Source organism: Lasioglossum baleicum, chromosome 3, assembly GCF_051020765.1.
Source record: "Lasioglossum baleicum chromosome 3, iyLasBale1, whole genome shotgun sequence".
NCBI classification, from domain to species: domain Eukaryota; kingdom Metazoa; phylum Arthropoda; class Insecta; order Hymenoptera; family Halictidae; genus Lasioglossum; species Lasioglossum baleicum.
The window spans coordinates 1-142000 of record NC_134931.1 but is presented as its reverse complement, the minus strand read 5'-3'; the positions used below and the strand labels follow the sequence as shown (position 1 = coordinate 142000).

General features: G+C 38.9%; 11 protein-coding genes and 3 long non-coding RNA genes across 38 annotated transcripts; 6 read left to right on the top strand and 8 right to left on the bottom strand.

The window, feature by feature from the left end:
- The first annotated feature begins 8143 nt into the window (after positions 1-8143).
- Positions 8144-11622, top strand: Pig-a (phosphatidylinositol glycan anchor biosynthesis class A). Of its 2 annotated transcripts, XM_076447276.1 has the most exons (8): positions 8145-8522; positions 8607-8837; positions 8917-9073; positions 9150-9329; positions 9407-9641; positions 9761-10058; positions 10181-10541; positions 10648-11622. In XM_076447276.1, exons 2-8 carry the CDS (start codon positions 8812-8814, stop codon positions 10729-10731), a joined length of 1341 nt encoding a protein of 446 aa, XP_076303391.1. In that variant the 5' UTR covers positions 8145-8522; positions 8607-8811; the 3' UTR covers positions 10732-11622. The 2 variants fall into 2 exon arrangements, with proteins under 2 accessions (XP_076303388.1, XP_076303391.1); XM_076447273.1 differs by having other exon boundaries at positions 8144-8522; positions 10181-11622.
- A 1500-nt stretch (positions 11623-13122) lies between these two features.
- LOC143221773 (GIGYF family protein Gyf) lies at positions 13123-20086 on the bottom strand. Of its 7 annotated transcripts, none has more exons than XM_076447266.1 (16): positions 19977-20086; positions 19292-19336; positions 18962-19193; positions 18369-18542; positions 18071-18299; positions 17767-17980; positions 16519-17683; positions 16073-16426; positions 15650-15961; positions 15441-15533; positions 14826-15289; positions 14557-14758; positions 14262-14468; positions 13714-14122; positions 13398-13627; positions 13123-13320 (listed from the first exon to the last, which is right to left on the bottom strand). In XM_076447266.1, exons 2-16 carry the CDS (start codon positions 19321-19323, stop codon positions 13195-13197), a joined length of 4443 nt encoding a protein of 1480 aa, XP_076303381.1. In that variant the 5' UTR covers positions 19324-19336; positions 19977-20086; the 3' UTR covers positions 13123-13194. The 7 variants fall into 7 exon arrangements, with proteins under 7 accessions (XP_076303381.1, XP_076303383.1, XP_076303384.1 ...); XM_076447268.1 differs by having other exon boundaries at positions 13714-14119; XM_076447269.1 differs by having other exon boundaries at positions 14268-14468.
- A 636-nt stretch (positions 20087-20722) lies between these two features.
- Positions 20723-22239, bottom strand: LOC143221776 (transcription initiation factor TFIID subunit 10). 2 transcript variants are annotated; one of them, XM_076447278.1, is made up of 4 exons: positions 21665-22239; positions 21275-21425; positions 21131-21195; positions 20723-21054 (listed from the first exon to the last, which is right to left on the bottom strand). In XM_076447278.1, exons 2-4 carry the CDS (start codon positions 21389-21391, stop codon positions 20853-20855), a joined length of 384 nt encoding a protein of 127 aa, XP_076303393.1. In that variant the 5' UTR covers positions 21392-21425; positions 21665-22239; the 3' UTR covers positions 20723-20852. The 2 variants fall into 2 exon arrangements, with proteins under 2 accessions (XP_076303393.1, XP_076303392.1); XM_076447277.1 differs by having other exon boundaries at positions 21580-22238.
- Positions 22240-32976: 10737 nt separating this feature from the next.
- LOC143222008 (uncharacterized) lies at positions 32977-36027 on the top strand. The gene is made up of 3 exons (XR_013011916.1): positions 32977-33681; positions 35427-35517; positions 35592-36027. It is a non-coding gene; the product is annotated as an uncharacterized LOC143222008 (long non-coding RNA).
- A 21932-nt stretch (positions 36028-57959) lies between these two features.
- On the bottom strand, positions 57960-65164 carry LOC143207449 (sodium-independent sulfate anion transporter). Of its 2 annotated transcripts, XM_076420911.1 has the most exons (11): positions 62804-65164; positions 62072-62267; positions 60847-61067; positions 60474-60660; positions 60176-60340; positions 59913-60074; positions 59526-59666; positions 59206-59351; positions 58681-58854; positions 58371-58527; positions 57960-58246 (listed from the first exon to the last, which is right to left on the bottom strand). In XM_076420911.1, exons 1-11 carry the CDS (start codon positions 63017-63019, stop codon positions 58074-58076), a joined length of 1938 nt encoding a protein of 645 aa, XP_076277026.1. In that variant the 5' UTR covers positions 63020-65164; the 3' UTR covers positions 57960-58073. The 2 variants fall into 2 exon arrangements, with proteins under 2 accessions (XP_076277026.1, XP_076277027.1); XM_076420912.1 differs by lacking the exon at positions 62072-62267 and having other exon boundaries at positions 62968-65164.
- Positions 65165-65301: 137 nt separating this feature from the next.
- On the bottom strand, positions 65302-79533 carry LOC143207451 (uncharacterized). Of its 5 annotated transcripts, none has more exons than XM_076420919.1 (11): positions 79392-79533; positions 75135-75237; positions 71929-72020; positions 69334-69443; positions 67708-67830; positions 67205-67363; positions 66869-67047; positions 66440-66682; positions 66170-66360; positions 65806-66006; positions 65302-65663 (listed from the first exon to the last, which is right to left on the bottom strand). In XM_076420919.1, the coding sequence occupies exons 2-11, from the start codon at positions 75226-75228 to the stop codon at positions 65430-65432; spliced, it is 1626 nt and encodes a 541-aa protein (XP_076277034.1). In that variant the 5' UTR covers positions 75229-75237; positions 79392-79533; the 3' UTR covers positions 65302-65429. The 5 variants fall into 5 exon arrangements, with proteins under 5 accessions (XP_076277034.1, XP_076277032.1, XP_076277031.1 ...); XM_076420917.1 differs by lacking the exon at positions 79392-79533 and adding an exon at positions 77290-77431; XM_076420916.1 differs by lacking the exon at positions 79392-79533 and adding an exon at positions 76703-76756.
- Positions 79534-79657: 124 nt separating this feature from the next.
- Npl4 (nuclear protein localization 4) lies at positions 79658-92444 on the top strand. 2 transcript variants are annotated; one of them, XM_076420910.1, is made up of 13 exons: positions 79658-79797; positions 80357-80437; positions 80526-80730; positions 80808-80952; positions 81296-81433; positions 81495-81798; positions 82012-82149; positions 82239-82386; positions 82744-82904; positions 91458-91609; positions 91689-91827; positions 91902-92215; positions 92300-92444. In XM_076420910.1, exons 1-13 carry the CDS (start codon positions 79777-79779, stop codon positions 92304-92306), a joined length of 1953 nt encoding a protein of 650 aa, XP_076277025.1. In that variant the 5' UTR covers positions 79658-79776; the 3' UTR covers positions 92307-92444. The 2 variants fall into 2 exon arrangements, with proteins under 2 accessions (XP_076277025.1, XP_076277024.1); XM_076420909.1 differs by having other exon boundaries at positions 91902-92402.
- Positions 83113-90742, bottom strand: LOC143207450 (uncharacterized). 3 transcript variants are annotated; one of them, XM_076420914.1, is made up of 4 exons: positions 90298-90742; positions 88198-88515; positions 87708-87857; positions 83113-87599 (listed from the first exon to the last, which is right to left on the bottom strand). In XM_076420914.1, exons 2-4 carry the CDS (start codon positions 88513-88515, stop codon positions 86274-86276), a joined length of 1794 nt encoding a protein of 597 aa, XP_076277029.1. In that variant the 5' UTR covers positions 90298-90742; the 3' UTR covers positions 83113-86273. The 3 variants fall into 3 exon arrangements, with proteins under 3 accessions (XP_076277029.1, XP_076277028.1, XP_076277030.1); XM_076420913.1 differs by lacking the exon at positions 90298-90742 and adding an exon at positions 89495-90174; XM_076420915.1 differs by lacking the exon at positions 90298-90742 and adding an exon at positions 89189-89488.
- Positions 92445-92772: 328 nt separating the features above from the next.
- LOC143207453 (EKC/KEOPS complex subunit TPRKB) lies at positions 92773-93743 on the bottom strand. Its single transcript, XM_076420927.1, has 2 exons — positions 93583-93743; positions 92773-93510 (listed from the first exon to the last, which is right to left on the bottom strand). The coding sequence occupies exon 2, from the start codon at positions 93396-93398 to the stop codon at positions 92856-92858; it is 543 nt and encodes a 180-aa protein (XP_076277042.1). The 5' UTR covers positions 93399-93510; positions 93583-93743; the 3' UTR covers positions 92773-92855.
- On the top strand, positions 93447-95496 carry LOC143207454 (uncharacterized). Its single transcript, XM_076420929.1, has 4 exons — positions 93447-94144; positions 94210-94478; positions 94681-95211; positions 95301-95496. Exons 1-3 carry the CDS (start codon positions 94093-94095, stop codon positions 94876-94878), a joined length of 519 nt encoding a protein of 172 aa, XP_076277044.1. The 5' UTR covers positions 93447-94092; the 3' UTR covers positions 94879-95211; positions 95301-95496.
- A 529-nt stretch (positions 95497-96025) lies between these two features.
- LOC143207452 (antichymotrypsin-2) lies at positions 96026-111721 on the top strand. 6 transcript variants are annotated; one of them, XM_076420926.1, is made up of 8 exons: positions 96026-96182; positions 103997-104124; positions 104277-104459; positions 105137-105347; positions 105510-105724; positions 105808-105993; positions 106070-106205; positions 109678-110026. In XM_076420926.1, the coding sequence occupies exons 2-8, from the start codon at positions 104038-104040 to the stop codon at positions 109848-109850; spliced, it is 1191 nt and encodes a 396-aa protein (XP_076277041.1). In that variant the 5' UTR covers positions 96026-96182; positions 103997-104037; the 3' UTR covers positions 109851-110026. The 6 variants fall into 6 exon arrangements, with proteins under 6 accessions (XP_076277041.1, XP_076277038.1, XP_076277037.1 ...); XM_076420923.1 differs by lacking the exons at positions 96026-96182; positions 109678-110026 and adding exons at positions 99823-99983; positions 111311-111721; XM_076420922.1 differs by lacking the exons at positions 96026-96182; positions 109678-110026 and adding exons at positions 99823-99983; positions 110428-110693.
- LOC143207455 (uncharacterized) lies at positions 97335-99399 on the bottom strand. Its single transcript, XR_013008673.1, has 3 exons — positions 98276-99399; positions 98019-98077; positions 97335-97820 (listed from the first exon to the last, which is right to left on the bottom strand). It is a non-coding gene; the product is annotated as an uncharacterized LOC143207455 (long non-coding RNA).
- A 16724-nt stretch (positions 111722-128445) lies between the features above and the next one.
- Positions 128446-133084, bottom strand: LOC143221859 (uncharacterized). Its single transcript, XM_076447461.1, has 4 exons — positions 132229-133084; positions 132010-132138; positions 130985-131934; positions 128446-130896 (listed from the first exon to the last, which is right to left on the bottom strand). The coding sequence occupies exons 1-4, from the start codon at positions 132563-132565 to the stop codon at positions 129184-129186; spliced, it is 3129 nt and encodes a 1042-aa protein (XP_076303576.1). The 5' UTR covers positions 132566-133084; the 3' UTR covers positions 128446-129183.
- Positions 133085-133380: 296 nt separating this feature from the next.
- On the top strand, positions 133381-137277 carry LOC143221860 (uncharacterized). Of its 4 annotated transcripts, none has more exons than XR_013011876.1 (5): positions 133382-133621; positions 133784-133936; positions 134443-134584; positions 134693-135304; positions 135389-137277. It is a non-coding gene; the product is annotated as an uncharacterized LOC143221860 (long non-coding RNA). The 4 variants fall into 4 exon arrangements; XR_013011875.1 differs by having other exon boundaries at positions 133435-133621; positions 135240-135304; XR_013011874.1 differs by having other exon boundaries at positions 133381-133540; positions 133784-134584; positions 135240-135304.
- The last annotated feature ends 4723 nt before the right edge of the window (positions 137278-142000 follow it).

Below are 142000 nucleotides of genomic sequence, written 5' to 3'. Positions count from 1 at the left end.
AATTTGAACGATTTCTAACGAGCTCCCCAGTATGAGAGTATGGTGGGGATGCCTGCGTATTACGCGAGGACCCCGATCCGCAACAGTCGAGATTGATGACTGAGAGAGATCTCCGAAACGAGAACCGTGAGTCCCGAAACGACATCTCAATTGTCAGTTATTTGTACCGCGTGTTTAAAATTATTATTAAAAGTGATCTCGAAGTCGCAGAAACCCGGCTTCCCTGTTTAAACCAGTGGTTTTAATTCACCCACTTACACTTTCTCCACTACCGGACTGATCCAACCCTTCATACCTGATTTTAAACGAAGCGCTCGTGTCGGGGTAAACAGTTAGTTTGGCCGTTATAATTTAAGGAAAAACTTGTGACACCTCATATTACACGTCCGTAAAACCAACAATTTTCAAGACTTCAAGGAATTGTTTGAGATACGTTTTCTCATATTTCACTAAAGACTGCTACATATCCAAATTTGAACAAAATCCGAAACAGTAGTTCTATTTCGCATGGAAATATGGATACTCGAAAACAATTAAAAATTAAAACAATTATAAGAAACTGCGATTTAGATCAATCGTGAGCAGAAAAATTCAAAGATTCTTTTCTTTACATCTTTCAATGCCTACTATGTATATCTGTTTTATGTGTTGACCGTTTTCGATGACATTTCGGGTAATCGGATAGAGTTTTTTCATTTTCTTAGTTTTAAAAATCTTAAGCTTAATAAATATGGATTCGAAAAAATCGTTTGTCCCGCTGTTTCCAAAACCGTTGTTTAAACATGTTTAAACAATCATACTGTATTAATATTGGATATCACTGTATTTGAAAAAGTCTACAGAATCTTTTATATGGCGGGGGTAGCGAGCGCACGGTAACCCCAAGGGATCTGGTTAGACCGATTTGGTCTTTAATGTCTTTATGGTTATTACGGCTATTAACTCCTAAGGGTACGGCTGGTGGCACATTGCAGTTCGGCCATGGCACAACAAAAGCCCAAACTTCGTTTTTCAGGACCTTTTGCTCGAAAAAGTATATTAACGGTTTCGGTGTTATTTCAGCCGCTTGGCATAGTACCGTTACCGGTATTGTCCGGTATGTATAAATATTTTACCGGGATTAAATCCCTAATTTCACACAGTGAATTAAAGTTTCAAAGCGAAATGTTCAGCGCTGTACGAAGCATTAACGACATTAGATTCGAGACTAAAAGACTTGAATTTTTGGAGATGTTATGACATTTCGACGAACATTGCGCCGGACGGCGCACACGGTTTTCGCCGACATTTCACCGACTCCAGATTTGACCGGCAACAAATTTGATCGAATTGATTCAATCGATTGATGAAGTTAATCGCCATACGGTCTATCCATAAGTCACCAACTCCTCAAATTACTCGCCGATGTCGAGCCGCTCTCGAGCCGCCCGATGTGTAACGGATAGACTTGGGATCTGTATGCATTTATAGCAAAATTGAGTAGATGAAATTGATAGTTGTTGGAAAATTTTTAAAATTGAAAATGTCAATATATGATTTCTCCTTTATTAAAATCATTAAGGAAAGGGATGACATTCTTTTGAGTTTCTATTTCTTGTAATCAACGCTGACGTTTTTTATTTTGCACAAAGACCCGCTGTCTATCCGTAACACATCGGGCGGGTGGCCCGAACGTGGTCGACCTCGTCGGGCGCGTTCGGACAGAAGCGGCCAATAATAACTCGCTCTCTTTTGTGGCAGCTAATTTCCTACATTTGCCACAAGATGGACAGATAGTCAAAGAAAGACCTTTCTCGCTGCTACCTGATCCGTCACCGATCTCTATATATACAGTCTTAAACCACCTTCCGATATCGCAGCGTCTCGGGCAGGGCCCGCCTTACTGATGACTCCTCTAGCGGTTCAGGACTGGTCGGTCAGAGCTGTGACAGACCTTTTTTGGCCATTCCGTCGCGATACAGGCGGCGACCCTTGCAGCGACCCGTGCAGCTATTGGGTCGCTGCAAGGGTCGCTGCAAGGGTCGCTGCACGGGTCGCCGCAAGTTTCTGTGTTAAAGTCGAATAACTTTCGATAGAAAAGAGATAGAACGATGAATTTTTTTTTAAATTAAAGCTCTAACTTTGCAGAATATGCGGAAAGTAGGGAAATTATGGTACGAACGTTTTTTAACCTTGACAAAATTCGTTAAACCTGCACAATTTCAATAAAACTTTTTTGCAACATGCTGTACATCATTTCCCGTAGATTCTTCCACGCTTATTTCAAATCTGGTCTCAGAATTTGTCTACCACCTCAGGATTTTCCAAAAAATCGAATTTTTTGTCAACGAAACAAATGAAATCATATTTTCGTTGAAATCCGATTGAGCTACACTTTTTTTTTTGGTGGTTTTATTAGGAAAAGATTGGGCTATTGCAAAATTATTTTTTTAACCTCGACCATCAACTGTATGGAGTCGAAAAATTTAAACTAATTCGTTTTTTACGTCTTTTTCGATGAGCCGTAACACAGTGGTCTGGATTGGAAAATCGTGTGCCTTTCTGCCCAAAAACGAACTTTCTCGTATCGATATCTATAAACATTGCTTCCCAAATGTTCACAGACCTCGGAAATGAAGAAAATAGTACAATTTAATAAATATAATAGTTGCAATAAACAGTGAAAATAGGACATTTTAAGAGGAGGATTTTTCACGAGAAAAATTGCTTCTCTGTGATGCGGTGCCCTGACGTTCCTATTTAATATTATCTCTCGCTTTTTTTTTATATTGAAGAGCAGACTTTTGTGATAAAAATCATATCTTTCTATTATTTATTAACGTAAATACTCTATTTATATAATAATGCTCAATGCCGTAAGAAAAATTTGTGAAGTCCTTTCAATTTAAGATGGTATATCTTTAAAGTTTAGCCGAGTTTAGCTTTCTAATTAATTTGAATATTTTTAGTACACCTTCCTTCTAAATAATCATGAAAAAATTAATTCCGCCCCTCTCCGCCCGCTCAAATTATTATTGTTTAAAGCCATTAAAGTTGGTAATAGAATGTTTGCGAGGTATATTGTTGGTACAAATTATTATCAGATGACTTCACATAGCGAAAAATGTAAGATTTTAGTGTTAAATATTGCATCCGAGGTAATTCTTTAGTATTAAAATATAATAGAAGTTTTTCAATACTGTTTCGTTCTGATATTTCGCTCACCTCTAGTAAAATAAAGATATAAGGTAGTAGGCTCGTTTCGTTTTTTAATCATTATAAATTATTATAAAAAATATCTTTGACACGCTTGTAATGCGTTTTTACCTTTACGGTAATTTTTTTTGTGTATGTTGATTGCAACAAGACTTCTCAAATTTATATTTTACGTATTCCATAAAACGTTACACATGTGTGAAACATAAATATAAAAAATACATATCTAGAAAGTAAAAAATAGTATGTACGATTATATTCCAAAAATTTTTTTTTAAATCAAAAATATCAATGAAAATTTATAAAAAATTATTGTTTAACAAATGCAAAAAATATTTAATTACCTATAGTTAAAAATGACTATTTTTTAAATATTTTTAGTGAAAATTTCATTGCAGTATCTCTACTGGTTCAAAAGTTATAACAAAATGGCACACGATTTTCCAATCCAGACCACTGTGCGTCAGTGATTTAAATTTTGAACAAAATATGTTTATATTCCTTGGAGTTTCCACTGTAAAATGAGCCCTTCAAAAGAAATGGAGATATAAAAATTGGCGTCACAAGGAGCTGGCAACGGACGCTGTATACGACTAAATAACCCCATTTACACCTCGAGAATAATATTAGCAACCAGTCTTGACCAACGATGCCTTTTTAAGTGACGGGGAAAAACCCTGGAAGAGACATTTTCTGACGTAAGGATCGACAGCGTCGGTTCTGAAATTACATAATTCATTCACGTAGTGAAAAAACATTTTAGATTTGTCTATGTCCAACAAGTGATCCAATACACTGCCTCGTAAGTACGAGCGATAGCGGAACAGCAGTGGGTTAGGATACGATACCGTTACCGCCCACTACATACTACGCAATTGTAGGGGATGGCGGCAAGACGCCAACACGCATGGATTCGAACTGGTGACATTGTACTTGGTGTAAGCCTGAGAAGAAGGTTCCCAGGCAGGATTACGGTGACGTGTCTAGGTGCGAATGCGCGGACGATTGGATCAGAGTGGAGGAGGCAGGACTCGTTTCACACGCATTTTCGGCTGTATTGAAATACTTATTACAGCGGTCACACATACTACGCAGCGTGCGCCATCGAAGTCAACACATTGAGACTACGGGCGCGCGGCTGGGGTCGGGCTAGGCAGACCCAGGCAGACCGAACCCGGTAGACTCGATTTCTTCAGTGCCGTTCCCGGGGCTGTTCTCTACAGAGAGATTTATGACAGGTCATTACTATTGAGCTGGAAGTCGACACTTCCTCGACCAACACGCTTTGACTGTAATTTTCAAATCACTCGACGAAGTCGAGCCACTCTCGGGCCGCTTGATATGTCACGAATAGACTGCGGATCTTTATGCATTTATAGCAAACTTGAGTAGATGAAATTGATAGTTGTTGGAAAATTTTTTAAATTGAAGATGTCAATATATGGTTTCTCCTCTATTAAAATCATTAAGGGAAGAGATGACATTCAATTTAGTTTCTATTTCCTGTAATCGACGCTGACATTTTTTATTTTGCATAAAGATCCGCAGTCTATCCGTGACACACTATCAGGTGGCCCGGTGGCCCGAGAGTGGCTCGACTTCGTCGAGCGCGTTCAGACGTCAGACAGAAGCGGACAAGTTCGTGCGAACGCAGAATTGAATCTCGAGTAGCGCGAAAACTCGCTCGCCCGAACTTGTCCGATTCTTTCCGAACCCACCCGACGAGATCGAGACACTCCCGGGCAGCTCGAAACCCCTTGGCAGCCCGATGCACTCGGGTAGCTTGAAACGCGCTCGAGCCGAAAATTATAAATTTCAACACTCTACACCTACCGAACCTTAAAAGTAACTGGTAAATGTTTCTTTGTATGAAAGTGATGAGATTGATTTTATTTAGACTTTATGCAGCTCTCTTTGTAATATGTTAATGTATTAGCTCGTTCGGAAAGTCATTTCGTTTTCTCCTTTGCTGAAGAAACAATTCAATTCAATTTGATTTCTATTTCTTGCAATCGATATAGTAAATTTTTATTTTGCAGAAAGATCCGCAGACTATCCGTGACACACCATCGGGTGGCCTGGTGGCCCGAGAGTGGCTCGACTTCGTCGAGCGCGTTCAGACGTCAGACAGAAGCGGACAAGTTCGTGCGAACGCAGAATTGAATCTCGAGTAGCGCGAAAACTCGCTCGCCCGAACTTGTCCGATTCTTTCCGAACCCGCCCGACGAGATCGAGACACTCCCGGGCAGCCCGATGCACTCGGGTAGCTGGAAACGCGCTCGAGCCGAAAATTATAAATTAAGTTTCTTTTCCCTTCTACGACACATTTTTTTTGCACGAAGACGTTTCAACCCTCTACACCTACCGAACCTTAAAAGTAACTGGTAAATGTTTCTTTGTATGAAAATGATGAGATTGATGTTATTTAGACTTTATGCAGCTCTCCTATTGTAATATGTTAATGTATTAGCTCGTTCGGAAAGTCATTTCGTTTTCTCCTTTGCTGAAGAAGTAACATTCAATTCAATTTAGTTTCTATTTCCTGTAATCGACGCTGACATTTTTTATTTTGCAGAAAGATCCGCAGTCTAGTAATGACAAACGGAAGCATTGCCATCCCTACACGCTAAACAAAATTATTTTCCGAACGACCTGATAGTATATAGTATGTAATTTAAATAAAAATATTAATTTTTGTCAGTAAAAAGAAAGACTGCTGCTGCTGCTGCTACACATTTGTACAATAGACATTTACTTTACCGACATCTTAATGTGGAAGATCCACATCAGCGCGACCAGCTCTGTATCACCTTACCGGGGCGAGAGACCCCCTGCTCCCTAGTACAAGGCCTGTACGTGCCTGTATGGCGCTGCGTACGTCATTCGAAACATTGGCGCGACTGTGTTGCCCTCTTACGGTGAGGCAAAATCCCCCACCGTTTTCCGTGCAGCCTCGCGGCAGCAGGGATCCAAAACGCGACATTGCTGCCCGGTGCAGCCCTGGTTGTCTGGGTAGTGATTGATCAGGTGTTTCTCTCTCTATATTAAAAAATATTTAAAAATCCTTTGACAAATCTGTTTTGTGGCGTCAGGATACTGCTGTCGATATTCCATCACAGTTTGTATAGTATATATTATTTCTCCACTTTGTTTCTATGTATATAAAATTTTAATATGATCCTCCATTAGTTTAACGCCCCGTTCAGCGGTATCATTGACCACCTTCAGTCTATGTTTCAGTCAGTCTACTTATTATTCATAATAACTTCTTTTTCCGATATTTCAACTGTTTTTCTTTTGTAGATTGGAGCGTATTAATGAATTTAGTTAAGGTAGTAGAGAGACTTCCAGGATTGCAAGATATTCATTTACTCATTTCTCGATAATACAAACACGGGGTTTTTCACTAGTCAAAAACGCTAGATAAAACATCGATCTAGGGCGCTATCTGCCTCAAAAGTCCTATTTTTTCGATTACGAGGCGTAATTTTCATTATTCGGCAGCATGTAGCTATGAAAATAGCTATATGCGCAGTTGTATGCTTCCGAATAATGCAAATTACACCCCTTAATATCTCTGTCAGTTATGTATATATAAAAAAACTCTTCAAACAAAAGTTGTAGTATATAAGGAGGTGGATATAGTATCAGAGAAAAAATTTTTTTTCAAAGTAATTATTTCAAGTTTTCAAAGTCACGGATGTTTTTTCTATCAACAACTGTTTATGCTACATACGGATTCTTAAAGAGAAAAAAGACAAATTCAACGATATATCATAACGTCTATTTATGTAAAGATTTAAAAAATTCAAAATTTTCAAATTTGCTGCGCCTCATTTTCCCATGATCCAATCGGCCCCAAAATTTTTCCAGATCATTTTCTCAACATTTGTTACAATTCTGGTTTACGGGACAAAAAAATTTCATGGTCGAAAAATAAGGTCCACCCTAATGTCCATATACGTAAATTACGAGAAGCAGTAAAGGGTGCTTAACGTCGAAGAAGAAAATCCTGGTAATTAAAACTTAATATGTACTACATTCTACGTTATTAGAATAATTGTAGTTTAATTATGATACATTTTATATCAACATTTTTTATTTACACTTAGAAACGCACTGTCTCGGAAGGAAATGGACATTCGAGAGAAGCAATAAAATTAGAGCATCATCGCGAAAAAAGATGAGTTTGCAATAACCTCAATATTTTATGAAATTCTATTATAATTATAGTTATGACTGTGTTTTTTTATTATAGGAAGACAGAAGATCAAATAAACTTGTGTATGCTAGTATAAAATCAATTTATATATATTATACAATTTATTTTATTATTTGTTTGACAACTAATAAATCTACAAATTGTTTCATAAACTAAAAAATACTTCCTGCATTTTCGTATTCTCCAATCAGTCCAAATAAATACCATCAACGTGTTCTCATATACCAATTTTTATTAATGCAATTATGACAGTAACAAAACGTTTCTATTTAAAATGAATACATATTTTGAACATAGTTTTAACATTTTTAATTTTTTGGAAGGTTAAAAAATGTAATTAAAAAAGTAATGAAAAATAAAAATAAAAAAAAAATCCTCGCTGCATGGGGACCCGAAGGCTAGCTCCAGATTGCGATTCATACGCTCGACGGCTCGACAGTCGAATTTCAGTTTCGTTTCCGTAAGCCGTAAAGCATGGCAACATGGCAAGTTCTAAAAATAGATTGTGGCTCGCACAAGCAGCGCACACGGATATAGTAAAGGTACGCTGGTGAGTGTAGCGCGCGGGCGCGTTGCTAACACGATACCAATACAGTGTGTCTTCTGCACCGACGAAATGCCGTCGTTGGCCTCCTGTTTCTCACTCCAGTCAGAATATATCCTAGAGGGCGTAAGAGAACACCGAAAAATTCGAGTCCCGCCAACTCCCGTAAGGCTGGCAGTCTTTAACAGTATCTCGTCGGTGCCTCCGCTATTAGACGGCAAAAATAGCTACTAATACGCGCGGAGAATCCCAGGCAAAAATCGAGAATTTGGTTATCAGGGCAGGGTAATTTTCTCGATGGGTTGAATCGAGTCGAATTGAATCGAATATCGAATCCAGTTCGACTTAAATATATCGCTGCCCTGCCCTATTTGCACTGATTTGCACGGAACGGACCTATTCAAAACAGCTGATTCCGATCAATTTTATTTCTTGCGCTTTTCGGCGTGACTGTGTGGTGAATTTATCGATGTCGGTACCATTAAAAAGAAGAAATAACAATGAAGATCTCACCCGCGCTCGTTTTATTCAAGAAAATGAGATAGACCTCATCGTGCAAACGTAAGCACACCATCTAACCTTTTCTAAGTTCTTGCTGGCGAGAGAGAGACGTTCTTCGAACTGCAATTTTTCTTACTAATGTAGAAATATGAAGAATTGTGGCGAGACGGTTGTACGTGCAATTAATTCGAGAAATCCATAAAATGACAAGTTCATCGATGATCATGGATTATCGCGCGCGTAAACGTGCTGTAGCGTATGTCAGATTTTGGAGGGACTTTGAGACAAACGAAATAGGTGACACGTGTTACATAGCTTACATAAGTCATGCTGTTGATTAAACACGAAGATGAGCACCGTGAAGCATAAGATATGGTTGGTAATTTATGAATGAAATTTCTAGAGAAAACTGGGGGGAAAAAATTCAATGCTCGTTTACGTTAATCTTTCGCAGCATGGTCTCCGACTTCTTTTATCCCAACATGGGTGGGGTCGAGGAGCACATTTTCAATCTGTCCCAGTGCTTATTGGGTCAGGGACACAAAGTGGTGGTGCTCACCCATTCGTACGGAGACAGAATCGGAGTACGATACATGACCAACGGTCTGAAAGTATGTATTATGCTTGTTTCCGCTCCCTAAAAAATCATATCTATCTTGTCTTGTAACTAAATGGTTCTTTTTCAAGGTGTACTATATACCAGTGAAGGTTTTTTATAATCAATGCGTTCTTCCAACTATGATCTGCTCGATTCCACTTATCAGATATATCTTTGTAAGGGAGCAGATTCAAATAGTGCACAGCCATTCGGCGTTTTCCGCTCTTGCCCACGAAGGAATGCTGATCGGTCGACTGATGGGATTGAAAGTGAGCCCCGACGCGAGATCAACCAAAGGGAAAGGGATCGTGCGATATAATTAAAGTAACCGTATTGAAAATTTCAGACGATTTTTACGGATCATTCGCTGTTCGGTTTCGCCGATGCCTCCGCGGTCTTGACAAATAAGTTTTTAGAGATATCCCTAGCCGACTGCGATCACTGCATATGCGTGTCGCATACGGGTAAAGAGAACACGGTACTAAGAGCCAAGGTTCCAAAGGAGAAGATTTTTGTGATACCCAACGCGGTGGACACCACATTATTTATGCCGGACGTTAGCAAACGGGACAATAATTTTAGTAAGTTTCGAAACAGAGATGATGGCGTAAAATGTGTTTAGAATCGAAGAGCCGTAGGCCTCGACGTACGCAGAAAATAACGCAGCATTACTAATGCTCCTTTCCGTTGTTAATTGTAGTCACGATAGTCATAGTGTCGCGACTAGTGTATCGCAAAGGCGTCGATTTATTAGCTCGCATTATACCCGATATTTGTAGTCGGCACGAGGATGTGCAGTTTTTGATCGCCGGAGACGGTCCGAAAAGATGGCTGATCGAAGAGGTGCGGGAAAGAAACTTGTTGCAGCACAGAGTGACATTGTTGGGCAGCTTGGAGCATTCCGAGATCAGGCATGTGCTAAACAAGGGTCATATCTTTCTAAACACTAGTCTGACGGAGGCCTACTGCATGGCGATCGTCGAGGCTGCCTCGTGCGGGTAAATTTCAATTGTGCTAACTATGTATTGTGTACCATACACTGGACTAGACTAGACGCTCGGAAACTTTAGCTGTAAACTGTAAACAACCTAGCTTTCGATTTCATTGTCGTCGTTTCCAGATTGCAAGTAGTCTCGACGAAAGTGGGTGGCATACCGGAAGTATTACCTTCCGATTTAATTTATTTAGTCGAACCCACTGTGTCTGCCCTGATAGAAGGGCTGGAGACTGCCATAAAAAATTATAAGAAAGATAATACCAGATGCCTTTTCGAAGCTAATCGAAGAATAAGTCTGTTTTACAACTGGTTTAATATAACTAAAAGGACTGAGATAGTATACAATTTAGCAAGGCAAGAACGAAGAAAGACTCTAGGCGAACAATTGGCAAACTATGTTCGTAGCGGGGTATTAGCATATCTGTTGGTTGTGTCGTTATGCTATATTATTATACAAATTTTTGAATTTCTCGTACCAAGAAAGGTAGGTGCCGTAAAGTCCGAGTCTAAACTATACAGTATACAGTATACAGTTTCGATTGGTACTCCGTTAGAGGTTTTTGTTTCTACTAACGATCGAATGCTTTCAGTACATCGATATCGCGAAAGATTACACAGATATGAACGTTATACACGCTCACGTTAACGTCCACGGGGATGGAAAAGAAGATTAGCGATTTCTTTCTGAGAAATCAACACAGAGATCTGACAAGTTCTCTTGGCGCCAACAAGCATTTCAACGATGAAATCATCACGCTAACATAAATCTTGAACCTTTTTTTTTATACCTTTATGCATATGTATTCGAAACCAAAAAGCACAGTGTCTAAAGTACAAATACAATTGTTAGCGAAAATCGAGTCGATAAAAAGCAGTTGTTTTATTGTTTCTTTCCTGTGTATCATGTATCATGTATCATATATATCACAAACGCAGTTCAGTCACACTGTACGTGAAAATCGTCTCATACGTTTCGTTCATGTATTTTTAAAGAGATTCCTTTTATTATGATAGTTGTAACATCGTATGCGTACTTATATCGGCGTGTCCGTACCTATAATATCCGTTAACAATTCACAGTTATAGCAGAGTCGCGCAATGCTCGTTCACATGTAAAATATATTGCATCGTCGGACATTAAAAAATACCTATATATTACGTGTAGGAATTGCTCGCATTTACAGATCGTGACACGTCTGCTCGTTTATTTATATAACATAATCTACATTATAGTATTTTAAACTTAATGCACCAGAGATACCGTGATACAAATTCGTCGCGTGTCTTTTCCTGTGTGCACCGAATGTATGGCTCTGATTTACAATTCGTCTCTGTAATAAACGGTTGTTCGCAAATTCAGTTCGTAGGTTCATAGTTCATAGCTCATAGTTGATAGATTCAGCTCCATTCTCGTTAATATCACACCAGTTCGAAATATAATATACATAAAATTTTGATATTGAAAAAAAGAAAAAACAAATAAAAAGGCTACGTTGAAAATATAATATTTATTTTTATTATGTTGTACGTTAGATACAATAATAATAATAATAATATTAATACAATGTCAATGATTTCTTTTCTGCCTAATTAATTATCATTGTATTACTGTACATTTATCTATTTATACATAAATCTTTCACTCAAGGGTCTATGATCTCCTCCTAAAGGATGTAGCCGCCATTTTCGCGTGCTAAGAGAAGATCAAGGAACCTTAATCAACAACCATTATAATTATTAAGAGCGGCCCGATCTGTCGATAATACTCGACCCGCTAAGCATACAAAAACAGAGTATTTCTGCCAATTCTCTTCAATTTCTGACAGTTCTCTATCCGACTCGGAAAAGTCAAACAAGAGAGAAAACAAGAGAAAAGAAAAGGTCGGCGTGTGTCTCTGGATATATGTCTCGTACCGAAACCTCGCTTTTCCACCATTCATTAGGAGGAAATATCCCCCCTCCCCTCCCCGTGAAACGGTACGCGTACAAATGAAACTTTTCGAAACGAAAGAGAATAACGAGGTACTCCTTTTCCTTCGATAGACCAAACCAACGTTCATCAAGGAAAACAGAGGTGTGTCGTCGAGATAGCGAGATCCACACGCAGGCACACGCAGCAATCGAACCGTCCTCGGAAAGTGTCCTCGACAACACTTGTTAACAGGGGAAGATGAGTCCACCCGCCATTTACGTTTCACCTCGCTTTTCCAGCGACTTCTCCTTTTTCTCTATAAATCGTACACATGCAAGTAATATCATTAGTATGAATGTTTTGTTCCTTTTGTAACTTTTCCTTGACGTCAGTGTATCGAAAAGCGTTCAGAAGTTATTAGAGGGACTCTCGTTTCCCTCGCGATATCGCTTCCATATAAGTACAATCGTTCGATTCGTTCCAATATATAAATACAATCGTCGTTTAGTCGGTCAGTCAAAATTTTTCATTTATCAAAATCTCTCCCCCCCTCTCTCTCTCTCTCACTTTCTCTCTTTCGCGTTACCGTCCGTATCTTTCTGGCTTTGCGAGCACACGTTATTGCTTTCTTAACTGCAACGTTCCTCCACATGTACACGAATTGTTATCGATCGGCACTGATCCTTTTTATCTACGGCCAACGACGACGAAACGTCCCGGAGAAAATGTTTGCGCGCGTTCTCTATCAGTGAATGTCATTCGCCTATATATTTGCTCTTCGAAGTAGAGTAAATTATATGTACAATAGAAGTTCACTTTCCTTTTCTCGTTCGAGTATTTAGTTGTTCAGTTAGGTGATTCTCAAGAAGGGAATAATGCCATGCTACGGGAATCGGTGTGTCTAAGGCTCTCATTAACCCACAGAGTGAAAGGATACAAATGTGGGTACCAAAGATTATCCTTGCGTTAACCATAGAAAAAGAAATCTTAATACATATATTTATATATATATATATATATATATATATATATATATATTATGTATGTAAGTATGTGTATTCGATATTGCTTTTTGTTTGTTTGTTTTAATAAAGTACTCGTAACGGGTTCCTTAGAACTGTCATTTGGCATCTACAATAAATAAATAACGAACCATAGTTGTAACGGGCCAAGCGTCGCGAATATCCGTGGGTGTGAGGGGTCGACAAACGGTTCCGGAAACGATTCACACACCTTCGCCGTAGTCGCGGGCACCAACGTTGATACGGTCGGGCGCTGCGGTCACGCTGAACCCGAGAATTTTATTATCGACTCTGTACATTTTTCCCTTCTTCGGTTTCTTCGATTTCCCCTGAAAAAAAGAAAATCGTATATGATACGATGCTTCCGAATCTACTCGGCGGCGCGACGTTTGTCTTGTCGACGTACCTTCACTTCCTGAAACTCCGTGGGCGCGTTTGGATTAATGGCAGGCGCTGGTTTGCAGAGATCGTCCGCCTGCGCTTGCGGTCGTTGAGCCGATCGCCATTTACTGCGTTTGTCCAGAAATTGCTTAGCGAACTCGGAACTCTGTTTATTATCACCGAGGTAGTCTCGAACGTATTCCTTGACTTCGTACGCGGACTCGATGTCTCGCAGAAATCCGACGAACGTGGGTACTAAAAGAAAAAACAAGCGATACATGGCGGAGGAACATTGATCCAGAACTACGCACAGTCTCGAATAATGTGATCCAACGACTTACTGTCCACAGACACCTGTAAACCACTCAGTGCCTTGTTGCACCATTGAGTGAAATCGTCTACCTTGGCAGTGTTCTGTTCAAACAATTTCTTCACTAATTCCTCTTCCCTCTTATTTTTACTCTTGTTCGGCTTGTTGGCTTGCAACGTTTGATTGCTAGAGGGCGATTTAACGGTGGCGGATTGCTTCGCCGGTTGCTTGGCTATAGCGGTGGCTTTGGTGGGTGCCGGCGGATCGTCCCAGAAACCGCTGGTGCTGCCGGTATTGTTCGACCATGCTTGGCTGCCGCTGGACGCGCTCGAATTCGCCCAGTTCAAACACTGCGAAGCGGTGCCCCAGATTCCGGCAGTTTGTAGCACGTTCGTAGATTCCTTTTGACCAGCCTTTTCTTGCCGCTCCCTTTCTTGCTGCTGAAAGATTGTCACCGTTCATACACACGTATATTATAACGATTATAGGCGAACTATACGCGAATTATACGCGATTACCGTGTTACGTAACGACCGACGCGATTGCGTGTCACGGCAGTATTGGAGGATGCATAGGTACCTTTACCTTGGCGATGCGCTCCTGCTCCTCTTGCTGTATCTGCGCGAGGCTCTTGACCTGCAGCGGTTTCGTCGAGGCTGTGGCCTTCTCTGCCCACTTAAACTGCAATCTTTTCGACGAATCGGCAGCCGAGGCTTCCTGAGCCGCTTCCATGGCCTTCTGCTGCGCCAGCTGCTGCTGCATCATTTGTTGTAACCGTTGCTCCTCCTGCAATATATCGATATCGTAATGTTACCGGTTTGTTCGCACGATTCCCGAGCTACGGTGTTTAGACTTAGATAATGTTTGCGCGCACAACTTTCTTCTCCCGCTCGAGTCTTTGGATTTCGGCGAACGAATTAATGGGCGTGGGAGGGGGTGGGGCGCGAGGTGCCTGTGCCCACGGCGCTTTACTTCTTTCTTGCAACTTTCGGAGCGCCTCCGCTTCCCGTCGCCTCTGTTCCGCTCGCCGGGCCTGCTCTTCCGCTTCCGCCTGCTTGCGCGCGTTCGCTTCTTTCCTACGATAACAGATTTTTCGTAACAAATTAGTTCGATTCGCTCCCGTTCCGCACGTTTCGCACATACCGCATTCTGTCTTCCTCCTGCTTTCGTTGTTCCTCCTCCAATTTTTTCCTCTTCTCGTCCTCCTTTTTCTGCTTCTCTTCCTGCTTCTTCATCTCCTCTTTCTTCCTCTTCTCTTCCTCTTGTTTTTTCTTTAGATTCTGCTCCTCCTGTTTCCTTTTCTCCTCTCGTTTCTTCTCCTCCTCTTTACGTTTCTTCTCTTCTCGCTTCTTCTCTTCCTCCTTCCGCTTCTTTTCCTCCTTCTTTTTACGCTCCTCCTCTAGCTTGCGTTTCTCCTCGTCTTTCCTCTTTTTCTCCTCCTCCTTCCGTTTCCTTTCCTCGTCTTTTCGTTTCGCTTCCTCCGCTTGTCTGACCTGCTCTTCCTTCTTCTTCTTCTCGACCTCCTCTTCGGCCTGTCGCTGCAATTCCTCTTGCTTCCGCAGCTCTTCTTTCTTCCTGTCTTCCTGCAGCCTAAGATTCTGTTCTTCCTGAAAAGCGATTCAATATTTTTCATGATCTTTGGGAATCTGTGTCCCGTCAAGAATGGATTAATCCTTTTCCGATCGTTTACTCGTTTACGGTGTATACCGTATATACTGTGTGTTACCGTTTACCGTTTACTGTTTACTGTTTACTAACCAATATCTGCTGCTCAGTCTTTATTTCTTTCGTATGTAGATCCCATAAAGAGGTAGGCATTTGGCCAGGCGGTACTGCGGGTATCGGTCCGACCTACGAAACACAACTTGAACTTAACGTTTTTCCGACGAAATGTTTCACCCAAGATTTCCTCGAGGTGGTGTTTCTAGTTTAATCATTAAAGATAATCGAATCGTTTCAGCGTGTACCTGTGCTAACCAATTCTGCGCGTTAAATTGTGGAGTAATTTGAGGCGGAGGCTGCGGCCAAACGGTGTCCATGTGGGTCGTCTGCGGATGGCCGTTCGCATTGACGTTCAGTTGACGTAACAACGATTTTATAGGATTGTCTTGCTGCGTCGGGGGTGTCGTTGCTGCATTCGTCTGCTGCATTCCAGGTATATTCTGCATTCCACCCATCTGTTGTATCAGCTGCTGTATGGGATCTACTGTCGGAGGATGGGTTGCTGTGGTAGAATGAGGATTCGACGTTAGATGAGTAGCGTCTGGTTGAAGTTTCGCCTGTGAACGTTGATGCGATCAAATTAATAAAATGGCGAGGAAACAACACCGCTGTTGGAAACAGGCGGGCGAACGCGGCGTATAGATATACATATTCGATCTTCCACAAACCTGTTGCATCTGTGAGAAAAGTTGCATAACAGGATTCGATGTCTGAGACGGCAAATGAGGTACAAACGGAGGGGTGGAGATCGTCGGGACTTCCGGTATATCGGAGTCTTGGATAACATACTGATAAATCAATTGGTTCTGTTCGACGGGACTCAAGGTGGCCCAGTGCTTGGATTGGGAGAGCTTCGCTATAGCGGACGTACGCATTTGGCTGAGGAGCAGCTGCTGATTCTGCAGTAGCCGCATATGCTGGTATTGAAGTAAAAGAAGCGGGTCTTCCATACCAGTCTTTGGTAAAGTGGGCAAACCGGCAGGTACCGTGCTGGAAACCGTGGGAATCCCTTGATCCGTCAACTGGAAAAAAGGTAGCCGGAACGAGTGAAGAACGAAATACGGGCTCGATACTACCAAAGCAACGACAAAAAGGACAAATCGATCAACCATACCTTCAAGGGAGGAATAGGAGGTCCTGGGGTAAACGGTATTCTACCACAAATCTTCATCAACTCCCCTAAAGTCGTGTACCGCTCGTCGCAGGTTCTCCTTACCATCAATCCAGCGTTGAAGTAACCGGCTTTACACCATTCCGCCATTTCGCTTGCTAAGAACGGACCCTGAACTTCGCCCTGTGGATCACGGTAAAACCATTTCTCCTGTCCATTGGTCGATGGAACTGTAGAAGGTTGGTTACCAATAGACGGCGGTACACTGGCAGTAGTTTTCTCCCTATGACTTTCTTCGTCCGCCATTAATTTCGCCACTAACGCGTCCGCCTCTTCTTTCATTCTATCCAAGTCGTCGTCACCTTTCTGTCGGGTCTCCTCCGTTCCCGTGCCGTGCACGACGATGCCCTTCTGAGGTTCCGTTTGCAACGGAATCTGTTGCTGTCTCTTCGCAACTGAAATCGGGTGGTCCACCTTTATCTCCGTTTGAACCTTTATCTCCTCCCTAGTTTGCGTTTTACTTGGAGATTTATTTTTATTGTTCCCCGAACAATCGACGGACATCGGTTTGCCGATTTCGGCCTCTTCCGTGGCCGCTGCCTTTCCCTTTGCCTTTACCGTCGCGTTGCTCCTTTTTTGTACGCTTTCGGGCGGCGACGACGCCGACGTCGGCGCCGGCGCCGATGTCAACGTCGACGTCGACGTCGATGCCGATGACGACGCCGACGCCGATGCCAACGCCGATACCGATGCCGACGCAGATATCGATAACGACGTCGATGTCAAAGTCTTCGTGGCCACACTGTCCGTAGGCGAAATCGGCGGTTTCGTCGATGACGGAGAATTGCTTCTCCTCTCTTTTTCGACGGCCTTGTCTTTGGGGTCGAGCGGGTGCAAAGATTTCTGTCTATCTTTATTGATTGTACTAATTGTACTGGTGGTGCTGCTGGGTGGTCCGCGGTTCAGAGGCTGTCCCTGGGACGAGCTGTAAGATAAATGCTTTCCACTAGGTTTCGTTGTACTACCCTCCGATACACGTCGAGTCCTCGATTCCTGAGTACCACCCGCACTTATCACTCCGTCCTCGTCGTCGTCCGAATATATCCCACCATGGAACGCGCCGGATGCGTCGAAACTACCTCCACTTTCACTGGGATTTTCGGTGGCCCTGCAATACAGTTTCTTACATAGTGATCGCGCATCTACATGAGTGATGGATTTAGTGCGACTCCGATCGAGCAAAAACTGTACCATTCGGGAAGGTTATCGTGATTGATATCGTGATGATTCGACTCCCAGGTGCGAGCAGTACGGGCAGGCGGATGATGGCTTAGATCGTGCGAGGTTCTGTGATTCCCACGATGCTCGAATCTCCCACCTTTGGTCACACCTTCCTCTCCGTCTCCTTCGTTTCGATCTAATCTATCCCTGTCCATACTTCCTCCTTCGCGCCAACTGCTTCTACCTGATAACGACAATTTAACAGAGCGATAACGTTGCCGTTTATTAGCGCGAATTAGCGAGCGGGCTCTGTGCACGGGGCTCTCGCACTAACCCCATTTACGCCAGCCATCGTCGTCTTCTGTACCAGCGCCACGATGACGCCGCCAATTACCCTCCACGACGGAACTACCGCCAGGCCCGCGACTTAGTTCCTTTCTAGGACTAGTAGAGCCGTTCCACTCGACCGGATCCGAGGCCCCGTTTCTTTCCGACCATCCGCGTTCGCTCTGAGATCTATCGAATGGCCGGTTTCTTCCCTGGATAGACGAAACACGCATGCCCTATTTAATGAAGTGGCTACGCTCTTGCCTTTTCGAACCAGTTTCTAGAACACGGCAAAAGTTACGTACCGGAAATGGCATACTGTCGATTCTTCTACCATCTCCTGAATCGTCGAAACCAACGCCTCGGGAGTAATGGGACGAATACAAGCTTCCTCTACCACTTTTTCCACGCCCTCCGCGATCTACGCTTCCACCCCTTCCTTGACCACCGACATTGGTTATCCCTCCGTTCCACATTCGCTGAAAAAATACGCCCAAAAAGATTACAATTTTCAAGGAAAATCTAATAAGATCGATCGATCAACATTTTTGACAAATAAAATCTCTGAATGCAGGTAAAAAGTGTGCAGCGTAAATATCGGATGATAACACTAAACAGTCATGATTATGTAAAGTACACGACGGTAGGTAGGATAGTGCTACAAAGAACTGGCACAAGGGCTCCAGTGTGTTATATTTATAGATACAAACTAAGTTCGCGAGGCAGTTCCCAATATAGGATGCGATAAGAATGTACAATTGTTAAACGACAGTAATGAAATATCGTGTACGATCGATGGGCAAATACAAAGGTACATTGGGAACATTAGTATCTTTCGAGTGAAATTCCTCTTTCAGTCAGAAATGCGTCGAATATAAAAGTATATCTCGGTAATTACCGTTTCGTCTTCTGTCATTTGTATAAGAGCCAAGGGAAGTTGAGTTTTCTCGATATACAACGTTGAGAAATTTGTCAATGATTCGGGTGGCTTACAATTACGATCGAACAAAATCAACATCTCTTCTCTTCCGTATCTATGTTCCGCTAATTGATAACGTGGAGTAGTTAAGCTTGTAGTACCTCCGCCGCCTCCGCCGTTATTACAACTGTCTGCGGACAGATTGCGCAACCTATAGAAAAGTAATAAAACAAAAGGTTGTAGAGAGAAAAACGTATATTCGAGTGAAAAGCGAAAAGGAACGAGCGATCGTCGATAAAGATTACAAACCATTCTGGACCAAATTTCATAGAATCCGTCATGATGGGCTATGAGCTGAAAAAAAAGAAAAGATCTTGTTAGGAACGAACGTGAGATAGGAAAACGATATTTCTCTAGCAGATGTACGCGCAAACAACCACGGAAGGTAGTACGACGATGCGTCCGAGGACAAGTTGCGTCCACTTGTACCTGTTGCTCAATGAAAATCGGACAACCCATGTGCTTGGTACGTCGACGTCGATAGCAACGACGAAGAAAACTTTCCATTCGAGAGAGAAATAGTCGGGACGAGCAAAACAGCCCAGTAAAAGTAAAGGCGAAAGTAAGAGAGCACGACAGAGACAGTCGGCCAAAATGCTCTTTCGCCGAAGGCTGTGATTCTTTCCGGAATCGATTCAATGTTCGAACGCACGGCGATGCCACGAGAAACACTCGCTGGAAAAGATATTAGTACTGATCGACACAGATATTCGGTTAGATGGAAATAGTTCGCATTTATTTATACGACATGCTCCTAAACAGGCCGATTTCCGTGAGCCCAGGTGGCAACGTTAACCAAACATTTTTCTCGCTCGCAAATGTCACGAAAATTCGCGGACGGCGATCCGTTAACAGCGAATCGAGAATCGGCGACCCTAATTCTTCGCGGAGATACCAATACCAAGAGAAAAGAAGCAATAAATCGCAAAAATACCTCACTGATCTTCGAAATTACTGAGGATAGCGATACAACACACCAATATGGCTGATGGTTTTTTTTTGGGGGAACGGAGCGCATGCGAACACACTCTCGTGCACTCTCGCTGCACCTGAAGCAATCGAAAGTCACTAGAGGGAATCAGAATCAGCACAGAATCAGAGGGAATGCTGCTCAGATTTTTTTCTAGCCATCGTCGGCAATCGTCGGCCAAACAAATTATACAATATTATTCTCATATCTGGTATTTGATCCGATATGTACAAGTATAGGTATTTATACGTACTTTTTTCCCTTCCCGACCTGACTCCGTTTCTTTTGCCAGTTGCGTTTTCCTAGTAAAATACCTGCCGAGAGGCCGCTGCCCTATATATATATATAGCAAGAAACAAGGGGAGCTTATCATACGTATATATATATATATATGTATATAGTATATATGTACTGTATCTCTTGTCTTTATTTACCCGTCTATGTATTCGCTTATTTATAATTGAATAGTAGTGTCACAATTTCCAAGAGAAATTCAAGAATTTTCGGGTCTTCTCATTCAGTCTTTTATTCGTTTATTCTCGATTGAAAATCAGTTTGACAAAAAAAAGAAAATGATTTGCTAAATAACTTCGAGATGTTCTAACGGTTTCTCTAATATAGAAAATAACAGAGAACAATCCATGGGGAAACGACGACGTCTTCTAGCCTTGTACTTTTCTGTTGGTCGATTAGGAAGACTATAAGACAGATTTCTGATACGATACGCAATGTATTTGGCTTTTCGTTAGTCTCGCGAGCCTATCACAAACTTTAAGCTGTATCGATTAGACGGACATGGTCGTCGAACTTTGTATAGATAAAGAATGTAGAGCTCTAAAATCAAACGAAATAGTGTGGTTTTTTAACTATAATGCCATATTCTGCGACTGACGGTGTGAGATCCTCCATGGTCAGAGTGTAACGTCGATCCTTTCCTTTTGTTTTTGTGTTCTGATTAGCTCCACGGGTCTTGCAATGCTGCAGAGCATCGTTCGCTATTTCGGAGATGAATTTTTGCGCTGCCAAGGATACCAGTCTTACTCTATAATCGATAAAACTATTATTATTATCGAATCAATTTAAATAACAAATTCCAATATTTATGAATCGTATATTACATTCTGGGGTCTGTGGTGTTGAAGCCAGCCGTGTGTAAATAATGTTCGCTGATAGCGTCCGGTACCTAGAACGGGCACATATTGTTCAGGGTGTTTCTATTCCTAACGAACAAACGAATTGATTATAATCATCTTTTCTATTACCGTGGGAGTATAATCTTCAAGTTGCAAAAGAAAATCAGAGAGAGGCTGGCCAGCTGTTTTTGTTTCTTCGTTTCCTGTGTACATCGGCGGGGTTTCTCTTCCAAAGTCTTCTGCCATTGTAATCGACTCCTCCTCGCAAGATATTTCAAAACTAAAAAAGGAAAGTAAAGCGCATAACATTGACACTTCACGTTGATCCGTGAATCATGTACTCGAATGTAAAATTCGACTTCTAACCTTCAGATAACAAAGATATTCTAGATGAGAACACGAAGAGAAACTTTCGATAAATGTCAGAACCATACCTGTTTCAAATGTATCGATTCGTTTAAACGAACGTCAGGAGAATCAGCGTAACGTCCATCAAGAAAATCAAGTGTGCAAACTAACCTAATATCCACTAATATCGATGAGCACGGAAATGTCAGCCAATGTCAGCAGTGGTCAGCAACGTCAGCAATGGTCAGCAATCAATATGATAATTCGATTATTTCGCGATCACGACTTTGATCCTAACCCTAACTTTTTTATATAACCCTAAATATATTTACTAATTTTTTATATTTTTGTTTCAATTTAAACTGTACTATATTTGTGTTAAATTTTTATACATTTGTATATCTTTTATATATACAATATACCACACAATGTAAAACATTCCTTAAATGAACTTTCTTTTACAATTCACAGTCATCAGTTATTACTAATTATTAATTTATTCAATATTCTTCATTGTTTAATATACTTTTTGCCTTTATGCGATATAACTTATATTTTTGTTTTTATTTTTTGTTATGTAAAATGTCCCGAGAACATAGACTTCTATATAGAGTTACCAAGAACAGTTATGTTCCTATGCTCTCCACCAATCAGTAGCGATCACGAAAAATCACGAATCACTGTAAAAAAACACCGTGATTTAGAACGAACGTGATCGAATCACAAGTGATTCGGAATGAGCAGTTCATCGAGTTCATCCCATCTCTGATCGTACACAGCTGTCGTACACAATCGTACACAATCGGACCTGATCGTACCGTCAGCTAGGGAATATTTTAGGTTTGTAACTAGAAAGGAACTAGAATCTTACTAGAAAAATGGCTCGAAACATGGGTTTGCGCGCTGTCGGTTTTCGTCCTTATTTCAGAAAATTTTGGGCTGAGTGAGGGCTTATTCTAAAGAGGAAGGTTAAACACACTGCGCCCTGGTTACGAGGTTAACGAGATTATGTTTATAACTAATAATATTAGTGTCCAAAGTAGAGAAAAAATCTAGGAAAAAAAACCAGCAGATTTCAATGCATTTTTCTGTCTCCAAAAGACTTTATGACTTATGAGATGACCAGGGCGCAGCGCGTTGAACCTTCCTCTTTAGAATGAGCCCTCACACAGCCCAAACTTTGCTCAAATAAGGACAAAAACCGACAGCGCGCAGACCCACTTTTTCGGACCCAAAATCTAGTGAGATCCTAGTAAATAGCAAATATCTAGCAAATAACTAGAATCTTACCAGATTTTCGATCGAAAAAGTGGGTCTGCGCGCTGTCGGTTTTTGTCCTTATTTGAGCAAAGTTTGGGCTGTGTGAGGGCTCATTCTAAAGAGGAAGGTTCAACGCGCTGCGCCCTGGTCATCTCATAAGTCATAAAGTCTTTCGGAGACAGAAAAATGCATTGAAATGTGCTGGTTTTTTTTCCTAGATTTTTTCTCTACTTTGGGCCCTCATATTATTAGTTATAAACATAATCTCGTTAACCTCGTAACCAGGGCGCAGTGTGTTTAACCTTCCTCTTTAGAATAAGCCCTCACTCAGCCCAAAATTTTCTGAAATAAGGACGAAAACCGACAGCGCGCAAACCCATGTTTCGAGCCATTTTTCTAGTAAGATTCTAGTTCCTTTCTAGTTACAAATCGAGGGTAGACTACCCCCTTATGGGGGTAGTCTACCCTCGATTTGTAACTAGAAAATACCTAGAATCTTACTAGATTTTGGGTCGAAAATATGGGTTTGCTGGTTTTCAGTTAGTGTCCTTATTTGAGCAAATTTTGGGCTGGGTGAGGGCTCATTCGAAAGAGGACGGTTCACCGCAGGGGGCTCTGGTCATGAGGTTAACGAGAATATGTTTATATCTAATAATATTAGTGTCCAAAGTAGAGTAAACATCTAGGAAAAAAAACCAGCAGATTTCAATGCATTTTTCTGTCTCCAAAAGTCTTTTTGGCTGATGGGATGACCAGAGCCCCCTGCGTTGAACCTTCCTCTTTCGAATGAGCCCTCACACAGCCCACAATTTGTTCTAATAGGGTCAATCAACGTCTGGGCGCAGATCCATGTTTCGACCCATTTTTCTAGTAAGATTCTAGTAAATAGCAAATATCTAGCAAATAACTAGAATCCTACTAGAAAAATGGGTCGAAACATGGATCTGCGCCCAGACGTTGATTGACCCTATTAGAACAAATTGTGGGCTGTGTGAGGGCTCATTCGAAAGAGGAAGGTTCAACGCAGCGCGCTTTTCTCATCTCATAAGTCAAAAAAGTCTATTAGAGACAGAAAATGCATTGAAATCTGCGGGATTTTTTCCTAGATTTTTTCTCTACTTTGGGCCATCATATTATTAGTTATTAACATAATCTCGTTAACCTCGTGAGAAAAGCGCGCTGCGTCTAACCTTCCTCTTTCGAATGAGCCCTCACACAGCCCACAATTTGTTCTAATAAGGTCAAACAACGTTTAGTACGAAACCCATATTTTCGACCCAAAATCTAGTAATATCCTAGGTATTTTCTAGTTACAAATCGAGGGTAGACTACCCCCTTAAGGGGCTAGTCTACCCTCGATTTGTAACTAGAAAATACCTAGAATATTACTAGAAAAATGGCTCGAAACATGGGTTTGCGGCCAGACGTTGATTGACCTTATTAGAACAAATTGTGGGCTGTGTGAGGGCTCATTCGAAAGAGGAAGGTTCAACGCAGCGCGCTTTTCTCACGAGGTTAACGAGATTATGTTTATATCTAATAATATGATGGCCCAAAGTCGAGAAAAAATCTAGGAAAAAATCCCGCAGATTTCAATGCATTTTCTGTCTCTAATAGACTTTTTTGGCTTATGAGATGAGAAAGGCGCGCTGCGTTGAACCTTCCTCTTTCGAATGAGCCCTCACACAGCCCACAATTTGTTCTAATAGGGTCAATCAACGTCTGGGCGCAGATCCATGTTTCGACCCATTTTTCTAGTAAGATTCTAGTAAATAGCAAATATCTAGCAAATAACTAGAATCCTACTAGAAAAATGGGTCGAAACATGGATCTGCGCCCAGACGTTGATTGACCCTATTAGAACAAATTGTGGGCTGTGTGAGGGCTCATTCGAAAGAGGAAGGTTCAACGCAGCGCGCCTTTCTCACGAGGTTAACGAGATTATGTTTATATCTAATAATATGATGGCCCAAAGTAGAGAAAAAATCTAGGAAAAAATCCCGCAGATTTCAATGCATTTTCTGTCTCTAATAGACTTTTCTGGCTTATGAGATGAGAAAGGCGCGCTGCGTTGAACCTTCCTCTTTCGAATGAGCCCTCACACAGCCCACAATTTGTTCTAATAGGGTCAATCAACGTCTGGGCGCAGATCCATGTTTCGACCCATTTTTCTAGTAAGATTCTAGTAAATAGCAAATATCTAGCAAATAACTAGAATCCTACTAGAAAAATGGGTCGAAACATGGATCTGCGCCCAGTCGTTGATTGACCCTATTAGAACAAATTGTGGGCTGTGTGAGGGCTCATTCGAAAGAGGAAGGTTCAACGCAGCGCGCCTTTCTCATCTCATAAGCCAAAAAAGTCTATTAGAGACAGAAAATGCATTGAAATCTGCGGGATTTTTTCCTAGATTTTTTCTCTACTTTGGGCCATCATATTATTAGATATAAACATAATCTCGTTAACCTCGTGAGAAAAGCGCGCTGCGTCTAACCTTCCTCTTTCGAATGAGCCCTCACACAGTCCACAATTTGTTCTAATAAGGTCAATCAACGTCTGGCCGCAAACCCATATTTTCGACCCAAAATCTAGTAATATTCTAGGTATTTTCTAGTTACAAATCCAGGGTGGACTACCCCCTTATGGGGGTAGTCTACCCTCGATTTGTAACTAGAAAATTACTAGAATCTTACTAGATTTTGGGTCGAAAATATGGGTTTCGTACTAAACGTTGTTTGACCTTATTAGAACAAATTGTGGGCTGTGTGAGGGCTCATTCGAAAGAGGAAGGTTAGACGCAGCGCGCTTTTCTCACGAGGTTAACGAGATTATGTTAATAATTAATAATATGAGGGCCCAAAGTAGAGAAAAAATCTAGGAAAAAAATCCGCAGATTTCAATGCATTTTCTGTCTCTAAAAGACTTTTTTGACTTATGAGATGAGATAAGCGCGCTGCGTTGAACCTTCCTCTTTAGAATGAGCCCTCACCCAGCTCAAAATATGCTCGTATAAGGTCAAACAACGTTTAGTTCCGAACCCATTCTTTCTAGTAAGATTCTAGTTATTTGCTAGATATTTGCTATTTACTAGAATCTTACTAGATTTTGGGTCGAAAAAATGGGTTCGGAACTAAACGTTGTTTGACCTTATACGAGCATATTTTGAGCTGGGTGAGGGCTCATTCTAAAGAGGAAGGTTCAACGCAGCGCGCTTTTCTCATCTCATAAGTCAAAAAAGTCTTTTAGAGACAGAAAATGCATTGAAATCTGCGGATTTTTTTCCTAGATTTTTTCTCTACTTTGGGCCCTCATATTATTAGTTATTAACATAATCTCGTTAACCTCGTGAGAAAAGCGCGCTGCGTCTATTGTTCCTCTTTCGAATGAGCCCTCACACAGCCCACAATTTGTTCTAATAAGGTCAAACAACGTTTAGTACGAAACCCATATTTTCGACCCAAAATCTAGTAAGATTCTAGTAATTTTCTAGTTACAAATCGAGGGTAGACTAGCCCCATAATCGTTTTTCCCTTATTGCATATTGTTATCAATTGTTATATATGTACCCTGATAGCACATATCGACTAAATCGATAGTTTTTAGTCGATTGCGCCCATCACTAGGTGGAGTACATCTGGAAAGAGTGTGGAGTTGCATGCCAGTGGGCTTCCGAAAACGATTACAGGTGTACAAAGTCCGCCGTCACAGCATCTAGAGGGCAGCTTCTTCCTTCCAGATGGAAGGCAGCTCGTGGAGTCTGTGTGGAACGGCGGATGCCGTTATACAGGGCAGCACCGTCGGTGAGGTTATGTCAGTAATGTTGGTAATGTCGGTGAAATGAATTTCTACACATTGTACAAATATGTAGCAGTCTTCCTTTTTACCGACAATTCCAAATACCGATTCTGAATGAAAACGAAATAATAAACCCGATATAAAAAAATATTAAATTTTATTTATTTCTATTATATCTATATTATTTTTCCTAGACTGCGGATCTTTGTGCAAAATAAAAATTGTCTGCATCGATCGCAAGAGAGATGGAAACTATATGTACAAATTGAATGTTACGTTCTTCCCCCCTTGCCGTAATTTTCTTTACAGTTACATTAAGAGTAAACCTACACATAAATCAATAAACTAGTAATACATTAATTATCCCCTAATACGTACAGTTACACGAATTAATATTCGGACGATCTAAAGAAGATGATAACTTTTTAAATATTGTACTATACGATTTGAATTTTTTGGGGGAGCTGGAACAATTAGTTTACTGCAGGATGTGAAAAGAAATTTTTTCAAAAAATGCATTTGGTCGGAATTGCAGAGAAAATACTAAAAGTTACATTTTACAACTTTTTCGCGCGGGCCTATATTGAAAATTTAAAAAGTACGTTTTGTAGGCCTGCGGAAATAATGTGCACTGTGAAAGTTTCATCGAAATCGGTTGATGCGGGAAAAAACGACAGGCCTTGAAAGATGTAAGAATTCTTCGATGTAGGCTGAAAATCTGCGATTTTTACCATCTTTAAACGTTTGTAGCTCATTGCAACGTCAACCGATTTTGACGAAATTTTCAAAATATGTTTAGTCGACACAGATCTACAAAGCGTATTTTTCAATTTTTCAATATGGGCCCACATAAAAAAGTTGTAAAATGCAACTCTTAGTATTTTTTCATACAATTCCGTTCAATTGCAATTTTTGAAAAAATTTCTTTTCACATCCTGTAGTAAACTAATTGCTGTAGCTCCCCAAAAAAGTTCAAATCGTTTAGTACAATATTAAAAGAGTTCTCGTCTTTTTTAGAACGTCCGAATATTAATTCGAGTAATTGCAGTTCCCGTATAGCCTTTTTCCAGGATTGCAAGGATGCGGGATTCGCCTCTTCTCATCTCTCGATAATAATACAAACACGGGGTTTCTCACTAGTTAAAAACGCTAGATAAAAGATCGATCTAGGGCCCCATCTCCCTCAAAGGTCCTATTTTCCGTTTACGAGGCGAAATTTGCATTAGTCGTCACCGTAATTTGCATTATTCGGGAGCATACAAGCTATTTTCATAGCTACATGCTGCCGAATAATGCCAATTACGCCTCGTAAACGAAAAAATAGAACTTTTGAGGCAGATAGTGTTCTAGATCGTTCTTTTATCTAGCGTTTTTGACTAGTGAAAAACCCCGTGTTTGTATTATTATCGAGAGATGAGAATAAGAGGCGAATCCCGCACCCTTGCAATCCTGAAAACGAGTCTACTTCCTTTTAATAAACTAAAGCAAGGATTTGAAACCAAGGAGTATGTTCGGTTGCAGGTAGCTACGGTATAAAGTTTAGTACATTAACGGTATAAAAGGTCCAAATACATCTGGCTACATCGGCTGTGCTTCTTTCGGCTGGCTAAAAATCACTTTGTTGGGAGGTACATCTGGAAGGTCTTTAGCTGAATGTTTTATGACGGCCTCGCCTGTGAATTCGGACTCGCGCTTGTTCCTTCGCGCGGAGGGTTTTACGACGGAACATTAAGTGGCCTGTAGTTCCTATTTCATTTGGAACAACCTAAGCATTGGAAAAACCGAAAGAATACCGGTATTATTTCGGTTTCGGTAGAAAATTGATTGTGCCGTTATTCGAAGACTTTGAATAAATCCACTATCCACAGTCCAAATTCTATCTTGAGATTAGTCTTTTTTTAATCGGAAGAACGCCACACGAAGCAGCTAGCGTCATTTACATGAAACAATTACGAAAAATAAACAAGGTCTGCAATTAACTTGTTAGTGGTTTCATGCCAATATGTCTGGCTGGCCGACGCGCGTCGGGTTACCTGGCCGTGTTTATTGCACCACTTGGCTACGGTGACCGAAGTCTTCGCCGCCCTGGCAGAAAATTATTCGAAGCTACACCGTTTCGATAGTTTCCAGATGGCTGGGAAACCCAAAGGTCTGGTCGCCACATGTGCGATCTTGCCGAATCCTAGGGCCCGCTTCAAGCACTAGCTTAAAAGTTCCGTTCACCCCCAAATGGGACTTTCACCAACATGTTCAGTCGCGTTTTTAACACTTTTTAATGGGTTGTTAACATTTTTTTATCTTATTAGGAATTTATTTTAGTTAGTGATCATATTCATCGATAAAAAAAGATGAGTATACGGTACTATTTATATTGAGTCCTACAAAATATTGCAATTAGAATTACGATTTCAATTATGTCTACTTGTTCTTTGAATACAGTAGAGACTCCCGTATCCGTACCCCCATTATCCGAATACATACCCTAATATAAGCAAAGAGGATTAGATTGAATATAAGGACGTCCTATTGTCCGTATGTTCTGTTATCGCCGCGTCGCTCGCTGTGCCGGGATTCAAATGCGCGCCGTCTCCAGATTCCGACTTTCTGACTCATGCTTCCGAAACTTCGGCAACGTAAAAATCGAAGGAACGCGTCGGCGTCGATCAGTCGAGCAGGTAGTTCACACAGACAGAGTAGAGGTACGCTTGTGTGTAGCGCGCAAGCAATTGAACAGGCACTCAGACGGGCTGAGTTTTCACGTTACCGAAGTTTCGAAAGCATGAGGCGAAAAGTCAGAGTCTGGAGACGGCGCACAGTGTGACCTTTCGTCCAAATCGGAGACAAAATCGAAGAACTTTTGATAGAAATAAGGTAGAGCGATGAAATTTTTTAAAAATTAAAGCTGAAACATTACAGAATATGGGAAAAATAGGGAGATTATGGTAAGAACGTTTTTTAACGTTGAGAAAATTCGTTAAACTTGCACAATTTCGAGAAAATTGTGGTTTTTCCAATACCACGCGCGGAAATTTTTTTTTTAATTTTTGCTATATATCATTTCCCGTAGATTTTTTCACGCCGATTTCAAATCTGGTCTCAAAATTTGTCTACGACCTCAGGATATTGCAAAATCGATTTCTTTAAATTCTACATGTTTAACGAATTTTCTCGGTTAAAAAACGTTCGTACCATAACTTCCCTATTTTTCCCATATTCTGCAAAGTTTCAGCTTTCATTTTAAAAAAATTTCATCGCTCTACCTCATTTCTATCGAAAGTTCTTTGATTTTGAATCGAGTCTGGTCCAAATTTTCCACTGTGCGCCGACGCGACGAAATCTCTCCGTATTTAATCATTGATTAAACACGTTTAATCAATCATAATGTATTAATATTGGATATCACTGTATTCGGGAAAGTCTACAGAATCTTTTGCCAGAAAGAACAATTCTATATCTTTTATAATAACATCACAATATTTGTTTGAAGTTGAAAAATATGTTTTTTTTTCAAAGCCTTGTCCTGAAAAACTGTGCGTATAGGAAAAAAATTGAAAACAGATTCGGAATCAGCGCGAAAAACTCAGGCCAATAAGTCCTGGGTAGTTACCAAAACAACTCTGGATTTTCTGCACGAAATTACCTGAACCTTTTCCCGGAATGTTCGTTTGACAAGCAAATTTTCACATAATCATCCATTTCATTTCCAAAGTACAGTACCAGGACCTCGACCAACCGGCTTGATCGAGAGACAAACAGCCTGGACAAATTAAGGCCCGATGGATAATTGAGACCCGAGGGAAACCACGTCTTACCCTGCCATAGTCCGGCCACTCTAAGCGACCGTAATTATCCTTACGGGCACCGTCGCGTCGGTTCTTCCACGCCATAATTAATCCTCCGGCAACCCTGCCTCTCTTCCCAGTTTTCCCCGAAATTCTATACTCTATACAATTGTACTTGCAGCTATTCCTTCTGACGCGATAACGGTAACGTTAGCGTATCTGCTTTATAATATTTGTCATTGTTGTAATATCCTGCAATTTCTACCATCTTTAACCCTTAGCACTCCAGTGGTGACTCGAAATCACCACTAAAAATTGCTGTCCCATTATGCAAAATATTGTTTACATTGTTAAACATGTTGGTAGCTAATCAATTACTAAACCTTTAATTATTGTATGAGGTATTACGATCAATTTCATATCCATCAAATGAAAAGAATCGTATAGAACGAAATTATTCTACCTAGAACGAGATGTTTCATTTTCGAGTTAAAACAGCTCCGAAATTAAAACAGCTGCAAATGGTTAATTATTATAACTATCTTTTAAATTTTCAATATAGGCCCCACATAAAAAAGTTGTGAAGTGCAACATTTAGTACCTATTTTCTCTACAATTCCGGCCAACTGCAATTTCTGGAAAAATATCTTTAGGATGACGGGTAATTCAGTGTCTATGATGTTTCGCGTGGTTAACAGACAACGATATAGATATTTATTAAAACAATAACACGTAACAATAACAAAACAAAACAAGATGTAATAATAATAACAATAACGAGAAAACTAGATTATAAACGTTAATGACTATCGAGTACTAACAAAGTACAGAGATATAAATTAACGTAGTGCGGGCAACTCTAGAGCGATGCGTTCTCAACGAGTGCCACAAGCTTTTTTTCCACTGGTAAAAATCCTTTTTGGTGGGAGGATTAGCAACGTGAGAAAGACCGTTAAAATAAGGGGAGAAATTCTCCGTTCCTCAAGAGTAAGGAGAAAGTTTCCTTCCCCAAAACAATTCAAAGTCGTCGCTGCCAAGGACATTGCAACGGTTGAGTCAGGGTTCTGGTAATCGTCACTTTTACGACCGAACCCTCAACGCAACCGTCCACAGCGCGCACTTGAGAAGGATGCGTCCGGAAAGTCCCTCTTTCCAACGCGCCATGTCCACTACATATCTTTTCACATCGTGCAGTAAACTAATTTCTCCAACTTCTCACGAAAAGTCCAAATCCATATAGTCCAACATTAAAAAATAACTTTTTTACTCGAATTAATACAACCCCTGGCAGAAAGTTTCCGATCCGGAGGCATTGATACGGATTTTACAGAAAACTATTACTTTATGGAGTTGAAACTGATGGGAAATTAAAAGGGGCTTATTAAAGAATGAAGAACAACAAATTAACATAAGCTTCCATTTATTATAACAAAGAAACGAGACAATAAACAAAATGTTACACGGAAAAAAGTTAATAGACCCATTAATAGATCTGCTGGAAGAAAGTTTCCCATTTGATTTACAGTCTCCGCAACACCAAATTTCTTCAACAATTACTGTTGGATGATTCTTATAGAGTTTTTTGCGCTGATTCCGAATCTGCCCTTAATTTTTCTCCTAGATACAAATTTCGGATCACGAATAATAGATACATAATTTGTAATTAGTTACTCGAAGATATAGATACACAGGGGACCACCTGTAGCGGTATTTTCGAATACCTCGAAACCATTCTGCACTTCGCAATCATAACTTAAATTGTGTTTCTTTTTTTTCAATTACAGAAAGTGGACAGCGAAAGTCAACAGCGCGAACTGCATCAATTCTTTAAGTTGAAAATAAATGTAGACAATTAAAAAATGTTTTTGGTTAAACTTTTCATTAAAACTCGAAGCAATAAGTATTTACCGAACAAAACGATTATAGATGCGGGATTCGATTCGGGGCCAGAAGATTCCCAGCCGTATATATGTACTTGTTTTGTTAACGGCTACCCAACCTCTAAAAAATTATAAAAAAATTAAGAACGGTTGCTTCAATAATATCCAAGTACTGAATTCTTATAAAACTGGAGTCTCTAACACTTCAATACAAAACATGCATTTTCTTGGAATTTTTGGAGGTTTTCAATTTTTTAAAACATGTTTCCGTAATCCGAAAAATCTGAAAAAATACACATTAATAATCAGGATGAGACACAACTAACGTAACAATATAAATGTGGTCAACTGAAGACTTTGATGTATGTATATACATAAAATCGGCAATTTTATGTTTTCCGATTTGTTTAAAAATCGATTTTGCAACCAAAAATTTTGAAAAAAATCTCAGTAGTGTATGCTATTCGGTAGAATATTCATGAATTTTTTCATAATTTTCTGTTGAACATGACGTGACTAAAAACAAATTTGGTTGGATACTTCTGACCATCTTTTCCGGCTATACCTTAAGAATCAACGAAAACATTATTTAAAAAATACAAAATATATTTCTTTTTACATCGTTAAAACCGATTTTTAAAAAAAAATTAGGCCTAATTTCTCTTCGATATCTCTTTTAGATCAAAAGTTATAGCAAAATGTGCGTCGCGCCGCGTGCTGTGCCCGAGATTCAAATGCGCGCCGTCTCCAGATTCCGACTTTTCGCCTCATGCTTCCGAAACTTCGGCAACGTGAAAATCGAAGGAACGCGTCGCCGACGCGTTCGGTCGAGCAGGTAGTCACACGGACATGGTAGAGGTACGTTTGTTGTGTAGCGCGCGTGCAATCGAACATGCACCAACACGGTCAAGCGCGGTCGACACCGCTCACGGATACGACGATACGTCAGGGAAGGGGAAACTGCCGTTCAGTTTTCAGCAGTTTTCAGTTATTCTCTCAACTCTCAACAGTTCTCAAGTTCTCGTTCGCTTAGCTCGGTCGTAATATCTGTGGTTGTCAGGAGGACGCCGCCGCATGTCACATTGTACTTTCACTTTCGAGATATTGTCGTTTAAAGTTTTGATCACTAATGCTTTGACAAGGACATTGGTTATAAATTGTATTATTTTTTCGAGCCTTTTGTATTGATTTTCGTGACGTTTTTTCTGGTAAATACCTAATCCTACACTATAAAGTTCAATAAATGCATAAACTGAAATTTTTTGAAATTGTGACATGCAGCGTTTTTCTTGACACAATCACAGATATATTTACATAGCTTCGCTCTGTGGTTACACGTTACATTCGCAGGTGCGGTCTGCGTTGCGGCATTTGACTATTTGACTATTTATTAGATTGACTTGCTTGGATTATGTGATTACGTGGATTACTTGGATTACGTGCACTACGTGGAAGGAAGGAAGAACGGAAGGTATTTGTACATATTTATATTAGTTGATCGGTTTCATTTTGCTCAAATGTCTCCCAGAATCTTCGCGTGAAAAAGCGTGAGAACGCTTGTCGGCACACCACGCGACAGTGCCATTTGCCATCACGTATGAGGTGCTACGGGGCGAGTATGTTCACTTCAATGTAGAGTCCAAAATAGTAAATTGTTTGTTTCTTTATCACTTTATCACTCTCTTTTCATTATCATTATTATCATTTATCACTTTAAACAAATCCAACACAATTCAGCTTTGGCCCATTCAGATTAGAATTAGCTTAGCAATATTCTAAATCGGCAAAATGATGGCTTAAACCAATTCAGTAAGGCAAGTATAATATTTAATCGGATCTAGGGCACTTCGTCGAAAGACATTTCGTCGAAAGACATTTCGTCGAAGACATTTCGTCGAATGGACATTTGGTCGAATGGACATTTCGACGAAAGGACAGTTGGTCGAATGGACATTTGGTCGAATTGACATTTCGTCGAAAGGACAGTTCGTCGAATGGATAATTCGTCGAAGTGACATTTCGTCGATGAGACATTTCGTCGATGGGACATTTCGTCGAAGAGACATTTCGTCGAAAATACATTTCGTCCACTTTCTTGACCCAAGTTTTTGTTTTAATTTTTTGTTTTGTTTTTGGTTTTGGTTTTGGTTGCCCAAACCCCCCTATATTGGAAAAGGAAAAAGTTGTTCAAAATGTCCATATCTATATCATATATAAATTTTATCAAAATCGGAGTGGGTGGTGCTTTTGTAAATAATTACCGAAACCTTCTTTTTAAAAACACTGGGTGCGTGTTAAGCACTGGGTGGGTGTGTGTGGTGTCAGGCTGGCCCTTTCCACCCCCCCCCCGTGTTTTCTCTCTGACACCACACACACCCACCCAGTGCTTAACACGCACCCACTGTTTCTAAATTATACTCTAGATTCTTACGTATTTTCACGTGCTGATTACAAATATGATAGTGAAAATTGGTGCAAATGTTAATTTCTTAACGGAAACCTTCTTTTTAAAAATACTGGGTGCGTGTTAAGCACTGGGTGTGTGTGTGTGGTGTCAGAGAGAAAACAGGGGGGGGGTGGAAAGGGCCAGCCTGACAACCAAACCAAACCAAAACCAAAACCAAAATCAAAATCAAAACCAAAACCAAAACCAAAACCAAAACCAAAACTAAAACCAAAACCAAAACTAAAACTAAAACCAAAACCAAAACTTGGGTCAAGAAATGTCCCTTCGACGAAATGTCCCATCGACGAAATGTCCCTTCGACGAAATGTCACTTCGACGAAATGTCCATTCGACGAACTGTCCTTTCGACGAAATGTCCATTCGACCAAATGTCCATTCGACCAACTGTCCTTTCGACGAAATGTCCATTCGACGAAATGACTTCGACGAAATGTCCGAATTCGATTTTCGACGAAATGTCCTTCGACGAAATGTCCGGATCCCTATTTAATCTTCTTCACTTGCTTCTCATCATCGAATTTTTTTATTTCTGGTAGTACATTCTTTTGTTTGTAGTTCAACTTTAATCGATTTTTTATGAATATCATTGCAATGTTTGAATCAGTTAGGTATATTAGTTGATGAAAAACGTCAGAAGACCTTTTGTAATTGTAGCACCAGAAATTAGAAAATTCGTTGAGATTAGCAATAAGCGAAGAAGATTAAATACTCACCTTTACTCACTGTGTAATTAAAAATCTAATTTACAGAACGGAGGATAAATATAATGTGCTATTCAGGGAAGGAGGAGAAGGAAGCTGCGGCAACCGGGGAAGAGGAAGACCTCTAATTTTTCACGTGGTACGTATATCTAATTATGCCATTCAACACACATGCATATATTGTACATTACTGATTTTCTTTGTATTTTTTAGGTATCCCACCTATGCCAGAACGTGCTACGGGCCACAAGTTTTGGGAAGCAGAGGCAACAACGTGTAATAATCACAATATACAGGGTGTTCCGTTTAAATTCGAACACCTAAATATCTCTTCAGGTTATTGTGATGCAAAAAATATTTGTTACGTAATGTGCATGGTGTCAATGGACCAAATATCTGGCACACCGTGCACATTACGTAACAAATATTTTTTGCATCACAATAACCTGAAGAGATATTTAGGTGTTCGTCCAATAATAATAAAGCATAGTAATAATAAAAAATTATAATATTTATTATATATATATATATATATATATATATTCCTTGTGTCATTGTCCATGTGTCTTTACCAACTCCCTGCGGTGTATTAAAAAATAAGAAAAAGTAAATTTTCTTCTCCCTTATACGACACTTTGTCTTTTTTTGCATGGTGACATTTTAATCTTAGCTTCCATCTCTTGCAATCGATGCAGAGAATTTTTATTTTGCACAGATTTTTTTTTCGTTTTCTCTCCTTGCATGTGACTGAATATTCATTCAAAAATCAGTATTGTCGGTAAAAAGGGAAACTGCTACATATTTGTACAATAGAAATCTACTTTATCGACATCTGCCACATTAGTGCGATCTGCCCTTACCGACGAGGCTGCCCTGTATAGCATTAATCAGTGCGACCGTGCTGCCATCTTGCGGGGAAGCGGAATCCAGGATAGAGTGGCGTTCCAGCTGGACTGCAGAAAGCTGCATTCCCCGTGGGCTGCATCCAGACGGTTCCAGGTTGTTCCAGGTGGAGTCAACCTATGCGCGTTTTCGTCACTCCCCGTGGAGTCCGTTGTGCTATCAGGGTACTGATGACACCGACGAGATACTGTTAAAGACTGCCAGCCTTACGGGAGTTGGCGGGATTCGAATTTTTCGGTGTTCTCTTACGCCCTCTAGGATATATTCTGACTGGAGTGAGAAACAGGAGGCCAACCACGGCATTTCGTCGGTGCAGAAGACACTGTATTGGTATCGTGTTAGCAACGCGCCCGCGCGCTACACTCACCAGCGTACCTTTACTATATCCGTGTGCGCTGCTTGTGCGAGCCACAATCTATTTTTAGAACTTGCCATGTTGCCATGCTTTACGGCTTACGGAAACGAAACTGAAATTCGACTGTCGAGCCGTCGAGCGTATGAATCGCAATCTGGAGCTAGCCTTCGGGTCCCCGTGCAGCGAGGATTTTTTTTTTATTTTTATTTTTCATTACTTTTTTAATTACATTTTTTAACCTTCCAAAAAATTAAAAATGTTAAAACTATGTTCAAAATATGTATTCATTTTAAATAGAAACGTTTTGTTACTGTCATAATTGCATTAATAAAAATTGGTATATGATCGAGAACAGGTTGATGGTATTTATTTGGACTGATTGGAGAATACGAAAATGCAGGAAGTATTTTTTAGTTTATGAAACAATTTGTAGATTTATTAGTTGTCAAACAAATAATAAAATAAATTGTATAATATATATAAATTGATTTTATACTAGCATACACAAGTTTATTTGATCTTCTGTCTTCCTATAATAAAAAAACACAGTCATAACTATAATTATAATAGAATTTCATAAAATATTGAGGTTATTGCAAACTCATCTTTTTTTGCGATGATGCTCTAATTTTATTGCTTCTCTCGAATGTCCATTTCCTTCCGAGACAGTGCGTTTCTAAGTGTAAATAAAAAATGTTGATATAAAATGTATCATAATTAAACTACAATTATTCTAATAACGTAGAATGTAGTACATATTAAGTTTTAATTACCAGGATTTTCTTCTTCGACGTTAAGCACCCTTTACTGCTTTTCGTAATTTACGTATATGGACATTAGGGTGGACCTTATTTTTCGACCATGAAATTTTTTTGTCCCGTAAACCAGAATTGTAACAAATGTTGAGAAAATGATCTGGAAAAATTTTGGGGCCGAATGGATCATGGGAAAATGAGGCGCAGCAAATTTGAAAATTTTGAATTTTTTAAATCTTTACATACATAGACGTTATGATATATCGTTGAATTTGTCTTTTTTCTCTTTAAGAATCCGTATGTAGCATAAACAGTTGTTGATAGAAAAAACATCCGTGACTTTGAAAACTTGAAATAATTACTTTGAAAAAAAATTTTTTCTCTGATACTATATCCACCTCCTTATATACTACAACTTTTATTTGAAGAGTTTTTTTATATATACATAACTGACAGAGATATTAAGGGGCGTAATTTGCATTATTGGGAAGCATACAACTGCGCATATAGCTATTTTCATAGCTACATGCTGCCGAATAATGAAAATTACGCCTCGTAATCGAAAAAATAGGACTTTTGAGGCAGATAGCGCCCTAGATCGATGTTTTATCTAGCGTTTTTGACTAGTGAAAAACCCCGTGTTTATATTATCGAGAAATGAGTAAATGAATATCTTGCAATCCTGGAAGTCTCTCTACTACCTTAACTAAATTCATTAATACGCTCCAATCTACAAAAGAAAAACAGTTAAAATATCGGAAAAAGAAGTTATTATGAATAATAAGTAGACTGACTGAAACATAGACTGAAGGTGGTCAATGATACCGCTGAACGGGGCGTTAAACTAATGGAGGATCATATTAAAATTTTATATAGAAACAAAGTGGAGAAATAATATATACTATACAAACTGTGATGGAATATCGACAGCAGTATCCTGACGCCACAAAACAGATTTGTCAAAGGATTTTTAAATATTTTTTAATATAGAGAGAGAAACACCTGATCAATCGCTACATGCGATTAATTGCATTTTTAAGAGGCATTGAAGACAGCTTATTAACTGAGAGTTATCAAAGGTTTCTATTTCCTCAGAGTCAGTAAGTTCTTTATTTTTCTCGGAGTCATTAAGTTTTCCATTTTTCTTGGAGTTATTCAATTTTTCATTTTCCTCAGTGTCGTCAAGTTTTTTCATATAGTCCAGTCGGCAGGTCGAAAAAAGGCGTCTACCTGCAAAGTATTCCGAACTTAATGAAATTTTGACACGTCATTTAGGGGTACTCTGGGGAGTCGAATCTCAGTTTTCGACATCGAGGACCCTGTGCTAACTTGGGGAGGGGGAAAAACCACTACTTTTATTACCTTGTCTTGGTTTTTCGCATATCGGGCTCGAGTCGGGTACGCGATACATCAGACACATCGGGAAGCTTATGACTAGACTGCGGATTTTATGCATGTATGACAAAAATGTACACGTTCAATTTAAAGCAGTGGACATGTTAAAAATATTTAAGGACATCAATGTATTAGTTTCAGCTTAATAGGATAATTAAAAGAAGAATACAATTTATATTTGGCTCATGTGCCGTGCAATCAATGCAAACATTTTTTAGTTTGCATAAAGATCCGCAGTGTACTCATGACTCACCTTTGTCGGGCGGCTTCTAAAACAATAGAACAAGATCGCGCGAACGAGTTATCGCGATACCCGAGAATCAACTGTGCGTTCTTATGAAATAGATAATAATAATAATGGTACGTATTTCTTTCATAACTTGTCCATAATGTGATTTTTATATAAGTACATTAGGTATATTCGGCAGACATGTGCATGATCGTTATTTGTATTAAAATTTGAAATAATGCACGTTTCACGTGAAAAAATTATAAGAAAATATTTATAACGTGGTATGTAATAAGTTATGATAACTTTTCAGTGGGTGATGTTTTTATTAACTGTTAAGTAACCTACTTAACTATCATTAATCTTACACAAATTCTTAAAAGATAATATATAGTATACAATATAAAATAAAATAGAAATTAACTTAAAATAAAATCATATAAAATAAAAAACTAGAGGGTTATTGTTGCTCGCTCGCTTCGCTCGCTCGCGAGTAGGGTTGTTTTTGCTCGCTCGCTTTGCTCGCTCGCGGATAGGACTGCTCTTGCGAAAGGGTTAGTGGTACGCATGGCTAGTAGTACCTATAGCTATTAATGTTTTTTTTTTATTTGGTGTGTGACTCTCCACGAGCCACACAAAGAACTTCCCGATTCGTTAGTTGCAGTATATTATTATCATTATTAAGTGTACGTTTTAAGAAGATTATACGTTTTCAGGGAAATTCAATAGTTTTCTACTTATCAAAATGTTTGCTACATATATGGCGTCACATTAAACCAACATCGTATGCTCGTTGCTCGCTTGGTTCCTTGTTATAGCATACTAATGTTGCAAAATAAATTGTCTTAATTAGTTTTTCGTAAACGATACAACTCCTCATTATCCGGGTTTGCAGTAGTGATCTTGGTTTTCTTCGATACTGTTAATTTAAATTGTCCCAAAATATATAAACTGCGCTCAATTTTGAAACTCTGCTCAGTGCTACATACAATATTTGTAAAGTTCGCCTTTCTGATTTTTTAAAATCCAAACATACTTTCTCGTATGTTTGTCCCTGACTTTTATGAATCGTAATCGCTTCAGCAGGAACCACTGGAAATTGACTACGTGTGATTTGATATTTTTCCTCACTCGACATATTTACTTGATTCGATATTTTTATTATTGGTGTAAAATTTTGATCAATATTTGTGCATTTTTCATATAATCACGATAACGAGTTCTTACTTTCACTCCTACTCTGGCCAATTGAAAATCTAACCACAATATAGACGGAATTTTAGTATTTTCTTGAAAAGTAATAAATTTTAATATTCCGCATGTGTGCTCCATTAATCAATCCGTTTTCAACATCAATGTTATTAATAATTATCATATAGTTTATATTAATTTTCAATTTAATCTCAATTAATAATTCGTTTTGAACTGATTGTTTTTTTAAAGATTGTAATATAAATTTTTTTTTGTACTTTCATCGATATTCTTTGAAAATGTATTCTCGCGAGTAGAGATGATTAACTCACTCTTGCATTGGGATAATTTTCGATTATTGTAAGCGGAAACATCATCGTAAGGTACAAAAAAAAATTAAAAAAAAATTTTTTTTTTTAAATTTTAAAGAAATCGAAAAAAATTTTTTTGTGTAATTACGTTTGTTTCTTCGGTGGAAACTTTCCGTTCTCTCGTATAAATTGCATTGTTGAATGAACTTCTTTCGAAAAAACTAAAAAAACTACTTGACCAAAATGGACCAAAATCTAATCAGCTCTAAGTTACAGCGGGGCATATCGATTGCATCATTCATCATCCTGATCGCGTTGTTACTTTTTCTGAAAACGTTAACGAAAAATTTGATTACATAGAAACGGCCATACGCGCGCACACACACACACACACACACATATACGAACATTTTGCTGAAAATAGTCTAAAATGACTGCAATGACCATGAAACGTGAAGATCTGCTAAAAAATCGATTTTCGATTTTCGGGGTCATTACAATAACTTCCCTATAAAATCGGGAAGTTAATTATATAGAGCCTATAGATAATACAGAATAAAATATAAACACGAAATATAATACGTATAATGTTTATATTTATATTTCGGTTTTAATTATTGCCATACTTTACCATATTGTAATCTTCTAGGTGTATTGTATAACTTCCGTAAGGATATTTTAATGATATTATCGATACATATCTAAGTTCATTCGGAGAAAATTCGTTAAAAAGCTAGAAATATTGTCTTTTAAGTTTTTCACATGAAACGTGCATTATTCAAGCTTTAATACAAATAAAGAGCAGGCACGCGTTTGGCGAATATACCTAATGTAGTTATAAAAAAACCAAGTATATTAAAAATCACGTTATAAGTAAAGAAAGAAAACCATTATTACCATTATCTATGTCATAAGAACGCAGAGTATTTGAATCTCGGATAACGCAATAACTCGTCCGCCCGAACTTGTTCGATTCTTTTCGTACCCGCCCGACGAATTCGAAGTCGAATCGAAGGGCCGCCGCCGGACTTTCTGCGACCCGACCCGACTCGAACCCGAACATCGAGCGGCCCGCACATCCCTAAATTATTTATAATTATAAATATATTATATTAAATGACCTATATTATAATAACCTATATTAGGTAATTATTATCACACTTTAAATAAGTAAATATGGCTCAAATTATGCCGTATTTAGGCTCATTTTAATTAGAAGGATCTCACAAATACGTTGGTAATTCCGTAAAAAAGATTGAAAAATAAAAAACTTTCCTATGTGCATTGATGTAATCGGTACGGAGCCTTTTGAACTGTGTCGGCTGCCTCGTACCTCAGTCCCTCTTTGTCGTTTACGAGCTGTCGTAAAAAAAGTTCTGGTACATATGTTGATAGTCTAAAAATATGATCAATGCTATTTTTCAATTTCTCTAAAAAACCTGCATTTGTCGAATTTTTGCGTGTTTTTCACTTTATGTAATTAACATTTTGAACCAAAAAATCGGGAAAAAATCTCAAATATCAATTTCAATTAAATGCAATTATATGATTAAATTAATGCAAGTAAATGGGGAAAATGGACCGAAAATTGAATGGCACAACGGCTGTTTAAATAATTCGAAGGACTACCTCGTCCGGCTGGGCCCTTCATTCCAAATTGTAATATTCCAATATTCCAATATCATTTTAAATACATATATTCAAGTACTATTTAAAACTATTAATGAGTTTTAACAACAAAATATTTTAAATAGAAAACTAAATTTTGACATATAAGATAAGATTATAGCAAGCTTGCTATAAATGTCGAAAACTCGAGTCTGGCCAGATATGAGACTTTCAATTTTCAGGAAACACTATTCTATGATGACGAACGGAGAAAAGGGAAGTGAAGCTCGAGGGCTTCGGTCGCCGTGGAATGGAGTGAAACATTGTAACATGATACGGGTCGGGTGGGGTATATCGGTGTGAGACTACTAATCAAACAACAAAGCTTAATTATTTATCCTTACTTTTTTATAGGATTTTCCTTAACATATTTGGTGAATTTTGTTTCTTTTTATGAAAATGATACCAAAATTATACAATTCCGATGATATTTGCTTATGCGATGAGCGACGCAAGTTTCGGACACAATGAAGGACAGCGTCGGGAAAAAAATAGACGCGGAAAGTCCTTATTCTTTTAAGATTTCGACTTCGACTTCGTCTGCTAGCTCTTCGCCTCGTCGCACAATGTACTCATAAATGAATCATGTTTCAGGAAGTGGTTCAGTTCAGAATGAAATAAAATAATGTTACACGCACTTTTTAAATAGCGTCATGGTGCAAGAAATATTCGTATAGAGTCAAATAGAATTATTTTTTTAGATATCTTCGTACGAAATACTGCCTTTAAATAACATTGTATGGATAGGAGCCGTCGAAAATTAGTTTAATTAGTTAATACTTTTATCTTGTTACTACCTCTACTTTAATAATTGCAGTCAATAATGCTGTCGAGCATTACAAGTATGGGATAAATAAGTAAAAAAATTAATTTTCTGTTTCGTACTAAGGATCTTAATAAGAACGATTGAATTTTGTCATTACACAACATAACAAAATATTTTTTAAGAATCATTATTTTATATATGTATAACGCAATAATGTTCAAATTACTTTTAAATTCCAATACATTTGTAGAATATTACGTAGTAATTACTTCCATTTTTCCTACATCTATAAACTATCGATTATATTGTAAACAATTATTACAATGGTGATAATAAGGAAAATAAGAATGCAATAAGAGAATTATATATAGTATTATAAGGCAATTACAGAATAGGTAATGTCAGCATTCTACTATATCATTCTTCTTCAACTTGACGAAAATCTCGTCGATTGTGGAACTTTTACCGCTGTGGTATATCAGATCACTGTAACTTTCCCGTTATCCCCGCGCCCACTCGCGCCCACTTACCGGTCCCGCGGAATAACACAGGGGCTGGCAGTCTTTAACAGTATCTCGTCGGTGCTGATGAGCACTGATGCTAACCAATAATGCCAACTGTCGCAAGTCGCAATTGGTCGCAATCAGTCGCAATATGTCGTCTTGGTCGTCGGTCGTGGTCGTCGGCAGTGATGCCAGAATCGGGGACGCGAGGACGCTTCCCCTCCAGCACAGGTTCCCCCTCTCTGACGGACCGTCCTCGCCGTAGCTTCTGCTGCGCACGTGCTACACACGAACGTACTTCTACTCTGCCCGTGTGAGTGCATGCTCGATTGCACGCGCGCTACACACAAGCGTACCTCTACCATGTCCGTGTGACTACCTGCTCGACCGAACGCGTCGGCGACGCGTTCCTTCGATTTTCACCAATTTTCATGTTGCCGAAGTTTCGGAAGCACGAGTCGGAAAGTCGGGATCTGGAGACGGCGCGCATTTGAATCCCGGGACGGCGCGGCGCGGCGCGGTGCACATTTTGCTATAACTTTTGATCTAAAAAAGATATCGAAGCGAAATTTGGACTAAATTTTTTTTTAAAAAACCGGGTTTAATGGTTCATCCTAAAATATGTTTTGTATTTCTTAAAAAATTTTTCTCGTTGATCTTTAAAGTTAAGGTAGTCCAGAAGGCCCCCAACACAAATTGATTTTTAGTCGAACCATGCTCAATAAACAATTACGAAAAAATTTATAAATATTCCACTTAATAGCACACATGATTGAGATTTTTTTCAGATTTTTCAGATTATGCAGACATGTTTAAAAAAATTGAAAATCTCGAAACATTCGAAGAAAATGCATATTTCGTATTGAACTTTTCGAGATACCAGTTTTATAAAAATTCATTAGTCCGATATTATTGAAACAATTGTCTTTAATTTTTCTCAGAATTTTTTATAAATTGTATCGTTAAAAAATCAAAATCAATTTTTTCGATACTTCTTTGTTGATGTATTATGTAATACTGAATATTTTTATAATCAGAAAAATAATGTACAGACTTGATAATGCAATATAAAATATTTTATTTACGTTATATTTCAATATACATATGTGCATCACTCCTAACAATTTTGGTAATCACATAATTATTGTAACGACATTTTACATATATCAGGTCGTTAAGTATGAAACTAGACAAATAAAACACAAATTTCAAACACATTTGTCGATGACAGACATTTATCCCTTATGTCGGGAAAGCATTTATATGAAAATTCATCGCCCTCGCAAAGTTATAATCAATTAACTTTGCACTCGTTTTCGAACTAGTGAGGTCGTGTTTTCTTCGTTAATCGTTCGATAGTTTAGTTCATATAGTAAACAGCCAACAGTATGGATGAAGAGAGTGGAAGAGATGAGAGAAAGGATGAGCAGCGGAACCGGGGGTCCAGAGTGTGTGAATGAGTGAAGAAGAATGTGTGAGGAATGAGTGAACGGTGTGCTCTCTCTCTCTCGTGTTTAAGTGTAAATTTAAGTTAAGAATGAAGCGATAAGGAAGGTGAAGTTTGTAAGCCGAGCGGAGGTCCGTGTTTATACCCCGAAATGGGAAATAAAATACTATTATTATTATTATTATTATTATAGTAAACAGCCTACAGTTTCTTTGTCGCGTTTTTAATACTTTTTAATGGGTTTTTAACATTTTTTTATCTTATTAGGAATTTATTTTAGTGAGTGACCATATTCATCGATAAAAAAGGATAAGTATACGTTACTATTTATATTGAGTCCTACAAGATTGCAATTAGAATTACGATTTTAATTATGTCTACTTTTTCTTTGAATATAGCAACGCGTGGGTGTCAGCGGTAATGAAATAGCAGATTCAAGAATGACTTCAAAGAAAAGCGAAGTGTATCGTTACATTAATATTTCATTCTGTAAGTACTTTGTACTTATAACTTTAACTATGTGTTTTTTTTATGTTGTAGAAAGACAGAGGACCATTTAAAATCGCGGTAACGTAAAATCAATATTAGCAGATTCAAGAATTACTTCAAAGAAAAGAGAAATGTATCGTTACATTAATATTTCATTCTGTAAGTACTTTGTAATTATACCTTTGACTATGTGTTTTTTTATGTTGTAGAAAGGCAGAGGACCATTTAAAATCGCGGTAACGTAAAATCAATATTAGCAGATTCAAGAATGACTTGAAAGAAAAAAGATAAGTGTATGATTACATTAATATTTCATTCTGTACTTTGTATAATTATAACTTTAACTATGTGTTTTTTATGCTATAGAAAGGCAGAGGCCCATTCAAAATCGCGTGTGTGTCAGCTGGAGTGGACTTTCTGGACAACGTAAAATCAATATCAAAAAGATAAGTATGAACTATACTATAAAGTTATACATTAATATTTTATTCTATACTTTGCAATCATGACTTTAACTAATTTTTTTTTTTTTTGTTATGTTACAGAAAGGCAGGGACCATTTAAAATCGATTTTCGTAACCGGAGATGTATGAAACTTGACAAATGTGTTTGAAATTTGTGTTTTATTTGTCTAGTTTCATACTTAACGACCTGATATATGTAAAATGTCGTTACAATAATTATGTGATTACCAAAATTGTTAGGAGTGATGCACATATGTATATTGAAATATAACGTAAATAAAATATTTTATATTGCATTATCAAGTCTGTACATTATTTTTCTGATTATAAAAATATTCAGTATTACATAATACATCAACAAAGAAGTATCGAAAAAATTGATTTTGATTTTTTAACGATACAATTTATAAAAAATTCTGAGAAAAATTAAGGACAATTGTTTCAATAATATCGGACTAATGAATTTTTATAAAACTGGTATCTCGAAAAGTTCAATACGAAATATGCATTTTCTTCGAATGTTTCGAGATTTTCAATTTTTTTAAACATGTCTGCATAATCTGAAAAATCTGAAAAAAATCTCAATCATGTGTGCTATTAAGTGGAATATTTATAAATTTTTTCGTAATTGTTTATTGAGCATGGTTCGACTAAAAATCAATTTGTGTTGGGGGCCTTCTGGACTACCTTAACTTTAAAGATCAACGAGAAAAGTTTTTTAAGAAATACAAAACATATTTTAGGATGAACCATTAAACCCGGTTTTTTAAAAAAAAATTTAGTCCAAATTTCGCTTCGATATCTTTTTTAGATCAAAAGTTATAGCAAAATGTGCACCGCGCCGCGCCGCGCCGTCCCGGGATTCAAATGCGCGCCGTCTCCAGATCCCGACTTTCCGACTCGTGCTTCCGAAACTTCGGCAACATGAAAATTGGTGAAAATCGAAGGAACGCGTCGCCGACGCGTTCGGTCGAGCAGGTAGTCACACGGACATGGTAGAGGTACGCTTGTGTGTAGCGCGCGTGCAATCGAGCATGCACTCACACGGGCAGAGTAGAAGTACGTTCGTGTGTAGCGCGTGCGCAGCAGAAGCTACGGCGAGGACGGTCCGTCAGAGAGGGGGAACCTGTGCTGGAGGGGAAGCGTCCTCGCGTCCCCGATTCTGGCATCACTGCCCGTAAGGCTGGCAGTCTTTAACAGTATCTCGTCGGTGACTGGGCCGCACTGCGCACGACCGACGACCAGTGATGCCAGAATCGGGGACGCGAGGACGCTTCCCCTCCAGCACAGGTTCCCCCTCTCTGACGGACCGTCCTCGCCGTAGCTTCTGCTGCGCACGCGCTACACACGAACGTACTTCTACTCTGCCCGTGTGAGTGCATGCTCGATTGCACGCGCGCTACACACAAGCGTACCTCTACCATGTCCGTGTGACTACCTGCTCGACCGAACGCGTCGGCGACGCGTTCCTTCGATTTTCACCAATTTTCATGTTGCCGAAGTTTCGGAAGCACGAGTCGGAAAGTCGGGATCTGGAGACGGCGCGCATTTGAATCCCGGGACGGCGCGGCGCGGCGCGGTGCACATTTTGCTATAACTTTTGATCTAAAAAAGATATCGAAGCGAAATTTGGACTAAATTTTTTTTTAAAAAACCGGGTTTAATGGTTCATCCTAAAATATGTTTTGTATTTCTTAAAAAACTTTTCTCGTTGATCTTTAAAGTTAAGGTAGTCCAGAAGGCCCCCAACACAAATTGATTTTTAGTCGAACCATGCTCAATAAACAATTACGAAAAAATTTATAAATATTCCACTTAATAGCACACATGATTGAGATTTTTTTCAGATTTTTCAGATTATGCAGACATGTTTAAAAAAATTGAAAATCTCGAAACATTCGAAGAAAATGCATATTTCGTATTGAACTTTTCGAGATACCAGTTTTATAAAAATTCATTAGTCCGATATTATTGAAACAATTGTCCTTAATTTTTCTCAGAATTTTTTATAAATTGTATCGTTAAAAAATCAAAATCAATTTTTTCGATACTTCTTTGTTGATGTATTATGTAATACTGAATATTTTTATAATCAGAAAAATAATGTACAGACTTGATAATGCAATATAAAATATTTTATTTACGTTATATTTCAATATACATATGTGCATCACTCCTAACAATTTTGGTAATCACATAATTATTGTAACGACATTTTACATATATCAGGTCGTTAAGTATGAAACTAGACAAATAAAACACAAATTTCAAACACATTTGTCAAGTTTCATACATCTCCGGTTACGAAAATCGATTTTAAATGGTCCCTGCCTTTCTGTAACATAACAAAAAAAAAAAAAATTAGTTAAAGTCATGATTGCAAAGTATAGAATAAAATATTAATGTATAACTTTATAGTATAGTTCATACTTATCTTTTTGATATTGATTTTACGTTGTCCAGAAAGTCCACTCCAGCTGACACACACGCGATTTTGAATGGGCCTCTGCCTTTCTATAGCATAAAAAACACATAGTTAAAGTTATAATTATACAAAGTACAGAATGAAATATTAATGTAATCATACACTTATCTTTTTTCTTTCAAGTCATTCTTGAATCTGCTAATATTGATTTTACGTTACCGCGATTTTAAATGGTCCTCTGCCTTTCTACAACATAAAAAAACACATAGTCAAAGGTATAATTACAAAGTACTTACAGAATGAAATATTAATGTAACGATACATTTCTCTTTTCTTTGAAGTAATTCTTGAATCTGCTAATATTGATTTTACGTTACCGCGATTTTAAATGGTCCTCTGTCTTTCTACAACATAAAAAAAACACATAGTTAAAGTTATAAGTACAAAGTACTTACAGAATGAAATATTAATGTAACGATACACTTCGCTTTTCTTTGAAGTCATTCTTGAATCTGCTATTTCATTACCGCTGACACCCACGCGTTGCTATATTCAAAGAAAAAGTAGACATAATTAAAATCGTAATTCTAATTGCAATCTTGTAGGACTCAATATAAATAGTAACGTATACTTATCCTTTTTTATCGATGAATATGGTCACTCACTAAAATAAATTCCTAATAAGATAAAAAAATGTTAAAAACCCATTAAAAAGTATTAAAAACGCGACAAAGAAACTGTAGGCTGTTTACTATAATAATAATAATAATAATAATAGTATTTTATTTCCCATTTCGGGGTATAAACACGGACCTCCGCTCGGCTTACAAACTTCACCTTCCTTATCGCTTCATTCTTAACTTAAATTTACACTTAAACACGAGAGAGAGAGAGCACACCGTTCACTCATTCCTCACACATTCTTCTTCACTCATTCACACACTCTGGACCCCCGGTTCCGCTGCTCATCCTTTCTCTCATCTCTTCCACTCTCTTCATCCATACTGTTGGCTGTTTACTATATGAACTAAACTATCGAACGATTAACGAAGAAAACACGACCTCACTAGTTCGAAAACGAGTGCAAAGTTAATTGATTATAACTTTGCGAGGGCGATGAATTTTCATATAAATGCTTTCCCGACATAAGGGATAAATGTCTGTCATCGACAAATGTGTTTGAAATTTGTGTTTTATTTGTCTAGTTTCATACTTAACGACCTGATATATGTAAAATGTCGTTACAATAATTATGTGATTACCAAAATTGTTAGGAGTGATGCACATATGTATATTGAAATATAACGTAAATAAAATATTTTATATTGCATTATCAAGTCTGTACATTATTTTTCTGATTATAAAAATATTCAGTATTACATAATACATCAACAAAGAAGTATCGAAAAAATTGATTTTGATTTTTTAACGATACAATTTATAAAAAATTCTGAGAAAAATTAAAGACAATTGTTTCAATAATATCGGACTAATGAATTTTTATAAAACTGGTATCTCGAAAAGTTCAATACGAAATATGCATTTTCTTCGAATGTTTCGAGATTTTCAATTTTTTTAAACATGTCTGCATAATCTGAAAAATCTGAAAAAAATCTCAATCATGTGTGCTATTAAGTGGAATATTTATAAATTTTTTCGTAATTGTTTATTGAGCATGGTTCGACTAAAAATCAATTTGTGTTGGGGGCCTTCTGGACTACCTTAACTTTAAAGATCAACGAGAAAAATTTTTTAAGAAATACAAAACATATTTTAGGATGAACCATTAAACCCGGTTTTTTAAAAAAAAATTTAGTCCAAATTTCGCTTCGATATCTTTTTTAGATCAAAAGTTATAGCAAAATGTGCACCGCGCCGCGCCGCGCCGTCCCGGGATTCAAATGCGCGCCGTCTCCAGATCCCGACTTTCCGACTCGTGCTTCCGAAACTTCGGCAACATGAAAATTGGTGAAAATCGAAGGAACGCGTCGCCGACGCGTTCGGTCGAGCAGGTAGTCACACGGACATGGTAGAGGTACGCTTGTGTGTAGCGCGCGTGCAATCGAGCATGCACTCACACGGGCAGAGTAGAAGTACGTTCGTGTGTAGCACGTGCGCAGCAGAAGCTACGGCGAGGACGGTCCGTCAGAGAGGGGGAACCTGTGCTGGAGGGGAAGCGTCCTCGCGTCCCCGATTCTGGCATCACTGCTTACGGGAGTTGGCGGGACTCGAATTTTTCGGTGTTCTCTTACGCCCTCTAGGATATATTCTGACTGGAGTGAGAAACAGGAGGCCAACGACGGAATTTCGTCGGTGCAGAAGACACTGTATTGGTATCGTGTTAGCAACGCGCCCGCGCGCTACACTCACCAGCGTACCTTTACTATATCCGTGTGCGCTGCTTGTGCGAGCCACAATCTATTTTTAGAACTTGCCATGTTGCCATGCTTTACGGCTTACGGAAACGAAACTGAAATTCGACTGTCGAGCCGTCGAGCGTATGAATCGCAATCTGGAGCTAGCCTTCGGGTCCCCGTGCAGCGAGGATATTTTTTTAATTTTTATTTTTCATTACTTTTTTAATTACATTTTTTAACCTTCCAAAAAATTAAAAATGTTAAAACTATGTTCAAAATATGTATTCATTTTAAATAGAAACCTTTTGTTACTGTCATAATTGCATTAATAAAAATTGGTATATGATCGAGAACAGGTTGATGGTATTTATTTGGACTGATTGGAGAATACGAAAATGCAGGAAGTATTTTTTAGTTTATGAAACAATTTGTAGATTTATTAGTTGTCAAACAAATAATAAAATAAATTGTATAATATATATAAATTGATTTTATACTAGCATACACAAGTTTATTTGATCTTCTGTCTTCCTATAATAAAAAAACACAGTCATAACTATAATTATAATAGAATTTCATAAAATATTGAGGTTATTGCAAACTCATCTTTTTTCGCGATGATGCTCTAATTTTATTGCTTCTCTCGAATGTCCATTTCCTTCCGAGACAGTGCGTTTCTAAGTGTAAATAAAAAATGTTGATATAAAATGTATCATAATTAAACTACAATTATTCTAATAACGTAGAATGTAGTACATATTAAGTTTTAATTACCAGGATTTTCTTCTTCGACGTTAAGCACCCTTTACTGCTTCTCGTAATTTACGTATATGGACATTAGGGTGGACCTTATTTTTCGACCATGAAATTTTTTTGTCCCGTAAACCAGAATTGTAACAAATGTTGAGAAAATGATCTGGAAAAATTTTGGGGCCGATTGGATCATGGGAAAATGAGGCGCAGCAAATTTGAAAATTTTGAATTTTTTAAATCTTTACATAAATAGACGTTATGATATATCGTTGAATTTGTCTTTTTTCTCTTTAAGAATCCGTATGTAGCATAAACAGTTGTTGATAGAAAAAACATCCGTGACTTTGAAAACTTGAAATAATTACTTTGAAAAAAAATTTTTTCTCTGATACTATATCCACCTCCTTATATACTACAACTTTTGTTTGAAGAGTTTCTTTATATATACATAACTGACAGAGATATTAAGGGGCGTAATTTGCATTATTCGGAAGCATACAACTGCGCATATAGCTATTTTCATAGCTACATGCTGCCGAATAATGAAAATTACGCCTCGTAATCGAAAAAATAGGACTTTTGAGGCAGATAGCGCCCTAGATCGATGTTTTATCTAGCGTTTTTGACTAGTGAAAAACCCCGTGTTTGTATTATCGAGAAATGAGTAAATGAATATCTTGCAATCCTGGAAGTCTCTCTACTACCTTAACTAAATTCATTAATACGCTCCAATCTACAAAAGAAAAACAGTTAAAATATCGGAAAAAGAAGTTATTATGAATAATAAGTAGACTGACTGAAACATAGACTGAAGGTGGTCAATGATACCGCTGAACGGGGCGTTAAACTAATGGAGGATCATATTAAAATTTTATATAGAAACAAAGTGGAGAAATAATATATACTATACAAACTGTGATGGAATATCGACAGCAGTATCCTGACGCCACAAAACAGATTTGTCAAAGGATTTTTAAATATTTTTTAATATAGAGAGAGAAACACCTGATCAATCCCTACATGCGATTAATTGCATTTTTAAGAGGCATTGAAGACAGCTTATTAACTGAGAGTTATTAAAGTTTTCATTTTCCTCAGAGTCAGTAAGTTCTTTATTTTTCTCGGAGTCATTAAGTTTTCCATTTTTCTTGGAGTTATTCAATTTTTCATTTTCAGTCGGCAGGTCGAAAAAAGGCGTCTACCTGGAAAGTATTCCGAACTTAATGAAATTTTGTCACGTCATTTAGGGGTACTCTGGGGTGTCGAATCTCAGTTTTCGACCTCGAGGACTCTGTGCTAACTTGGGGAGGGGGAAAAAACCACTACTTTTATTACCTTGTTTTGGTTTTTCGCCTATCGGGCTCGAGTCGGGTACGCGATACATCAGACACATCGGGAAGCTTATGACTAGACTGCGGATTTTATGCATGTATGACAAAAATGTACACGTTCAATTTAAAGCAGTGGACATGTTAAAAATATTTAAGGACATCAACGTATTAGTTTCAGCTTAATAGGATAATTAAAAGAAGAATACAATTTATATTTGGCTCATGTGCCGTGCAATCAATGCAAGCATTTTTTATTTTGCATAAAGATCCGCAGTGTACTCATGACTCACTTTTGTCGGGCGGCTTCTAAAACAATAGAACAAGATCGCGCGAACGAGTTATCGCGATACCCGAGAATCAACTGTGCGTTCTTATGAAATAGATAATAATAATAATGGTACGTATTTCTTTCATAACTTGTCCATAATGTGATTTTTATATAAGTACATTAGGTATATTCGGCAGACATGTGCATGATCGTTATTTGTATTAAAATTTGAAATAATGCACGTTTCACGTGAAAAAATTATAAGAAAATATTTACAACGTGGTATGTAATAAGTTATGATAACTTTTCAGTGGGTGATGTTTTTATTAACTGTTAAGTAACCTACTTAACTATCATTAATCTTACACAAATTCTTAAAAGATAATATATAGTATACAATATAAAATAAAATAGAAATTAACTTAAAATAAAATCATATAAAATAAAAAACTAGAGGGTTATTGTTGCTCGCTCGCTTCGCTCGCTCGCGAGTAGGGTTGTTTTTGCTCGCTCGCGGATAGGACTGCTCCTGCGAAAGGGTTAGTGGTACGCATGGCTAGTAGTACCTATAGCTATTAATGTTTTTTTTTATTTGGTGTGTGACTCTCCACGAGCCACACAAAGAACTTCCCGATTCGTTAGTTGCAGTATATTATTATCATTATTAAGTGTACGTTTTAAGAAAATTATACGTTTTCAGGGAAATTCAATAGTTTTCTACTTATCAAAATGTTTGTTATATGGCGTCACATTAAACCAGCATCGTATGCTCGTTGCTCGCTTGGTTCCTTGTTATAGCATACTAATGTTGCAAAATAAATTGTCTTAATTAGTTTTTCGCAAACGATACAACTCCTCATTATCCGGGTTTGCAGTAGTGATCTTGGTTTTCTTCGATACTGTTAATTTAAATTGTCCCAAAATATATAAACTGCGCTCAATTTTGAAACTCTGCTCAGTGCTACATACAATATTTGTAAAGTTCGCCTTTCTGATTTTTTAAAATCCAAACATACTTTCTCGTATGTTTGTCCCTGACTTTTATGAATCGTAATCGCTTCAGCAGGAACCACTGGAAATTGACTACGTGTGATTTGATATTTTTCCTCACTCGACATATTTACTTGATTCGATATTTTTATTATTGGTGTAAAATTTTGATCAATATTTGTGCATTTTTCATATAATCACGATAACGAGTTCTTACTTTCACTCCTACTCTGGCCAATTGAAAATCTAACCACAATATAGACGGAATTTTAGTATTTTCTTGAAAAGTAATAAATTTTAATATTCCGCATGTGTGCTCCATTAATCAATCCGTTTTCAACATCAATGTTATTAATAATTATCATATAGTTTATATTAATTTTCAATTTAATCTCAGTTAATAATTCGTTTTGAACTGATTGTTTTTTTAAAGATTGTAATATAAATTTTTTTTGTACTTTCATCGATATTCTTTGAAAATGTATTCTCGCCTGTAGAGATGATTAACTCACTCTTGCATTGGGATAATTTTCGATTATTGTAAGCGGAAACATCATCGTAAGGTACAAAAAAAAATTAAAAAAAATTTTTTTTTTTTTAATTTTAAAGAAATCGAAAAAAATTTTTTTGTGTAATTACGTTTGTTTCTTCGGTGGAAACTTTCCGTTCTCTCGTATAAATTGCATTGTTGAATGAACTTCTTTCGAAAAAACTAAAAAAACTAAAAAACTACTTGACCAAAATGGACCAAAATCTAATCAGCTCTAAGTTACAGCGGGGCATATCGATTGCATCATTCATCATCCTGATCGCGTTGTTACTTTTTCTGAAAACGTTAACGAAAAATTTGATTACATAGAAACGGCCATACGCGCGCACACACACACACACACACACACACACATATACGAACATTTTGCTGAAAATAGTCTAAAATGACTGCAATGACCATGAAACGTGAAGATCTGCTAAAAAATCGATTTTCGATTTTCGGGGTCATTACAATAACTTCCCTATAAAATCGGGAAGTTAATTATATAGAGCCTATAGATAATACAGAATAAAATATAAACACGAAATATAATACGTATAATGTTTATATTTATATTTCGTTTTTAATTATTGCCATACTTTACCATATTGTAATCTTCTAGGTGTATTGTATACCTTCCGTAAAGACATTTTAATGATATTATCGATACATATCTAAGTTCATTCGGAGAAAATTCGTTAAAAAGCTAGAAATATTGTCTTTTAAGTTTTTCACATGAAACGTGCATTATTCAAGCTTTAATACAAATAAAGAACAGGCACGCGTTTGGCGAATATACCTAATGTAGTTATAAAAAAACCAAGTATATTAAAAATCACGTTATAAGTAAAGAAAGAAAACCATTATTACCATTATCTATGTCATAAGAACGCAGAGTATTTGAATCTCGGATAACGCAATAACTCGTCCGCCCGAACTTGTTCGATTCTTTTCGTACCCGCCCGACGAATTCGAAGTCGAATCGAAGGGCCGCCGCCGGACTTTCTGCGACCCGAGCCGACTCGACTCGAACCCGAACATCGAGCGGCCCGCACATCCCTAAATTATTTATAATTATAAATATATTATATTAAATGACCTATATTATAATAACCTATATTAGGTCATTATTATCACACTTTAAATAAGTAAATATGGCTCAAATTATGCCGTATTTAGGCTCATTTTAATTAGAAGGATCTCACAAATACGTTGGTAATTCCGTAAAAAAGATTGAAAAATAAAAAACTTTCCTATGTGCATTGGTGTAATCGGTACGCAGCCTTTTGAACTGTGTCGGCTGCCTCGTACCTCAGTCCCTCTTTGTCGTTTACGAGCTGTCGTAAAAAAAGTTCTCGTACATATGTTGATAGTCTAAAAATTTCTCTAAAAAACCTGCATTTGTCGAATTTTTGCGTGTTTTTCACTTTGTGTAATTAACATTTTGAACCAAAAAATCGGGAAAAATCTCAAATATCAATTTCAATTAAATGCAATTATATGATTAAATTAATGCAAGTAAATGGGGAAAATGGACCGAAAATTGAATGGCACAACGGCTGTTTAAATAATTCGAAGGACTATCTCGTCCGGCTAGGCCCTTCATTCCAAATTGTAATATTCCAATATTCCAATATCATTTTAAATATATTCAAGTACTATTTAAAACTATTAATGAGTTTTAACAACAAAATATTTTAAATAGAAAACTGAATTTTGACATATAAGATAAGATTATAGCAAGCTTGCTATAAATGTCGAAAACTCGAGTCTGGCCAGAGACATTCAATTTTCAGGAAACACTATTCTATGATGACGAACGGAGAAAAGGGAAGTGAAGCTCGGGGGCTTTGGTCGCCGTGGAGTGGAGTGAAACATTGTAACATGATACGGGTCGGATCGGGTATATCGGTGTGAGACTACTAATCAAACAACAAAGCTTAATTATTTATCATTACTTTTTTATAGGATTTTCCTTAACATATTTGGTGAATTTTGTTTCTTTTTATGAAAATGATACCAAAATTATATAATTCCGATGATATTTGCTTATGCAATGAGCGACGCAAGTTTCGGACACAATGAAGGACAGCGTCGGGAAAAAAAGAGACTCGGAGAGTCCTTATTCTTTTAAGATTTCGACTTCGACTTCGTCTGCTAGATCTTCGCCTCGTCGCACAATGTACTCATAAATGAATCATGTTTCAGGAAGTGGTTTAGTTCAGAATGAAATAAAATAATGTTACAAGCACTTTTTAAATAGCGTCATATATGGTGCAAGAAATATTCGTATAGAGTCAAATAGAATTATTTTTTTAGATATCTTCGTACGAAATACTGCCTCTAAATAACATTGTATGGATAGGAGCCGTCGAAAATTAGTTTAATTAGTTAATACTTTTATCTTGTTACTACCTCTACTTTAATAATTGCAGTCAATAATGCTGTCGAGCATTACAAGTATGGGATAAATAAGTAAAAAAATTAATTTTCTGTTTCCTACTAAGGATCTTAATAAGAACGATTGAATTTTGTCATTACACAACATAACAAAATATTTTTTAAGAATCATTATTTTATATATAACGCAATAATGTTCAAATTACTTTTAAATTCCAATACATTTGTAGAATATTACGTAGTAATTACTTCCATTTTTCCTACATCTATAAACTATCGATTATATTGTAAACAATTATTACAATGGTGATAATAAGGAAAATAAGAATGCAATAAGTGAATTATATATAGTATTATAAGGCAATTACAGAATAGGTAATGTCAGCATTCTACTATATCATTCTTCTTCAACTTGACGAATATCTCGACGATTGTGGAACTTTTACCGCTGTGGTATATCAGATCACTGTAACTTTCACGTTATCCCCGCGCCCACTCGCGCCCACTTACCGGTCCCGCTGAATAACACAGGGGCTGGCAGTCTTTAATAGTATCTCGTCGGTGGCCCAGTGCGGCCAGTCCAGCCAGTCGCGGCACCGACTACCGACAGTATACCGACACTTGCAGACGACAGTACGCTGTGCAGCGCCAATTGCTAGCGGCAAAAAGCTCAAACTTGATGCCAAATGTTACCGACACAGCAACCGAAGCGGCGACACTAGCGATCCTAACGGCAAAGTATCGAAGCTTGTTGCGTGGCTGAACGCGCCATCTAGCGGATCTTGGTGGCACTTTTTTTACGGGAAAAGCGGCAAGAATCATTTGCTTAAACAAAAAACAATATCTCGTCGGTGCCGCATGCCGTGACGCGGATCGGAATCGAATCTCGTCTTTCTACCAGAGAGCTCTGTTTCTACATTACATATGCATATGTAAAACTGCGTAATTGAACATTTTTACATTGAAGTTATTCATTTGAAACCCTATATTATATTATCGGGTTGTGCGTAATATTGCATATAATAAAGGGCACATTAAAAATTTTCAGAATATATATTTTATTGTCAATTAAATAATTTTTTTCATAGATAATATTTCTTTGTTTGTTCCACATGAATATTATTCAGTTTTTCACATTGTTGATGACGTTGCGGCAGTTGGAACTATATGTCTTGACCACTATCTTCAGACTTTGTTATTGCTACTTCAGTCTTTTCAATTGTTTCCGAACACCTTATTTTACTATCGTTAATATTCGCGAAAGTTGTGCTTGTTAATGGACTTATTTCTAACAGCTTCTCTTTTTCTTCGTCCATATTGTTCGTTGGAAGATCGTCTATAATAAGAAAAATCTCGTACATTGTATTTAACTTGACACATAAGCATATCGTCGTAATAATTCGCTGCGAGCAATATACATATTTTTAACGATATCGATGAAGATGAGTGCGAGAACGTACCATAAAACATGTCAGAAACTTTCTCCTCCTCGTCGATGAAATGGAAATGTTTAATGTTTGCAAGATTTTGAATAATTTCATACGTCTCTGGGTGTATGTTCGTAAACCATAGGCTTCTTTTCTTTGCATTCGCGTTCTTTGATAATATTTCAATGCCCTAAAAATATACATATATATGTACAGTGTACGCAGCACATATTTTAAAAGACGTATAAACAATTATTTCTTCCTTTCTGATTTTTGAGCAATATTTGTTATTTGCAAGAGAAACGCTGGCTAGTATACATATATAGCAACGCAAACAGTATACCTTGACAGAGGTATAGTCCATGTATCGAACCTTCTCACAATTCATAACGAAAGGTATGTTGTGCTGCTCGTATTGCCGAATAATTTCATTGGCTTTATTACAAAAGTAATTAACCGCAGGATAAAGGATAGCGCCATCGGGTCGAAGCATCGCATATTTCTTTCCAGACTGTGACTAAAGGAATTTATGAAATAGTATAAAATGTCTATGCATATATTATACGAACGAAAATATACCTATTATCTAAAATTAATACACATGTATTATGTATAGAGGGAGGTCCATTTAAATATAAGGACACCTATAAATACTACCTTGCGATAACGTATTTAGGACTTAGGTGTCCTTATTTAAACGGACCTCCCTGTATGTCTGTACATAGTTATATATGTATATATTGTACGAAGAAACATAAAGTCTGTTGCATTTGATAAACGAATAGTATTATACTATATCGATTAAATATAGTATTACACACATATAGACATGTACATATATGTATAGAACTCTATCTAGACCTTTTACCTTGCATTCGATGACCTCGATCTGTGGCCTAGCAGACGGTCGAATCAGGTAAATTAAATTAAATGCGGCGCCAATTAAAAGTCCTATTTCAACTCCGCAAATAGTGCAAACAAAGAATGTAACTACCGCTGCAACGGCATCCCTTCCTGCAATAAAAAACGAATACATGCAGATACCAGAATATTCTTAGATTATTCTTAGTTTGTCCATGGAATTGGAAGCATCGAAATACATATAAAATACCTATTGATAAGTTAATTGAAAAAAAGTTGCGTTTGCATAATGTTACATATGAAAATAACTGCGATATGTATACTTACTACTTCCCTTCCAAAGCAGCTTTACGATCTTCGCATCTATGATGAATGCCACTGCTGTTATCAATACCGCTGCAAGCGTGGCTCGTGGAATGTAATAAAAGTGCGGGGTTAAGAAGCTTAGCGCTAACAATGCCATAATTCCTGCAATAGTGAATCCTCTTAAATGGAAGTTTTCTCTGTCTCGATGTCTGATTTCGAGCCATTTATTGAAAATAAATCACGATACAATTGGGTTGGCCGTATCGACGCGCGACGCAACGGTAAAGATAATAAACTAAAGAATCGCAATAATGAAACGTTCGTTGCTTCGATACTCGTCTTGGCGAAAGATGAAAGTCGCGGCAGTCGGCACAGATTAATATAGAAAATGAAAATATTATGTATTACCGACATATAGGCCAGCCAGGGTGGTCCGTACACCGCTTGCACTTATCACAGCGCTTCTCGTAAATGCTCCAGCAGTTGGCATGGACGAGAAAAAGCTTCCGAGTATATTTGAGAAACCGAGGGTCAACATTTCTTGCGTCGCACAGATTGTGTTTCCACTTGCTAAAAAATAGTTGAAATATTGTCGATCGCAATCTTTATCACGTATTGTAGATATACAATGTATACGTATATGTATTGTGTACTGTATAACATATTCTTACAAAACGCTTTAGCGATAGCCACATTTGCCAACACAGACACAAGTGGTAGCACGATCAACCCTGTTCCATAATGTTGACACATATCAATCAAAGTGTAAGTTTGATTTCCAACCTGGGCTGTAAATGGCGGCAAGGACAGCTTCGGAAGTCCCGATACGATTTTCCCTTATTAACAAAAATCAATTTCGTGTCAAAACAAATCACATTTTACTATTTTAGTTAATATTCGTTGAAATAGATGCTGGTTAAAATGAAATAAAATTCTCATGATGCGTGCACGCGGTAAAATAAAAAATACCTGAAAGAAGAAACGGCGATCCTCCTCTGTGCTCGAAACAAAATGCTACAGTAGACGCTAAAAGAATCACCAAAGCGTTGCGACATATGGAAAGAAACCATAACATCTTCTTCGCGAACGCAGCTCTGTTGCTGCCATTCTTATGGTCACCATTTTTAGCGATGCAACAATCAAAATCTCTTAATTTCTGCGAACATTAATATAATTCTTTATCCACGCGTAGTTTTATTTTTCTTTGTCACAAGGATAATGCCATTATCGAATTCACACATTCATCGTGTAAAGTGTAGATAATAATGGAAAGATTCAATTTTTCAGTTTATTCACGGATATAGGAAAATTTGATTAGTTGCAAACATTTCGAGAAACTTACTCGAAAGAATAGAAGAAAAGCTATACTGGAAAGTCCAAGAGCAAAATCAGGCAATCGGATTTTTCGGAAATTTTCCAATATTTTCATGATATTGTCGGCCACGTTGCTAGCTTTAAATTTCAGCCCGAGCAGTCCTTGTAACTGTGAGACGATTATAATGATCGATGTAGCTGATGTGAAGCCTGATGTAACTGGCATCGATATGAAGTCCACTAAAAAACCTGTATGGGCCGTGGCGAATGGCGAATTGATTCAACAATTAATAATTATATACATATAGACAATTTATTTTTGGTTCTTTAGTTTTTTAGTTTTGCAAATCAAATGCATGCATTAGCGTGTAGCGAGATCAGTATGTAGTGGTATTACCTAACAAGAAACATCGTTCGAGCAGGGCCCGCTCTGCCGCCCCTTTTTAAGCACTAAGCACCGCACTGAACAAAATGACCTTTTTTTTTTTAGCAAAATTGTCTGGCAAGGGTAGTCTGAAATTTTCTATTAATTGAATATTTAAAACATCAATATTTTTCTCACACTTACAGCCAAAGCTAAAATGGCGCCCCAAAATTTTGGCGCCCCGGGCAAATGCCCGGGTTGTCCCCCCCCTAGAGCGGGCCCTGGTTCGAGTGATTTCAACGAGTGGTAACAACCGAAACGTCGCGACACGTGACTTACCGAAACGGCTAAATACACGTTACATAAATATTTTATAAACAATCAGAAATAATTGTTCGAGAATTAAATAACTGTTTATGGATAGTTATTTAAAAGCGGAGATGAAACTAATTCAAGTTTTCGATATTTTTTTAATCCGCCCACGTTATTCTTATATCTCGTGTATCGCGTTACACGATAACTATATGTATACATTCCATGCGATACTCTTCACACCTCGTATCGATTAACCGAATTAACGAAAAATTAACGAAAACTCGTTACCGAATCTAATAGTTTATTGCATCGTTATCGTATTTCATTCAGGTTTAATCGAATAATATCAATGACGTTTAATCAAAAGAATCGATGCTTCATCTGTTTATTATACTCGTAATATACTGTTTGCTGTCTGTTATGTTACGAGATCGAAAAGTCGATTTTTGCAAAATTTTTCGTTGTTAAATATTCATAGGAAATTTCTGGTAAACGCGCGCGGTGTTTCAAGTTGTCTTTTGTAAGAAAAATGGAGAGGAGCGATCGTGTGAAAAATACTTATGGTAATACGAGCCTAAACGAAACAAGCCCATCAGTAATTCCACGCAGCCAGCCAGGAAGCAAAAGAGCACGACAAACTCCACAGGCATGTTCCTCGTGTACTCTAATGTCAACAGAGACATCAGGGAGGACGGTCCAATCGATACTTCTTTAATTGTCCCGAAAACGATGTACACGAAAGCTCCAACGAAACAGGAATAGAGGCCGTACTGCAAATCAACGTAAAAACCGCATTCCTTTTCATTAAATGTCTCCTGTTTCGCGTCGTTAGAATGTGAAAGTTTATGAAAACGCGTCGAATCAAATTCCACGTGACGTCTCTTCGTCTCTATGAAAATTCAATTCTACGTATGTAGCGTATTTAAATGTTAACACATACTGGACATACGGCAAGGAACGTGCATTTACAGCGGACTCCCGTACAACGCGATCAAACAGTCGTTTCAAAAGTTTTCAAGCAATTCTTTGTATGTACATCTACTGTAGATTTGCTGCCACACACGAAATGCATGTATAATGTATACTGTATTACTGTATACTGTATACACAATACACGTGCATATGTACTTATACAATCTTTCCCAAAGAGTGCTTTTTCAACGAGATTTCAAGATTATAATCGGCGCGGCGCGGCGTGTTCTCGGACACGAATATCTCGAGATCGAATGATCGAAAATTTCAAACGAACACATGGGGGGAAGCGAATGAAATCGATGGAACGATACCTGTGGAACAGCAGAAATACCTGTGCAGTCAAACCTGCGAGGGCAGCGTACGCTATGCTTTGCGGGATCAGAGTGAGTCCGAGCGAGAACCCGGCCACCAAATCGGAAACAGCATCGAACTGGGAATACTTTGGCAGCCAGGTCAATACTGGCATGTATTTCGCTATCGAGCACTTTGATTTACCATCTTTCTTCTGCGGCGACAGTCGTTCTTCCGACGAGATTGATGTTTTCATTGTAACTTTGTCGCAACCGCGGGAAGATCGGCGAAGGAACCGGAAACGCACTATTTAAAACTTAGCGCGGCCGAGAAACGCATCGGACGCGTTAGATGGTCGATGGAAGATTGAATATTTCGATCGATCAAGTTAGAATGACATTAGAGAGTCGGATAGCGAAGAAACGGTAGGGTAGAACGACGGTAGACGAAAAACTACCTACTCGGGGAAGCAGTGGCGCGAACTGACGTAGCCGCGCCCGCCGCCGCGCCATGCGCCATGTCGTTACATTGCAAACATAAACGCGGTTCTATCCGGCTATCAGCGATATTTTCACGGCTACCAAATTGCGTTATCGCACGGTGTCGCGTCTCCGAATAAAGCTCAGGGCAAACAGCCGGCTCGGCTCGGCGCGGCGACAGGAAGAGGGAAGAGGAAGCTGCTGGGTTTTGCTTCGCTTGCTACCGGAGCTGAGGAAAATTTCAAATTGGTTTCCACAATTTCCAGTCTCCAGAATCCTATACATATATGTATAGATATGTACTAAAGTCCATATAGTCTGTAGTCCTTATAGACCTGCCTATGTACTTCAACCTATGCACATGTATACATAGGTGTATGCACGTAGAGTGTCGTAGAGGGTTGAACGATGTTATATGCGAAATGAAGATTTTCCAAGTAGATTGCTAGGAACAGGAGAACTTGTTTTTTCAATCGTTTAGCCGTGACCTCGACATACTTTACGCGTGAGTACATGCAACAATTTCTATTTCTTAATTCTTTTATTATTTTTATTTTTATTTTATTATGTACATTCTACATTCTACGATAGAAGTACTCTTTTTTGAAACTTATTATTAAATATACATTATATCGGTAGAGTATAGTAACAAACGAAATTTATTTCGCGAATAAATATATCATTCTTAAGAAAATTATGAATAAGTGAAGAGACATCTATATTTGACATAATCACGCGCAATATATGTATAATACAATACATACATATATATGTATATGTCAGCATGCTCTACATTTAACTTGAAATATAGTACTATACATATAGACGACTATCCCCTCCTATATCTTACGATCTCACAATCAGTTTACTCGAGTAAATCTGCTGGAGATTAAACGAGAGCATTACATATAATGTCACGACTAGACGGTCCACCGATTCAATGCCATCGGTTTCTTTACATCGTTTCTGGACCATATTTCGCTCTTTGTTATTCAAGATGTAAGCATCACGACCCCGTCGGCTGATCATTTATTATTCATATTTATCTCTTTTTTATTTATGGACCATTAGGTCGAACATTAACAAATTTTACATACACATCGACAACTGCAGCTGCAGCACCGTTCGCACCATTCAACTCTGCATGGTATATCGATCTTTTCCGAAACATGAGAACCAATGTTGCCATACTTTCCAAGTAAATATTTCACGTGGAATAAATCCTGTCATAAAGTAAAGAAATACGGCTTCGCGTTTTATCTCGTTGTATCCTAAAATGTATAAGTTAAATCCCTCAACATCTAATTAATGTTACAGTTTGCGTCTGTATCACGGCTCTCTTCCATATATGCCATATACCTAATTCATCGGCAAACAAAATTAGACACGGCAGTGGCGCAATCGAAACGTTTCTGTTAATCTTCGGCAAACATAGACTAACAACAAGCCCTATTTATCAGATACGAAACGTTTAATTTATCTATCGTTCAATTGGGAAGACTGTATGGTAATTTTTTATGCATGGTTTTTAGTATTTTCAATCATAACTTTCCAGTGCGTTTCCTATTATGGTAAAATACACACGGGGTACTTTCTAGTATCGTCGAAAAAAGGTATAGCTCCAGCTTTGATATTATAATACACATATACATATATGAAAAGGGAGTTGGCCACTACAAGCTGCTACATAAACGTTTATTTATTTATCATCAACACCTAAATTATGCTTTCGCGAATACCAAATGCAAGAAGAACTATATGTATAACTAATAAAAGAGATCGCGTACGTTTTCGAAATGAATTTTTTGTGCACCCAGTGGGCAACGGAAGATGGCAAGAAAAGAAAAAAAAAGCATACACAAACAAAAAGGTACTTGTGCAACTTTCAATGCAGTGATGTAATGACGACGACGATAATAATAATAATAATAATAATAATAAAAACAAAAGTAATAATAATAATAATAATAATAATAACAATAATATTATATAATATAATGACGATGACGATGACAATAATGGTAACAATTATATATTAAGTGACAACGATAATTAATAATTAATAAACGTAATTATAGTCGATATTTATTTTCGATAAAATCTCTATGTAAAAATTCAATAATAACACAATAATAAGATCGTTCGATACGCTGGGTTTGGCACACGTGTGGCCATTTATTGGCCGATTTACGTCAATCTCTTGTTGACCAGCTCGATTTGTTCGTCAACCCTGTCGGATGTTCCTAGAAACTTGGTCGGTTTCATACCAACCATCTTGATGGTCATTGGCACGTAATCGCTGCTGACCTGGGTCAAACGAGCCAACGACTTCATGCAAACGAACAGCTGCTCCTCTTCGGGTGTGTCGTTGAAATATTGGCATAACGCCATCGTCAGTTCTGCAGCCAGATCGTCGAACACCTATGGGAATTTCGGAAGGACGTGAGAAGATCCCTGGGGGATCGCGCAGGCGCCTAGGCGCCTAGGCAGTTGGAAAACGCGAGCGCAATACGAAGAGGCGATCGTTCGTCGCAACGTCAGCTAACATAAGATAGATACGGACCACAGTTTTCACTTCTTTGCAGGCCAGATTGTGAATAATAGCAGCACCTCGTGTCTGCAAGTCTATCGAGGGTGAAAGCAACGCGTGTATCGCCACTTTCGTCGTCACTCTGATGTTGTTGATTTTCTGGTTCTTGTGCTGCCACAACGATATGTACAACAGCCATTCGGAACTGCTCAGGTTCTCGAACAAGTTTGTTAACTGTTAACAAGTTTGCGAACCGCGGCAGATTAAAATTTGTTTTCACAGTTTTACGTATACGTAGATAGACTCGAGAGAGAGAGAGAGAGAGAGAGAGAGAGAGCGAGAGAGAGAGAGAGAGAGAGAGAGAGAGAGAGAGAGCCTAACATTGGATATCGCTTACAAATTGTGTGAGAGCAAGCTGTTCTTCCGCGGGATGTAGATCAAAGTCGTAAGCGTAGTTCATAATGATATGGTCTCTCCTGTCTTGGTGTAGCAAAAGAATCACATCGTCCTTTAACGCGGCAACGGAAAGTATGTTGAACAGTTTCACTCTTGCGTTGCTTGGTATCGTCTCGTCCCTCAGAATTCGACCTGACGAACAACGTAGACATCGTACAGATTGTTTAGCGATCTAAACGCAATTCCGAAACGCAATCGTTCGCCGACTCACCTACAAAATTTAAGAAGTTGTCTTCGAGCGCCCAGGAGCCTTCATCCTCTAGGACGTACATTCTCAGTTTGTCCATGCATTGCTTCTCCTCTTCGTTCAGTTGCTCGGTTACCAGACTGTTTAGAGTGTCGTACTCCGCCTTCACGTCCACCAAGTCTTTGAACACTATGGGGGGCTCTGCTGGCAACGATTCCGCGGGCTCGTCGAAACTCAACAATTGTGCTTCGGTCAATTGTTGGGCAGCTAGTAACAGATAAACGTTTTCTATTATCGCAACGTGTTATGTTATGTTATACGGTACACTTTCACTTTCGATTTTCAACGGTAACATTAAACAAACGCAATTTATATGTATTACTTGATAGTTCACCTATCAACTAAAATAAATGAAAAATCGTTAGTACGTATAGTCGATGGAATGCAACATACCTTCGCTTTCCGCCATTTCCGAACAATTGCTGGGACCTGTGCTATTCGTATCACCGCCAATCTCTTTGCTTCCCTTGTGTTTCTTCTCCTTCTTCTTCTTTTTCTTCTTCTTCCTGTCCTCCTTAGCTAGCTTTTCGTTCAGCTCGTTCCTTCTTTCTTCCAACGCAATTGAATTTAATCTGCCGCGATGATATACATATAAACAACAATATTCATAAATATCAGATAATACTTTTTATAGTTGAAAAAAAAGTTAGATTTCACGATGAAAAAGGAAAAAGTGTTTCTCAGAGAGACGTTCAATGTTTATAGATAGAGTTTCAAAATTGTTGTCACCGTGCTTCCTCAATGGCCTCATTTAAAAGCTCAAATTCTGGCGAGACTTCTCTCTGGTTTCTTGTCCCAAGGAATGTCGAACCGACTGTGAACAGTGCTGATCCACTTGGACTGTTGCTCAAAGTTTCTATCAGTGTTCTCAAACCTTGTCCAATGGGTCTGCACACGAAAATCGAGTGATTTCAGTCGAACAGAATTTCACATGTAAAATACGTCTATGCTATACAGAGTGGAGCGGAAGAGGATGATTCCAGGTGTAAAAATAGATGGAAAAAAAGGAAAAATATTTTTTCGTTCGACAGCACGTTTTCGAGAGAGTGAAGTTTAAAGTCGCGCGGCGCGAAAAAGTAGAATTGGTCGGACATGATCAGACGCGTCAGACGATTCCTACATTTCCATTTCCATTTCCTACCCAATGCCCAATACATACTACATACACATACCACGCGTATTCTAAATTCTAATAACATACATACATATAATTGATTTTGTTAAAATCTTACAATTGTAGTATCTCTTCTGGTAGATCGAGGATGTACTTCGGAATACTTTTTCCCGCCAAAAAGTTGCTGACTTCTTCCGTGAAGCAGTTGCAGTTGTGCTTGAATAAATTGTACGTTCCTGGGCTGCAATAAAATAGTCATTTTAATTAGTACCGGTATGCATTTACGGTAAAATTTATACAAGAACCTACTTTAGGAAAGATATGTTCTCCGAGTCCGCTAATATCCAAAAAATTACTTAAATCTAGCGTTACTCCTAGTATATTAGAAAAAATTGTCAAATATGTATATTGAAACGTATAGTAATCGGTTCAGAAACATACAAGAGAAAAATCCAGACCCAGTTATGGATGCCATGAAATCGTTAAAAGTTAAAAGCATCCGCCTCGCGAGGGATAAGGGTTATTTTCGGTTAAAAGATGTCTGTGCCCAAGTTGGTCTGTTTTTCTGCGGTTATTATTAGACCGTGGATGTTATGCATTTTATAACACAAACCTAGAAAGCACAGAAACCGAGAACTACATAAACGCGTACCATCGCATCGTGGTCAATTGAAAACTCTCGTGCCTCCATTTCGCGAGAAATAGAAAATGCAATCACTAAAATAAGAATAGCAGAGACCGCGGAAAATTGTTGACGCGTGCGCGTGATACTCGTGACTTGTGACGCACGATCCATGAATCATATAATAATAACAACGAAAAACGCAGAGGTATAGCGAGACGAATAATGATGTCACTATAATATTTAGTAGCACCTCTATCTGTGAATACTATTTTCAAATATGTTGCACATTTTTCCAATTAGATATTTTATCAGCAAAATTGTTTTTATTTGCGATCGTTTTCAAATGAAAAAGACCAAATATTTCATTTCTGAACGCGACAATTTAATAAGACATATAATATTTAATATGTATGTATGGACATGATATTAGGTCCCCTCAGGGTTTCAAATTCATTTACCAATCCTCTCCTTTTTCCACTCTCACCATCGCCTTTTCAGCGGGACCTACTGTTTATGGTGGGTTCCGAACCACCTTTTGCCAACAACACGTGAAAAACACCACGGGTGGGTCACTTTCCGGTTTTTGACCAGACGGTCACCCATCCTAGTGCCGGTCACGTTCCACGTTGTTTAACTTCGGTGATCTAACGAGAACCGGTGCTTTCAACGGGACTACGGTTGTTGGCATATAATATATAATATAAGTAAACATTTTATTTTCTAAACGCAGAAAATTAAAGATTTTATTTGCAACTGCAGCAAACAAGATAGATATTTCATTTCATTCAATTTTGTACAAGCGATTTTAAAATAACATATTTTAGCCACCACCGTATGAAATAAATTTATAATAATAAATTTCTCATTGAAAAAGGCCGAAAAGGCATTACATAAATAGATAAATCACCAAATAAAAATATACTCCTACACAGCGAGAAAGCAAAAAAATGGACGTGTCCAAGCAAACATAATCAAACTTTTCCCAACGCAAAAAGAATTACATTGCACTCGAATGAAATCGTAGAAAATCGTAGAAAATCGCAAAATGCACAGAATTCTATTTTTATATTCGAACGAGAAGGCACGCGGAAGAATGAAAATGGACATGATCGAACTCACGTGAACTTGGACGTGCCCAGGCCGTTGATGTACTCGAGGAAGATGGAGTACGACAGGTAAGTGACGCCGATGCTTTCCACCTTGTCTGGCTCGCCTAACACCGTTCCACCCTGAAACGAAAAAACCGGATTCTTCCGGGATGATGTTTCGGGAAGAAATCGTACATTCGGAAGCGCGCCAATGTCAATTTTACGAAGGCGTTGCAACGCGCGAGGCGACGCGCACAATTTTAGAATCGTGACAAAACCGAAACCGTTCCCTGTAAGAATCGCTCGAAATAACCGTGTGGACCATCTTGTATCGGGCGAGCGCGCTCTCTCGGATCGAACCGAACGATCATGCGAATCGAACGAAATATCCCCATTTCGGGGTGGCATGGCGGCGCGCGGCGCTTCGAATGTATTTAGTCTCTCTCTCTCTCTCTCTCTCTCTCTCTCTCTCTCTCTCTCTCTCTCTCTCTCTCTCTCTCTCTCTCGACTACATACTTCCTAAGCTCTCTTTAACGAAACCGTGTGTCGGAACGAGTGAAATTTTTTCATAGTTGCAGAACACTTGCGCGTTTTTCGGAGTCACGCGAACAATCTTTTTCACCTGAAAGAAGGAAGTCGAAGCACGATCAACCGTTTCTCCGTCGTGTCCTGTCGCGTCGTTTCGTCGAGGAACCACTCGCATTCGAACTGACGTCGCGACGCCACGCGTCCGAGCAGCGTGTAACTCAAGATCATCGATGATCGCGCGCAACCTCTTCATCCATGCCGGTTCCGGTTTATTTTTCGACGCGTTCACGGCCGCGTGCACGCGTAGACAGTACTCAAGATATTACATATACTGTTTCTTTCTGGTCCATATTACGAAAAATAAAACTGCAGGAGATTATAAATGGTAGGGGTATATTTCGAACAAAACAAACTCTTCTTTTCTAAATTTCTCTGACACGCGCAACATATTTATTACGTCAGCGAACAATTTCGCGTTAAAACACAACAAGGAATCCGTCGCGAACTATTTGCACTGACCTACCAGATCACATAATATCGTGCCACAATTTTTCCTTAAGGGTTCATGGTATGTACCAGCGAGTGATTTAGCAACGATCGTGTGGATTGTTACGCGTCAGCCATATCTCGGGAAATATTGTAATGACTGAACTTGAAAATTCATTCCTGCCGTGACAGATGGATAAGAAATGTGTACGAGAAAGAGTATTATGCCGCTATAACAAAAATTAATGGATGCTGTGAACTGTGAAGGGTTTCGTTAATTTGATGTTTCTCCACTTGCATACAAAATAAAATGAATGAAATGGAAATAGCCGTGTGGTAGAAATAATAATAAAATAAATAGGGTACGGTACAAACGGAAAAGAATGAAATAAAAATAATATTTATTCGTTATCCGCGACCAGCCAAGAGACCAATCCGAATTCTTTCTGTCGTTCCTCGATTAACGAACGACTTATTGGCAATAGCGGTTCCAGGGTAGGGACAGTTATGGATTCCGATCGGTTCGGAGAACGGAGGTTCTAGCGTACCTCGAAACAAAACGCGGTCCCGGTCCCGGTCTCAGCAGCTTCTTAGAGATGGAGTATCGACGGGAAGACTTACCGACAGCTACGACCGGGATCGTACCATACAACGGAGAGAGTGACGAGAAACGGCGAGAGAGAAAAAGAGAGAGAGAGAGAGAGAGAGAGAGAGAGAGAGAGAGAGAGAGAGGAGTGAAAGAGAATCAAGTAAACCGGGTAGCTAATTTTAGGAGCAACCGGACCAAATTTAGTACCCGCTCGTGTCTAGCGTATCGTATGGCGAGGAATGACTCCTCGTTGCTGGCCCCGAAGCTGAGCGGTCATGATTCGGATGGCAGCGAGAGCACACCTTGCTATCTCGCTATCAGTCGCTAACATTTCGCTCTCTTCGGAGTCTTTTCTTTTTCGGATTCCAGCTGTCATGTCGGCGGACCGGTCTTAACAACGGGAGCAACCGAGCAATTAACCCCCAGCACCTAGCTGCACGATTTTTCTACGTTGTTGGCCACCCGAGCCACATTTTCGACACTCCAAATCGAACAGATCAATTGCTATCATATATTCTTTCTTTTCCGGGTTACAATGTTTCTAGAGTGTTTTATTTAGGCTCGGATGCGTTTCATTTGGGATAAAGCGGAGAGCGATTAGATCGACCGAGGGGATCTCGATGTAAAATCTACGAATCTCCAAAGGTTTCACGGTTTTCCCAATCGGTTATTTTATTACGCGAGTATTTTGGATAATCTAGTTCGGTGTTCAGTCAATTAAAAAAGCTATTATGAAATGCGATAGCGTATCGATATGATGCAATGAATTAGAAAACTAATAATATAATTTGTTGCAGCGCCCATTCAACGTCCTTAAGTACTATAAATAAAATTCGATCAACTTTCATCCAAAGAATAATAATCAAACAGGATGATTGAGCGAAACAATGGTGAAAGAAATTTTTCACGCACAGTAGGCGTGTATGCGTATTCTTTCAGTTCATAAATTATACGTTTGATCACAAACAGTTAAAGTTAAGAAGTTTTTGTTATGTCAATTGAACCATAAGAAATTATACTCACAGGTCGAGCAGTCTGGATTCCAAATGGACCAAAGTAGTATTCTCTGCCATAAGCGACGATAGCTGTATGCCATATTCCTTCTACGTGTCGACCTAAACGTAAATAAACATAAACATTTCTCGATTAGACAAAGCGTTCTACGAAACACAACTTTTTCATTTTATCCATAATGTAAAATACAAGCTATAAGCAAGAAATAGATAAAAATTTATTCAATCTTGCGACTATTCATTTTTCTTCGAAATATATCAAAATACAGCTGAATTATTAAATTTTAACTTGATCTTTCGTTAACGCGTTGCTTGAAGAATTGTCGTCTAGATTAACTACACACAATAGTAATTAGGCTATCCACGTGAGCCCTGTGCGTCAAAACGTGACAGAACGATTGATGAAAGTGCCAAGAAATACATCCGGGCATATTGGCTATAGCTTTGCGACGATTGGCATGAGACTGTACACTGTACACCTCTACACTTGAACCACTTGAAAGAAAGCGTGTAAAACTGAAACTGTCGTTCCCTTTTGCATAATTAAGTAATTTTGAAAAGTCTTTCTTAACGGAAATATATGCATGTTATAATAAATAATCAAATGTTGCCAATTTATAAGACAGATCTTTTGAAGAAAGCTCAAGTTGTTGTAAAATTCTCAAGGAATTAACAGAAGAGAAAACGTTCCTCTTGCAAGAATGACTATGCTTATTTCGCATGGGCCGGGCCGCGGCCAGTATAATTGACAAATAGCAGGATTATCGAGCGAATCGTTTAGACTCTGCCAAGCCACAAAGAGTTACGAGGTGCGTGAACTTCGATGTCAATACAATTAATAGTCTAGATATCTAAATAGATTAAGAATGGCAGCGGACGCTCCTGCCCAAGGACCCTCGTTAACAAATCCCTCGCGGCGCGGCGTATAATAATAATCGCGGCTGTCCTTGTCATTGCAAATCCGTTCTCTGTTTACCGCAACGTCCACCTGATGTCCACGCTGAATTAATGGCAGCCGTACAACGGCTTACAGTCTAGAGTTTAGAGTTTGGGGAAACCTGGCTGCGCTATCGGTGAACGCAAACCTGTCAGGAAGCAGCGATGACAAATTCACAACACAAGTCTCCTATACATACATATAATCTGACAGCAATCATTTTACATTCTTTCCGAAAAATAAGATACAATAAAAAAATATTGAATGTATAGTAGAAATATGTGGAAACACAATTCGTCAGAGGGAGAGTCCTATCTCTTCTCTCGAAAGAAAATTCTTTTTAGTTTTCTAGGGGGTGTCGGTGCCACGTGGGCATCGCAAATTGGGAGTTTTCAATCAGATTGTTGGGTAACGGCAGTTTGCGCGCGGCATGATCGAGGGTGAGCGTAATGCATAATTTTGAGCTTGCTCGGACCGGACTCGGCTCGAATTCGGAGTTGTCGGCCCGTGACTTCCTCGACCCAGTTTCTCACCGCGGGAATAGCCGAGCATATCCGCGATTTTCTTATTGCACCGCGTTTCTGGGAGGGTCGTGCCATGCCATGGCGAAATATAAACGAGAAATAGCCGCGCCGCGTTAGAAGTTTAGAAGTACGGGCCATCCAACCCGACGCGACGCGACGCGACGATTCATCACTTTCGACGCTTGCGCAACGTTTAACGAGCGGCCACGCTCGGGATCGCGGCTTTTTCCGGTTCGGCCGGTTGTTTCTGCACTCTGCTGACACTCTCGGTGTGTTATGGGGTCGTTCAGCTTGTATACTCAAATTTTGCAATATGCCAAGACATGTAGGACAGGTCATTATTTAAAGCCGCGTGAATTTTCAGCGTTTCGTGCGAGTTTAGTTACTTCTAACGACCTCTGGAATCAGCCCTTTCGACAAAGTACAAAATTTTTCGAACACCCTGTATATCCACGCGCGCGCATCATACATATACATATGATACATATATGTATGTATTATTGTAAATGCAATAGTTAAGTAAACGTATACACTTGCTATGCAGTCTATGTGTGCGCATATCGATTGAAACGGTAAATGTATTCACCAGCAAAAACAGTCAATCATGTAGTCAATAGTCAAACATTTACGCTAACGTAACATTATTATTTCGCATATTTTCAATTGCTTACTAAAAAAGTAGACTACTCTGGAATTTTTACATATGTACTACGATTATAATGCTACAAATATATGTAGACAGCAATCAGCCATTTAGTTTTCAATGACCTAGTAGTATATTTAGCAAGATCAGCGACGAACGCTTGCGCAATGCTACCCTTTTCTTGCGATTCATTCCCTTTTCGGAAGTGTTTATATTTAAATTGCTCCGAACTAAAATGGCGGTAGCGCTTAGTGGATATTGCCAAATATCCAAGCACCTAAACAGGTGCTTTCCGATTTCCCTCGTTGGGGAAGGCCAGTTGGATTTTTAGCACGTTGCTGACGTCGGAATTATTATTAGTTATTATTTAAACCAAGCTTCGCTTCGACTATGCAACACTCGTATGAATTTCCGTCATTCGGTGGCATTTTCAACCAATTTCTTTTCAAAACATAGCCATTTAATCGGTTTAAGCGGATTTTCAAGCATAAACACCCATGTGGACGCAATTCGCATTAACCAAGTAAATATGTACCTAATCGTAAATCGTAGCGAATAATACTGGTTTTATTGCGGTAAATGCTCCAGAAAGCGTTGCATTTATACAATTAACACTGTTGGATCAAGAATAAAGAGCCGCAGGAACGGCGACTGAGCAAAATCGTTCGAATTCGAAAGCCACCGACACGAGACACGCGACGCGACGAATCCTACCAACTTTCTCATCATTCTTTTCAGTCAACGAGTGCTTTAAATAACGTACAACCACGAATTTCAGGCAGAACAAACGGACTCAGCCATTTAAATAACGTCCGACTATCCGACGCAAAACAGTTATCGTCCCTTGCATTGTCATAGCTAAAATTAATCCCGCGAATATCGTTCATTCGTGTATCGCGGCAATTTACCAACAATTTTCGAAAATGCGAAGTTCTTCGTTGTCCCCCGGATCGTATTTAGTTTGCACAATGATTTCCGAAGATCTTTATACAAATACAAATACAAATATCAACTCTTTTGTGAACCAATTTATCGAAATTTGCATTTCGAGTCGAAAAAGACCCCACAACGATGGTCTTGTTTGGAACGGTAATATTAGATATTTCACTCACCTATGACAGTTCTGGACATTTTAGCAGCCATGCCTTTCGACAGGTCGTAAATATACAATTCGACCATAACGCTGGAGTCCTCGTCGTTGTCCATCTTGTTCAACTAAAAGAAAAGGATTCTCCGATAAATAATGATTTCATTAGGTAATAGTTATGGACGAGGATTCTTTTAAAAACTATTCGCGGTATGTTACCCTCGAGTAGCTAGACTAGCTAGAGTAAATCTTGTACGAGAGTTTCAAGTTCTGGGAAAATAGAAAAATTTCAGAAATACATGTACGTATGGACCTCTAACCCAGAGGGGGGATTTCTAAAAAATTCTAAACTATTCTAAAATCGTAGTCACGTGTGTCACTGAAAATGAAAACACAACAATACATTATACATACACATAATATGTATGTACTTCGCGCTAAAACAGACACGATTAAAATCATATTTTTAATCCATTCTCGACGAATCCTCGAGCAAACGACGATTTAGCATAGTAACACGGTATCTTCCACGCTCGCCGAAACAATTTCCGTAGAAATCTTAAAGAATATGCATCCGTAATATGATACAAACACTGTCATACACATATGTATACTGTCTAATCCGCTCTAAATCGTGAACCGATACGTCTCTCGGAGAAACCGGCCCCGCATAGTCATCGGATTTTAAGCAATTATAGCTCTAGGATTCGAGCCAAACGCAACAAAGCGAAATGTTCAATGAAACTCGCCGACACCATCGATTTTCCTGCGACAAGGCAACAAGATCACTGACAGCGAAAACCATCTATCAACGCACACGAGTTCTAATCGAACGAACCGAACTTGTTTCGGATCCACAATTTCAGCAAACCAAACTGCGGAAGGGTCGAGAAAACAGATTTTCAAGAAAACAGATTTTTCGATCCAGAAGACTTTGCCGGACCAACAACAAGATCCAGATCAAAACGGCAGGTGGGCGGGATTAATCCTCGAAACGGCAATTTCCCGCGTAAACGTTCGAATCTTCGAGAAGATTACCGATTGGTCAATTTTTTGCTGGCTTTGAAACCAAGAGCGGCGATTTTCCGTTTCCTCTTCGGGTCGAAGAAGACGCGTTACAGCAAGATGGACCGGCCAGAAATTCCGGAACTGCCTCGGATATTGCTCGCTGCTATTTTGCGTGTGGCAAGAGGTCGCCCAACTCCGCTTATGTCGGCCCTGATGGATGGAAAGAGTCGGGGACGCAAATACACTGGGTCGGCCGGCCCGACTAGACCCGATGGACCGACGGAACAAGACGAAAACGCGAAGACCGAGAGTCCTTCGGGATCGGAATAGAAAATCAGAATGACGTTTCGGAGGATAGAACGAAGAAAATTGTTTTAGAGAGTCGGGGAACGTTTGGGGATATTCGATCGAGCGGAACAAACCGACTACAGAACCGATCGATCGATCGTTCGATCGACCGACCGACGCAACGCGACGGGTCCTGAGCGGAGGATAAGTATCGGTGGCAACGATTTCACGATCACTAGATGAAATCACAAGCGCTAGAGATCCCCGATCCTCTTTGGATGAAACGTTTGAACTCACTGTTATTGCGGGCCAGGCACAACTTTTGCCGACGCGCATCAGATGGAGCGACCTATTCGCGTTTCAACAACATCGTTATATCGCTCAATGAATCAGCAGTACTCGCGGACGCGCGGACGCTGCGTCGCGCCGCGCGCCGCATCGTCCAAGTCTAAACCGTCTTGCGAATCGGCTCGACCAGCTTGAAAATTCGTGATTTTACCGCAGTTTTATTAATCGATGCGCTACGAAAACGACATAATCTGATATCTCAGGTCTATTTTTTCATACCATTTCGATGAAACATGAAACCCCCAAAGAAAATTCTCTGCGGCAAGTGTCGAGCCGGCCGACTCCTACCGCAAGGATAGTTATAGGGTGGGTGCGTCGTTTGGCTCAATTTAAAGAAAGTTATTAGTGTTTAAAAAACGTCCAGTTAATTTTCTCTACCGACGATACGATGCCGAAGACGATCAATGAAATGAAAACGCAGACGTGTTCGTCGACGCTCCCAGACTCGATTCATTCGTCCAGCGTTAATGGTAACGTTCGAATGTGCGCAGGACGCTATCTACAGGACGCTCCAGGACAAGCGAGAGAAAACTTACGCAACTCGTTGGACTTCTCTGCGAAACGACGAGAAACTGGACGGCTCGAATCGAAGGATGACTAGTTTGACGCTAGATCTCTGATGTCCCCCAGAGAGTTGCCAACTTCCTCTGCCAGCACGGCGCGCGGCGCGGCGCGGCGCGGCGATTCGTCCTGGATCCTCGGGACCACTGGAAAGAGGAGGACGATGCGAACGGGTAGAGGCGCAACTCGTTAGCCGTTAGGCGATCGAACAGCGACGACGAAGACGAAGAAGGAAAGTGACAAGCACGTGGATCTCGTATTCCGACGACTGTCCGCGGCCCGTGGTCCCGTGTCAGTCTGTTCCGACGACAGCGAAATCCTCGCGGGAGTCGGGGACCAGGTGTTCACCAGTTTTAGGAGATACGGCGCGGTAGTCGTTCTTGCCAGGAAAGATCGTTAAAGAAGTAAGAGGATGATCGCGCGCAACCAGCGCATGCCTCTAACTACCGGCGCGGCATCGCAGCCAATAACGCGACACGGTATTGCCTCGACACATGCGAAAAATTCGGCACCGAAGTGTCGCTTATAACTATAACTGCGATAACTGGTGCATACAGGGTAGTAGTCCTGTACGGAACAAAACGGATCAACCATTTTTTTTCTTTTAGACAGACTTTTTTGGTCTTACATTTTTATTTCTAACAAGAAACCGAAACCGAAACCGAATTATGCACGCGGGGTCAAGGTAGTCAATATATAATATATCGCAAGAATGGATTTCTCAAAATAATTTAAATTAAAAATAATATCTACATTATGTGTAATTCCAGATACGAATAACGCAAATGACTTGCAAATTTTTAAAAATATTTCTTTGCATCATCCTCTCCTCCCGCTGTTTCCGCCATTTGTATTTTTCCCATCTTCTCCGACGACTCCGGAGTCAAATTGCATATTATAACGTAATCAAAAACTATTTGAAACCGAAACAAGCAATACCTATCTGAACGGCATAATTTCTTATCGAAAATCGAAACAGATAAGAATAGCTGTGTGTTAAATGTTAAAATTACTAACAGAAAACTATAATTAGACGCTGCAGATCCGTATATTTGAACGATACGAAAATTGCACCTGTCATTTTCACGAAAAGGTCAAAGAACTTGACCGTTCGTTTCGTTACGTGTTTGCTTAGGCGTCGCGTACTTACTTACGTCCATAGAAAAGCATGTATAATGTCGATGATAAAACGGTAGAAATGATTTATCGCGTTATCTACCGAACAGAACAGCAGCAGTCTGTCGAATGTCGGTACCGTCGCGTAACCTTCCCGAAAACTCGCCTCGAAAACATCGTGCCAGTGTCTCCCATTGCTATTCATAATTGCTTCGAAATAGCGATACTGTCCGTTTTATTTATAAACGAATACGATCACCTGCTGGTAATTGGTAAGTATTGCCGCAGTGGTCACGACCGGACGGCAATTTACGAATTCCGACAACCTCGAGATCTTTCCCAACAGAGCGTATAAATACGCGTACATACAAGTATTTAGCTATTCCATAAAATTTCTGATTCGTTTACGGTAATCGTTCGATAAAACGTGTCACAATCGCCAACAATACGAGAATCGCGCGTGTCGGTTCGATTGCGTATCGTGCAGTCGTTGTTTGACATTCGAAAGGAATCCGCGTGAGCGAAACTGCTGAAAAATAAACGCAAGAGGGCCAATAGCGCGACGCTAAACGGCCCGAGGCGACGGGCGACGGGTTCTTGGGAATATTCAGCGTAGAGTACGGGGCGATTCAAAATATATACGTATAACGTATAAACGGGTAAATATATACAGGACGCGTACCGATACGTTACCGGGTTTGTGAGAAAAAAATCGAGCCCGCGCACGAGAGAGAATAAAGTAATCAAAGACCGCGTGACCGTGCGTGTCCTCTTTCGACGGATGAAAAATTAATAACTGGCGATCGCACGATCGCACTGCTCGCTTCGTTCGTTCGCGTGGGGGAAAAAAGGTGCACGCATACATACGTATAGAGCATCGAAAAACGGAGTGACAACCTCCCTACGTGTTGTAAACACAAACCTTATTCCGCAATCGTGATCTGTGTCTATATCTACTTACGTCGACTTACGAGAATTCACTGATCGGCAAAAGGATGGTACAAGGATCACGGCCGTGTTCTATTCGTGTTTGTTGATCGGCGACGACTGAACGACTGATAACCGTGGCTACTAGCTCGGCTGGCTTTGTAATATACTCGGGTGCGCGTAGTTTTTGTGCGGATCGTCGACGCGGTTTACAGGAGGAAGCAAGTCATCGGTGGAAGATAGCGGTTAAACAGTCATTCTTGTTAGACGGTGCCCGTTTCCCGCAGAGGAGAGGTTAGAATACTAGACGTTGACTCGACAATTTTCTGGCGGCCACTAGGGACTTTGGCGGCTATCGGTTGCGAGCGAACGAACCGAACAGCGAGTTGAACAGCTGATGCTTCGTCGACACCGGCGAAATGTCAAAGTCCGATCAAATCGTAAGTTATCTGTTGCTAAACCCTAGTACGGTTCACGATTATTCCGTCCGTCGAGCTCGAGCGATCCCGAGCCCGATCTCAGTCAGAAAATCCTTTGTTCTCGATTCCCAGTCGAAAATGCCGAAACTTTTGCATTTCACGCGGTGACACGAGTGTAACTTACTAAAAGTTCCCAGACACCAGTTCAATTGCTTGCTTCTTTGTTTTCAATTTACAATAGATCCCCCCTCCCCTCCCGCCCGAGACATCATGTCAAATTTTCAATACGGACAGAATAATGCTGAAAATTTCATTTTATAAGCATCGTATTTTTACTCTTACGCCTCTAGTACACATCTCATTTATTATTTATATTTACACGCATAACTGTTAAATTAGGGTAATCAAGTTATTGTTTATTTACCCAGAGATGAAACTGCGAATACGTTTAAGGAAAACAAATGTCTACCTGATCTTGCGATCGATGCAGATGATTTTCATTTCGCAACGAAAATCCACGGTCTAACTATTAGGTACTAGCAGAGGATATCGACGCGCTAAATGTTTTATTTATTTTCAGACTCTGCGCGTGCAGTCTTCAGAGGGAACAAAACGTATAGATATAGAACCATCTAGTACAATTTCCAGATTGTTTGAAAAGGTTTGTACTCGCAGTATATATGTATATAGCAAACTTATATTCTTCTTCTTAATGTTACGAGACTTCGTTGGATCCCCTCTGTTTTCAGATATTCTTGGCGTTCGAATTGAAAAATTTTGGCTTTGGACTCTACAGACAACGAAATCATAAAGATGAAATTATATCTTCTTTACGTAGAACCGTGTCTGGGTTAGGTCTTGCGCACGGAGAGATGTTATACTTGGTTCCCTACAACGGTACACAGATATGGAACAATCCATCGACGAGTAGCGCATGCGACGATCCACCCCAAGGTTCTAATTCAGCCTCGTTCGCTTAATTTTTCGTTCTTCTCGACATGCTCGTTTAACGGTTTAACGTTTGGCATTAGAAATTGGACCAATGGAGGGAACCGGATCTAAGACTCGAAACACCGCTGCTGCATCCAAATCCGTACCGAATGTAGTCGAAGATGAAGTTGACGAGCAACTATGGAAAATTGATGGTAAAATCCAGAGAAAACGGGATGAAAAGCTGTAAGTAATCGCCAAACAAAAGTTCGCTATTATCTGATTACAATTTCAAATATAAATTAGGTAAAAATTCATAAAATTGTGATAAACATGTTGGTAATTACTCTGATTTCGGTATCGCAGTAATTGTATCGTAATGATAATATCGATAATAAAATAATACGGGTTTGAAATCTGTGCTTTGCAAAATATCATAATAAATTTTACTACGATTATACGGAAACCGATAAAATGATCGATAAATACCGGTGTAACAGCGGTATATTTTATATTTCGGTACAAGTCCCCCCGGTGTTAAGGTGACGTTTTAAATTGAATAGTAAAGCAAAAATTTCTGTTTTTGCAGATGCAGGCACGGTGGAAATGGATGTTGTGTTCATTGTTCTCCTTTAGAACCTTTCGACGAGGTTTACCTTAAAGAACAAAATATAAAACATCTGTCTTTCCATTCGTATCTCAGGAAACTCACTGCCGGTGTTGATAGGTACGTTCGCTTTTCTATTTGGTCGTTTACTATGAATCTGACTCTCGTGTATTCCTTGCAGAGGGAAGTTTATACAATTGGACGACATAAGTTGTCGCGTAAAGACTGGCTGCAAAGATCATCCTCCTTGGCCACGAGGTATTTGTAGTAAATGTCAGCCGAATTCGATCACGCTGAACCGTCAAATGTATCGGCACGTCGACAACGTTATGTTTGAGAATCCAACGTTGGTCGAACGTTTTCTGAACTATTGGCGCGACACTGGCCATCAACGTATTGGATACCTGTACGGCAGATACGAAATTCACACGGACGTACCGTTAGGAATCAGAGCCGTCGTCGCGGCCATTTACGAGCCACCGCAAGTAAGTGGACAAGACTTTAGTGTTTTTTTTGTCAAGCTAGAAGAGGATTAGTTGGGTCTAAAAATACCCATCTATGGCTGTCCACGTAAAATGTTTATCGATGGCCCTGCAAATGTTGGAAAACGGATAACGATTCTAACGACTTGTACTAGTATTTAGACAATCAACAGGTGTTGTGCTTTGGTACTATGATTCGATTGTTTTGCATTTCAGGAAAGTGCAAAAGACTCCATACGACTGTTACCGGACGACAAGGAAGCGCTGGTAGACGAGTTGGCTCAATTACTTAATTTAAAGAAAATTGGTTGGATTTTTACGGACTTGATAGCCGACAATGTCAAGAAAGGAACGGTAAATTTTTCTTGCAGCGAATGAAACTTCTTCTTTCCCAACGATGTTGCGCATTCCCTTGATTAATGGCGTTAGTTTAATTTATTCAGGTGAAACACGTTCGCAACATAGAAAGTCATTTTTTGTCTGCTCAAGAGTGCATTATGGCTGGAAACTTTCAAAATCAGTATCCGAATCCGTGTCGTTTCTCGCCCAACAACTATTTTGGCTCAAAGTTCGTTACCGTTTGCGTTACCGGTGAGTACCCCGCCGTATCGTTATCGTTAGACTGCGGATTTGATGCATTTCAAAAATGGTGGGGAAGATTACCAGCGTTTGTTTCGCTGCTTACCTTCTGCGCTAAAATCTTCTCTGTTCAATCTAATGTACCATCTTTACGAAGATGAACGCACTTTAGCAGAACCACGTCTCACGAACTCTCTGAACATTCTGACGTGTATATTATGCTTTAAAACAATTTCGTATGCAAAATTGACGCAGAAAAATTTTTATTTTGCGTAAAGATCCGCAGGCTAGTTCTCGTTTCGCTTCCGGTTAAAGAAAGAAAGCAAGCTTACTGTTTATGTAAAACGCGAACTCGTTCGCTGTTTACAGGCGACAATAAAAATCAAGTTCACATGGAGGGTTATCAAGTGTCGAACCAATGCATGGCGTTAGTACGGGATAGCTGTTTGGTTCCAACGAAAGACGCGCCGGAATTGGGCTATGTAATTGAGTCGACCGACAAACAATATGTCCCGGACGTCTTCTACAAGGTGAGTACTATATTCTTCTTTGCATCGATATATTTAGCGAATCTCCTGCTTCGTTTAAACGAACGCGATCCGAGAGACTCGAGACAGTCGAGAGCCTCGTGTAAATGCACATACCGCATACGAGAAACTCTGCCAAACAAAATGTTAAGTTACTTACGCTAGAAAGGAAGGTGTGACCAAGGTACGGATACATTAACTGTACACGAGGTGAAAGAGAAACAATTTATAACCCAAAGAAATTGATTGATTAAAAGTACATTTAAATTGGGCAACGAGCTTCGTTTCGTACATGTATCATGAAATAATAAAACTGTTGAAGCGTGCGCGCTACGGATAAGCGGTTCCGTAGAGCTTCCAAACAAAATAATGGTCAATTTTTCCATCTGTAACGATGATTACGCCTTAACTTACGTGGAGAAGAGGGGAATGTGTGGAATGGAACACACGGTACGAAAAGGTTCGAGGGAAATCGAGAGATAAACGGACGAGGAGAAAACTGAAAAAAGACAAAATAATAATAAAGAAAGGAAAGGAGAGAAAAAGAAAACTTATCGAAACTTGTAGCCGCTCAACCGTTTAATTCGAACGCGAGGGGCAAGGTAAACTGTCAGTTGTTCGAATCGATATTACAAGCTATGCGTTGTTACCTCATCACGTTCATAAAAATATATATATATATATATATATATATATATATGTGTGTAGTATATACGCGCGCGCGTGGGTATTGTGTGCATACAGGTGGGCTTTCTAGCTTCGCTCGGTAAACAGGAATATCGGCTTCTTCCATTTTGTTCGTCATCGTCTCTTTCGAATAGTATCGCGTCTAAAATTCGATAGTTCTTTATCCGACGACTAAAACTAGTTAGTGGTCATTCGCAGTTTTTGATTCCGCACGAAAAAAAAAATAAAACTAGAGAAATTCGCTTCGAGACCAACCCCCCGACCCCCTAACCCCGAAGATTATTATTTCGACTCAACATACGTGTTGTGACTGTGTGTGTGTGTGTGTACACGTTTCTTGTTACACTCTAAACGGCGATTGTTTATCCATTTATCCCGAACATCTCGGCCGCACAACGCGCGATTTACCAGCTAATTAACAAGTGTTAAAACTTTCAAGTTCAACATCGAATGAGGCTTTCTTCGAAAAAGGCATATCCGCGACGTCGAGGGCGTGCAAATTATATCTTGTTTTTTTTACTCTTTGCGTTTTTTTACCTATGAATACGCGCATGTGTGTGTGTGTGTGTGTACGTATTTATGCATGCGTATGTGTGTCAGAGAGTGCATTTACGCTTTGCTTACACTTTACACGATTCTTTTCTTCGTTTCGTCTTACGCGCGGCCGCTTTCACGGAAAACACACAACCATACGCCCTCTTTCGCTCTCTCCCATCTAATATCGACAACTCAATCGACCTCTTGCATTCTTGCTCGCACACACACCGAGAGCACATATCATTTTAACGACGATTACGATACATAACGATGGGATTCTTTCTTTTTTACGAGGATTCAGACGAGTAGTACAATTAACGCATTTTACATTACATCGTAGTACTTCGATATACAGCATCGAGGAATGATTTCGTTTAATATACATCCGCTTATAGTTTTCTTATTCTGTTTTGTATTTTCTTCGTAGTTCGTTTTTTACTCTGTGTGTGTGTGTGTGTGTGTATTTTCACTCGATTAGACAACGAGAGGCTTACGATCTACAATAGTAGGTAGTTAGGCCCTTGCATACATCTTCATGTTTGAGATCTCTAATCTTAAATACAGTTAAATTCGCGACGGCCTACGAGACCAGCAAAGAACGAAAAGGGATTAGCGTATATATTTAACGGAGTCGCTCGACGAGGAACAATAATTTTTCTCTTCGCAGTTTCGTTCCCCCGACCCGCGTTTCGTTTTCGTTTTGTGTCGCTTCGCTCGCTCGTTCCCTTTTGGCTCTCTCTCTCTCTCTCTTGCACTCTTACGCTCGCATGTGTGTATTTATATATTCTTTTTATTCTTTGTTTGCTTTTAATTTGCCCTCCCCCCTAGAAACGGAACGATACGTGATAGTTCGTCGGACTATAAACACGGAATTGGCCCTTCTATACTTTACGAATCTACGTATCGTTCATTTCTTTCGACTTCTAAACGACCTGCGTATATGGTATATATATATATATATATATATATATATATACACACACACACGCGCACACACACATATATTTCTTTTATATATATATGTATTTATATATATGGAATCACGATTTTTTGCACTTTTACGAAGTCTCGCGCGCTTGTTTCTACACGGTTAGAAAACAAAAAGAAAAGTTCCCGCCTCTGTATACGTGTTTCTTTTATACCCCGTTTCCTTTACAAATATATGAATGTATGTGTTTAACGCTCCCATCCAAGTTCACCACCTGGTCGCTGTGTGTGTGTGTGTGTGTGTCGATCTCCGCTGTTTCTGTGTTCTGTTTTTTCGTTTTCGCTAACTACAACGTAAAACACCATTCATGGGTACGCCAGCGGGGCGGTGACGCCATAGATTCAATTTTTTTTGTCGTTTTGTTTTGTTTGTCTTCAAGACACACGCGGAATTTTTGAAATCCTGCGCGCGTCTTTCTCTTCTTTTACCCTTTTAATATATCAACTATACGCAGCAATACGCCAATAACGAAAATAAACCGTCGAACTTCTTCCTAAAACAAATTGTCGTACAGTTAGAAGTCGTATCGATATCACGATCGATCTTGAGGTACGTATTTTTTTGTTGTTTGTTTGTTTCTTCGTCGATCATCGTCGTCATTTATTGTAGATACAGAATCACGTTGATTCCCAATCAATAGCAAAATATGGATCTTTATTTCCTTTTTCTTCTCTCTTTCTCTCTCCCTCTATATTTCTCTCTCTCTCTCTCTCTCTCTCTCGTATGCGCGTCCACGTTTTAAAAATAGATTCAACATCTTTAGAATTACTATTGTTAATAGTTAATTAAACTGTGTATGACTCGTACCGGAGTATCTTCGCGATTTCGGAGTGTGTTCGACGCCGCGACGGTTTCAGCGAAACCTCCCGACACCGGCGAGGCTCTTTTTATCTTGTAGCATTATTTTCCGTGTTGGGTATCGTGTGTAGACGTGTCGCCGTTCCGTGCAGGATTGGTTACCGTTCGCGTAAACGCGCGCGTACCCCTTTGCGGACCCTAGGAACGCGAAGGATACCAAAAGCAAAGGGGGGGGGGGGAGTACGCGGACCGTCGCGGCTCGTAGGGCTTGAGTGATCTAGAGCGGGGGAACGTCGTCGTCAAGTATACGGGCGCCACGGTGCGCCGTTCTCGGTGTATACCAACCGCGGTGGCCGTAGACGTTACAACTTGCCGCATTTCGTGATTAGAATATTCTTGGTAGGCTTGCCGGTCTGATCGCCGAACGTAGAGATCTTCTCGACGAGTTCCAACCCTTCCACCACGTGGCCGAAGATCCCGGTAAAGCCGCGCATCTCCTGCAGTATTATACGAAACTGCGAGCCCACCATGCCGAGGTTGTCGTGTCTCTTCTGCGTTCTACGCATGCCCACAGCTCCCCTGACCGCCGGGAACTTGGTGTCGTCCGGCATGAAGTAGCCGTCCTCGAATATGCTCCTACCGCCGCGGCCGTTGTTCAATTCGAAATCACCGGTGATCACGGACTCGCCCTCCCAGCACTGAAAGATCGCACAGCCCTTGTAACCGACCCCGACCTCGCCGGTCGCTAGCACACTGAAATTCTTGGCCATCTTCGGCGCCGCGTCCGGCCTCACTTCTATCACGATACGGCCGTGCGGCGAACCGTTCACCTCGATGTTGAAGTAGTAGAGCGGATAGGGATTCGAGGGTCCTCGGAGCGACGCCGCGATCCCGCTGGACGGTGGTTGCGAGGATGAATGGACGGTAACCAAGCCTCCGCCACCGGTGCCCACTCCCTCCGGTATGAAGGTCGATTGTTGCGGATGCAGCATCGCGTTCGGCGGCGCGGCCGGAGGTTTGACGGACGGCGAACCAGGCGGGATTAGAAGTTGCTGCTGCGTCGACTGCGGTGGGCCCTGGTGCACGTGAACGGAGCCCGGTGGCGCCGATTGCGGCTGCATCATGCTCGAGTGATACTCTATGGAGCCGTTCTGCATGTGCTGCTGTTTGCTCACCATGTGCCTCGAGTACAGCTGCGACATACAGTAGTTTGCCAGGAACAATATCGGGTTCTGCGAGGCCGTCAAGTGATTCGGTAGCCGGCCACCGTTGCTCGCGCCCTGAGAAACGATCGGTTCTCCGGTGTGGATACCGGCCAGCGCCTGTTTCAGCAACGGGAAGTCGAACACCACCCCGGAGTTGCCTATCAGGTCGTCGAGCTGGCACTGCAGCATCATCTCTTGGTACTTGGACTGTAATCTTTGTTTCTCGATGATCAGCTGCGAATGCAAGCTGTACACGTCGCTCGGGCTCTCGATCATCTGCAGGCTGGCCTTCGCCTTCCCGAGGGTCTCGCGCGCGTCCGTTATCTCGGGAAAGTGACTCCAACCGTTCTGGAGGTCCGTCTCGACGTGAGTCTTCAGCGTCACACAGGCCTCCAGCACCTTGATCAGGAACTCGCGCTGTTGCATCGCCAGTCTTTGAATCTCGGCCGACAGCTTCCCCATAGCAACTAATTCCAATTGAACCTACGGAAACGGAAACGAAAACAACTCTATCAATACCGAGACACGCTCTTGCTCCTATTCGTACGCGATCTTGTTGTTTCTCCCGGTTTTTCGTCCGAGGATATTTACGTCGGATATCAGTTGTTCTTTGGCATCAGTTTGCGATTTGATCTGGTGGCCCGGGTGCTCCTGGGGTGTCGCGCAAGCCCTACAGAGCGCCGTGCAGCACGTCGCACACCATAACGCCAGGGGCATCCCGTGCGTGTGGCAATTCTCACTCTGCAAAGAACATCATCGTAATCGATTCATTCGTCGGGTTCGTCGCGTTCGTCCGGAACGCATCCACCGACAATCGCTCTCGTGGATATCTCGAGACGAAACTTACGCAGACGACCTTATAACGTGTAATCCTATTACCATTAGAACTACCGGGGTACGGCTTCCCACCGACCGCATATCTTGTGCTTTACCATTTCCGTATGAGCAGCGAAATGTGACTAACACCCGGGGCGACGAACCCGAAATTTTCATCCCTAATTTCAACCCGCGTTTTTCTCGCTTTTCGTTTCGGTCCGGGAGCCGAGAACCGGGAACCGGGGGCGCGGTGGGGTGTATATACCTTTCTCTCCTTGTCGTTGGTCTTGCCGGACGTGTTGTTCGTCGTTATCATTAAGTGCGATAGATTGTTGGCCAGGGCAAGAAGAGAGGAATGAGTCGGCAACGCGTCGGGCCCTTGGTCGCCCAGATCCGTCCTCTTCCAACAGTGCGCGCAGAACAACTCGCGACCCTTTAATAAATTGTTTTCTATGCACCGCAGGCAGAAGTAGTGTTTGCAACTAAGGTACTTCGGACATTGTTCGGCGTCGTTATACTTCTGCTTGCAGTAACTGCACAGCGTCAGTTCCTCTAAATCCGTTAGCACGCTCGGATCCAGCATCTGAAATATAGCCAAGACAAAAAACACTGTTTTCAGAAACCACAATGAGGGAAAAAGAGAGAGAAATAATGTCTATTTATACCGGCGGGCGAGGGGGGTACGAGAGTGTTCCTATTTATTGTCTGCGCGTACGGCTACTGAAAAATATATCTTCGTTCAATTCGGCTGAGGAGTATACGCGTGAGTTCGAGGAATCTCAGCGGTATCGTATTGTTTAGAAAAAGAGCGTAAAGGTCGTACTGGGTCTTCCTAATAGCAATGACAAGCGGTTTGACGTTCGACGGAGACCGCGTTCGTTCTCTTTTTTGCTTATTCTTTGTTGGGACGCGCGCGCGCGCGCGACTTTGTGTCCTTCCCCAACTTTAAATGAATAACTCATCGAATGTTTCAATGGGGACGAAAGAGAGAGAGAAAGCTTTACGTTTATACAACACGTGTGCTTATTCAATTAACGATACATACGTATTTCGCTTCACAAGTATGCGAGTTGTCATTTATTCCGATCGACGCAACGCGGTCGATCGCGCGAACGGAAATTATTTCTTTCCGACCGATTCCGTATCGGCAACACGGCGAAATAGAACGAACGTTGTCGACGACGACCACGACGACGCGAGAGGCGGGAAAACAAAGAATGACCGAAATCTATGAGACTTTCTTCGCGTTCGTTTACTTCGCCTGGTTTCCTCTTTTTTGTGTGCGTTGCTCTGCTCGCTGGTAAGGCTGCGTCTACCGCATGCAACGCGTACTATCAGGTTATATCACATTTGTTCCGCCGTACCGAGACCCGTTCGCGGAGAGGTTAGCTTCGTTTATCCCGCTACATATCGACACCCGCGCGGCCACAGACTAATTATGCAACAATTTGGCCGGGCCCCGATGGGAAACTGAAAAAATGACATTTCATACGAGACCGCGCATGCGTACGAAATCCCGCCAAAACCTAACAGGGTCGAACGGTCGAAGTTTTGGGATTTACCATTTCCTCGGCGAAAACGCGCTCGACGGAAGGGACTGCGGACAGAGGGTGGACAGACGAGCTGGACACATTTCTCTTCCGAATCGTTTCGGACCGATAAACACGTTCGGCGCACCACGTACGGATTTTACTCTCGGCGAGCTATCGGCGTTCGTTTCTCTACGCGATTTTACACACTGTCACCATAGGCCGTGACAAGACGTCCGGGTCATGAAAATGACTGGCGCACTATGGTTCGCGTTAGGCGAATTCCGCGGGAATGTCGTGGCTGTTTCTTGCTTGTAGCCCCGCAGTAGCCCCATGCACGTTTGCTTTTTCTTTCTCTACCGTTCTTCGTCCCCGTCTGTCAGTTTTTCGCTCTTCCTTCGTTCATTCTCTCTCTCTCTCTCTCTCTCTCGATCTCTTTCTTTCTTTCTTTCTCTGTCTAGCGTTTCACTACGTACACGACATATATACACACACATACACTGCTCTTCTTTCCGTCTCTCACATGCGCGCGCACTCACACTCGCGATCCTACACGTATACACCGACGAATATACGTATAATTTTCCTTATCACATACACTGGAACGCGTACGCACGCGTGAGCTACACGTAAAGACACATACATACATTTTCTCTCGTTTTTTTTGTTCTCTCAGACTCTTTCTTTCCCTCTTGCTCGCTCTACACTCTCTTTCGTTCTCTCTCTCTCTCTCTCTCTCTCTCTCTCTCTCTCTCTCTCTCTCTCTCTCTCTCTCTCTCTCGTTCCCGTTCCCCTTTGCTTTCGATTCGATTGTAGAACCGTAAATACTTTCGTACCGTGTATACGATTCGTGATAGTCTCCTTGCCGCGCGATGGAGGCTGATCGTTGGCACTCGTCACTCCCAACGTGTACCGTGGCGAACCGTCGTTCCACAACGTTTTCTCGTGTCTACGACTCGGGTTTCATTTACATCGGGGATTGACGTAGCGTTGTGCGGTTCCGTACGCAGGAATCGAGCACTCTCCGACGTCGTTCTCCGCTGTCGCCGCGAAGAGCTGCTTTTACGAAGCCTTTTTGTACTATTCACGTTACGTGTTTACGGTTATCGAACGCCGTGAGTTATTGTGAATAACATAACGACGCGGCGCCGGTAACGCGGCGTTACTTCAGTCTTAGCTCGTGCGAACGCTTTGCCACATCATAATGTTTGGTTCACTAAACTAACCACTAGCATGGCGGCGACGACCGACCGACCGACCGACCGACACACACCACAGCGCGCGCTAGTCGCTTACGCTGTTGCTCTCCTCTCTCTCCTCGTCCCCGTCCCGTATGCTGCCCCCACCACCGCCGCAACCGAGCGCTGCCGTTACTCCCACCCCAGGACCGTCGACACTCTCTCGGCTCCACACACTTGCACACACTCCACTCTGCTCCACTCTCGGCAACTCTCGGCGAACCGTGCCGAACCGTGCCGGCTGTCGTCTGCGGCTTCCATCGCCTGCGCGCGCAGCTCCACAACGATTGCGGACGCGGGCATTATGGACATGCCTTCATAATCCGTCTTGTCGTCTTGTAAACCTCGTTAGACTCGCCGTAGCCCGCCAATCAAACGACGCGGACGCGTTCCGCGCACATCGGCACGTGTCAGGGCCATTCCGACTCAACTGCTACAGGCTGCTATCGAATGAGCGCGGTTTTTCAATTATGGTCACCGAAATTACCATACTTTAGCGAAAAATTTCATGTGGCTTTTATTTAAATCAGCATGAATTAAGTATGTTTTTCTATCCCTAATTGCAATTTTCATAAAGCCAATAACTTTCTGTTCCGATATAGAAAAATTGGGTCATTTCGAATGTATCCTTCCTACGCTTGCTGAAAACATGGAGTTTGTAGCGTTGAAACTAGGCAAATGAGAGAAAATATATTTAAATAAACTTGATTCGCGAGAATACAAAATTATCGTATGATCCGTATCTTTTCTGTTATCAGGAGAAAGACTCGTATGGGAATGAAGTCTCGAGGCTAGCCAGACCTCTGCCCGTAGAATATTTATTGGTAGACATACCTGCGGCGACGCCTCTAGCTCCGCAATACACTTTTCATATCAGCGACACCATCACTCCGTTTCCTATCGAGAATAGGTACGTATCTGGTACGATCGAAACGATTTAATTATTCTCTTCGGTACAAATCTTGTTAACCAACCGTTTCATTTTTCAGGCTCATCGATGGACAAGTTCAATATTTCCATTTGCTCGGTTCCTATATGCAACAATTTACTCAGGATCAATTTTTAGAAGCAACTTCGGACTTTCACTTGTTAATTTTCCTCGCAACCATGGACATATTTCCAATAAAGGTGCGAGATCGTTTGTATGCTCGTTTGATAAATAACGATGTCGCGGTGGTATAAACCGTGCGTTTTACTTTTAGGACCACATGATGCCACTGTTAGAAGCGATTCGCGATAAAGACAGAGAAAAGGCGACCAAATGGGCATGTTCGGAGCATTGGGCAACGGTGAAAGAATTTCTCTCGACCGTGATGCCTGCGGTGAATCCGACTCAAACGCCATTCAATAGTAGCTCAAGAATGTCATCTTCGTCGTCTGTAGGTACGAGCGGACTTAGGGATGGCATAGAGCCACCTGTGAATCCAGTTCCAGACGAATCGCTTTGGACTTGTTCTTATTGCACTTATCTCAATGCCGTAGAGCGTGCGATGTGCGAAATGTGTGGTTTGCCAAGGTACATGTAACAAATTATCGATACTATATTGCTTCTGTACGCATTTAAGGGTGTTATCCATAAGTTGCTACTTTAATTCTGCAGGATTTGACGCATACTCTGTCCTTGCGGATGTAACAATTGTTTTCTACGTATCTTTGGCCTTATTTATGAGTGAATAAAAGAACGAAAAAAAATATTTTTCACCAAAGTGTATTCTCCGATTCTCCTCCGATCTACTACGATCCTTTATTACGCAATCGCGTTTCTGGCTCCTGTAGAAATGCAAAATATAACGTAGCTGGTCGTACTTGAAACAAAATTATCAGAATATTGTAAATTATAACACACTCACAAAAAAATGGTAATGTAAATCTTTTAGACTAAGGAATTCGATAGAACATATTTGTAGCGACTGAAGAACCATAGTTCTTAAGTTACCGTAAGTCTTAAACTCTGAGAATAATAAATAAAATGTATAAACGAATGTTACGTTTCACCTGAAAAATTACGATGCAACTACGATATACGATTCAAACAAAATGATTGGCAAAGATTTTCAATTATAATGCACAATATTTATTATCAAATTTAAAACAAGCTTTTATTGTGATTTATGATAAATTGAATTGAACGTACAATGATTTCATTCGTGTTCATCTTATTTTAGCAATATAAAATCTTTACAACTAATTCTGGACACGATCGAATCGGTTAAATTGGAAACAGCTAGTTCGTCTTTGTCAATTTTGTATGTTTTTTTAATTAAATTGTGATCCGAGTATTCAGACAATCTTGAAATTGGTGTTGGCTCTCCTTTCACGGTATCCAGAATCGTTTTCGATAACGTCTTCTCCTCATTTTTTTTATGTATTAGTGCTATCATCATGTTTTTATCCTGATCGTTAATACCAAACTGTATTAGCGAACGCGATATATTCTTCGATATCGATAAATTAAATAAAAGTTCTGTGTATAAACTCTTTGTGGTAAGTTGGCTCATCTTCTCGTTAACAACAGCTCTGTTGGCAGCCACCAGTATTTGAAATGGATCCGCTACAAGTGTTGTTTTTATAGCAGAACAACAAAGCTCGCCGTTCATAACTTTCGAACGTATTTCATTAGAGTTCTGCACATTTCTGAACAAATGTATCGTGCAATACATTTCTGTTTCCGGATCTAACGCTACTGTATAACCATCCATCCTTTGTCGCTGAATTTACAGCAAACAAGTGTTCTTCTTGACAATTAGATATTATTTCGAATATGTTTCTATAAACTTCTATCGAAAACGAATATTCTCCATGTTATCGTTTCTGCGTAACATAATTATATATTTACATAACCGTTATAAAAAAATAATCGTATTCAAAGACAGTGGACAGAACCTGAGCACTTATAACAAGATTCGGGGTTACTGCAGATTACTGATTACTGTTGCTAATTGTAAGCAATTGTAAGTATAAGATCATAAATTATCACACTATGCGCTGACAGCATTTTGCAGCATTTTGCGACATAAAATCATAGAATAGATAAACGTATAGACGGGAAAGTTAGCACTTCTCGAAAACCAATTTTCAGCGCGTATGCGCCCTGATGCGCCCGCAAGTAAATTGGTTGTGAACGTAGTTTCAAATGAATAAATACTCGAATATTATCTACTTGCATTAGCTACCAAAATTATTATTTTCATATCACAGTTCAACTATTTTGACTTTAGTTTATACAAAAATTTGGCTTTCAAAATTCGTTAACTATTTATATATAATTTAAGAACAGGTTAAATTCTGCTGTAATCTTCAAAAATAGTACTTAACATGTCAAGATAATATAATCAGATACCTGAAACCGTAAACATTTCCGATAATTTACAAATTTTGGTACACTTCGAAATTATGTCTGATGATGGTCCGTGTCAATCTTTGTTGGGTAAACTCTTCGATAACGGTAAATTTCTATTCTCGTAGTAACCAAGATATCAGATCATTTTTTGATAATTTATTATTTGCTAGTAATGAAATCCGATTGGAACATTTGGAACCTCAGTGAAAATAATAAGCCATCGGCATGTCCTTCAAAACGGAAGAAGATGGAACAAGAAGAAAAAGAAGAACGAGCAAGAATAGCAGCAGCTCAAAGATCGATGGAGGCAGGCGGAGAAAGAGATTCAGAATCTGCAAATGGCGATTTGAGGGATCCCTCTGGGGAGAAGAAATCACTGTACACACCCCCTAGTCAAATTTGTCCCCCAATCAAATCGTGTTGCTATATTAAAATGCAGGTGAATAACAATTTTAAATATTAAATATTCCCTCTCCCATTCCACTCCATTTTCTTCTCTCCTTTTCTTCCCTTCCTTTCCTGTCCCATTTTTTTTCTATAATTAAAAATCTCCAGTATTGAATTTAATAAAATCCTGATATTTTTCCGTAAACGTAAACGTGTACGAAAGTACGAATGCTTCGATTGGAAAATATTGATAGGATCCTTGTGCACCATGTTGCTGCGAGACGAAACCAAAGCTCCCACCTTGTCCACCCAAATATGGTCCTCAAGAACCACGTCAGCCGATATGCGGCTGCGATATTTGTCAGAAGAATCCCAACAACGATAAATGTTGCGACAGGAATAGAGGTTTCCGCGGCATAAGTCTGGACTCAAGATACTTCGAAAAAGCATGAAAACATGCGATTACGTCAAAGACTGTAAAACTTTATTACAAAGTTACAAAATAAATCATACAATTCCATTGTTGAAACTGCATGATCGGGTTTCAAGGTTCTGAGTAGCATTCGTGCCGACCCATATATATTTGACGTACGAGCGCAGTGTTTACGTTTAGGTATATATATACCTACGAAGAATTTCTCATACACTCTTATCGAAAGATGGTTTCTCATATAAGAAGGTGTATTTAGTCAGTGACGAATCCTGACGAATCGTGCAGTTTCTAACGAATCGCATTCGATACACAATTTGAGTCTGAAAGCTCATCGTCAAATAAATTTCGAAAAGTATTTACCGCGCGCGACTACTGTTGCGTTTACATAATTCTATAATTTCTGTTACACTGACAATTGAAATATTTCGTAATCGTTTCCAGTTTCTGTTTACCTATCGGATAATCTGATAATCGGATATCGTGTGGAGATTTTTTCACACTAACCTAACTTCGACCTGTCGAACCTTTCGATTCATCGAATTGTGGGCGTGTGGGGCAACAGTGGGGCAATCCCAGGCAATCCCACGGCAATCCCGACCAGTGATGCCGAAATCGTGGTACTGTGGTACTAAGCCGTGGTACGAGACCCCCCCACTATGACCTACCGTTGCCCCTACTGGCCTTCTCCAACTCGCTCGCGCGCTACACTCACCAACGTACCTCTCCTAGGATATGAGAGGTACGTTGGTGAGTGTAGCGCGCGAGCGAGTTGGAGAAGGCCAGTAGGGGCAACGGTAGGTCATAGTGGGGGGGTCTCGTACCACGGCTTAGTACCACAGTACCACGATTTCGGCATCACTGATCCCGACCCGACATGCCCGACAGTCCCGGCCAGTGATGCCGAAATCGTGGTACTGTGGTACTAAGCCGTGGTACGAGACCCCCCCACTATGACCTACCGTTGCCCCTACTGGCCTTCTCCAACTCGCTCGCGCGCTACACTCACCAACGTACCTCTCCTAGGATATGAGAGGTACGTTGGTGAGTGTAGCGCGCGAGCGAGTTGGAGAAGGCCAGTAGGGGCAACGGTAGGTCATAGTGGGGGGGTCTCGTACCACGGCTTAGTACCACAGTACCACGATTTCGGCATCACTGGTCCCGGCCCCGGCACCGACACGTATAGCTAATAAGCAAGTACACAACAGCTGTTTGTCTGTTGCACGTTGCACCAACGTTGCACCTTGAAAGAAGTGTCTGAACGTGTTTCTGCGATCCTGTGATAGTGCGCGGGAAAATTGCAGTTTAAACGACGTGTACAGATTGGTAAGTGCATTATGTGTTTCACATATTTTTTAATAGTTTTATCGAACATTTTAGTGAGAACTGTTAACGAAATATGATTCATAGATCAATTAGTATACGCGCCGGCGTCACCGTCAATCGTTGACATTGAAAATGCATGGGTACGTCGTAGAATTATCGGATCGAACGAATGATTTTACTTTTTATATTTTCTTTTAAGTATTTTGTTACGTAAAATTTTTAACCTATACAAATTGATATCTTGTCTCGAAAAGGATCTTGCAGCGCTGGAGGTACCTATACTTATACATATATATATGTATATATATGTGTATGTATATGTATAACTGATGACGGTGTAATAAATAATCTGTGCGCACTTAAGTGCATGATATAGCCAGATATTTTTAGATTTTTTCTTCAATATATTATCTTCAACGTAAGAATAAAATTTCAAGTTCTAGCTAATTGTAAGTGTGTCTTATTCACGGAAAACTCGCGCTATTATTGTATGTACTAATTCTTGTATAGTACACTTCTGCGTTTTCTAATATATACATATGTACCGAAATATAAAAAACATATTTTATAACATAAAAAGTAATTTATTATAATATAGAGATAGACTTTGAAATCTCTCTTACAATTTCATCTACGATAAACAAATTTAGCATCTTCATATATGGTATAATTTCACATATTTTCTACAGTCGATAACGTTTGCCACTTCTACATCAATAAATTGATGAAACTGTACTATATCCCTATCCCTACCCTAGTAGCATTTACGGTTGGCGTTTCGTTGGGCCTACGTTGGGGGTTTGCGTTGGGCAACCGTTAGAAATGTCGCTCTTTTTTGCAGTTGGGCCAACGTTCAGCCAACGTTGCGCCAGCGTCGGGCCAACGGTAATACCCAACGTAGGGCCAACGGTAATACCCAACGTAGGGCCAACGATCACGTCCAATGTCGGGCCAACGGTAATACCCAACGTAGGGCCAACGATCACGTCCAATGTCGGGCCAACGGTAATACCCAACGTAGGGCCAACGATCACGTCCAATGTCGGGCCAACGGTAATACCCAACGTAGGGCCAACGGTAATACCCAACGTAGGGCCTACATTACTGTAATACGAAAAGCCAACAAAAGGATTCTTTCTGTAGGGTCAATTAATTATATACATATATATATATGTGTATTATAAAAATATTTTATTTTTATATCTCACAATCAGTCATTTTGTGAGGTAACAATTTTTGCCTCACATATTATATTAATATATAAGTACTAACTTATTATGCACGCTAGCATATAACGGATTTCTTACATGTATATGTACGAAATGTATATATATATTACATATTATAAAAGTAAGATTCCTTACATTACATATTATATTACGTACATAACACACATTGCACATTAGTAATATGACATTACATTCATATTACATACATAACACGTTGCACATTATTAATATGATATTACATTCATATTACACCTCTTCAATAGTTCTGATAATTACAACAGTTCCGCTTAAGATGGTGAAACAAGAATCGGATAACGACGTACTTAAAATACAACTGTTTTTCGCAGTTATAGATATTGGCGTAGCTGCATGGCTGATGATCAATCGAACACTTGTGCCTCAGTAAAATCTGAAAAATGACATAGAAATTAATCTTACAACAAGAAAAGCAAAAGGAAACAAAATTGTTAATTGCAATTGAATGCATGCATAAATTACACACATTCTTTAGAAAGTATCTACAATACGTGGTAACACGTATAATTAAGTATAGGTATAAATAATTGTTAAACTAAACCACTCATTACTAATTTAACAATATACTTACAAATATTTGGCGTAGCTGCATGGCTGATGATCCATCGAACACTTGTGCCTCAGTAAAATCTGAAAAATGACATAGAAATTAATCTTACAACAAGAAAAGCAAAAGGAAACAAAATTGTTAATTGCAATTGAATGCATGCATAAATTACACACATTCTTTAGAAAGTATCTACAATACGTGGTAACACGTATAATTAAGTATAGGTATAAATAATTGTTAAACTAAACCACTCATTACTAATTTAACAATATACTTACAAATATTTGGCGTAGCTGCATCCATATGGCTGCTGTTCTACCGAACGATGATGCTGAATTGAATTAAATTAATGGTGTTGAATTAAATTCCACCACTTTGTACATTATCAAAATTTTTTGTTAATGAAATGAAGTAAAACACGCGACACAAAGAACGACCACTTCGACAGTTCGACACAGCACAGAAGAATGAAATAGTGAAAATCGACAAATACCAAATGACGATCGACGCTACATATATCTTGAACGACGGGTATTCGTCGTTGGTCCTATGTTGGGTATTCGTCGGCAAACTGACGTAATTTTTCTTCGTTGGCCTTATGTTGGGTATTCGTCGTTGGCCCTATGTTGGGTATTCGTCGTTGGACCAACGTTGGGTATTCGTCGGCAAACTGACGTAATTTTTCTTCGTTGGCCTTATGTTGGGTATTCGTCGTTGGCCCTATGTTGGTTATTCGTCGTTGGCCCAACGTTGGGTATTCGTCGGCAAACTGACGTAATTTTTCTTCGTTGGCCCTAGGTTGGGGATTTGTCGGCAAAACCACTAACCATGCCCCACCATTCCCCAACAAACTCCCAACCGTTGGCCAACCGTAAATGCTACTAGGGTATACCTATGCAATAGCACGTGTCATATTTTCTCTGCACGTGTATTCACTGCATTTTCAAACTCGATTTTCTCGAAAACGAGTTGCCAAACGAAAAAATGTTGTTCCTTTTTACCACGTTTTTATTATCTCGCTTTCTTGTTTGTTTGTTTGTCTGTTTGTTCGGTGGCAAATTTTGCAATTGATTTTGAACTAATTTTCGACTTATTTTTTTCATGTAGTATCACTCCGTTTTCGCTTGTACCATCAGTTACCGTACACCCTGTATATTTACTTGCTCAACGATACGTTTTGCTAGACCAGAATCTGTAATACATGCGCAGAACTGTGTTACGAATACGTCATCTTCGAATATAAGAAAAACAGACATTTTTCGCCGATAAGTAATATACCGGTGTCACTGCGGTCACTTTGTTTATATTGCATTCAATTGCATTTCGGATCCGGATCCGGGCGATCTGCAATTTCAACGCTTCGTACAGGCCGCGCAGTCTATCTCTATAAGTCTATGGTTGAAAAGGACTTTGGATGCCACCGCTGCGATCGAGAAGCAAATGTACTAAAGGAAATAGCGCGAAGCCTTGAAAAATATAGTTCACAAGAGCAGTTATATTGGCGGCAAATGCACCGACACAATCTGTTCCGAACAACAAGACTCCAGGACAGGACATGTCCTACGAGTTACAAAATATACATAAATACACATGTTATACATTCATTTTTAAAAATCTTACTGAATCTTACTTTACCGAGGCTGAAATCGCCGCGCATGCGCGTGAAATCTTGCACCTATATATATATATGTATATATATATATATATATATATATCAGTGAGAGCATAGACCATATAGTCACAGGTTCGATCTTCGCTCGATTGTGATTCGTGCCATCAGACTCGTAGCTTCTGATTGGTCGTTTGTTAGTCACCGATCTCTCTGCAGGACCTCACCTCCTTCTCTTTGTCCCTTGTCCCTTGTCCCGCGATCCCGCGTTTAAAACACGTTCGACGTTCGACCGCGTCTTCTTTCAGTCTACGTTTTCCTTTCGAAGAGGATTAGAGGTTACGACGTTACGACGGAAGGACGAAAGATGCGCAAGTGTGAGTAACTGGTGTCGTTGTATGTGCTGCGGTTAACGGTTAACCTTCCTATAAAACACTATCTTTCTTTCTTTTTCTTTTTCTGTCAACACAAACGACTGCAAGGTGTAACGAATCCTTTCTCGCAACACTCCTTTTCGAATCATGTACTTACAAAGCATATCGTGATCATTAATACGTAACATTCTCATGGAAAAAGTTTTCCTCTTGACTTATATGTAGCGATCCTGGTCGCTCATGTTCGTAACGACAGAATACTGAATTTAGATTTTCAGTTTATATGTGTAAATTGTATTACAGATTTTGATAGATGATTTAGTTATGGCGTGATGTTCTGCAAAGGTATTTTTATTTTAGTTCGATTAGAATTTTCCCACTAAATAGGATCATGTGTTGAGCGAATTATCTCTGTATAAATGTATTTATACATATTGAACTTCGGAATGCCGCGCCGGCATGGCAGTGCTAAGTAATGGAATATGATTTATCGATGGCGAGACGCGAAGATATTGTCAATGTTATTTTTCATTTATTATATTTATGCTAGCGCCTCTCGGAACTCTGAAATTAAACTAAATACAGTTACGTAAATAGTAGAGAACTAACAAGAGAACAAACAACTTACAAGTTAATATATACAGAAAATGCTTGGCAAATGTTGGACGATATTGTTAACGTCTTCTTCGTATATAAAGACAATCATTTAATTAAGGTTCGCATGGCTCAGCGAGGAAGCCATCATGTGAAGTTAAACGGTAGACAATCATTTAATTTAAATAGAGATTGGTTAAACAAATATTTTGTGTAAATATTAATACATAGCGTATATGTATGTAATTTGATAGAACAAAAAATATATTTCCAACAAATTCATTTCCTTTCCTCTGCCGAGATTTTTAACAATATAAGTTAGCAATTTACAAAGATATCAATGCGAGAATTCCAATTTATTCTAACTATTAGAATAAATCGCACTTGTAATTATTTTAATTAAGATACCCTGTGTGTCATGAATGACTGTTGTAGCAATTTTAAATCAAATTTTGCTTGGTATTTGTGATATGTGTAATGCAAATAATATTTTACAGTTATATTGGGCATGGGGGTTATCTGCCGTAGCCAAATAAAGCGCGTTAAAAAAATATGCAAATAATTACACATAGGAAGCGAGATGATCGTATATTTCTATATTCTCATCGAACACGTCATAAGACGAAAAAGAAAAAGAAACAAATTACCGTCTGTCGTAATCATACTATATGTATGTATGTATAGGCTTCCTTGCGATTTTTACAAGCTTGTTCGTTCCTATTTCGTCATTATTTTGTAATTTCAATGAGGTTTCCATAGAAGACAATCACACGACGAACAATCGTAATCGAATAATGTACCATGCCGTTATTAAAATTATTTGCAGTTTCCAACAAATTTTACTGTTGATTTACAAATCAATCGAAAAATATTAAATTATAATTGGATTTTGCGAATATTTATGTGTATGCGCATTAACAGATTCCGATTTTCGATGTCGCGTATGATTGTATGATAATAGTTTCGTAGACAGTGACTGTAAACATCGTTGGAACCAGTTGGAACCTCTCTTGCGCAGATTATAATAATTGTCGTAGCATCTCTTGTACTTCCTCTTCTTTGTTTTACAAAATCGCATCGAGAAATCCCCACCAATCCTCTCGATGATGAAACAACAAGTAATACTTGTTTTCACTTGGACGGGTTTTCCCCAGTGCAAATAGGGAAAAAGATAGAAATTCCATACAGAAGTTGATATTGACAGTTGTTTGGTATGCCGAGGAACCTTGCGTTGTATAAACAGTAAACAGAGATAACCACAAGATAAATTGTATACTAAAAAAGATAATTAAAAGACAATTGTGTATAGAGTAAAATAATTGAATGAACTTTTCAATAGACAAAGTTCAGCAAATCAATAATAATATAAAATATTGGAATAAATATTACTTTTTTATTTTCGAAAAAGTTAATCGTCAGAAATTCGATAATGAAATGATACTGATACTCTGTGGGTTAAAAGTTAAAATAGACCCGGACACCGCCGCGCCGCGCCGTTAGAGATTTAAAATACAGTTCAGATCATACAAATTGCTGCAATGAATAATTTTATTTGTAAATTTTTTTTTAACAGATTACAAGATTTTATGTTGTTTTATATGTATAGATTGAATATGGCTATTCCAATCATTCTAAAATTATAGAGAAATGAATCAGCTAACAGATAAGATTGTATAGGGAAGGTAAACCAACTATAGTCCGTAATCCTAAGCGAGATAGTACCGCGGGATAATCATCATCGTCCACTTTTATATGTATACATAGACATATACATATGTATATTGTATTATGTTTCCATCACCGGCAGGTGGTTCTTTTATCTCTCCACAGTTTTTCAGATTGTACTTATATAGTGCTGAAAAAAGATGAAATTTCAATTTTAAGATTGAAATATGAAATTTTCACTATGAAGTGAAATAAGAAATGTTAACTTTTTAAAGTTTTTTGAATGCTATGTATGTATTGGTAAATGGTTTTCGCAGATTGCAAGGACAAATGAAATTATAATATTTTGATAAGATTACGAATAGATCAATCTTTTTCATGGTAACCACACAGTAAAGGAAATTACGAAATATAACTTGTCATCGATTAGGAAAAACTATTTCTTGTGAATCACGAGACTTCGATGATCCACAATAACGATAATCGCTTAATGTTCCTCTTGTCAGTTTATTAATGTTTATCAACGCCCGAAAATTGACCCGCACGTAACGGAAACGTGACATTGATTTATGGTCGGGCGTCGGGCATCCTTGAGCAAAGGATCTTGCATATCCTGCGTGACCTGCGCGAGAAAACGAAGTCAAGGTCTACGCATGTATTGTACAATGTGGCATACCTTGTCCTGTTTCTGCCGCCCCCTATGTAGTGGATTGTTTTTGGCAAGTCTCTCCTTTTAAGGAGTTACAGTTACAACAACATTAAAACATCAAAACAATAAAGTTTTCAAATTCTTGATTTTGCAAGTCTTTGTAAATGTTTAAAAAAATCTTTATACGAAAAATTGGCTAGATCTACAACAAACTTTGCTGTATGTGAAACAAACGATGACAATAATTATTATACGTTACTCTCTCTCTCTCTCTTTCTCTCTCTCTTGCTTCAATGATTTATACAATAATACAATACATTTCCAGCAACTTTTTTAAGAGATAAAACGAATTTTAAATTCTTCGATACTTCGACTACTTACAATTACATCACAAACATTTCCTATCACATACAGACATATGTATATGTATATTTCGGTTAAAGTTCAGTAAAAAATGTTGAAACAAGATAAGGGATATCTTTGCTTACATTTCACTAATTCATCGACGTAATATGCAATATATATGGTATAGTTGCAGCTATTTTCATTGAAGGTATAGTGCAATTATATCTGGCAGTTAATTGTCACCGTAGGCTTATAAAATATTTATATTATCTTTTACTGATAATTATGAAAATGAGTTAAACGGAAATAAGTCGGTAAAAGATCTATTATGGTTTGCAAATACTTCTTTATTTTAAGATCTCAGGATCTGCTGTCACTCCCGTCTGGGTTCTCGCGTTCATGGTAACCCTGCTCGACCTTTGCGCGCATCCCCACTCGACCTTCTACGCGCCTCCAACTCCAACCTTGAATTTCGAAACTACAAGGGCGCGCATAATAAATCGTATACATATTATATGCATATTATATGCATATTACGCATTACGCGTAATTTACGAAATGTTTCATGATAATAGTCAAGCATATTTAGTTATGTCACAGTCAAAATTAATAATTAATCGAAAGCATAATAAAAGAACAGATTCTATTGTTATTTTGAAATTTTTATTTCACTAAAATATTCGAAATATATGTATATTGTATATTTCGTGTGTTGTAAGTAGTATATATTAATATTAATTCAAGCCTAAATTAATTTTTCCAGTAAAGCAAAGTATTTTAGTCGCGTGCCTAATTTCATTGGGAATGGCTGCGTCAGAAACTAGCGGAAGCACGGAAGCACTCCGTGCTGTGGCACAAGGGACAAATGAAGTTTCAGCATCCCTGTTTCAGGTAAAATCATTCAGGCAACGATTACAAATGATCAATTATTTATTTGTATTTAACACTGGGTTTACGGAATACTAGAAGTGATTATTTTACATTAGTTTACAAGTACATAAAAGAAATAATAAAAAGAAATTTGACGTAAAATATTTTTCCAGGCTGTGGTACAAGAAAACCCTGGAAATCTTATAATCAGTCCTTTGAGCGCAGCTGTTGTTCTTGCTATGGCTGCTTATGGTGCTGGCGGCGAGACGGAAAGGCAGTTAAAAAGTGCTTTGCATATACCGCCGTCGGATAAGTTTGGTCTATCCGGCTATCAAGAACTCATCACTGCTCTAAACGTAACTATGTATAATGTTTTAATCTTATTCGAACATTGCTATACCGGTACAGTAATATACCACCATAAATGCATAAGCCTCGGGGGGACCTGTACGCGCGTTTATCTGACAATGAGACGGGTAGCTATTTTTTTGAGCTTCAAAGGCCGAGCTGAACGTAGAAAAGGACAGCGCGTGTAAAGAGAGACCACGGCGCGGGCCTTGCGACAGTTGCGACTGCGACTCTCCGCATCTCCGCATCTCTTTCTTTCCAATACGCTATCCTTCCTTGCGTCCGAAACTTTCATCGTCAATTAAACCACTAAATACAGTTGAAATTATATCGTGTTTGGTATTTTTTTAATCAGAAAAATGCCACGAATATATTGATGAAAGTTTCATAAAAAAATATGTAAGTAATAATAAAAAAGATTAAATATTGGTGTTACATCGTGAGGACGCACGGGCCTTTGAACTGTACCGACGACTGCGACTCTCCGCGTCCCATAACCCATTACATAGCAGTGGTTCACATCGATATACCCGAGCCGAGATCAGATTACTAAAGTGGAGGGGATATTTTTTCCGCGTTTATCTGCTACAGCTTTTATGCGTTTATAGAGGATTTACTGTATGCCTTTCCCAAAGAAATTCAATGCTGTTGTTACGTTATAGTTTATTTGTACATTTGATTTTAGAGCGTCAAGGAAAATAAGCTTCTTCTCGCAAACAAGGCCTTTGTCAATGATAATTTTACTCTGAAACCAACCTACAAGGCGCTAACAGAGAATTACTTCAAATCTATCAGTGAATCGGTCAATTTCGGACAATCTGTACAGGCTGCAGACACCATTAACACTTGGGTTAAAGAAAAGACGAATGATCGCATTCAAAATATCGTAACGCCTGGTTAGTATTGTATTAATATACACGGGCTGTTGACGCTATAGCTATCACACGCTTTCAGTGCTAAGCTTAATCTTTTCTAATTACAATCAAACAGTTTTATTCAATTTGCACAGAATAACATATAAATATATCTGAAATACGCATCAAATCTCTTTTTAACAGGCGATTTGAATGAGGATACTGCATTGGTGCTAGTTAACGCAGTGTACTTCAAGGGTATGTGGAAAAATAAATTCGATCCGCAGCTCACCCGTAAATTGCCGTTCCATGTCGATGCAAACGTAGTGAAGGAAGTACCTACTATGTTCAAACGCAATCAGTACAATTACGGTGAACTTCCAGACATGAATGCGAAATTCATTGAAATACCTTACCAGGTAATCTCTTAAATTTTAAATGAACGAGAATGTAATTTTAGTAAGCACGAGGTATAAAAGAAATCTTCTATCCTTATTCGCAGGGAGATTCGATAAGTATGGTCATCATTCTTCCAAACGAAGTTAATGGCTTGGCTGAAGTTGAAAAGAAGATAAAGAGTATAAACTTGAATGACATTCTAAGACAAGGACATGAACAAGAAGTGGAATTATTCCTTCCAAAGTTTAAGATTGAAAATAAACTAGAGCTCAACTCTCCCTTACAGAAAGTAAGTAATTTTGCGTTTTGTGTCTACAATGAAATCGGATACCCTTTTTTCTTCTAATAATTTTGATCGTATGTAGATTGGTTTGACCGACATGTTCACCGACCATGCTAACTTCTCTGGTATCGCTGATGCTCCGATAGCTGTCAGTAAAGTTGTGCAAAAAGCATTTATCGAAGTGAACGAGGAAGGTAGCGAGGCTGCAGCTGCCACAGGTAAGTTTACGAATGTTGTTTTCTTCCCTGGAATTGGTTGAAATTAAGAGAAGTATTGTTTTCGAGCATTATCTCTTCTTTAAAGTGGTAAACGTTTTCAAATTGTAAAAATTGGAAGTTGCAATACTTTGCGTCGTAAAATGTAGCGGACAGAATGAAATTCTTAAAAGAATATGTTGATTGTCTGAATTCGTTAATTTTTAGTATTACCGTATTCCTTTTGAAATTTTGTTCATGTTTTGGTTGACGATGCTAATTAAAATTTGAAATATGTAATATTTTACTTAATTTCATGTATCGCTTAGTTGGTGGTCCTGCCTGCTTACAATTAGTATTCAAATTAAGTTAGCTTATGCACACACAAAACATTTTGACAATGTTGCTTTTTGCTAAACATGTGCATGTACACGGTGCGTTTGCCCGATGTGTGCGTTACGTGATACGCCATAATCAAATCATTTCTCTCTTCCTATATATCCGTTTTGTAGCACAATCCTTGTAGCACGTTCGTCGATCACTTCGGTTGATGACCAGCGATGGGCACGTTTGCCTGCCACTGCCGAAGAAGCAGACAGCTGAGGCTCAGGGGACCCTGCCGTGCCCATCGCTGGTCTAGGCAAGGAACTGTACAGAGTATAGAGTATAGAAGAAAGTGCAATCACACATTATTAGACACTCGTAGTTTGGGGTAGCAATTCATTTAGAACTAACAAAGTCTGTAAAAGTTAAAATGGAAAAAGAGGGAGAAAACAAGTGCTCTCAGATCTTCGTTTACTTACTTAGTAATCTAATATACAATAATTCTTGTGGCAGGTATCTATGTACGGCCTCTTTCAAGCGTTTGGTCACCGCCGGAGCCCATTGAGTTCCGCATCAATCGACCATTCCTGTTGATCGTTAAATACCGTGACATAGTCTTGTTCTTAGCAAAAGCCACATCGTAGCGTTTCTTTCCTCGTGTTGCGTGATTATGTACGTCACACTTTCTTGTCTTTTAACTTTAACTACTTTTAATCCAAATTACTCGACTGATTTTCAGAAATCCCACAATTAATTTAGTGTTCGATCTGCGCCATGCCAGAAACTATATTTCTATTTTCTTCTTGTACTAAAGGAGATTTTAAATTTAACGATTAGATTGATAATTGAATAAGATCAAGTTTAAATGCATTTAAATTTCTATTTAAATATACATATACATATATTTAAGATTCGGAAACTTCCTATGATTTTCTTTTTGTTAATAAACGAATTTTATGTAATTTTTTAATGAATGTGCAATAAATATCATTTTCGCAGTTTTCTTCTGTTCGATAAGTTTGAGAGTTTCGTGTAAGACTTCTTCAAAGTTGTTTTTATATTAATTTTGTCCAGCATTTTTGTCGTTGTACACAAAAGTGGGCAAATTATAATTTTATTTTGCTTCGTTTCACTAATTCATATTTCATTACAAAACTAAGAAAATGTCTATAAACATCATTATACGTCTACTTTTCGTTTCTGCTCGAGGAGCAACGAGAATAAATGATCCTATTAATTTTGTCTTAATTTTTAATTTACATTTACAACCTCACGAGTTTGTCGTCGTCGTTTTTCATTTGTCAACGCCAGAGTTGGGCAAAATGTAATTTCAATTACAATTACAATTACTTGCCAATTACTGTAATTTGGAATTGCAGAAATACAATTACAATTACATGTAATTGTAATTGGTAATTGCAATTACTTGACGAATCACTGTAATTGTAATTGTGGTCCGCAATTACAATTACTGGTTGAGCGAAAGTAATTGAAATTCCAATTCCAATTACAGTTACAATTACATGTAATTGTAATTGAAGATGTAATTAATTCCTGCCCAACTCTGGTCAACGCAAGCTTCACGCTGCCTGTATCTTCTCAATTTTCATGTAACAAGCTTATTGTCTGTTTACTGTTTACCAAATTAAGTATTCGTCAAAGTATATTTTGTCTCTTAATGTCTCTAATATATTTTTTTACTTTTTACACTTTGTTATTCTAAATTTTGTACAACTAAACGATTGTTTCTTAGCGATACGTTTGTATAAATATATACACTCTATAAAGCGGAATTGCACATTGCATTCTCTAAAGTCTAAATAATTTGTTTAGTAAAAATCATTCGTAAACTTTGCGATCAAATCAATCAATGGATCCAGCACTAATCATTTCGATCGAATAGATTTCTCATTTAAAAATCTCGTTTAGCTACAAAAGCTACAAAATCTCGATAAAACTGAAGCAAGTCAGTTGATAAAAGAAAAACTGACAAGTTGAGATTTATGATATATATATACATATACATATATCAACTATACTCTTTCAATCTGAACAACCTTGTTAGGTTGTTCTATAAATTGCGTCATCTCAGCATCCAGGCATATCCAAAACGAATATCTGACGATTATCCGACTGTTATTAGCGCTAGCCAAGTTGTACAGATTTACGACTTGAACTGTCAGCTGCGAATTATGGTAAAAAGCAGTAAAAAGCAGTAAAAGGCAGTAAAAAGGCACTCGAGACTGTTGAGACTCAAATATAGAGTGGGGATTTATTTTCATATAGCCGGGGCCAGTAAATCCCCACTCTACTTGGGTCCACGACATATGCTATTTCCATATGCATATGTAAATGCATAATAAATATACTGGAAACCATAATTTTGAGAAGCTTCGCGACAAATGGATTTTACCTATACATATTACGATACTCAGATTTTACATGCGCGTCTGTACGTTATCGTCCCAGATGTTATAAGGAAAAATCGTGTGTGCTCATCGATCGCGTTATGTTCCTGCAGCTTGAATTTCGGAAGTGTTGCGAATTATTTCGAGACGAAAAGTTACTTAACAGCTTTAGATAATATATATGTTATGTATTCCGCAAAACAGTACACAATAATGTAAACAATAATTTGACTCTAATTGAATCTGAATCTTGAATCTAATGCGCTTCTCTCGTTAATGATCATATTTAACATTTATTTCTAGGCTTTATTCTACTAAGCAGTTTCCCAGCTCCTCCGAAAGTTTCCAGAACGTTCAGCGTCGACAGACCATTCTATTTTGCAATTAAATCCAACAAGTCATCCGTGCTTTTCATCGGTGTAATCTCAGATTTTAATTGAAACAATTCAGACAATGAAATTTATACATATTTTTCTTGGAATACATTGTTCAGTTGTTGAATAAATAATATATCTATCGTTCACTGTCTCAATAACAGACAATAACAATCTACCGATCATACTTATTTTTTATCTCTATGCAACGATTAGTTTACCATTTACGGACTTTTTATTGTTACACTTATATTTATAAAGTATTGTTATATTGATTTTCTAATATCATTCCTGCACTGGTTCTTCCACACGCAGTTAACACGATAAACGAGCGCGACTGCGTTTTCAAAGATCCTCCGAAGAAATGAGCACTGATCAATTTTTTTCCAGGAGTGGTATTGGAAACCCGCTGTTTGGTAATCGTAATCAGAAAGCAGCTAAGGGTTGACCGTCCATTTATCTATAGTATCGTCAGCAAAATTCAAAACCTGGCAACCGAGGATAGCAAAGTTGTTCAGCTCTTTACCGGTCGTATTCTTAAACCGAATTCTTCGGAATTATAACAGAATAGATGCTGGTTCCTCTTCTGTGCTTCGAAATAGAAATTCTAGTATTAATGTCGAGCCTAGTCTACGTTGGCCAAAGATTCCGATCAAGAAAAATGAGAAAATATATTGTACATATATATTTTTACTATATTATACGTAACAATGAAATAAACTATCATTATTATTCGGTTGATGTTTCTAATAACTATTTCTACACCACACCGTATTCTATATAGATTATCTACAATCTAGAATCTACAGCTAAACATTAGATTTGAAACTTGATATTCTTTAAAAATTGTTAAAAGCTATACGAATGGTTTTGACTAAATAACTAAAAATAGAATTTGTTGGACAGTGTATTATTATATCGCGTGTAACACGTAAATGTGAATAATGAAAAATGAGCTAAATAGATTGCAGTTGATTAAGGACTTGTACAAGGAAAATCTACAGTCTAACAATTACTAATTTTTTAAGTAAATTTTTTTAGTAAATAATAATTTTAAGTAAACCTTTCTCAAGTTTGCAAAGGGTTCACACTTGGTAGCAGTGCGTGGAAAGATGATTTTTCTAATAATATATGTTTCAGGTCTTATTCTGGTGAAATTGTCATTGGTGTACCCTGTGAATTTCCAAGTTAACCGACCGTTCTATTATAACATTATATACAAAGCGAATGACGGCCGTGAGAGAGCGAGTTCCTTTGTATCGCTGTTCAGCGGTCGTGTAACCGAACCGAAAGTTTAACCGGAGTACTAGATATTTTCCACAACTAACAATATAAATTGGTTATGTATTTTTATATATAGAAAGCATTCAATTAAAAATAAAAAACTTCTCTTATCTTTTAAATTACATTTTATTCGTTGTTATTATATATAGGTATATATATATATATATATATATACACACATTATACATATATGTATATGTATGTATAAAGGTACTCAGTGGCGCACCCAGGATGTAATCTTGGGGGGGGGCCGAGTTGAACCCAGCCCTAGGTTTTGCGTGATGACCTTTTTTTTAAGCCAAAATATCTATCAACGGTACCCAGGGCTATTCCGCGATTTTAATTTTGGAAGCTGAACATTTTTTTTCTTGGTGGGGGACTTGGCCCCCTGGCTCCCCCCTGGGTGCGCCACTGAAGGTACTCGCTAAAAAATCGAATGGGGAACTCGAATAAATTTTAACACTTGGTCTTGAAATGGTCATCTAACAGCTTATTTTTAACATCACAGTTGGCGTTTTTATCATATCGACAACATTTCAAACCGATCATTCTCAAATCACCAAGGGAGCCTTCTACAAAATCTTTCTTTGCAAACTAACTAAACGGTATTTTTAACTACAATTTGGTCCATATTTATTCGCACGAAGTATTTCTAGTGCCTTTGATAAAAATCCTCCGAACGAATGCATTATTGACACATTCATATCCAATGAACAACTCAATGTTTAATTTGTTTCAGTAATACAATTTGTCATCACTGCGGCCTTGGACTATATAGATACTCCAATAGTAAAAATTGATCGGCCATTCTTTCATGCTATCCTTTACAAGTCTCAAGGTAGCAGCATTTCTACGACATTATTTACCGGAATCATTACTGACCCTTCAGCTTAACACGTTCAATGCGGGTCAGTTCTGGAATTGACAAACGGACCTAACGATTTGCGCTCAAAATTTTTTAGAAAAATATGTATTTAATTCATAAAAGTGATTTCCAGAGAGGTAATATTTAGATTTCGCAAAAAAAAAATTTTTTAATTCACGTTGGGGCGAGTTTTAGATCGTCAAAAATGCATTGATTGTGTTAAAAAAGAAGTTACAATATTTCATGCTCTGTACCAGTAATTAAATAAAGGCTGCACTTTACTAATTTGTAGTTGTAAATGTAATTGTAACAATGTATGCCGAATGCGAATGAAAATAAACACGGCCCAAAAGCAGTGTCGCCAGTTGAGCTCCAAACGGAGCTCACACTGGCTCACACATTCCCTTCTTTTTCCCCTTCCACTATCTCATTCCAGCACACTCCACCAACGTCCCCCACTAAGACCGTACGTTGCGCAAGCGCAACGTGTCACATATTACGACTCTGGCCATCAGAGAGGGGCAGGGGGTACCTAATTCCCCTCGATTTCCTCAGTCTGGCTGAGTCTGGCTACCACGGTCTGGCATCCAGAATCCAGACTGATCCAGACCACGCCAGAGCCAGAGTCTATCATGGTATTGTGGTATGTACTCAGCAGTGATGCCAGAATCGAGGACGCGAGCAGTGCTGCCAGATGAGGGGAATCACGCCGATATGAGGTACCCCCTCTCTGATGACCAGAGTAATATGTGACACGTTGCGCGTGCGCGATGGGGACGCAACAATGGCATGACATTTCGCGGGTTTTAGGTTATTGCCGCGTAAAATTCACCCATTTACTTATTTCACATACTATGTAATTATTGATCCCTTTATGTCTATGTTGTGAGTTGTATTTCTTTAAAATATAACGTTACAAATAAAACATAATTTGTCAATTTATCGTGTAGAAGAAAAATGAGTGAATTTATTATCCCAGTCTCTTTTATGCAACTATTTTTGAGAAGCGTATGAGGATTAACACAGTGTTAAAATATATTATGATTTATTGATTTTACTGGAATGTAACTCATACATACAGATTTTAAGATTTTTTCAATTGTACATATAAAAGTAAGCATTCATACTTCGCTTCACGACTGAAACTCCCACATGTTACAATTCATTTTATTTATTATATAATAAAGAATGTTTACAATGTCTATTTAGAACGAACCATATAATTTATTTCATTAAGTACGTATATGTACACGAGTACGATACGATACGCGGCAATAACCTAAAACCTGCGAAATGTCATGTCATCTCATCTGTCATCGTTGCGTCCCCATCGCGCACGCGCAACGTGTCTCCCATTTGCCCCACTCAATCCCAAAGCGATGGAATAGGATAGTGGAAGGGGAAAAGGAGGAGAGTATCAGAGAGTATATACCTGCGGTTGCAATCTTACAACCATCTGGCAGCACTGGTTGTAAGGCCGTTATTAGACTAGGCCACTGGTGGGCAACTTGGTGGCGCCACCGAATTGAAGAGCTTTTATGAATCGGTAACTGGTGGTACCACCAGAGAGTATATGAGAGTGCTCACGCCCGGGTTTTGGCCGTGCCCATATAGTGCTGCCCCCTAGTCTAGTACTTAGCCTGGATCAGCTCCTACATCATCTTTAGCATGGACAAGATCCTACATCATCTTTAGCATGGACAAGATCCTACATCATCTTTAGCCTAGAACAGATCCTACATCATCTTTAGCCTGGATCAGATCCTACATCATCTTTAGCCTGGATCAGATCCTACATCATCTTTAGCCTAGAACAGATCCTACATCATCTTTAGACTGGATCAGATCGTACATCATCATTGGCCAGGATTAGGACATACAGTTTATATTGTTTTATATCAAATATGTAACTAATATACAAATCTCTAATAATATAAATTATATTCATAGAAGTATTTTAATTTTTCCCGAGCCTTTGTTGCAAACTCTAGTTTTAAAAAATAGAAAAGCCGGAAGATTTCGAAGAAACACAGATTTTATATCGAAGTTTAAAAGCCACCATCTTGGAAATTAATTTAATGATGAAATACTTACTGTCATCAATACTGTCTCCAATTTTTTTCATATTTTTAGGCACAGTTATTATTAATTAAACCAAATTGAAAACCAATTTTTTCTACGAAAATTTAGAAGAATAACTTTAGGGTTACCCTGAAATTTTCAGAATATGTTTAATTGACACAAATCTATAAAACGTATTTTTTAAATTTTAAGTATACAGGGTGATTCACGCAATTGTTACAAGTCATAACTCGGTTATTATTGCATTTACAAAAAAATGCAAAAGGAGAAAGATAAATGGTTCGAAGAAAACTACATCTGTAGGTCTTTAACTTTTTTTGGATGCAGCAGTGCATGTGCAATTAACAATTGCATCATTTCTTTATATAGAAATGCATATTGTTTTTTACACAGATCGATTCTTCTGTTCATTCTACGTAAAAAATGATTGGGGTACACATGGCAAAAAATTATTAGATCTCGAGATATTTTCAAAAAATGTCTTTATTGAAGAAGATGCTCAAACGCTTCTCCATTACATTCTAATATTCTATATTAGTTATTTTGTTTTCTGGTTCGAAAAAAACGTCGACGTTACAAACTTGAAAGGGTGGTTTCTCAAGATAAAAGTCTGCTCTATCGCGTGGTATAGTTCGATTTTCCGCTGGACCCTAATTTTTTGAGATAAATTGAAAAATATCCTCAAAAATTGGTGCAAAAGTAGTGTCTCTCCGTCTTTAATCATTGTTTAAACATGTTTAAACAATCATAATGTATTAATATGGATATCACTGTATTCGGGAAAGTCTACAGAATCTTTTGCTGTAAAGAACAATTCAATATCTTTTATAATAACCACAATATTTGTTTAAAGTTGAAAAATATGTTTTTTTTCAAAGCCATGTTTTTCAAAAACTGTGCGTATAGGAGAAAAATTAAGGACAGATTCGGAATCAGCGCAAAAAACTCTATAAGAAGGACCCAACAGTATATTGAAAACAAATTTGGTGTTGGACAGTGTAATCGGTTCTCCAGAACCGTTAGGCCTGTTGCACAGTCGAGCGCAATTTTCCGGTCTCAAATACGTTCTAAAATTCTAAAAAAAATGTTACATATTTTGGATCCTAAGACGCATTTTATAGAATTTCTTCAGATTTTTTGGTTGCAAACTGTAGTCGTAAACAATGAAAAACCCCCAAAAATCGGAAAAATGCAGATTTCTAGAAAATATGAAAACATGCTATTCTACTGTTTGGTTCCTTGATAAAGTACTACAGCAGGCAGTGTCGTCAAGTTTTTTCAGATTTTTTTTATTGTGGGACATCATTGTCAAAATTTTTTCGACGTTTCTGCTGTGAGGACGAAAGTTATACTTACTGATTTTACCGCGGGTGTATATTAAGTAATTTTTAACGTTATTACATTTTACATTATTATTACATGTTATTATACATTACAAAATGCAATTGTTTGACCTAAGAAATGCGATTTAATAGAAAGAAGAATTGTGTTCTGTGCGATATATGTACATACTGTGACTCGCAAAAATTTTCGGACGCTCTAAAAATGATAACTTCTTTAATATTGTACTATACGATTTGAACTTTTTGGGAAGCTAGAATAATTAGTTTAGTACAGGATGTGAAAATAATTTTTTCAAAAATAGCAACTGATCGGAATTGTAGAAAAAATGAGAGACACTTGGGGAAACTAAAACACCTGGCAGAAGACTGTGAAGGGGTAGAAAAAATTAACATAAGTATAGAAAAGATAGTACAGGAGAAAAGAGTGGGAGAAATTGTAGAATGGGTTAGGAGTATAGAGAAAAAAGGAAAGAATTAATCACAAGAGATAATCAAGAGAGAGGCGGGATTAGCGGGGAGACATTGGGATTGGGATAGATCAACATAGACAATAAGGTATTTGATGTGGCATGCGATATGGATGGATGGGTGGAGGAACGGATGAATGGATAAATAGAGGGATGAATGGCTTCGAGAATTATAATCCAAGTCCAATTTCTGGGCCACGAGGCTGAAATAAATAAATAAATACGTATTTACTTACTTACTAAAAGTTGCATTTTACAACATCTTTATATGGGCCTACATTGAAAATTTAAAAAATACGTTTTATAGATATGTGTCAATTAAACATATTCTGAAAATTTCGTCAAAATCGGTCAACGTTGCAATAAGCTACAAACGTTTTAATATAAAATAATAATTCTTAAAAAATATTGTGTTATTTTACATCGATATACCCGACCCGACCCGTATCATGTTACAATGTTTCACTCCACTCCGCGGCAACCGAAGCCCTCGAGCTTCACTTCCCTTTTTTCCGTTCGTCATCATAGAATAGTGTTTCCTGAAAATAATGTCTCTGGCCAGACTCGAGTTTTCGACATTTATAGCAAGCTTGCTATAATCGTATTTTATTTGTCAAAATTTAGTTTTTCATTTAAAATATTTTGTTGTTAAAACTCATTAATAGTTTTAAATAGTACTTGAAATATTTAAAATGATACTGAAATATTGGAATATTACAATTTGGAATGAAGGTTCTAGCCGGACGAGGTAGTCCTTCGAATTATTAAAACAGCCGTTGCGCCATTCAATTTTCGGTCAATTTTTCCTATTTACTTGCATTAATTTAATCATATAACTGCATTTAATTGAAATTGATATTTGAGATTTTTTCCCGATTTTTTGGTTCAAAATGTTAATTACACAAACTGAAAAACACGCAAAAATTAGACAAATGCAGATTTTTTAGAGAAACTGAAAAATAGCATTGATCATATTTTTAGACTAGCAACATACCAGAACTTTTTTAACGACAGCGCGTAAACGACAAAGAGGGACTTTTCAATGACTCCAAGAAAAATGAAAAACTTAATGACTCCGAGAAAAATAAAGAACTTAATGACTCTGAAGAAAATGAAAAATTGAATGACTCCAAGAAAAATGGAAACTTCAATGACTCTATGAAAAAACTTGACGACACTGAAGAAAATGAAAAATTTAATAACTCCAAGAAAAATGGAAAACTTAATGACTCCGAGAAAAATAAAGAACTTACTGACTCTGAGGAAAATGAAAAATTTAATAACTCTCAGTTAATAAGCTGTCTTCAATGCCTCTTAAAAATGCAATTAATCATGTAGGGATTGATCAGGTGTTTCTCGCTATATTAAAAAATATTTACAAATCCTTTGACAAATTCTGCTTTGTGGCGTCAGGATACTGCTTTCCATCACAGTTTGTATAGTATACATATATTATTTCTCCTCTTTGTTTCTAGATAAAATTTTATTATGATCCTCCATTAGTTTAACGCCCCGTTCAGCGGTATCATTGACCACCTTCAGTCCATGTTTCAGTCAGACTACTTATTATTCATAATAACTTCTTTTTCCGATATTAGAACTATTCTTACCACGTTTTTATTAGCTCGCTTTCTTGTTCTTTTGTAGATTGGAGCGTATTAATGAATTTATTTATATGTAATATCTCTGCCAGTTATGTATATATGAAAAAACTCTTCAAACAAAAGTTGTAGTATATAAGGAGGTGGATATAGTATCAAAGGAAAAAAATTTTTTCAAAGTCATTATTTAAAGTTTTCAAGGTCACGGATGTTTTTTCTATCAACAACTGTTTATGCTATATATGGATTCTTAAAGAGAAAAAAGACAAATTCAACGATATATCATAACGTCTATTTATGTCAAGATTTAAAAAATTCCCATTTTCCATTAAAAACTCATTTTCCCATTATTCAAACGGCCCCAAAATTTTTCCAGACCATTTTCTCAACATTTGTCACAATTCTGGTTTACGGGACCAAAAAAATTTCATGGTCGAAAAATAAGGTCCACCCTAATGTTGCATATACGTAAATTACGAGAAGCAGTAAAGAGTGCTTAACGTCGAAGAAGAAAATCCGGGTAACTAAAACTTAATATGTACTACATTCCACGTTATTAGAATAATTGTAGTTTAATTATGATACATTTTATATCAACATTTTTTATTTACACCTGCTAGAAACGCCACTGTCTCGGAAGGAAATGGACATTCGAGAGTAGCAATGAAATTAGAGCATCATTGCGAAAAAAGATGAGTTTGCAATAACCTCAATATACATTTTATGAAATTCTATTATAATTATAGTTATGACTGTATTTTTTAATAAATAAACTTGTGTATGCTAGTATAAAATCAATTTATATATATTATACAATTTATTTTATTATTTGTTTGACAACTAATAAATCTACAAATTGTTTCATAAACTAAAAAATACTTCCTGCATTTTCGTATTCTCCAATCAGTCCAAATAAATACCATCAACCTGTTCTCGATCATATACCAATTTTTATTAATGCAATTATGACAGTAACAAAACGTTTCTATTTAAAATGAATACATATTTTGAACATAGTTTTTACATTTTTAATTTTTTGGAAGGTTAAAAAATGTAATTAAAAAAGTAATGAAAAATAAAAATTAAAAAAAAATCCCCGCTGCACGGGGACTCGAATGCTAGCTCCAGATTGCGATTCATACGCTCGACGGCTCGACAGCCGAATTTCAGTTTCGCTTCCGCCGTAAAGCAATAGAACATGGCAACATGGCAAGTGCTAAAAATAGATTGTGGCTGGCATAAGCGCACAAGCAGCGCACACGGATATAGTAAAGGTACGTTGGTGAGTGTAGCGCGCGGGCGCGTTGCTAACACGATACAGTGTTTTCTGCACCGACGAAATGCCGTCGGTGGCCTCTGGTGGCCTCCTGTTTCTCACTCCAGTCAGAATATATCCTAGAGGGCGTAAGAGAAATATTCGAGCGACACAGATTGTCACAGATGTCGTCAGATGTGCTAACAGTAAAGTGGGTTCTGTTTCTTGCTAAAGATGATGTAGGTTCTGTTCCATGCTAAAGATGATGTAGGAGCTGTTCCAGGCTAAACATGATGTGGAGACAAAAGCGGCACGGCCAAAACCCGGGCGTGAGCACTCTCATATACTCTCTGGTATACCCTCGATTTGTAACTAGAAAATACCTAGAATATTACTAGAAAAAGGGGTCGAAAAATGGGTTTCGTACTGAACGTTGTTTGACCTTATTAGAACAAATTGTGGGCTGTGTGAGGGCTCATTCGAAAGAGGAAGGTTAGACGCAGCGCGCTTTTCTCACGAGGTTAACGAGATTATGTTTATATCTAATAATATGATGGCCCAAAGTAGAGAAAAAATCTAGGAAAAAATCCCGCAGATTTCAATGCATTTTCTGTCTCTAAAAGACTTTTTTGACATATGAGATGAGAAAAGCGCGCTGCGTTGAACCATCCTCTTTAGAATGAGCCCTCACCCAGCTCAAAATATGCTCGTATAAGGTCAAACAACGTTTAGTTCCGAACCCATTTTTTCTAGTAAGATTCTAGTTATTTGCTAGATATTTGCTATTTACTAGAATCGTACTAGATTTTGGGTCGAAAAAATGGGTTCGGAACTAAACGTTGTTTGACCTTATACGAGCATATTTTGAGCTGGGTGAGGGCTCATTCTAAAGAGGATGGTTCAACGCAGCGCGCTTTTCTCATCTCATATGTCAAAAAAGTCTTTTAGAGACAGAAAATGCATTGAAATCTGCGGGATTTTTTCCTAGATTTTTTCTCTACTTTGGGCCATCATATTATTAGATATAAACATAATCTCGTTAACCTCGTGAGAAAAGCGCGCTGCGTCTAACCTTCCTCTTTCGAATGAGCCCTCACACAGCCCACAATTTGTTCTAATAAGGTCAAACAACGTTCAGTACGAAACCCTTATTTTCGACCCAAAATCTAGTAAGATTCTAGTTCCTTTCTAGTTACAAATCGAGGGTATACTACCCCCCGTGGACCGTGGATGGTTAAGGGGGTAGTCTACCCTCGATTTGTAACTAGAAAATAACTAGAAACTTACTAGATTTTGGGTCGAAAATATGGGTTTGCTGGTTTTCAGTTAGTGTCCTTATTTGAGCAAATTTTGGGCTGGGTGAGGGCTCATTCGAAAGAGGAAGGTTCACCGCAGGGGGCTCTGGTCATGAGGTTGACGAGAATATGTTTATATCTAATAATATTAGTGTCCAAAGTAGAGTAAACATCTAGGAAAAAAAACCAGCAGATTTCAATGCATTTTTCTGTCTCCAAAAGTCTTTTTGGCTGATGGGATGACCAGAGCCCCCTGCGGTGAACCTTCCTCTTTCGAATGAGCCCTCACCCAGCCCAAAATTTGCTCAAATGAGGACACTAACTGAAAACCAGGAAACCCATGTTTTCGACCCAAAATCTAGTAAGATCCTAGTTATTTGCTAGATATTTGCTATTTACTAGGATCTTACTAGATTTTGGGTCGAAAACATGGGTTTCCTGGTTTTCAGTTAGTGTCCTCATTTGAGCAAATTTTGGGCTGGGTGAGGGCTCATTCGAAAGAGGAAGGTTCACCGCAGGGGGCTCTGGTCATCCCATCAGCCAAAAAGACTTTTGGAGACAGAAAAATGCATTGAAATCTGCTGGTTTTTTTTCCTAGATGTTTACTCTACTTTGGACACTAATATTATTAGATATAAACATATTCTCGTCAACCTCATGACCAGAGCCCCCTGCGGTGAACCTTCCTCTTTCGAATGAGCCCTCACCCAGCCCAAAATTTGCTCAAATAAGGACACTAACTGAAAACCAGCAAACCCATATTTTCGACCCAAAATCTAGTAAGATTCTAGTAATTTTCTAGTTACAAATCGAGGGTAGACTACCCCCTTAAGGGGGTAGTCTACCCTCGATTTGTAACTAGAAAATACCTAGGATATTACTAGATTTTGGGTCGAAAATATGGGTTTCGTACTAAACGTTGTTTGACCTTATTAGAACAAATTGTGGGCTGTGTGAGGGCTCATTCGAAAGAGGAAGGTTAGACGCAGCGCGCTTTTCTCACGAGGTTAACGAGATTATGTTAATAACTAATAATATGATGGCCCAAAGTAGAGAAAAAATCTAGGAAAAAATCCCCCAGATTTCAATGCATTTTCTGTCTCTAATAGACTTTTTTGACTTATGAGATGAGAAAAGCGCGCTGCGTTGAACCTTCCTCTTTCGAATGAGCCCTCACACAGCCCACAATTTGTTCTAATAGGGTCAAACAACGTTTAGTTCCGAACCCATTTTTTTGACCCAAAATCTAGTAAGATTCTAGTAAATAGCAAATATCTAGCAAATAACTAGAATCTTACTAGAAAGAATGGGTTCGGAACTAAACGTTGTTTGACCTTATACGAGCATATTTTGAGCTGGGTGAGGGCTCATTCTAAAGAGGAAGGTTCAACGCAGCGCGCTTTTCTCATCTCATAAGTCAAAAAAGTCTTTTAGAGACAGAAAATGCATTGAAATCTGCGGGTTTTTTTCCTAGATTTTTTCTCTACTTTGGGCCCTCATATTATTAGTTATTAACATAATCTCGTTAACCTCGTGAGAAAAGCGCGCTGCGTCTATTCTTCCTCTTTCGAATGAGCCCTCACACAGCCCACAATTTGTTCTAATAAGGTCAAACAACGTTTAGTACGAAACCCATATTTTCGACCCAAAATCTAGTAAGATTCTAGTAATTTTCTAGTTACAAATCGAGGGGGTAGTCTACCCTCGATTTGTAACTAGAAAGGAACTAGAATCTTACTAGAAAAATGGCTCGAAGCATGGGTTTGCGCGCTGTCGGTTTTCGTCCTTATTTCAGAAAATTTTGGGCTGAGTGAGGGCTTATTCTAAAGAGGAAGGTTAAACACACTGCGCCCTGGTTACGAGGTTAACGAGATTATGTTTATAACTAATAATATGAGGGCCCAAAGTAGAGAAAAAATCTAGGAAAAAAAACCAGCACATTTCAATGCATTTTTCTGTCTCCAAAAGACTTTATGACTTATGAGATGACCAGGGCGCAGCGCGTTGAACCTTCCTCTTTAGAATGAGCCCTCACACAGCCCAAACTTTGCTCAAATAAGGACAAAAACCGACAGCGCGCAGACCCACTTTTTCGGACCCAAAATCTAGTGAGATTCTAGTTATTTGCTAGATATTTGCTATTTACTAGGATCTTACTAGATTTTGGGTCCGAAACCTGGGTCTGCGCGCTGTAGGTTTTTGTCCTTATTTGAGCAAAGTTTGGGCTGGGTGAGGGCTCATTCTAAAGAGGAAGGTTCAACGCGCTGCGCCCTGGTCATCTCATAAGTCATAAAGTCTTTTGGAGACAGAAAAATGCATTGAAATCTGCTGGTTTTTTTTCCTAGATTTTTTCTCTACTTTGGACACTAATATTATTAGTTATAAACATAATCTCGTTAACCTCGTAACCAGGGCGCAGTGTGTTTAACCTTCCTCTTTAGGATAAGCCCTCACTCAGCCCAAAATTTTCTGAAATAAGGACGAAAACCGACAGCGCGCAAACCCATGTTTCGAGCCATTTTTCTAGTAAGATTCTAGTTCCTTTCTAGTTACAAATCGAGGGTAGACTAGCCCCATAAGGGGCTAGTCTACCCTCGATTTGTAACTAGAAAATACCTAGAATCTTACTAGATTTTGGGTCGAAAATATGGGTTTCGTACTAAACGTTGTTTGACCTTATTAGAACAAATTGTGGGCTGTGTGAGGGCTCATTCGAAAGAGGAAGGTTAGACGCAGCGCGCTTTTCTCACGAGGTTAACGAGATTATGTTAATAATTAATAATATGAGGGCCCAAAGTACAGAAAAAATCTAGGAAAAAAACCCGCAGATTTCAATGCATTTTCTGTCTCTAAAAGACTTTTTTGGCTTATGAGATGAGAAAAGCGCGCTGCGTTGAACCTTCCTCTTTCGAATGTGCCCTCACACAGCTCAAAATATGCTCGTATAAGGTCAAACAACGTTTAGTTCCGAACCCATTCTTTCTAGTAAGATTCTAGTTATTTGCTAGATATTTGCTATTTACTAGAATCTTACTAGATTTTGGGTCGAAAAAATGGGTTCGGAACTAAACGTTGTTTGACCTTATACGAGCATATTTTGAGCTGGGTGAGGGCTCATTCGAAAGAGGAAGGTTCAACGCAGCGCGCTTTTCTCATCTCATAAGTCAAAAGAGTCTATTAGAGACAGAAAATGCATTGAAATCTGCGGGATTTTTTCCTAGATTTTTTCTCGACTTTGGGCCATCATATTATTAGTTATTAACATAATCTCGTTAACCTCGTGAGAAAAGCGCGCTGCGTCTATTCTTCCTCTTTCGAATGAGCCCTCACACAGCCCACAATTTGTTCTAATAAGGTCAAACAACGTTTAGTACGAAACCCATATTTTCGACCCAAAATCTAGTAAGATTCTAGTAATTTTCTAGTTACAAATCGAGGGTAGACTAGCCCCTTAAGGGGGTAGTCTACCCTCGATTTGTAACTAGAAAGGAACTAGAATCTTACTAGAAAAATGGCTCGAAACATGGGTTTGCGCGCTGTCGGTTTTCGTCCTTATTTGAGCAAAGTTTGGGCTGAGTGAGGGCTTATTCTAAAGAGGAAGGTTAAACACACTGCGCTCTGGTTACGAGGTTAACGAGATTATGTTTATAACTAATAATATGAGGGCCGAAAGTAGAGAAAAAGTCTAGGAAAATAACCAGCAGATTTCAATGCATTTTTCTGTCTCCAAAAGACTTTATGACTTATGAGATAACCAGAGCGCAGCGCGTTGAACCTTCCTCTTTAGAATGAGCCCTCACCCAGCCCAAACTTTGCTCAAATAAGGACAAAAACCTACAGCGCGCAGACCCAGGTTTCGGACCCAAAATCTAGTAAGATCCTAGTAAATAGCAAATATCTAGCAAATAACTAGAATCTTACCAGATTTTCGATCGAAAAAGTGGGTCTGCGCGAATCGGTTGTTTGTCCTTATTGGAGCAGATTTTGGGCTGGCTGAGGGCTCATTCTAGAGAGGATGGTTCATCACACACGGGTCTGGTCATAATATAAGTCAAAAAGTCTTTTGGGGACAGAAAAATGCATTGAAATCTGCTGGTTTTTTTCCTAGATTTTTACTCTACTTTGGACACTCATATTATTAGATATAAACATAATCTCGTTAAAATCATGACCAGACCCGTGTGTGATGAACCTTCCTCTTTCGAATGAGCCCTCACCCAGCCCACAATTAGCTCAAATAAGGACAAACAACCGATCCGCGCAGACCCATGTTTCGGACCCAAAATCTAGTAAGATTCTAGTAATTTTCTAGTTCCAAATCGAGGGTAGACTACCCCCTTAAGGGGGTAGTCCACCCTCGATTTGTAACTAGAAAGGGACTAGAATCTTACTAGAAAAATGGCTCGAAACATGGGTTTGCGCGCTGTCGGTTTTCGTCCTTATTTCAGAAAATTTTGGGCTGATTGAGGGCTTATTCGAAAGAGGAAGGTTAAACACACTGCGCCCTGGTTACGAGGTTAACGAGATTATGTTTATAACTAATAATATTAGTGTCCAAAGTAGAGAAAAAATCTAGGAAAAAAAACCAGCACATTTCAATGCATTTTTCTGTCTCCGAAAGACTTTATGACTTATGAGATGACCAGGGCGCAGCGCGTTGAACCTTCCTCTTTAGAATGAGCCCTCACACACCCCAAACTTTGCTCAAATAAGAACAAAAACCGACAGCGCGCAGACCCACTTTTTCGATCGAAAATCTGGTAAGATTCTAGTTATTTGCTAGATATTTGCTATTTACTAGGATCTTACTAGATTTTGGGTCCGAAAAAGTGGGTCTGCGCGCTGTCGGTTTTTGTTCTTATTTGAGCAAAGTTTGGGCTGTGTGAGGGCTCATTCTAAAGAGGAAGGTTCAACGCGCTGCGCCCTGGTCATCTCATAAGTCATAAAGTCTTTTGGAGACAGAAAAATGCATTGAAATGTGCTGGTTTTTTTTCCTAGATTTTTTCTCTACTTTGGGCCCTCATATTATTAGTTATAAACATAATCTCGTTAACCTCGTAACCAGGGCGCAGTGTGTTTAACCTTCCTCTTTAGAATAAGCCCTCACTCAGCCCAAAATTTTCTGAAATAAGGACGAAAACCGACAGCGCGCAAACCCATGCTTCGAGCCATTTTTCTAGTAAGATTCTAGTTCCTTTCTAGTTACAAATCGAGGGTAGACTACCCCCTTAAGGGGGTAGTCTACCCTCGATTTGTAACTAGAAAATACCTAGAATATTACTAGAAAAATGGCTCGAAACATGGGTTTGCGGCCAGACGTTGATTGACCTTATTAGAACAAATTGTGGGCTGTGTGAGGGCTCATTCAAAAGAGGAAGGTTCAACGCAGCGCGCTTTTCTCACGAGGTTAACGAGATTATGTTTAAATCTAATAATATGATGGCCCAAAGTCGAGAAAAAATCTAGGAAAAAATCCCGCAGATTTCAATGCATTTTCTGTCTCTAATAGACTTTTTTGGCTTATGAGATGAGAAAGGCGCGCTGCGTTGAACCTTCCTCTTTCGAATGAGCCCTCACACAGCCCACAATTTGTTCTAATAGGGTCAATCAACGTCTGGGCGCAGATCCATGTTTCGACCCATTTTTCTCGGACCCAAAATCTAGTAAGATCCTAGTAAATAGCAAATATCTAGCAAATAACTAGAATCTTACCAGATTTTCGATCGAAAAAGTGGGTCTGCGCGCTGTCGGTTTTTGTTCTTATTTGAGCAAAGTTTGGGGTGTGTGAGGGCTCATTCTAAAGAGGAAGGTTCAACGCGCTGCGCCCTGGTCATCTCATAAGTCATAAAGTCTTTCGGAGACAGAAAAATGCATTGAAATGTGCTGGTTTTTTTTCCTAGATTTTTTCTCTACTTTGGACACTAATATTATTAGTTATAAACATAATCTCGTTAACCTCGTAACCAGGGCGCAGTGTGTTTAACCTTCCTCTTTCGAATAAGCCCTCAATCAGCCCAAAATTTTCTGAAATAAGGACGAAAACCGACAGCGCGCAAACCCATGTTTCGAGCCATTTTTCTAGTAAGATTCTAGTCCCTTTCTAGTTACAAATCGAGGGTGGACTACCCCCTTAAGGGGGTAGTCTACCCTCGATTTGGAACTAGAAAATTACTAGAATCTTACTAGATTTTGGGTCCGAAACATGGGTCTGCGCGGATCGGTTGTTTGTCCTTATTTGAGCTAATTGTGGGCTGGGTGAGGGCTCATTCGAAAGAGGAAGGTTCATCACACACGGGTCTGGTCATGATTTTAACGAGATTATGTTTATATCTAATAATATGAGTGTCCAAAGTAGAGTAAAAATCTAGGAAAAAAACCAGCAGATTTCAAAGCATTTTTCTGTCTCCAAAAGACTTTTTGACTTATATTATCACCAGACCCGTGTGTGATGAACCATCCTCTCTAGAATGAGCCCTCACCCAGCCCAAAATCTGCTCAAATAAGGACAAACAACCGATTCGCGCAGACCCACTTTTTCGATCGAAAATCTAGTAAGATTCTAGTAAATATCAAATATCTAGCAAATAACTAGAATCTTACTAGATTTTCGATCGAAAAAGTGGGTCTGCGCGAATCGGTTGTTTGTCCTTATTTGAGCAGATTTTGGGCTGGGTGAGGGCTCATTCTAAAGAGGATGGTTCATCACACACGGGTCTGGTCATAATATAAGTCAAAAAGTCTTTTGGGGACAGAAAAATGCATTGAAATCTGCTGGTTTTTTTCCTAGATTTTTACTCTACTTTGGACACTCATATTATTAGATATAAACATAATCTCGTTAAAATCATGACCAGACCCGTGTGTGATGAACCTTCCTCTTTCGAATGAGCCCTCACCCAGCCCACAATTAGCTCAAATAAGGACAAACAACCGATTCGCGCAAACCCACGTTTCGAGCCATTTTTCTAGTAAAATTCTAGTAATTTTCTAGTTACAAATGTCTACCCTCGATTTGTAACTAGAAAGGAACTAGAATCTTACTAGAAAAATGGCTCGAAACATGGGTTTGCGCGCTGTCGGTTTTCGTCCTTATTTGAGCAAAGTTTGGGCTGAGTGAGGGCTTATTCTAAAGAGGAAGGTTAAACACACTGCGCTCTGGTTACGAGGTTAACGAGATTATGTTTATAACTAATAATATGAGGGCCGAAAGTAGAGAAAAAGTCTAGGAAAATAACCAGCAGATTTCAATGCATTTTTCTGTCTCCAAAAGACTTTATGACTTATGAGATGACCAGGGCGCAGCGCGTTGAACCTTCCTCTTTAGAATGAGCCCTCACACAGCCCAAACTTTGCTCAAATAAGGACAAAAACCGACAGCGCGCAGACCCACTTTTTCGATCGAAAATCTAGTGAGATCCTAGTAAATAGCAAATATCTAGCAAATAACTAGAATCTTACCAGATTTTCGATCGAAAAAGTGGGTCTGCGCGCTGTCGGTTTTTGTCCTTATTTGAGCAAAGTTTGGGCTGTGTGAGGGCTCATTCTAAAGAGGAAGGTTCAACGCGCTGCGCCCTGGTCATCTCATAAGTCATAAAGTCTTTTGGAGACAGAAAAATGCATTGAAATCTGCTGGTTATTTTCCTAGACTTTTTCTCTACTTTCGGCCCTCATATTATTAGTTATAAACATAATCTCGTTAACCTCGTAACCAGAGCGCAGTGTGTTTAACCTTCCTCTTTAGAATAAGCCCTCACTCAGCCCAAACTTTGCTCAAATAAGGACGAAAACCGACAGCGCGCAAACCCATGTTTCGAGCCATTTTTCTAGTAAGATTCTAGTTCCTTTCTAGTTACAAATCGAGGGTGGACTACCCCCTTAAGGGGGTAGTCTACCCTCGATTTGTAACTAGAAAATACCTAGAATATTACTAGAAAAATGGCTCGAAACATGGGTTTGCGGCCAGACGTTGATTGACCTTATTAGAACAAATTGTGGGCTGTGTGAGGGCTCATTCGAAAGAGGAAGGTTCAACGCAGCGCGCTTTTCTCACGAGGTTAACGAGATTATGTTTATATCTAATAATATGATGGCCCAAAGTCGAGAAAAAATCTAGGAAAAAATCCCGCAGATTTCAATGCATTTTCTGTCTCTAATAGACTTTTTTCACTTATGAGATGAGAAAGGCGCGCTGCGTTGAACCTTCCTCTTTCGAATGAGCCCTCGCACAGCCCACAATTTGTTCTAATAGGGTCAATCAACGTCTGGGCGCAGATCCATGTTTCGACCCATTTTTCTAGTAGGATTCTAGTTATTTGCTAGATATTTGCTATTTACTAGAATCTTACTAGAAAAATGGGTCGAAACATGGATCTGCGCCCAGACGTTGATTGACCCTATTAGAACAAATTGTGGGCTGTGTGAGGGCTCATTCGAAAGAGGAAGGTTCAACGCAGCGCGCCTTTCTCATCTCATAAGCCAAAAAAGTCTATTAGAGACAGAAAATGCATTGAAATCTGCGGGATTTTTTCCTAGATTTTTTCTCGACTTTGGGCCATCATATTATTAGATATAAACATAATCTCGTTAACCTCGTGAGAAAAGCGCGCTGCGTCTAACCTTCCTCTTTCGAATGAGCCCTCACACAGCCCACAATTTGTTCTAATAAGGTCAATCAACGTCTGGCCGCAAACCCATATTTTCGACCCAAAATCTAGTAAGATTCTAGGTATTTTCTAGTTACAAATCGAGGGTAGACTAGCCCCTTAAATATTCAATGAAATTGTTCAAGGGCTAAAAAAATTGGTGGGTGTATACTGGAGAATCCTCTGTGTCTGTATTGTACGATAAAGATAATTTATTCATGCAAAATGAAAAATATTGGATATTCATTACAGCAGCAAATGATTCGTGCCGCTTTTCCCATAAGACGCAATGTTAATAAAATACAATAGGAATGGGAAATAAATAGTATTACAATGTATTGCTCTTATAAATTTATTTATAAGTAATATTACAGTTATTACAGTTTTCAGTGACTGCAATGAAAAAATGTATCTTATAACCTATAATGTGATTTCAATGGCCCGTATTTAAATGTAAATAGTATAATGTCTAGCCAGAAATTAAAATTGACCGGCTAATGGCACCATTAAAAAAATGCACAATGGAAGACCTGAACCTTTCGAGTACTCTCGAGGTGAGAATCACAAATTTCAAGTAAAAACAAAAGATTAACGATTACGTGCATATAAAGTATTATATGCGATAAACATATATAGATAATCTGTTAATATTTATAAGTTTTTCAACTAAACTTTTAGATGCACAGATTCCGTATATATACATATATATGTATATAATTACGTTGTTCGTTAAAAGAAATTATTTCCGTTATTATAAAAAATATTATTAACGGTAACGAATTTCTCTGATTATTAAATCTTTTCAGCAATTGCTATGAAACGTAACTGATTGCACAGAAGTGTATCTAATGTTAACGCAAACTTAACATGGTCGATGTCAAATACAATTCAAATATCAGATATAACATTTGATATTTACAACAACTCAGCTTCGTTATAAATCGATTAACAAAAATGAAACATAGTATTATAGTAGCCTGCCATATAAGTTTCGCATATAATTCAAAGTACTTATTTGTACTAATTAACTGATTATTAATTTAGTATATAATATTGATATAATTAACTGATTACGCAATTATCTTTCGACAGCTTGATGGAACGAGCCGGTTCCGTCGAACCTGTACCATTCGACGTAAGAGATCCCCTACGCGGTACAATTGTAGGCATGGAAGCAGTGGTGTCCAAAAACTCATCGTCGGAGTCGCTATCTTTGTCTTTACCATTCCTAAATTGCCTCTTCGGCATTATATCATTCATATATTTCTCGATCATTTGTCGGGTTTGGATAGAGACGTCGTTACCATTACCGGTTACATATGGCAAACTATCGTTCTTCTCTTGCTGATTTTTAGACTGCTTTTCGATGTACATTCGTTGCAACTCGGCCAACGGTTCATCCATGAAACGTACAGTTTGTTGTTTCCGATCCGGTAACACGTTACCGTTAAATCCGATAGATTTGCGAATGTCAACGTTGGATTCTTTCATTTTGATATTTTCGCTGTCCACCAGGGTAGCAGCGAAACCTATAGGGAAGTTGGGATTATCGTTCACGGTATTATAAGCCGGCGCCGCGTAACATGGCTTCTGCTGATTCGTTGGGTAATCTCCATATTTATTCAGCACCCAATCTCTGACATAATTTTTGTCAGTTTTCATTTCGTTCTCTCTGAACGGAACGCTAGACTGTGCGACATCGATCCCTTCGCCGTAGCCTGCTGAGTAGCCATTCTGTCGTCTTTCCACGTATGCTGGAACTACTGGACAGCCATTTCGTTGTCTTTCCGCATTCGTTTGCACTGTCATCTGATCCTTCCACCTGCCAGTGTTCATCACAAGCTGAGCCAATTGTTGAATCGTTTCTTTCGGCACTGCCGCGGACGTTCTATCGCTGTTAGCAGGCACGGTTGCGAATTTTGCCGGAGTGGACGTGTCGCAAGGTTCGCCAGCTATACACGCAGGCTGCATGCTCAACCGTCGTAAATAATCATAGTTCTCTCCTTGGCTGACCAATAGAACATCCATGCTTTCGAAATTTCCTTGGGCTTCGTAACAGCTCGTAAGTTGCTCCGACACGCGACGCTCGTTTTCTAAGAACGTTGCAGTCAGTATCATCGCCGCGGTAGGTTCCCTTTGGCCGAACAGCTTTCTGCGAGCGTGCAAAGTCTGATTCGTGTCTGTCTCTAGATACGCGTTCTTTATCTTCTCCTCCATCTGTTTCTCCGCTTCCAAGAACTTTGCAGTTTCGAACTTTAATGTTTCCGTGTCCATATTCATCTTATCCGCTTCCTTTGCTATACGTCTCTCCGCGGAAGATTGGGTCCGGCTGTCTGTCGTCGGGACAGGTTGTAAACCTAAACGTTGCTGAGCCTTTACGAAAGGTGACTGCGATACTGGCCCCAGTTTCGACCATATGGTTCCAGGCTTTTTCACTGGACTAGTTATAGGTGAAATCACTCCCGGTCTCGTCATCACCGGGTTTTGATTAATTAATTCGACGTTAGAATTAGGTACGGTACAAGGAACGCGACAAGGTTTCGGAGGAACTAGATCCAGCTTAGGAGGTGCAACTCCAGGCATCGGAGGAGGTGCTAGAGAAGTTATGGTTGGTTCCGTTGGTGGTGTTTCAACATCCGTTTCCGACGACTGTTTCGTCAACAGAGTGTTGTGCACTACTTTCAATAAATCGTCCATTCGATTCTCGAGTCTATTTTGCCGATCTCTGTCCAAATCTAAGAACTTTGTTAACATGTCGTTTTGCGCAGCGAGAATCTGAAACAAAATTATCTATACATATAACCGGCACATACAGAAAAGGAAGTTCATTTTAGTTTTACATTGTTTCTCTTGTTTATCTTACCCTGTTAACCACTTCATTTTGAGAGCTAATGGCGCCTAGAACAAGTTGTTCCAATTTCTGTGCTTTCTTCTTTCTCATTGGCACGTTAGGAATATCATCGGTATTAACTGCGGTATCTTTCGATTTGTGGTCGCTTCCCGCTTGACTCAAAGAGTCCATCAAAAATTCTAATAAAAGACTATCATCGTTACAAGTTGCATTGTTTGTTAATACAGAAGCATCTGCTTGTATCGGGCGATTATAAGTTTCATTCAAATTGTGCGCTTTATCGTCATTTTTTGACTGGCAAAAAGCATCGTTTAAGTTGTAAGATACATCCGGAGAATAATCTGGCGACAGACACTCGACTCCTTTGGTATCTATTACGGCAGGCATACGAGTCAAGATATTTCCATAATGTTGTTTATACGTGGCTGCCAAATTCTGCCCGAACACGATTTTTCGTGGCTCTTGCGGCATCGCACGGTTATTCGCGTGCGTTACCTGTTGCAATTGATTTTGTTGCTGAAGCAACTGTTCCAAATTAGCGCTATGCATTGTCGTTGGACATTCGCATTTCATTGTAACGTTCGCGCACTGCGCTATTAAATTCTGCTGATCCAGTTGAAATCCAAGATTATTCCCCAACATATTTTGCCGATGGCTTAAACAATTTTGTTGCAACGTTTGATGTTGTTGCATGTTCTCTTGAATTATTTGATTTTGCACGTTCTGTACCGTATTTTGATACGGTATCTCCCCGTAAGGATGAGCTAATAAATTGTGCTTATAACCGGCACGCGACGGTTCCTCTGTTGGAATTGTATCGCACTGCGTCGACTTACCAGCCATTTGTACTCGAGGTTCCCCTGTGTTAATGGCTACATCCCTGGTGGGAGAGAAAACCCTGTTACAAGGCCTAGCTATTATGGTTTCGTTCGATTCCGGGGAATCGGGATATTCGTTTTCACCTATAAAACATAAATGCGTATGCTAATGCGACTTGTTAATAACTTTTTTATATTATTTAGTAAACGAACCCTTACGTGTTATTCCCCATGTGGGAGACAGCGCCTCCGTACGATGAAGCGACTGCACGGGAAACTTGTGTCTCATTTGTAAATTTTTATTCGTTTTGACTTCTTTCGGAGGAGACTTAACGTGTGCCGTGGCATCTATAAAAATGTTGTAAAGCGATTACGAGTAATTGACTGAAATAAGACAAAAAACATTCGTTTAAACTGTAATTGTGAAAATTGTCTTACCTACGGTATCTATACCAATAATATTAGCATCTTCCAGACGCTTATTTTTCAGAACTCTATCGATCGATTCATAATATTGCTCGACACCTGCTCGCGTGCCAGCTCGTTTTGCTTCGCGATAACAGACCAAAACCTGTTTCATCCGCGATCGGCACTGTTTTCCACTAACATTGTACCCTTTTTTCTTCATATATCGAGCGACACTTTCCCATATCAACTGCGGCTTCGACGCGTACTCCAATTGCTTTTGCACTTGCTTATCCGACCACACAGACACCAACAACGCGGTACTCTCCGGGGTCCATTTATATTTAACAGCATCTCCAGAATCACTCATCTCTCGGTCGAATCAGTGTCCAAGTAGCATTAAACGAGCGCAAGCTAATGCAGGCACTGTAATAACGATAACACACGAGCAAAATAGCACGATATCCAGCGAGGAGTTTTACCGCGCGTCAACAGGTTGCCATAAAATACAAACTATGGCCCATCACGTAACGGATCGACGCTGATCGACGCCAAACTCTGCTGACAGGGACACGGTTGAACACGGTGCATTACGGTCGCCAACCGACGACAATTCAAATTTCATTGCAACAGGTGGTGGGGAAAAGTGCATGCGTAGGAGGCCGCAGTAGGAGGCTTCGGAACCATTCGGAACTCGTAGCACTCGTAGTGGGGGTAAATTTCATTCCGCCGACGCGACGATGACGACGACGACGGTCGACGACTGCACTGGACTGCACTGGAACTGGACTGCACTGACGACGACGACCACTGACGACGACGCACGGGCACCAACGGGCACCAGAGAGACGAAACTCGAATATAGCACAGAAGTCGTACCAGTAGTTTCCTGTCTTTAGTATTTCCACTCTACGACAGTGTCGCCAGAAAGTGCCCTGATAGCACAGTTTGGAACTGCCAGGAATAGTCCAGAGCGTGGAGTGAATTTGGAGGGCAGTATCGTTCCAGACGCCGCTTATTGGCTGCTCGGAGCAACGGTTGGAGTACATCTAGAAAGAGTGTGGAGTTCATGCCAGCGGGCTTCCAGAAATACGCATAGATGTAACAAAGTCCGCCGTCCACCGCCGTCACAGCATCTAGAGGGCAGCTTAGTGATGGGCACTATCGACTAAATTCAACTATCGACTAGTTACTATTTAGTAACTACATACTATCGACTATTTAGTCGATAGTTTTCAGTCGACTGAATTGGCTTATTTGACTGAATTGCGTTATTGGTTCATGTTCATTGCTCTCCATATTCGATGGTTTTCATGACGCTCAGCTTTATTAGAGAGAGAGAGAGGTTCCTAAAATTAAAAATATTTAATGTTATTTTATATTTTACATTTGTCGTAGTAGAAATTAGTAATAAAATTAAATTAAGGTAAAAATTCCAAAATTATAATTAATCTAACCTTAAATGATTATGGTCTCCACTATGAAGTTGACCCAAATTTATATATATATATACATATATTTTAAATGTTGACATTTAAAAAGATCAATTGGTCTAAGTTTTTCGCTGAAAGTCTGTTTCTTCTTTCAGACATAATCTGTCCAGCCTTTGAAAATATTCTCTCCGAGGGTACAGAGGTTGCAGGAATACAAAGATATTTATCTGCTATCTCGAAAAGCTGTGGCATTGTGCAATTATATTTGTTCCAAAATGCGACTGGACAACTCTTAATGTTTTCATATGGTAAATCTATGTATTGACGGATGATGGTTGTTACATTTTCAATATGCGTAGATTGGTTATTTAACTGTGACACTTTTGATACAAAAAAGTTCCAAAATTCATTGTTTTGAGATGGTTCTTCTGCTATGGCTCTATTTGCATTCGTTTCATGACTACTGGCTGTTCTTGCCAAGGAACTTATTTCTTCTTTTAATATATTCTGTGCTGTCTGTGCAATCCTATTGTCTTCAAATACAGCTATTTTAAACCTTGGATCTAATAGTGTGGCTATTAAAGTAATATTATTCTGTTCGATGTAGTTAAATCTTATTTCAATATTATTTAAAATATTATTTTTTAAACGTAGTCCTGCTGTGGTTTCTGGTGTAATCATGTTTATAGCATTTTGAATTCCTCTTATTAAAGGAACAATTTTGGATGCTGTGGGATATTTTTCTGCTGATAAATCAGTTGTAACATATTCTAGTGGTTTCAATAACGGTATGATATCTTCTATGATTTCCCAGTGTTCAGCTGTAAGTGATGTGGGACTTCTGCTTAATGAAACTATGACAGCAGACAAAGGCACTTTTATTGCAAACAGTCTCTCCAGCATCACGAGGCAAGAATTCCAGCGTGTTGCTACATCTTTTTTTATCTTCAGTTCTGGTAAGCCCATTTGCTTTTGCATACTTCTTAATTTCTCTGCTGCTACAACACTTGTTTTAAAGTGCCCAACTAATGAACGGCAGATTTTTAATAAATTTATTATTTCAGTCACACCACTTATGGAATCGTTTACCACTAAATTTAACGTGTGTGCTGTACATGGCAAATGCATATAGCCTAAGTTACGTACAGCTCCTTTAATATTTGCACCATTATCTGTCACGACAGCACAAATTTTATTTGAGATTTGCCATTCCGATAAAATATCTTGAATACAGTGCGCAATATATTGACTTGTGTGGCTATTTGTTAAAAGATTAGTGGCTAATACGTTTGAGCGTAATTTATTTTCAATAAAATAATGTGCAGTGATCGTTAAAAAGGATTGCATATTTAAATTGGTCCAGATATCTGTCGTAATAGAAACATGACTTGTTTTTTTCAAGTTTTCTAAAATTATATTTTTAGTGTCAATGTATAATTGTGGTAAGATGGTCCGTCCCAGTGTTCTTCGACTGGGAAGTTTATATCGTGGTTCAAGCTCCTTAATTAACTCATTAAAGCCTTCGTCTTCTACAATAGTTAGCGGTTGCAAATCTTTACAAATCATGGCTGCCACCAGATTATTTAATTTTGTAATTTTTGTTTGTGATAGATCATTTGAAGTTGTCCTCAATGTTAGCTGCCTTAAATGAACCCGAGACCTCTGCACCATACCTGGTAAGTCTTCATTTTGGATTGCCAAATTTGCATTTGAAGTGAAAGCCACCGATGTAATTCCTTGTGCTTGCGTTGATGTTCCAGGTGTAGCACTTGCAAGTTGATCATCCACGTCTATCGACTCTGCTTCTTCGTGCACGCGACGATCGGCTTCCAGCACTGTGAAATGTTTGCGCTTCAAATGGTCACTTAAATTGGATGTGTTTTTTGCACTTTTGTATTCTCTTTTACATAAGCGACACACGGCACTCGTTGGTGTCTTTTGTTCAAAATATTGCCACACTATTGAGCGCTTTTGTTTATACATATTGTATTATATATACACTATGAAAACTTATGTATACTACTAAACACTATTTTAGAACTCAGAATGTTTCCTCAACACGAGTTTATTTAAGAGAAAACTTGGTGTACGACGCGAGACCAGAGACCAACGACTTGTGACTAAGTGACTCGTCAACGTATAGAAACTCCCGAGGAAAAGGAAAAAATGGAAGAGAGGTGGAAACCCGAATAGTGGGAGGAAAGTAAGGAGAAGAAATTAAGGATAGGAAAGTAAGGAAAATCTAGGAGAAGAGGAAAGACAGGTAAAGACACGTGGAAAGAAGCAATCGCGGAAGGATGCTATAAAAAACGGAAAGAGCAGAGGAAGGCAAGCAGGAGAGGATGTCGTAAAGAAAGGAAACGTTCGCCAGGGCCTGACCGTAAATCTCGAATAGGTTCGAGAGATACCTGGAAGAGACACAGGAGAGGCCGTGGATCTGGTCGCCACATGTATATCAGGACTGACCAGACCCGCGCAGAATGGACAACAATAGGAAAGGAATATGGCAAGGAAATAAGAAGTTTTCTAAAACAGCAGCGTAGGGCAGCGCCAAAAAAGCAGCCACAGTTCATTAAAATTATTCAGGGAGCAGTTTTAAAATTAAAAATGGTTTAAACTATTTGATTTCATAGAAAACCAAGCGTTCGCTTCCTTGCTTGCAAAAGTGTTCGCTGTTGCAGACGCGTTCAAATCTATTTCGTTACTGAACTCGAGTGGTTGAGAAAAATCTCAATCCTTAGCTAGAAAGCCGGTTTATATTGTCAAAGTTATAAGTATATTCACAGTGGTTTCACATCCAAGAAAAGTCGCACGTGAAGATTCTTTCGTTCCACAATATCATATTTCATACCATATAAGTTTTCCTATTTATTATAATTTGGAGAGACTATCTAAAAATATAGTACTTTACAATTTTATATTATTTATAAGTTTATAATTAAACATTAGTGAAACTAATGACTTGGTCGTCTGTGTTACACCTACATTAAATTTCTCAAAGCACTGTAATAATATTGTAAACGCTGGTCTAAAAATATTAGGTTTTATTAAATTTATTGATATGATTGATTTCTTCAATGGATCTATTGATTACTTTAAGAAATTCTTATGTAGGGCACTAAGAAATGTTTAATTTTAAGTTAATGTTTATCTATAATTTCCTCTATTGCGATTAATTTGTTAATACATGCTATGTTACTGTAATTTTTTTATATTTTTATTTGATTTAAGTCTATATATACATATTGGGTTTGTAGCGGCCACCGGCACGTACAATAAAACATTTGGCGTGCAAATGGTCGGGTCGGTTTACGAAGCAAGCGACAATGAAGCTATTTTTAGCGCGTGCAATTTAGATGTTTTATGATATGCATGTCTCGTTACTTAGAATCTTTCGTTGCCGGCCTAAAGGCCTCAATAGCACATAATAAACCCCCGAGTTTCCGAAGGGTCGCGCCGACCAAGATCCGATGGGCCCACACAAGGCCACGGTAAGTATGTATCTCGCGGGCCTGGAAGAAAAATCCGCTATACCTGATCTGTCGAATAAAGTTCCATTCCCACGAACTTGTACTATCATTATTTAGAATACAACAATCCTAGCTTCTTCAGATTTATACATGTATAATAAATAAATAAATAAATAATCCTTTTGGTGTTATCGATATTACATATAATATATAGGATAGGATAAATATAATAATAAAATATCAATTTTGTATTGAATGTAATAAATATTTTATTAACATAAATGAAATGCATAAATCATTCATATTTTCGGAGAATATTTGTAATAATTAATATTTAGTAGTACATACAACAATTGAATTCCGTCAATCTGGCAGTTTTCTCGAAATATCGAATTGTTTATAGGTATAAATTTGCCCGAGACTTCGTGACTTTTATCTTTTTCATGCGAAACACATAACCGAAATTTTAACTCATCAATTTGACTAAAAATCATCGAAAAATAACTAATCACCTGCTTGTTATTTTATCGGTTTTTTACCACTGTGTCAATTTGACACCGAGGGACGGATGGGGTTAATGAATTAATTAATTAATTTGATAATTCAATCAGAGAGGTAACCTCTGGTTTAGTTGGGTTTAGTAAAGCAGTATATATATATATATATATATCAGTGAAAGCAGTCGACTGAAAATAGTAACCTCTACCACTGCGAAATTCAGTCGTTCAGTAAAACAGTCGACTGAAAATAGTAACCCCTACCACTGCGAAATTACTAAAACTAGTCGACTGAAAATAGTAACCCCCACCACTGCGAAATTACTAAAACTAGTCGACTGAAAATAGTAACCCCCACCACTGCGAAATTCAGTCGTTTTACTAAAACTAGTCGACTGAAAATAGTAACCCCCACCACTGCGAAATTCAGTCGATAGTTCAGTAAAACTAGTCGACTGAAAATAGTAACAGCTACTATCGACTAAATCGATAGTTTTTAGTCGATTGCGCCCATCACTAGGGCAGCTTCTTCCGTCCAAATGGAAGGCAGCTCGTGGAGTCTGTGTGGAGCGGCGGATGCCGTTATACAGGACAGCACCGTCGGTGAGGTTATGTCAGTAATGTTGGTAATGTCGGTGAAATGAATTTCTACATATTGTACAAATATGTAGCAGTCTTCCTTTTTACCGACAATTCCAAATACCGATTCTGAATGAAAACGAAATAATAAACCCGATATAAAAAAATATTAAATTTTTATTTATTTCTATTATATCTATATTATTTTTCCTAGACTGCGGATCTTTGTGCAAAATAAAAATTGTCTGCATTGATCGCAAGAGAGATGGAAACTATATGTACAAATTGAATGTTACGTTCTTTCCCCCTCGCCGTAATTTTCTTTACAGTTACATTAAGAGTAAACCTACACATAAATCAATAAACTAGTAATACATTAATTATCCCCTAATACGTACAGTTACACGAATTAATATTCGGACGATCTAAAAAAGATGATAACTTTTTTAATATTGTACTATACGATTCGAACTTTTTGGGGAGCTAGAGCAGTTAGTTTACTACATCATGTGAAAAGAAATTTTTTCAAAAATTGCATTTGGTCGGAATTGCAGAGAAAATACTAAAAGTTACATTTTACAACTTTTTCGCGCGGGCCTATATTGAAAATTTAAAATGTACGTTTTGTAGGCCTGCGTAAATAATGTGCACTGTGAAAGTTTCATCGAAATCGGTTGATGCGGGAAAAAACGAAAGGGCTTGAAAGATGTAAGAATTCTTCGATGTAGGCTGAAAATCTGCGATTTTTACCATCTTTAAACGTTTGTAGCTCATTGCAACGTCAACCGATTTTGACGAAATTTTCAAAACATGTTTAGTCGACACAGATCTACAAAGCGTATTTTTCAATATGGGCCCACATAAAAAAGTTGTAAAATGCAACTCTTAGTACTTTTTCATACAATTCCGATCAATTGCAATTTTTGTAATAAATAATTATTTGAGCAAAGTTTGGGCTGTGTGAGGGCTCATTCTAAAGAGGAAGGTTCAACGCGCTGCGCCCTGGTCATCTCATAAGTCATAAAGTCTTTTGGAGACAGAAAAATGCATTGAAATGTGCTGGTTTTTTTTCCTAGATTTTTTCTCTACCCTTAACCTCGTCGATGCCGCCACAAACTTGCTGATTGCCGACAAGTTTCGACAAATTTTCCCGTAAGACCACGTAAGACTCGGTGCTAATTTCGGCAAGATTCATCTGCTCTGGTCAAATATTTGTACAGCGCTAATTCATCGACATAGCAACCGAGGCGGCGACACTAGCGGCGAAGTATCGAAGCTTGTCGGCAATTAGTACCACCAAGATCCGCTAGCGCCGTGTAGGTTTTATCCCTATGGTGACCAGATAGGGAAGGCGACCTACTACTACGCGTTATTGGTCGAAGATTGCGATTGAATCAGTAACACTGCTGCTATGAATAATTAGTAACAATAACTTTATTCACTGTTACAAGGCATGTAATAGCCTACAAAGTACAAGAAGTCTATACGTGTACGCTTAGCAACGGCTAAGGAAAAGCAACGTGGTGTCTGTACAAGAGTCAAAGACGAAGTGCTAATAATGGCGCCTAGGCGCAGTGCTGCCAGACAGTGATGCCAGAATCGGGGACGCGAGGACGCTTCCCCTCCAGCACAGGTTCCCCCTCTCTGACGGACCGTCCTCGCCGTAGCTTCTGCTGCGCACGCGCTACACACGAACGTACTTCTACTCTGCCCGTGTGAGTGCATGCTCGATTGCACGCGCGCTACACACCAAGCGTACCTCTATCATGTCCGTGTGACTACCTGCTCGACCGAACGCGTCGGCGACGCGTTCCTTCGATTTTCACCAATTTTCATGTTGCCGAAGTTTCGGAAGCACGAGTCGGAAAGTCGGGATCTGGAGACGGCGCGCATTTGAATCCCGGGACGGCGCGGCGCGGCGCGGTGCACATTTTGCTATAACTTTTGATCTAAAAAAGATATCAAAGCGAAATTTGGACTAAATTTTTTTTAAAAAACCGGGTTTAATGGTTCATCCTAAAATATGTTTTGTATTTCTTAAAAAATTTTTCTCGTTGATTTTTAAAGTTAAGGTAGTCCAGAGGGCCCCCAACACAAATTGATTTTTAGTCGAACCATGCTCAATAAACAATTACGAAAAAATTTATAAATATTCCACTTAATAGCACACATGATTGAGATTTTTTTCAGATTTTTCAGTTTATGCAGACATGTTTAAAAAAATTGAAAATCTCGAAACATTCGAAGAAAATGCATATTTCGTATTGAACTTTTCGAGATACCAGTTTTATAAAAATTCATTAGTCCGATATTATTGAAACAATTGTCCTTAATTTTTCTCAGAATTTTTTATAAATTGTATCGTTAAAAAATCAAAATCAATTTTTTCGATACTTCTTTGTTGATGTATTATGTAATACTGAATATTTTTATAATCAGAAAAATAATGTACAGACTTGATAATGCAATATAAAATATTTTATTTACGTTATATTTCAATATACATATGTGCATCACTCCTAACAATTTTGGTAATCACATAATTATTGTAACGACATTTTACATATATCAGGTCGTTAAGTATGAAACTAGACAAATAAAACACAAATTTCAAACACATTTGTCAAGTTTCATACATCTCCGGTTACGAAAATCGATTTTAAATGGTCCCTGCCTTTCTGTAACATAACAAAAAAAAAAAAAATTAGTTAAAGTCATGATTGTAAAGTATAGAATAAAATATTAATGTATAACTTTATAGTATGGTTTATACTTATCTTTTTTCTTTCAAGTCATTCTTGAATCTTCTAATATTGATTTTACGTTATCGCGATTTTAAATGGTCCTCTGCCTTTCTACAACATAAAAAGAAACACATAGTTAAAGTTATAATTACAAAGTACTTACAGAATGAAATATTAATGTAACGGTACACTTCGCTTTTGTTTGAAGTCATTCTTGAATCTGCTATTTCATTACCGCTGATACCCACGCGTTGCTATATTCAAAGAAAAAGTAGACCTAATTAAAATCGTAATTCTAATTGCAATCTTGTAGGACTCAATATAAATAGTAACGTATACTTATCTTTTTTCATCGATGAATATGGTCACTCACTAAAATAAATTCCTAATAAGATAAAAAAATGTTAAAAACCCATTAAAAAGTATTAAAAACGCGACAAAGAAACTGGAGGCTGTTTACTATAATAATAATAATAATAATAATAGTATTTTATTTCCCATTTCGGGGTACAAACGCGGACCTCCGCTCCGCTTACAAACTTCACCTTCCTTATCTCTTCATTCTTAACTTAAATTTACACTTAAACGCGAGAGAGAGAGAGAGCACACCGTTCACTCATTCCTCACACATTCTTCTTCACTCCTGACAGGGAGATTTTCTTCGTTCAAGAGTAAGTTGCTTGAGAAGAATCCCCATGTCATTACAATGCCATGCGTGTGTCATTCTGCAGCACTGGCAGCAAGTGCTGCTTGTGCTACACTTCCAACGGAGTGTAACGAATTGCTTCGTGGCGTCCCTTCGTTTATACATAGCAGCCCTAAACGGACTGCTATTTATCGCCAATTTCAGGAGAGTTATGAGAACTGTCCTTTGAAAATTCTCAAATTATCGGACACACGCTGGCTTTCTAGGCATCTGACTGTGGTACAATTTTTAGAAACTTGGGACGTTTCAGTCAAATTTTTCAACGAGTATAGCTTTTCGGAAGGCTCGGCAGCTGCTAGGAGATTTTCTTCGCTCCTGAGCAGATATGACATCAAAGGATATTTCTTCTTTTTGGAAAATGTCCTTGATGCTATGA

Excerpts from the sequence above, each read along its gene's own strand:
- Pig-a (XM_076447273.1), top strand. The coding sequence starts at position 8,812 with ATGAGCACCGTGAAGCATAAGATATG. Across the intron at positions 9,074-9,149 it reads ACATGACCAACGGTCTGAAA|GTGTACTATATACCAGTGAA; the intron begins GTATGTATTATG and ends TTCTTTTTCAAG. Across the intron at positions 9,642-9,760 it reads CAAACGGGACAATAATTTTA|TCACGATAGTCATAGTGTCG; the intron begins GTAAGTTTCGAA and ends TGTTAATTGTAG.
- LOC143221773 (XM_076447266.1), bottom strand. The coding sequence starts at position 19,323 with ATGACGGATTCTATGAAATTTGGTCCAGAATG. Across the intron at positions 16,427-16,518 it reads CTCCTATTCCTCCCTTGAAG|TTGACGGATCAAGGGATTCC; the intron begins GTATGGTTGATC and ends CCTTTTTTCCAG. Across the intron at positions 13,628-13,713 it reads TTTACAGGTGTCTGTGGACA|TACCCACGTTCGTCGGATTT; the intron begins GTAAGTCGTTGG and ends TTTTTCTTTTAG.
- LOC143221776 (XM_076447278.1), bottom strand. The coding sequence starts at position 21,391 with ATGGCAGAAGACTTTGGAAGAGAAACCCCGCCGATGTACACAGGAAAC. Across the intron at positions 21,196-21,274 it reads TTGAAGATTATACTCCCACG|GTACCGGACGCTATCAGCGA; the intron begins GTAATAGAAAAG and ends TGCCCGTTCTAG. Across the intron at positions 21,055-21,130 it reads AACACCACAGACCCCAGAAT|AGTAAGACTGGTATCCTTGG; the intron begins GTAATATACGAT and ends TATCGATTATAG.
- LOC143207449 (XM_076420911.1), bottom strand. The coding sequence starts at position 63,019 with ATGAAAACATCAATCTCGTCGGAAGAACGACTGTCGCCGCAGAAGAAA. Across the intron at positions 60,075-60,175 it reads GGCTATCGCTAAAGCGTTTT|CAAGTGGAAACACAATCTGT; the intron begins GTAAGAATATGT and ends ACTATTTTTTAG. Across the intron at positions 58,247-58,370 it reads AGTTTCTGACATGTTTTATG|ACGATCTTCCAACGAACAAT; the intron begins GTACGTTCTCGC and ends TTCTTATTATAG.
- LOC143207451 (XM_076420916.1), bottom strand. The coding sequence starts at position 76,741 with ATGCGCGTCGGCAAAAGTTGTGCCTGGCCCGCAATAACA. Across the intron at positions 67,048-67,204 it reads GAGGCCATTGAGGAAGCACG|ATTAAATTCAATTGCGTTGG; the intron begins GTGACAACAATT and ends TCATCGCGGCAG. Across the intron at positions 66,361-66,439 it reads CAACTTCTTAAATTTTGTAG|GTCGAATTCTGAGGGACGAG; the intron begins GTGAGTCGGCGA and ends GTTGTTCGTCAG.
- Npl4 (XM_076420909.1), top strand. The coding sequence starts at position 79,777 with ATGTCAAAGTCCGATCAAATC. Across the intron at positions 80,953-81,295 it reads AGAAAACGGGATGAAAAGCT|ATGCAGGCACGGTGGAAATG; the intron begins GTAAGTAATCGC and ends CTGTTTTTGCAG. Across the intron at positions 81,434-81,494 it reads CTCACTGCCGGTGTTGATAG|AGGGAAGTTTATACAATTGG; the intron begins GTACGTTCGCTT and ends TATTCCTTGCAG.
- LOC143207450 (XM_076420913.1), bottom strand. Across the intron at positions 87,858-88,197 it reads CCAACGACAAGGAGAGAAAG|AGTGAGAATTGCCACACGCA; the intron begins GTATATACACCC and ends TGTTCTTTGCAG. Across the intron at positions 87,600-87,707 it reads AAGAACAACTGATATCCGAC|GTTCAATTGGAATTAGTTGC; the intron begins GTAAATATCCTC and ends CCGTTTCCGTAG.
- LOC143207453 (XM_076420927.1), bottom strand. The coding sequence starts at position 93,398 with ATGGATGGTTATACAGTAGCGTTAGATCCGGAAACAGAAATGTATTGC.
- LOC143207454 (XM_076420929.1), top strand. The coding sequence starts at position 94,093 with ATGTCTGATGATGGTCCGTGTCAATCTTTGTTGGGTAAACTCTTCGAT. Across the intron at positions 94,145-94,209 it reads GGGTAAACTCTTCGATAACG|TAATGAAATCCGATTGGAAC; the intron begins GTAAATTTCTAT and ends ATTATTTGCTAG. Across the intron at positions 94,479-94,680 it reads GTTGCTATATTAAAATGCAG|GATCCTTGTGCACCATGTTG; the intron begins GTGAATAACAAT and ends AAATATTGATAG.
- LOC143207452 (XM_076420921.1), top strand. Across the intron at positions 104,460-105,136 it reads AACTCATCACTGCTCTAAAC|AGCGTCAAGGAAAATAAGCT; the intron begins GTAACTATGTAT and ends ATTTGATTTTAG. Across the intron at positions 105,725-105,807 it reads TCATTGAAATACCTTACCAG|GGAGATTCGATAAGTATGGT; the intron begins GTAATCTCTTAA and ends CCTTATTCGCAG.
- LOC143221859 (XM_076447461.1), bottom strand. The coding sequence starts at position 132,565 with ATGAGTGATTCTGGAGATGCTGTTAAATATAAATGGACCCCGGAGAGT. Across the intron at positions 132,139-132,228 it reads TATTGGTATAGATACCGTAG|ATGCCACGGCACACGTTAAG; the intron begins GTAAGACAATTT and ends ACATTTTTATAG. Across the intron at positions 131,935-132,009 it reads TCCCACATGGGGAATAACAC|GTGAAAACGAATATCCCGAT; the intron begins GTAAGGGTTCGT and ends TATGTTTTATAG.